The 144,179-nt window shown below is 42.7% G+C and overlaps 2 protein-coding genes across 3 annotated transcripts; both read right to left on the bottom strand.

The window, feature by feature from the left end:
- Positions 1–76,581: 76,581 nt before the first annotated feature.
- On the bottom strand, positions 76,582–118,621 carry LOC124465570 (cyclic nucleotide-gated cation channel beta-3-like). Of its 2 annotated transcripts, XM_047017434.1 has the most exons (9): positions 118,548–118,621; positions 118,207–118,329; positions 92,802–92,961; positions 88,404–88,501; positions 88,149–88,232; positions 87,813–87,931; positions 87,303–87,455; positions 77,135–77,285; positions 76,596–76,757 (listed from the first exon to the last, which is right to left on the bottom strand). In XM_047017434.1, the coding sequence occupies exons 2-9, from the start codon at positions 118,231–118,233 to the stop codon at positions 76,743–76,745; spliced, it is 807 nt and encodes a 268-aa protein (XP_046873390.1). In that variant the 5' UTR covers positions 118,234–118,329; positions 118,548–118,621; the 3' UTR covers positions 76,596–76,742. The 2 variants fall into 2 exon arrangements, with proteins under 2 accessions (XP_046873389.1, XP_046873390.1); XM_047017433.1 differs by lacking the exons at positions 118,207–118,329; positions 118,548–118,621 and having other exon boundaries at positions 76,582–76,757; positions 92,802–93,027.
- Positions 118,407–139,305, bottom strand: LOC124465563 (cyclic nucleotide-gated cation channel beta-3). The gene is made up of 11 exons (XM_047017425.1): positions 139,027–139,305; positions 138,501–138,552; positions 137,283–137,406; positions 123,096–123,256; positions 122,723–122,832; positions 122,539–122,674; positions 122,106–122,314; positions 121,721–121,771; positions 121,465–121,551; positions 118,548–118,612; positions 118,407–118,416 (listed from the first exon to the last, which is right to left on the bottom strand). Exons 1-11 carry the CDS (start codon positions 139,117–139,119, stop codon positions 118,407–118,409), a joined length of 1,098 nt encoding a protein of 365 aa, XP_046873381.1. The 5' UTR covers positions 139,120–139,305.
- Between the last annotated feature and the right edge of the window lie 4,874 nt (positions 139,306–144,179).

Genomic DNA, 144,179 nt, shown 5'->3' with positions numbered 1-144,179 from the left:
GTCCATGATCAGCGGCCTGAGGTAAAAGAGGACTAGCCTCTCCAAGTTCTTCATGATGTGGGAGCTACCGGTCGGAAGTTATTAAGTGTGACGGTGTAAAATATGTGAGATTCCATCAGCCCATGTGAGTAGTTGGGTTGGGGAACGACATTTCGTTCATCGTTATTGTATTATTTAGCATTGTTTGATTTATGTCTGTGACATAGCTTGTAAAAAGGGCTATACAAATACATTTTTATTTGATTTGCTCTTTTAGATGTCTTGGTCCACATTATAGGCAGTGGTATTGACGAGTAAGGGTTATGTGTTTTTGTGTACTGTAGCTCCTAGTTGATTCTTAAGGTTGATGGAGTGAGGGTTAAGGTGATGTGTAAAAGGCATATTACTACTTTTGTATTCAAATGTATTGTCTTCATACAGTCTTATAGACAGTCTCACACTAAGATTTACCCCATTAGCATATATTTTGTTTAGTCAAGATCCTCTCCTCACAGCTTTTGTGAGGGGTTGATGGAATTCTCGGGGGTGAGTGTGACAGTGTAAAATATATGAGATTCCATCAGCCCACGTGGGTAGTCGGGTCAGGGAAGGACATATCATACAAGTTTATTGTTCACCTCATGTAGCTACATGCTGCCATTGTTAGCTTAGCTTTGATGTTTAGCCTGTTCTATGTACTGTAGTTACAGTTTTTCTCGATTGGTTACACACATTTTCTGAAAGCATGCCTCATACTCTCAGAACTTTACACACAAATCAAAAAACACACACACAATCGGCAAAACCCCTCACTTCTCCTGCAAAATGAAACATTCAAAACAATGTTAATTCTTCTCAAAATTGTATTTTGTTTTCAAATGACACACACAAACCATCATATGAATAGACATTTATAAGAACCAGTTGATCACTGATGTGCTCAATGTAAAACACTATGATGAATGGAAAACACTTCTTCTCCATTCATCATAATAATTTAGGCCTTTTTTTTCAGTGTTACACTTACTTCAGACTGTACATACGTAAGTGTGTTGTAAAATATTTGAGAATATTGTTTTTATACTCAAAACACACATATACAACATACATTTTCTAGAGAGAATAGATTTCTTACCTATTCTTATTTCGGAGAATCCGGATGATGGATGGTACAGTGTACCTGCTCAAATTTGGCTGTACTCTTTGCCCAGCCTCCCTTATTGTTAGACCAAAGTGGCCCGGATCTCATCAAAGATTACGGTCCTTGGCCTTCCTCGACTTCCCTGTCCTCTTATTCTCACTCCTCTGCCTCTGTTTCCAATGTTGGCATCTATTGCTCCAAAACAGAAGAGGTCACCTGTTGCCCTTTTATGCTAAAGCTGTGATTGCTAATTGTAAAACTGTGTGACGGGTGTTTGCCCATATGATGAGTGGGCGTACTTATTTGAATGGCAGTGTGTTCCTTGGGAAAACAAGATATTTACTTCATGAAAATTGTATTTTGAAAAAAGTGTTTGAGAACTGAAATTTGAGTGTAAAGCAAGAATTGTGCTTGTAGTTTGGCAGAATTGGTTCAGGGGGTTGGTGAATAAGTTACATGTTGTGGTCATTGTGCCTCAAGTACCAGTATTTGTGTGTAAACAATTGAGAAAAACTGTAATTGTAAAAAACGAACTGAATTATTTGGTAGCAGGAGTTGTACTTGCAGTGCCACCGACACTAACGTCTAAGTGCTAGACCGTCACCGGCAGGAGGAAGATGCCACAATCCGGTTTGCGGGTAAAAGAGTGGACAGAGAGAACTGAGCGAAGCGATAGATGCAGCTGAGGAGGTAGATAAGTGCCTAAATGTGTTACAAATACAACATGTTATATCCAAATTTATGAGTGAAATGCAAATACTATTGGTCAGCTACTGCTATGTAAATGTACCAGAAAGAAAGAATTGAGGTAGACGTACAGTTACTGGGTGTTGAAACGGCTAGTGGAAAACCTCAAATCTGACGCTTAGCAATCAAGCTTTATTTATTTATCAACCTTTATTTTTAAAGGGGCGATTGATTGCAAAACCGATTTTACCTTGTCATAGTTGAATAATGACAGTTTGGTGGGTAAAATGAACATACAGTGAATATCAAAGTCCATTGACACCTCTTTCCTATGCAAATCTCAAAAATATTTTTTTTTGCTGTAAAACGCTAGCTTTTCAACAAAGCCACTGGTGTGACGTAGGACGGGGGACCACCCTTTTTGGCTCTGGTCTGTATCTTTGTCACGCCCCAAAATGTACATCCAGACCAGCCCGAAGTAGCGTCTATCTCCGATACTAGTTTAGCTGTGCGCTGCTCTGTGTAGGCTACTTATAAGGAATTACAAATAAGAACTTTTTGAATTATAACAAGGATATTGAAAATGGACCACGATCGTAAATGCTGTGTTCCAGGCTGTACAGGGAAGGCTAAGGCCGAATCTCAAGACTCCCCCTTACCCCTTCCCCTTAGTTTTGCCATTCCCGTGAGAGCTAGTGGTGTCCCAATACTCTTTTTGAGCTAGGGGTAGGGCTAAGACTAAGGGGTATACACCCCTCAAAAACCAAGTACGATCGGAAGCTTACTTGAAACCTAGGGCTATGTGAAAACTGCGCGACCGGCAACAATGGCGGCCAGATCATCCAGAGTCCGATAAATGTAATATTTTCGGCTTAATTAATTGATAAAAAAATTATGACAGTCTTGTTTTGTGTTATATACAGTCATGAACATGTATATTTGCAACCATTTTCTTAATTGAAACGCTTCTTAAAATCGCTAGTTTGGTACGCTAATGTTACAGTGCTGAATTGCACAACAGACCCGCATTTCTTTGACTAGTGTAACAGACGTGGTCTTGCAAGTTCCGTCAGAGGTATACGGGCCACTGTCCGCTCCGACTGGGAGTCGAACCGACCACCTCTGACTTCCCAAGCGCCACCACTACCAACTACGCCAACGAAAAGCTAGCAATTTGCTGACGCGGGTGGCTTTTACATACTTGAGGAGTGAGTTTAATCTCACACCAGCTACACTAGCATGTCGTTTAATATCAGTGCATAACACTACTTGCTTTGGAGATATCGATACGTGCTAGATGACGTACCTGTAACCAAGTGGCGTCCCATTTCTTAGGGATATGTAGCCCTTACCCCTCAGTTTCGAGAGCCAAGGGCTGGGGGTAAACTAAGGGCTAGGGGTAAGGGGAAGTATTGGGAGTCGGCCTAACACTCACAGTCATCCCAAGGAGCCAAACATTCGACAGGCATGGCTGCTGTTGTCTATGAGAAGATCCCGGCGAAGTTTGACACTCAATCATTCATTTGCTCTGAACATTTCACCCAAGACAATTTTGACAACCTTGGACAATTTCAAGCAGGATTTGCTAGGAAGCTGAACCTGGAAAGAGGTGCTGTTCCGTATGCTCATTGCAACCGCAAGCTGTAAGGACAGTATGATGTTGTGCTAACAGTTATTAGCAATGCTAACATATCCTGCATATAGCATAGGTAGAATGCTAAATACGTTTCTACACACATCAAATGACTCTAGCTTGACTAGCTGTAGTCGGCATTAGAAGGGAAGCTTCCCAAAAAATAGCCAGAAAACGAACAGCAGTCTGGCTTATTGCTAACGCCTGTCTAGATAATCTATTTGAAATAACTTTAGAAAGATAGGTGCTAGATACAGGATACGTTAGCATTGCTAGTAACTGTTACTAGTAAAACCTAGACTGTAGGCATGTAGACTAAACTAGTTTAATTTGCTAACGCAAGAGCATAGGTACCCAGCTAACACATTTACGTTGCCCTGACGTTGTCGCAACGTCACGCGATGACCAAACATACGTTGCCGCAACGTCTTTGGCGACGTTGCGGGACCGTGCATCTGTGGGGCGCCAGTAGGTTGCCGCAACGTCATCTTGTGACGTTGCCAGTCCGTAACCGCGACGTCGTGGCAACGTTAATTTTCCGACGTTGCCAGTCCGTAAACGCAACGTTGTGGCAACGTTATTTTCCGACGTTGCCAGTCCGTAACCGCAACCTCCTAGCAACGTAATTTTCTGACGTTGCCAGTCCGTAACCGCGACGTCGTGGCAACGTTATTTTCCGACGTTGCCAGTCAGTAACCGCAACCTCCTAGCAACGTTGTTTTGGGACGTTGCCAATCCGTAACCGCGACGTCGTGGCAACGTTATTTTCCGACGTTGCCAGTCGGTAACGGCGACCTCCTAGCAACGTAATTTTGTGACGTTGCTAGTCCGTAACTGCAACGTCAACAATTTACTTAATTATGAAGTAACCTATATTTCATATGCAGACCTCATTTGCCCAGAAGGCTACTTGTTTTGGTATAATAGATAGCCAACGTTAGGAGGAATATGTTTGTGTGATGTGTAGCCTGACTCAAGCTAAATCATAAACGAGGCAGCATTTCAGAATCAGAAAGTGTTTTAATCGCCATGAAAGTTTGCACAGACAAGGAATTTACTTTGGCAGGAAGGTATATACATTCACCATATAGGAATCCTAAATATGTGGTCTACCTATACTAAAGGGGAGTCAGATGGCTGATCGGTTGGGGAATCAGGCTATTAAATCAGAAGGTTGCCACATGATGTGTCCTTGGGCAAGGCACTTCACCTTACTTTCCTCCAGGGAATATCCTGTAAATAAGAGTCTTTCACAACTCCAGCACCTTAAGGCGCTCCTCAAGCTCTTGAAGTTCAGCCTGTGTTTGGGCCACCTGTAGGTCCATCACTGGCATCTCTTCAGTGTGTCTGCCCTGTGGTCGCCTGAACAGGAGAGCCTCTCGCTGGTTCTCTTCCAATGTCTCCATCTTCCGGAGCATAACCTGTAATGTGTCTGTAATTAAAGACAAGTAAAACAAGTTTACAAGAGTTTGCATGATTGGCATACACTGTGGTTCTTCTAGATTAGCTGTAACATTGATGTACATAACAAATGTTACCTTGATTGGTCTTTGCCCAAGATGGTACAGCTGAATGGGGTATACAAAGCATTAGTAAGACACCATTTGTTGTTTTGACAAATATGTTTCCCCCCACGATCAGAACAACTTAAGTATGCCTTACAATTAGGTATGCCTTACAATGGCAATGGTATGAGTATTTTTTTGAGTGTCTTATATTTGCACTTGCCTGGCTGCCAGCTGTTTTCCGGGGCGCCCTATGGGTTCTCCGTTTTAAGTCATACTTTTGCTTCAGAGCATAGCCTTTAGGGTTGCCATGGCTCATACAATTATTGTCACTGTTATAAACGGTCATTCATTACTTTACCATAATTTCCAAGGGACACAGTACTTGTGATGGTGGTCGGATCACCTGTACAGAAATGAAAGTGGAATGTAGTTTACGTACATAGTAGCCTATTAGTATATTGATATTGAAGAAGCATCGCACATATGTGATCGTTCGAAAGCAGGGCCCCACAGCGTAGCGTCGCACATGTGTGATTCTGAACATTCCAACCAACTATTTTCCGATGGGCAGAAACTATATGATAAACACTACAGTATGGCTTCAAAATGTACAATTAGTAGGCTAACAAGTAACACTAGCAAGTAGTAGCATTGGTACGAGTTTTATCTTAGGTTGCTAGGTAACGGAAGCTAATTAAAGCTACATAGCTTCCGTTTTGGAAAAAAAAAGGAAAAAAACGTATCCAAAAACAAATGTCATGTACAAATTGGAAGAATTAGTGACATGATACTTTTACAGACGCCATTGCTGTGCATGCCATGACCGACTGTGAACGTGATCAGCCACGCGCTAGCGTCTTTGAAAATTCAGGGCTAGCTAGCTAAATAAACTATTTTGGGACAAGGTTTTCTAACAGTTCTGAACGTTTATTTTCACTGATTCTTTTGAGGGTGATTTTTGAGACGCTAAACTTGGATAACATGTATGCATTTTCAGTATTTCAAAATAACTTTCTGGAGGGTTTAACCTAGCTAGCGAAATCCTAACGTAAACAATGTGAATCTGATATAACGCTATAAACAACTCAATTTCAAACCTATATGCCCCATCCAATTTCAAAAAATATGTTTATATATTTAAAACTATGTCTGTAAAGAAACTCACCTTTGAAGTAACTTATTTCCAGGTAAAATCCATTGTGTGAAAGACGGTAGGACCCCGGCAAAAACTGTTTAGGAAGCCAAGTTTCAGCTATGCGTTGAAATGGGCATGCGCAAAGTTGTTGCTCAGGGGCAGACTGAGGGGCAGGTTTGCTAAGGAAGAATTGTAATATTCTGTGATGACTTGTCTTTGAAAATGAAACTCTTAAGAGTCGCTTACCTTTTGGTCACATTTAACAGGCCTATTTGTAGGCCTATTACAAAACTATTGGAGCACAAATTTGCATTGTGTGTCATACAGCTTTGGTGTGCTATAGCCTACAAATAATGTTTGCTTAATCATGTTACTCATCACACATTGATTGCTTTTGTACATGTTTATAGTAAAGAATGAAAGACTAAATTATATTCCACATTCTGTCTTTTTTTATTTACGATATGTGTCTGCATATGAGAACATTGATGACCAATGACCTGGGGCTGAGCAGCACATGAATTACATGCAGTGTCTTTATATATATAAACCACTATATTGCACTCAAGATCCGTTGTCCTGCGACAAAAATAAGGTAACCAGCCGACCAAGGGACGACGTCGCGGCAACGTTGTCCACGGGTCTAAAAATAAGGTAACCAGCCGACCAAGGTACAACGTCGCAGCAACGTTGTCCATGGGACCAAAAAATAACGGAACCAGCTGACCAAGGTACAACGTTGCGGCAACGTTGCCCACGGACCTAAAAATGACGTTACCAGCGGTGCAAGGTACGACGTCGCGGCAACGTTGCCCACTGGTCTAAAAATGACGTAACCAGCCGACCAATGTACGACGTCGCGGCAACGTTGCCCACTGGTCTATAAATAACGTAACCAGCGGACCAAGGTACGACGTCGCGGCAACGTTGCCCACTGGTCTAAAAATAACGTAACCAGCCGACCAAGGTACGACGTCGTGGCAACGTTGCCCATGGGACCAACTGGCAACAATCCCTTTATAACGTTGCTACGACGTTGCCACGACGTTGCCAGAAGGTAACGTCGCGGGTTACCAACTGAGCACTTACTGGCAACGTTGCCGCAACGTCATGTGTTAGCTGGGTAGAGTGTGTGATAATTTTTCCTAGTTTATTGGCAATGGGGCTAACGTTGTTTCATGGGGAGTATTTGTCGTAGCTCACTAAGCGTTTTAGCGAGCTAATTTTCAGGCTAAGATAAAAAAACGCCCCTCTTTTGGGTTCGTGGAAGCAACTTTCGATAAATCACCATAGTAACATATCAATTAGCACTAACCTGCTCGAGAGCAGGCTAACGTAAGTGTAGCTGGATAAGCTTGCCACACCCCCGGAAAATAATTGGCAGCTCCCTTTTTGAGAGACCCAGCTGACCAAGGAGATATATTCTACTTCGATTAGCTTTCCATACCAATAGGCTAGAGTTCTTCGCAATCGCCAAGATCCTTTATTTCACACGGATGAGTTCTTGTTTGAGCGATATCGATTCAGCCAACAAGGACTCATTTATTTGCAAGACCTTCTCGGGCCGTACATTGCAATTATCACACTCCGCAGCAAACTTTATGCTTTATGAGCTTATGCTGCTTTATGTGAATATGTAACACTATGTTTTGAGAAATGTCTTGTCTTATCTGTTGTGCCTGTGCTTTTTATGTTTCACTGTGGGAGAGTGGGAAACGTCATATCGATTTCCTTTTTAAGTCTTGACGTGAAGAAATGAACAATAAAGCTACTTGAAACTTTTACTGTGCTTCAGACTCTCTGCATAGCCTTGAGGTTTTTGCGTCAGGTGCATTTTTATACTGTATAAGCGATGCAGAAAACATTGGCTGGGACATGGCCAGGGAATATGGTGGATTGATTCATCAGCTGGTTAAGCGCATGCGTTACTGTAAGGAAAGTGTACTTGGCGCTTAACCAGCTGATGAATCAATTCACCATATTCCCTGGCCATGTCCCAGTCAATGAAATCAAAGAGGGATTTACACATAAGCCTACATGCATATACACATATATAGGGTGATATCAGGTCAAATGGGCCATCAGGTAAAATGGGCCATTTAAGGTTTGGGGGTCCCAGCCCTGACATGTAACGGGATTTGATTGCTTTAAGGTTGCTATGGTGGGCGGGCCAATAATTCAAACAAGACTGCACCAGACAGCTGCATGGTAAGTAGCCTGGCATTTTTCCATGCGCATAAAAAAAACTATGGATACTATCTGTCTTGATGGCATCAATCTGAAATAATGTTGTTAGTTTGGTATATGAACATATTTTTTGAAAAAGTGATGTTTTTCTTGGTGGCCCAATTTACCTTAACCCACTGAGGTAAAATGGGCAACATGGTTTCAGCTAAAATGGGCCATCATCTGTGTCACTCACAAACACATGTGTTTGAGTGTGTGAGGGAGTGTGTGTGTATGTGTCACACCATGACCCCCCCCAACAGTAATAATGGTAGTAGATATTTTATGTACAGTGAGTATGAAAAACGAGAAGAAAGCGAGAGGAGAGAAGAGAGGGAGAAGGAAAGAGACAGAAAAGACAGGAGGAGCAAGGACCAGAGAGGAAAGGATACAAAGATAAAACAGGGATGGAAAGGAAGGCCAAACAATTACAATCTGTGGAAAGAGGACAGGATGAAGGGGGCCTCAGATGAATACATGGGGGGAGAGAAGAAATGAAATACAGTGAGTGTGCACCTCTTATCAAGAGCATGGGGTGTGCCGTGATCCACACTGCAAAGACGCATCAGTGGAAAGGTGACTGGCAGTGAACCTGTGTCACGGCGGAACACACTTTTTAAGATCCTCAACACAGTGGCGCAGAGGGGGTTTCCCTTCAAAAAACGTGATGTCCAGCAAGTGGCCTTTGATTTTGCAGCCAAGAACAACAAATCTGGTTTCTCCAAGACAGCAGGGAGGGCCGGATATTACTAGTTTAAGAACTTTCTAAAGTGCAACCAGAGCTTGGGATGCACAAGCCAGAGGTCCTGTCTGCAGCATGGGCTGCTGGACTCAACAAAGAGGTGGTTAGCCAGTGGTTTAACCAGTATGAGAGCCTTTTGGTCGAGCTGGGTATTGAGGGCACACCGTCACATATATATGGAACTGTTAAGAGTCTGGGCTTCAGGATATTTCTTTTTTATTATGGCACATATTAATATGTTTGTTTAATTTAGTTTAAATGTTATGTGGCTGTATAAGCAACTGTGTTTTAAAATTAAAATTGATGATAAATTACAATTTCCCTTTGCAGTTTCACTGGCCCATTTTACCTGAACAGCTCGTGCATTTTACCTGAAACTGCTCGTGCAAATAAAGTTGGCACAGCTGATGTTTCAACAACTGTAGGGCTTAAATAATTATATTTTATTACATCATTGAAACAAAAAAATTATCAAAAACAGTCATTAGTCATCATAAAAACACATGGAAAAGGCATATATGGTATTGTATTATTGTCCCAACCGATTGACCAAAAAGTGGCCCATTTTACCTGATATCACCCTAGTACATGATATAAGCGCTTTCAGTAGGCCTACATATCCTCATTAGTGTATGAATTTGTATTTGTTAATTTGTTATTCTGTAAGAGTTGATATCATTATTTTCGCTGGCAAGATCTCATTCGATGATTAATTTCCATTAAGCCTACTGCCAGCAGGCACATTTAAAGAAATTGATTTAATTCAATTGATTGATTGGGGTAATAAGGCACCTTTTACCAAAATACGCATTTAGTTTATCGGCAATCTTTTTGCCAAGCTGCCTGTCTTGCTCTAGCAGTGGTGTCAGTGTTTGACTTAGCCATGATAATATGCTTATTGTCTTCGTAGAGACTCATTATAATAGTTTGCTCAGATGGCGAGAATATAACCGCTCTCTCTTTCGTCTTTTCCGCCATCATACCGTTAGAAAATCACGGTTTTGGTGATCGACCTTTCCTGCCTTTTGAAGTAGGACGTGCTCGTGCACTTGCCCTGATAAGTTCAGTCTGATTTAAAGCCGTTATTTTCAGCCGTTGACTAATCGATATTTGCGGTTCTCAGTTAGCTCGCTAATGTTAACGGGCTAAAGGCCCGCTCAAGACCGCCCGGTCCCAACACAAGTTCTTCTCCTGCCTGGCCCCCCAATGGTGGAACCAGCTCCCCACCTCCATCAGGGACACTGACTGTCTCCCCACCTTCAAGAAAAGGCTCAAGACACACATGATCCGGGAGTACAACGGCACTTAGGAATGCTTGGCTGGACCTGATGTTAGTTTCCTCCAGGATCACAATGACTCTAATTGAGTGACTTCTTGCTCTTGTAGGTTAGTTCTAACAAAGTTAATTCTTGTACTCGCTGTGAAATATTTTACTGTTAATTGTTGTTCAACAGGTACAGTCCTGCACTTTTTGTGATTCATGTTGTTTTAATTTGTAACTTGTATAACTGCATGCTCTTATGGGTCTTCCCTTTGGCACTTGTTTAGTTTTTCACAATGTATGCTTCATGTTTTGGCTGCTTGCAATGTTTTGGACTACTTCGTTGTTATGATCAGTGACCTATGCTCTTTAGTAAAGCTCTCTCTTGGAAGTCGCTCTGGATAAAAGTGTCTGCTAAATGCGTAAATGTGAAGGGACAATTGATTAACTTAGCTTCAACCCTTACGACGAACGGGCCCATGTTCCTGACTGTGTTTCATTCAAAAAATAACCTGTGTTATGTAAATCTACAATTCACGATGCTTGTTTGTCCATATCTTTGTCAGGTTATTTTTCAGCAAGATATCTAGAGCTAGCGAACTGAAGCCGAGTGGATTCACAATATGGTTTGGTTGCTAAACTGTAGCCTAACGTTCTACCCACCTAAGTCAATCCAATTTGCTTCAACAACAGAAGTGGAAACAAGTAATGTTATCATTTCAAATGATAAGTAGTCAATCTGTTGAAAACATTGTGTAGACACAATAGATTTATTTGCGCTTTTTTATTTCAAGTCTCCAACTTCGGTGTTTCAATGATCACCGGGAGAAAAAATGGAAGAAACCTTGGGAGGAGCAATTCAGAGAGGGATCCCCTCCTCCAGAGACGGTTGGTAAGAGAGAGGAGCAGAACACAAGCTAAACATAGTCATACAGTGTCAATGGGTTTTGAAACACCAAAATCCATTGTTCGGCTTTATAGACGTTGGATGGGACCGGGAAACTCGCTGTTGGCCGTCATGGAGACTGGATTCCGGAGACTGTAGTATAGCCTAACAGTAACAGGCTAGAGGCGATTCTAGAGGCGATTCTAGGTTTTAAAACTGGTCGTAGCACTCTATCCAACCACTCTTTCAGGTGTTTTCTCGAGTGTTTGCAACCAACTACCGCACACGTCGTTACCGAACCACTTTTCTTCATGTTGTAAATGTTATATCCTCTTTGTCACTGCGATATCAGTGCTTTGTCGGCACAACGGATCTAGCTAGCAAAACAAACCCAGAGCGGAAGTGGATTGCATATAGGGGAGTAGTTCAGGAAGTAACTTGTGAACTTGTCTATAGGGCTAAATATAGGGCTATTCTACATGGAACTCATCACATATGTTGCTTTTTTTCTTCGTGATATGAGTATGATTTCCAATGCATTGCATCGGATGAAATAAACTGTTAACATGAACAGCTCCGTCGTTGTTCTCACCAGGCAAAGAAAGCTTAATAGTTATTTAGGTAACCGAAATCTTCCATAATGCAGACTTACCATACCTTACTGTCAACTTTATATTCAAACGAAATGCCACAAAATTCACACTGCCTTCAATTTATCATCAGTGTAGAAATGTGGCCTGTGTTTTATATGTTCAACCTAGAAAACCAAACGTCTATTAATGGATATAACGTGATCTAACAAGACATGTTAATAATGTAATAAATAAAAGCTCGAAAAGTGTGTCTAAGATATACTTTATTGAACATTTGCCTTTGAAAGGGGCATATTCATAGAACCATATAGGCTACAAGACGTTACCATCAGATGTAAGTGGGGGTGAAACATAGTCACTGAGGACCTTCATTGTCCCACAAAAGCAGTCTGATATCAAAAAAAGAATAATGGGTGTGTTTAACAAAAGTTTCTGAAGGCAAGACTAAAATGATTTAAATATATATCATTTCCTATTGTGGTTAACAGTTACAGTATTAATCTTATTAATCGTCTTTGCTTCAGATAGACATGTCAACAATCTATGCTTGCGCTTAACATAATATCTTTGCCATCATGTCCTGAATGTTTTTACGAAAAATCCAATCCGTTTTAAAATAACGGGAATAAACTATATTAACAACATTTCATGTATGTGTGACAACGATGTGCCAAACAAGCCACAACAAGGCAGGCAACTCAAGCCATTTCTCCCTATGCTCGTTCAATATAAGTCTATGGCTCATTCAGATCAATGTAAATCGGCTATCGGCCAATGTGAACTTTGGTGCTTGTGCCCCTGTATACGCGAGCACATTTGCAGGCAACTTTTATTGACGTAAGCAATTAATGGGGTGCTAGTTTACCCATTTCGGATTGGTCTCAAACTTAGCAAAAATCGGGAAAAATTATTCTATGAAAAAGCTAGTAGTATAAGCCAGGTTCGAGAATCGAACAAAAACTATTGGGGGAGACAGTTTTGTAAATGTTGACTGGAGTTAATAGAATAAAAACGAACGGAAGAGTCGGAAACCTAACCGTAATGCAATACCACCTACATCCACCGGGGACGTTGCTTCAAGCCGAGGGGCGAGGGGTGGGGGCTTGGTAATACTCGTAGCAATGCTACCACCTGCTAGTGTTACTTGTTAGCTTCCTCCTTATTGTTATGCCATCGTTGTGGTGTTAACTGACAAAGTTTTTACAATATAACGATCATAACAATATTGTGGCTATCAGACATGATTTATTCATATTCGTCTTTGCTCCAGAATAACGTGTCAACAATCTATAATGACGCCTCAACATGCCACGATATTATTACGTTTGTCATGCTATGAGAAATAATTATATGCGTTCATTACAAAATGGTTAAATCAGCTTTAAAATAACGGAAATAATGTCATGTATGTGTGCAACCATTTGTAAAACGTGCTACAATAAAGGCAGGTAACTGTACATTACCAAGTCCTTTCTCCTTTTTCTCATTCAGCTCAGGTAAATCAGCGATTTGCTGATGTTCCCTTTTGTGCTCGTCCCCTGTTCGTATCCGCGAACACGTTTCCAGGCAACTTTTCTTGACGTAAGCAATTAAATGGGGTGCTAGTTTACCCATTTCAGATTGGTCTCAAACTCAGCAAATATCGGGAAAAATTATTCTATGAAAAAGCTAGTAGTATGAGCCAGGTTCGAGAAGCGAACAAAAATTATTGGGGGAGATAGTTTTGTAAATGTTGACTGGAGTTAACAGAATAAAAACGACCGGAAGAGTCGGAAACCTAACCGTAATGCAATACCACCTACATCCACCGGGGCCGTTGCTTCAAGCCGAGGGGCGAGGGGTGGGGGCTTGGTAATACTCTAAGCAATGCTACCACCTGCTAGTGTTACTTGTTAGCTTCCTCCTGATTGTTATGCCATCGTTGTGGTGTTAACTGACAACGTTTTTACAATATAACAACCATAACAATATTGTGGCTATCAGACATGATTTATTCATATTCGTCTTTGCTCCAGAATAACATGTCAACAATCTATAATGACGCCTTAACATGCCACGATGTTATTAAGTTTGTCATGCTATGAGAAAGAATTATATGCGTTCATTACAAAATGGTTAAATCAGCTTTAAAATAACGGAAATAATGTCATGTACAGTGCCCTCCAAAAGTATTGGAACAGTGAGGCCAATTCCTTTATTTTTGCTGTAGACTGAAAACATTTGGGCTTGACATCAAACGATGAATGTGAAACCAGAGATCAACGTTTCAGCTTTTATTTCCAGGTATTTACATCAGGATCTGATGCACAAATTAGAAAATATCACCTTTTTGTTCGAACCCACCCATTTGTCACGTGAGCAAAAGTATTGGAACATATGACTGACAGGTGTGTTTTGTTGCCCAGGTGTGTCCTATTACATACATTATTCAATCAATAAATACCACTGAATGTCTACACTCAGGTTCAGATTGGGTAAGATAGGTTTTGTCTATGCAGACTGTATTCAGAGGTGAAAACAACATGAAAACCGGAGCGCTGTCTTTGGGTGAAAAACAAGCAATTGTGAGTCTTAGAGAAGATGGAAAATCAATCAGAGCCATTGCAGAAACATTGGCCATAGCCAGTACAACCATTTGGAATGTCCTGAAGAAGAAGAAAACTACTGGTGTACTAAGTAACAGACGTCGAACAGGTAGACCAAGGAAAACATCAGCAGTTGATGACAGAAACATTGTGAGAGCTGTAAAGAAAGACCCTAAAACAACTGTTAGTGAGATCAGCAACAACCTCCAGATGGCAGGAGTGAAGGTATCACTATCTACTGTTCGCAGAAGACTTCATGAACAAAAGTACAAGGGCTACACCAGAAGATGCAAACCACTCATTAGCAAGAAGAATAGGAAGGCCAGGCTGGAATTTGCCAAAAAGTACAGAGATGAACCTCAAAAATTCTGGGACAAAGTTTTATGGACTGATGAGACAAAGATTAACTTTTACCAAAGTGATGGAAAGGCTAAAGTTTGGAGAAAGAAAGGAACTGCTCATGATCCCAAACACACAAGCTCATCTGTGAAACACGGTGGAGGTAATGTCATGGCTTGGGCTTGCATGGCTTCTTCTAGGACGGGCTCATTAATCTTCATTGAGGATGTAACACATGATGGCAGCAGCAAAATGAACTCGGAAGTCTACAGAAACATTTTGTCTGCCAATTTAAGGAAAGATGCAACCAAACTGATTGGCAGAGCCTTCATCATGCAGCAAGATAACGACCCAAAACACACTGCCAAAACAACAAAGGAGTTCATCAGGGGCAAGAAATGGAAGGTATTAGACTGGCCAAGTCAATCTCCAGACTTAAACCCTATAGAGCATGCATTTTACCTGCTTAAGAGGAGACTGAAGGGAGGAACCCCACAAAACAAACAACAACTGAAAGAGGCTGCAGTGAAAGCCTGGGAAAGCATCAAAAAGGAAGAATGCAAAAGTTTGGTGACGTCAATGGGTCACAGACTTGCTGCAGTTATTGAAAGCAAAGGATTTGCAACTAAATATTAAGTCTTATTCACTTAAATATGTTTTAAGTATATCTGTTCCAATACTTTTGCTCACATGACAAATGGGTGGATTCAAACAAAATGTGATATTTTCTTAGTTGTGCATCAGATCCTGATGTAAATACCTGGAAATAAAAGCTGAAACGTTGATCTCTGGTCTCACGTTCATTATTTGATGTCAAGCCCAAATGTTTTCAGTCTACAGCAAAAATAAAGGAATTCGCCTCACTGTTCCAATACTTTTGGAGGGCACTGTATGTGTGCAACCATTTGTAAAACGTGCTACAATAAAGGCAGGCAACTGTACATTACCAAGTCCTTTCTCCTTGTTCTCATTCAGCTCAGGTAAATCAGCGATTTGCTGATGTTCCCTTTTGTGCTCGTCCCCTGTTCGTATCCGCGAACACGTTTCCAGGCACTTTTTCTTTTTCTTGATGTAAGCAAATAAATGGGATGCTAGTTTACCCATTTCGGATTGGTTTCAAACTTAGCAAAAATCAGGAACAATTATTCTATGAAAAAGCTAGTAGTATGAGCCAGGTTCGAAAATCGGAAATGCAATACCACCTACATCCACCGGGGCCGTTGCTTCAAGCTGAGGGGCAAGGGGTGGGGGCTTGATCACTACCCCTTGCCTTAAACTGTACTTCATATGTATCAATTCCTAAAATAAATTATTGCTAATTTTGCCTGTTTATTTATTCATACCCTGCAAACAAAAGGCACAACAAATCATCAGTGCTATGCCTGGCTATGAAACCCAATATTAGGCTAGACCTTAAATATAATTTACATTTATCAAATACATTTGTGGACAGAGGACAAAAGTTTTGTTGGGGGTTTGTTTTATTTGTCTGTACCAACCTTTAGAAAATGGCTTTGGTTAAATAATGAAGGCTATGTAATATTGTAAAAAAAAAAACATGAAATAAAAATTAAATGAAACACGAAAGTCAAGATGGCAATTTTCATCAAATAGCTCAAGAGAGGTAGGTTGTTAACTTTTCAGACAAAGTCCTGAAATATTACTTGGACAGCTTAACAAGTACTGACGACATGAATTTGACAAACAGCTTTGTCATTTTTGGTAAGACTATGTACTCTGTGAAGTCATCATTGGTCTGTGCATCCAGGTAGATGTCCACCTCAGACTTGTTGACACTTGATGAGCGGTTAAATTTGAAAAAGGTTGACCTTTTGCTTTCAGAGCCATCAGATGACTGGGCTTGATTAGAGTAATTTGCTGTGTCGACAGAAATTCTTGCTTCAACATCATGTGATATTGCAAACGCTTCATCTCATCCTCCACCTAGTCCATCTTGAATGCTGGCAGTAGTATAGCTGCCAGTATGTTTTCTCTCTTTTCAAGCATGCCTTCCACTCTTGTAGATAGTGACTGTTTCATGTTCTGGATGAGGGGACGACATGCAATTAAACCTTGTGTAGCCGTAGGCTCGAAACTCTGATCCAATAGGCCATTCAAATCATTCTTCAGCTGGACAACAGTGGGAGCCAGGAACCCAAATAATGTGTTTTTCTCCCCCTGAAGGATGTTCAAGGCAGAGGCTAGGGGCTTCATCACATTCACAAACTTGTGTATGAAGTCGATTTCTTCTGGAGTAAATCGACGTAGGCCAAACTCATCACAGACAGTGTGCAGGAGGAGTCTGTCATATTCAGGATCCGTAGACAGACTAGCCTGGGGAGTCATAGTTGCTATTTTAGACAGTCGCTGCATGGAGAGGAACATAGAGTTCCAACGTGTATCATTTGGTGTTACAAATCCAGGCTTTTGGACTTCTTTTCACTCTGTTCCATAGAGCAGATGCCTTTGAAAAGACGAGCCTCGCTCGCATTTTGTACTGTCTATCAGATACCTTTTCTGTGTCTTTTGCAACCAGATTTAAGGTGTGAGCCATGCACCTTATGTGAGGTGGAAGGCAAGGATCCTCTAAATCTGAGAGAGGTGCAGGCTAAATCCCATCATCCTCATCTGAGCTCTCACTAGCAGGGCCAGATTCTTCTGATGCATCATCTTCAGTTACTTCATCAGCTGCATCAGTAATGGCAACACTATTTCCAAAACAATTGAATGCTTTAACAAAATTTGAAGCGTTGTCCGTCACAGTGCACACAATTTTGTTTTGAATTTTAAACTCCTTATACACATCTGCCAACACTTTTGCCAGCACATCATGTGTGTGTGCTCCTCTGACACAGTGGCATGCAAGGACTGCTGACTTTCTCTGTGATATATCATTTTTGTCCAGCCAATGAATGGTAATGCCCAAAAATCCTTTGTTGACAGCAGACCAACAATTTGCAGTGGTACAAACATGGTCAATATCAGCAAGTTCAGCTTTAAGGTTACTGATAACCTCACTAAATTCTTTATCTAACAGTCCCTGAACCTGCCTTCTTGAAGGCACACGTCTGCCTGGTTGCAAACCATTCTCTAGCTTGATGAAGGAGGGCTTTTCCACTTTACTCAGAGGCTGTAAATCTCCAATTATGTAGTCAATTACGAGTTTGTCTACCTGTTGCTGGGAAATCATACCTTTGAAGACTGCAGACAATGTGGTTTGGGTCATTTGGGGCTGTTGGCAGGGTTTCTTGGTCTTTTTTTGACTTTCAATTACTTGCAGATGTGTTAGGCTAGCTGGATGCTTCAACTCCACGTGCCGTTTTAAATTAGATGCCAATGAGGCTGACGTCCGGACTAGTTTTTTTAACGCAGGAGGACACAATTTGCAAATAAAGGTTATATTTTTACAGTCGGAACTTTCATCAGAATGACACTGCGTGTAAAAATCTCGTAACAAATAATAAGGTGCATCACCAGTTGTAGTTGCAGAGTCTGCGTCTCGGCTTCCACTTGCCATTTTTGAGACCGATAGCTAATTGTCTTGGAATACCTTGCTTGTTTGGTCTACATGTGTGTGCAATGAATCATGGGTAATGCAGTGCGAAGTCGAGTTAGTTGGTTTAGGTCAGGCTACATAGTGAACATTTTTACGGGCACTGAGCAACGACATGGTGCAAGCATTCGATTTAGACAGCGTCTCTCCTCAGGAGAAGGAAAACATTCGGTAACGTTTTAGCTAGACCTCAGATAATATGAAGTGTTCACCGTTCAATTCATTATTTTTCATTAAGTTGCGTTCAGTTCATCATTCTCATAAAAATGAATGCACAACACTGCTCAAGATCACCCAAAATACAGACAGTTCATCAAATGCCCTACCAGAGAAGGGAACACTTTGGATCAATACTACTCTAAAATCAGTAAAGCATACTATGCGGTCCCCCGAGCACTGGGTCACTCAGACCACGCCATGGTCCACCTGATTCCTGCATACAGACAGAAGCTTAAGTGCTGTGAGGATATCGAAACAGTGGACCAGTGAGGCTTTGGAGGTTCTGCGGGCATGCTTGGACTCTACTAACTGGGATATGTTCATGACTGCCTCCAATAGTCTGGATGAGCTCACAGAGGCTGTGACGTCGTACATCAGCTTACAGCTGTACACCAACATGCACCAGGGTGAGATTCAACAACGACAAACCCTGGTTTACAGCTAAACTCAGAAGGCAGAGGATGGACAAAGAGGCTGCGTTTAGAAGTGGGGACCAGGACAGATTCAAGGAGTGGAAAAACAGGTTTAACAAGGCAGTGAGGGACGCTAAACGACTCTACTCAGAGAGACTGAAGCGCCAGTTCTCTGCTAACGACTCTGCTTCTGTCTGGAGAGGGCTCAGGCAGATTACCAACTTCAAGCCCAGAGCCCCCCACTCCACTAACGACTCTTGCCTGGCCAACGACCTGAATGAGTTCTACTGTCGATTTGAAAAACAATTGGACTGTCCTGAACTATCCCTCCCCTCCTCCCCACCCCCTTTCAACACAGTGACAACATTCTCCATTCAGCAGGGTGAAGTTAACAGACTTTTCAAGAGGCAGATCCCATGCAAAGCAGCTGGGCCAGACGCTGTCTCTCCTGCCGACCTCAAGCACTGTGCTGACCAGCTGTCTCCGGTGTTCACCTACATCTTCAACACCACTCTGGAGACATGCCATGTGCCAGCCTGTCTCAAATCCTCCACCATCGTCCCTGTGCCCAAAAAGCCACGACCAACAGGACTTAATGACTACCGACCCGTCGCCCTTACATCTGTGGCAATGAAGTCTTTCGAGCGCCTGGTGCTGGCACACCTCAAATCCATCACAGACCCTCTACTGGACCCCCTGCAGTTTGCCTACAGAGCCAACAAGTCTGTGGACGACGCAGTTAACATGGCCCTCCACTTCACCCTACAGCACCTGGACTCCCCTGCATCCTACGCCAGGATCTTGTTTGTGGACTTCAGCTCTGCCTTTAATACCATCATCCCCACCCTGCTTCAGGACAACCTGTCTGACAGGAAGCAGTGTGTTAAGCTGGCAACACAAGTCTCTGACTCCCGGTCCATCAGCACTTGATCTCCTCAGGGCTGCGTCCTTTCCCCCCTGCTCTTCTCCATGTACACCAACAGCGGCACCTCCAGTCATCTGTCTGACAAACTTCTGAAGTTTGCGGACGACACCACCCTCATTGGGCTCATCTCTGTCGGGGACGAGTCTGATTACAGGTGGGAAGCTGACAACCTGGTGACCTGGTGTAGCCAGAACAACTTAAAACTCAATGCTCTTAAGACAGTGGAGATGGTTGCGGACATCAGGAAGAATACAGCCCCACTCACCCCCATCACCCTTTGCGACTCCCCAGTCAACACTGGAGTCCTACCGCTTCCTGGGCCCACAATCCTCTCCGAGGACCTCAAGTGGGAACTGAACATTAGCTCCCTCACCAAAAAAGCACAACAGAGGATGTAATTCAACCTGCCAAAGACAATGGGCCTCATTTTCGAATGCAGTTAAGAATAATTTAAGAAGGAATTTCTTCTGAATTGGATTTAGGAAAACATTTGGCATTCATGCAAGTTGTCACATCTGGGATTTGTTCTGAACTTCAGAAGACTTTCCGAACTGAAAATAGCAGTCTTAAATTGGCCAAAGTTGTCTCAAATGCGATTCCTTAAAAAAACACATGGGGAATCACATTTAAGAAAACTCTCCGTGTTAAAAGTGTTAATGAATTTGTGAGAAATTGTTGGTGCTTGCATTCACATCAACTCTACAGACATCCTCGGATTAAAATAATTATAATAATTTACCTTGCTTATTGTGCACACTGTTAGATCCAGTGGAGAACAATTCCACTGCTCATCTTACTGGTATGATGTGGTATGTGACAAAGAAAACCTTTAACTTGTACTTGGACTTTAACATCGTATAAATTCAACCAGGCCATCCAATTATCCCTGATCACTCAACCTATGTAAAGGGACGAGTGTGCACCCTAGGCATACAATATGGCACAATTGCTTTTCACTAGGCCATAACGTGCGTTCCTGTTGCTTTCCTAATTGTTTCGATTCTGACTGCACACGTCACTGCTGTTGCATGCCCTTATAAGGAACTGTCGGGGCGTGTATGTGTAATGGATAGCAGGTTGAACTCTGATCCTTGAGGCACACAATCAACACAGTGAGATAGTTTATAAAAATATACGTTTATTGATATCTAGCTCTAATAATAAAATACTCCTTTGTAAGCATTTCACAATTTTTACATCTGGTGCCAACAGTTACGGTGGCTAACCCCCAGGGGACTATTGTGAAGATGGGCCTATGCCTGACAAGTAAAAGCACAGCAGCATGTAACAAAACCCACAGCAATTTCACAGCAAATCCACAGCACCGCAATACGTCATCGTGCACTAGGTATATATACACAGAAAAACGGCAATAGGCTCACAACCCAAAGTCTCACATGGGAATAGCATAACTACACAGATTTGCATAAATAAGAATTAGCCACCTATAGGCCACACTTGAACGGAGGAATGATAAGGAACACTTCTATGAAAGGATTTATCACTAGTTATGCCGGCAGTCCATAAACCACTCACGCCCGTATGCTGACCCAAAGTTCGAGTGCACCGTAGTCACGACCGTATTGCTGCTCCACCAAAATAGTCCTCCTCCACAGTGGCTAGAACAGCGGAGGAACACAATATAATCAAGATGCGCTCAAAGTGAACGTAAATCACCATTTCACGGCCATGTGAGATAGGCAAAAGTATTTCCTTTTTTGTCGGAATAGAAGGCGTTGTATCCCCACGGTTTCCTGGGCGTTGTCTCGTTGAGAGCGTTGTTCTAGTTCTATCGTAATTTGTTCGTTGCTGTTGTCTCACTCCCTGTAGGTTTCGTCGTCGGATCCTTCCCCGCACCTGTTACCAACCAGCAAACTCTCGTTGAATGCCGCCCTCCACATTTAGTTCCTCCAGCCACCAATCACATCGGTCTCATTAGAGACTATTTGGCACACCTGTTGGGGAACGCTACAAGCCATACACAACTCCAAAGTAATCACCTACAATTGTTCAACCCCGCCCCCTACCATCAGTCAATGTTTACATATCACGATCACAATACATCCAAACATTGTCGGCCCCGTTACATTCGTATGCAAATTCAGGAGCACGAGGACGCGCTTTCAACTTAAGAAACCTCTTCCGGGGGAGTACAGCTCAGAAAACTTCTGCTGCGTAGGAACACATTTTCAAGCGTTCGTGAATTTGGTGGATGTCTTTTTCTTACGTTGTTTTTCCGAAGCCCGTAAGAAACATTTCAGAAGAAACTTCAGAAAATGTTCGAGAATGGGGCCCATTGATGGTGCACTTCTACACAGCCATCATTGAGTCCATCCTCACCTCCTCCATCACCATCTGGTACGCTGCTGCCACGGACAAGAGCAGACTGCAGCATATCATCCGCACTGCAGAGAAGGTGATTGGCTGCAATCTGCCTACCCTTGAGGACCTGCACATCTCGAGGACCCTGAGGCGAGCAAGGAAGATTGTTGCCAACCCCTCCCACCCTGGCCACTCCCTGTTCCAGCTAATCCCCTCTGGCAGAAATCTGTATTTCATTTGATTTTAGATTGTAAATGATGATGATGATGTCTACTTAATATTTAATTTTTTATTCTAAATCAGCTCAGCTAGACTTTGTTCCTTTTGTATAGTTAGACCACATATTTAAGTTTGAAGATTCCTATATGTTTAATGTATTCACCTTCCTGCCAAAGTAAATTCCTTGTCTGTGCAAACTTTCATGGCGATTAAAACCCTTTCTGATTCTGAAGAAAATCATCACGTTGGGAGTCAATCGCAATTATTTCAACCATGACTACAGTGCATGAGTGTTGCAAAAGTGCAAAGCATACGCAAAAGTGAAGACGGTTTTGAAAAACCAAGGCATTCGCTTCCAGACACCGTTTATCAAAATGCGTATTCACTGGGCCAACGGTCAGAAAACACACAATACAGCAGAGGAGGCTACCGAAGACCTACGAAAGAGGGGATTTTTTTTTATTGAATTGATGTTTATTTGAATGAATTGATGAATTGAACAGAGCCAAGCAGGGAAGGTCAGGGAAGGGAGGAGAGAAAAATGCGACCGCCTTCGTCGAGAGCCAAAGTAGGAGGTATTGAAGTGTAAAGTCCAGAATGTCAGAATGACCCCCAACTCGAATGGCTCCTGTCATCCAAAGCTGCAGCCTGGCAGTGCACTGGACGGAATCTCGGAAACAAGAAGACGGACCACACAGAAGTTACGAGAATTTCAACACGACTCCAAAAGTGGCATCAAAGGGAAAACGACTAGGCAAGGATATTTTTGGTTGGTAGGAGTTATAGGATTAGATGAGGAATCACTTAATAAAGGCAAACATCAATAGTTATTGGCCAAAACAAATTTTTGCTTCCTGCGGCCACATCCAGTGATCACATGACACCAAATTGTGTGCACTAGAGTGCTTCAATGGGAGACATGAAACTTGGTGTAGGTATTGAAGGAACTGTCCTTAATGAGTGTGCCAAATTTCACAAAAAGTTATCGAAGGGTTCTAGGGGCTGCCATTGACTCCAATGGTCCCTAATAAAAATAAGTTTCCTCCTTATGGAGAAATCCTAACAATAACAATAGGTTCCCTCCTACCAGAGGAACCCTAATAAGAAGAATACCAACAACTAGAGAGGGTACCATTTCTGGGGAAATTGTAGGGTGTGCTTGTTTGCGTCGGTTGCAGGTGGGTCCGTTTTCCCATCTAGTGATATTTTCAAGAATTTAGCCTACCCGCTTAATTCATTAAGAACACCCTTTAAAACAAGAAACCCCCTTTGAAACAAGCTACTGTAACAACGTTGTCACTGGCAGTATTTCAAATGGAATTGCGATTCAAATAGTACCGTCTGCTAACTGAAAATAAGCCCCCCAAAACGTAAATAAGTTTGTTATAAATTTAGGGGGACATGGCTAATTCAAAAGCAGTTTGCTAGAGGTAAGATAGCTGTTGTTGCTATCCAGACTTCACTGATTGTTTGAAAGCGCCGGCGTTTCTTTTGTAAGGAATGACGCCGGTCATTATTGGGAAAATAAGCCCCTTCAGGGCGAAACAAACCCCTCCTTGAGTCACCACCTTACCGCGGTGGAGGGGTTTGCGTGTCCTAGTGATCCTAGAAGCTATGTTGTCGGGGGCTTCATGCCCCTGGTAGGGTCACCCAAGGCAAACAGGTTCCAGGTGAAAGACCAGACAAAACATGGCTCAAAAAACCAACCATGAAGAAATACAATAATGGTTCTCAGTTGCCCCTGCCCGGAAGCTGGAGCCAGGCCCGGGGGTGGGGCTCGATGGCGAGCGCCTGGTGGCCGGGCCTTTTCCCATGGGGTCCGGTCGGGCACAGCCCGAAGAGACAACGTGGGACCCTCTTCCAGTGGGCTCACCATCCGCAGGAGGGGTCATGGGGGTCGGGTGCAGTGTGAGACGGGCGGCGGCCGAAGGCGGGGGCCTTGGCGGTCCGATCCTCGGCTGCAAAAGCTAGCTTTAGGGACGTGGAACGTCACCTCGCTGGCGGGAAAGGAGCCTGAGCTGGTGCGCGAGGTAGAGAGTTTCCGGCTAGATATAGTCGGCCTCGCCTCGACGCACAGCATAGGCTCCGGAACCAGTCTCCTTGAGAGGGGCTGGACTCTCTTCCACTCTGGAGTTGCCCTTGGTGAGAGGCGTCGAGCTGGGGTGGGAATACTGGTTTCCCCTCGGTTCGGCGCCTGTACATTGGGGTTCACCCCGGTAGACGAGAGGGTTGCCTCCCTCCGCCTTCGGGTGGGGGGACGGGTCCTCACTGTCGTTTGTGCTTATGCACCAAACGGCAGCTCAGAGTACCCACCCTTTTTGGACTCTCTGGGGGGGTGCTGGAAAGCGCTCCTCCCGGGGATTCCCTCGTCCTCCTGGGGGACTTCAATGCTCATGTGGGCAATGACAGTGAGACCTGGAGGGGCATGATTGGGAGGAACGGCCCCCCCGATCTGAACCCGAGTGGTGTTTTGTTGTTGGACTTCTGTGCTAGACACGGTTTGTCCATAACGAACACCATGTTCAAGCATAAGGGTGTCCATATGTGCACCTGGCACCAGGACACCCGAGGTCTCAGTTCGATGATCGACTTTGTAGTCGTGTCATCGGACTTGGGGCCGCATGTCTTGGACACTCTGGTGAGGAGAGGGGCGGAGCTGTCAACTGATAACCACCTGGTGGTGAGTTGGCTTCGATGGTGGGGGAAGACGCCGGTCAGGCCTGGCAGGCCCAAACGTAATGTGAGGGTCTGCTGGGAACGTCTGGCGGAACCCTCTGTCAGAAGGAGCTTCAACTCCCACCTCCGGGAGAGCTCCGAATGGGCCATGTTCCGGGCCTCCATTGTTGAAGCGGCTGACCGGAGCTGCGGCCGCAGGGCGGTCGGTGCATGTCGCGGCGGTAACCCTCGGACCCGGTGGTGGATCCGGAGGTCAGGGATGTCGTCAAGCTGAAGAAGGAGGCCTATCGGACTTTATTGGCTGGTAGGACTCCAGAGGCAGCTGATGTGTACCGGCGGGCCAAGCGGAACGCGGCTTTGGCGGTTGCGGAGGCAAAAACCCGGGCATGGGAGGAGTTCGGCGAGGCCATGGAGAATGACTTCCGAACGGCTTCAAAAAGGTTCTGGACCACCATCCGGCGGCTCAGGAGGGGGAAGCAGTGCTCTGTCAACACTGTATACAGTGGGGATGGTGCGCTGCTGACCTCGACGGGGGACGTCCTGGATCGGTGGAAGGAATACTTCGAAGACCTCCTTAATTCCACCAACACGCTTTCCGACGTGGAGGCAGAGTCTGGGGACATCGGGGGGGGCCCTTCTATCTCTGGGGCTGAGGTCGCCGAGGTGGTTGAAAAGCTCCGCGGTGGCAGGCCCCTGGGGTGGATGAGGTCCGCCCGGAGTTCCTTAAGGCTCTGGATGCTGTAGGGCTGTCTTGGTTGACACGACTCTGCAACATCGCGTAGACATCGGGGACAGTGCCTCTGGACTGGCAGACCGGGGTGGTGGTTCCCCTCTTTAAAAAGGGGGACCGGAGGGTGTGCTCCAACTTTAGGGGGATCACACTCCTCAGCCTCCCTGGGAAAGTCTATTCAGGGGTCCTGGAGAGGAGGGTCCGTCGGATTGTCGAACCTCGGATTCAGGAGGAGCAATGTGGTTTTCGTCCTGGCCGTGGAACAGTGGACCAGCTTTATACCCTCAGCGGAGTCCTGGAGGGTACATGGGAGTTCGCCCAACCAGTCTACACATGTTTTGTGGATTTGGAAAAGGCGTTCGACCGTGTCCCTCGGGGGCTCATGTGGGGGGTGCTCCGAGAGTACGGGGTACCGGATTTCCTGATCGGGGCTGTCCGGTCCCTGTACGACCGGTGCCAGAGTTTGGTCCGCATTGCCGGTAGTAAGTCAAACTTGTTTCCGGTGAGGGTTGGACTCCGCCAGGGCTGCCCTATGTCACCGATTCTGTTCATTACCTATATGGACAGAATTTCTAGGCGCAGCCAGGGTGTTGAGGGGGTCCGGTTTGGTCACCTCAGGATCGGGTCGCTGCTTTTTGCGGATGATGTGGTCCTGTTGGCTTCATCGGGCCGTGACCTTCAGCTCTCACTGGAGCGGTTCGCAACCGAATGTGAAGCGGCTGGGATGCGAATCAGCACCTCAAAATCTGAGGCCATGGTAATCGACCGGAAAAGGGTGGAGTGCCATCTCCGAGTCGGGGAGGAGATCCTGAACCAAGCGGAGGAGTTCAAGTATCTCGGGGTCTTGTTCACGAGTGAGGGAAGAATGGAGTGCGAGGTCGACAGGCGGATCGGTGCGGCGTCTGCAGTGATGCGGGCTCTGCATCGGTCCGTCGTGGTGAAGAAGGAGCTGAGTCGAAAGGCGAAGCTCTCTATTTACCAGTCGATCTACGTTCCTACCCTCACCTATGGTCACGAACTATGGGTAGTGACCGAAAGAACGAGATCGCGAATACAAGCGGCCGAAATGAGCTTTCTCCGCAGGGTGTCCGGGCTCTCCCTTAGAGATAGGGTGAGAAGCTTGGTTATCCGGGAGGGGCTCAGAGTAGAACCGCTGCTCCTCCGCGTCGAGAGGAGCCAGCTGAGGTGGCTCGGGCATCTGATTAGGATGCCTCCTGGACGCCTCCCTGGTGAGGTGTTCCGGGCACGTCCCACTGGGAAGAGGCCCCGGGAAAGACCCAGGACACGCTGGAGGGACTATGTCTCTCGGCTGGCCTGGGAACGCCTCGGGGTCCCCCAGGAGGAGCTGGCGGAAGTGGCCGGGGGGAGGGAAGTCTGGGCTTCCCTGCTTAGGTCGCTGCCCCCGCGACCCGATCCCCGGACAAGCGGCAGATGACGGACGGACGGACAGGGCGAAACAAAACCCCTTTGCTTCGCGTCAGGGTGCTGTTCGCCCTGAAAGGGCGTATTTTCCAATAATGACCGCCGTTCTATACATTATCCCGCTTATTACACGGCTACTTGCCAACAAAAATAACTTAACACAGTGTGTCTTTTTACAATGTATTTGTTACAATTCGTATTGTTGATCAGCAGAGAAATAGTTCGCCAAAGACGTTGAACTTCATAGACTTTGAACATTCTTTAGGCTTCAAATCAGCTGACGTCGCTAAGCAACAGAGTGGGGTTGAAAAGTTACCGGACTACTTGCAGAGTGCTACGAAAGACGTGAATCCGAGGCAAAGAGGTAGTGATGGGAAGTTTGGTTCATTTTACTGATTCGGTTCTTTGAATCTTGTTCAGTAAAATGAACGAATCTTTTTTCGAGTCACTCGTTCATTTCAACGGGGGGGGGGGGGGGGGCGGGGGGCTATACGTCCACTGCAAACACGTATGATATTCTCATGTAGGTTAGTGCATGACATGTGCACCAGCAGATACTATTTCAAAAGAAATTCCTGCATTAAAATAATGTATCATGAGTATCACACTAGCATTTAATTATCACATCAAACAATTACACTGCACTAAACTGTAAGTGTAACTGTAAAGTGAAAATAACAAAAGCAGTCAGTATGATGACTTGAGCGAATATCATTCATTCACGTTACTAAAACAGCGGCCACGCGAAAGGGAATAAGGTAACTGTTCTCCTCTACTAAAAAATACAATGCGGGTCACATGAAAAAAGGATCCAAAGACTCATAGAAAGACCGAGTCTGGAAATGAACGAATCGTTCGTTTCCTCTAGCTACAGAGCCTATGCAAGTCATGTGAAAAATGATCCAAAGACTCGTAGAAAGACCGAGTCGGGAAATGAACAAATCGTTTGTTTCCTCTAGCTACAGAGCCTATGCAGGTCACGTGAAAAATTGTCCAAAGACTCGTAGAAAGACCGAGTCGGGAAATGAACGAATCACTCGTTGAGAGGACTCGTTACTCCCGAGTGCTTATAAGGATTCGTTCAAAATGAACGAATCGTTCACGAAAGACACATCACTACAAAAAGGCCACTTCCCTTGACAGCGGTCAAATGTGCATAGCAAGGGTCAAATATGAGAAAATTGTTCACCGCAGAACGTTGGGAAGCCGCATTCAAGTGAATGGAGCATTCTACAGCATTAAAGAACAGCCGTGTAATAAGACATAATAAAGTTTAGCCATAGCTGTGGCATTGAAGACAGAACTGTAGCCATGGGCGTCAGCAGCATTTTGAGAATGGGGGGGACACATTATGCGGGGTCTGGGAGTTTCTCCCCTCAAATTTTTTTAAAGATGTAGATGCAATTTCCCGCATTCTGGTGCATTTACCACAACTATTTACCATAGTTGTTATGCATATACTGAGGGGCTGGACATATTTTGAAAACTAAACTTCCCAATAAGCAATGGGACATCTTCAACTACCTGTCACCTTTCAGCACTCACCTCAGCAACAGAGCTATCTCCACTGCCCCTGCATGCTGCCCCTGCCTCTGACTCACTCTCAATCTCAACCACCTATATCAGGAGACATGGAGATGCATTGAGCATTCTTTCACATTGATAATAATAAGCTTAATGTAGATTTTTCATATGAAGATTTCTGAGATGTAAATCATGTTATCAGCATATACAATTCACAATTGGTATAGGTTTAGAAGCCTAATAATTATGTAGGCTACATAAAAAAAATAGCATCTCCCTAAAGCATGACTGGACAGTTCAGAAATGATAACATTTTTGTTCAAACCTGTGGTCTTTTCCACAGATCACATTCTTAGGATGTAAGCTTTCAGAAAATACATGGTTTAGGTGGTTGAATCAGTTTCCCTAAATGGCACAGCCCAAAAAAGTATCAGCCATATAGCCTACGCCATTTACCAATTCCTAATTTATTATGCATGGGCAGCACACTAATATGGACAGATGGACGTATCTCTTGTCTCATTAGATAACAAACTGATCCAGATTTGGAAACCTCTTTTTCTGATATCCAGGATCACGTAATCCATTTGATTTTTATTCTGGTTTTTCAAAGCAATGTGGGATTGGATTAATCTGATCCGGATTCTAACTTTTCAGGATTACCAAATCTGGATTACCTGTGGTCTAAATGGGACTATCACAATTTAGCTATGTAAAGAACAACAGGTAGAATAGTGTGGGGTCCCTCCAATATGCTTTATTTGAACAGAAAATAGGACTGAACGGAACAGCAAACAAACAATATAAACATCCCCCCTCCATTGTCCATGTCTTGGAAACAGGCAGTCCACTCATACATGGTTGTGAAAAAATCTACTGTTTGTGATGTTCTGAAAAGTGTTTCAACTGCATTGGCCAGCCTGATTAATGAGTTTGTTAAATCATCATAACATTTTAGATTTTCTTACTGTGACAGTATGGGTTATAGTAATTAATATGGGTTTCTGCAGCAGACGTTCTATGGTAATTGTCAGTAGTCAAGAGATATGTATGATGAACATAATGGATTAAGATACCTAAACTTGGGTATAATCCTAATGAAAGGTTTTGCAGTCCTAGACTCCCAGTTCTAGACTGCAAATCGCTTTCAAGCAAGATCCTTAATTTTATGTAACCCCCAAAATCCCACAGAGATTTACCCTCATGGGCCTTCTTTGTTTTTTTTTCCAAAGGATGACCAGATCATCCAGGCCAAGCAGAATTCTTTTCTTTTGGGGAATATGCCCAATATTATTGGAGCAATAAACTGCACCCGTGTGCACATACAAGCACCTCATGAGAATGAGTGGGAGTTTGTAAACCGGAAGGGGAGACACAGCATCAATGTTCAACTTGTGGGCAACTGAGCTCCTCATCACAAACTGTGTTGTGAAGTGGCCTGGGTCTGTCCATGATGCGCGCATCCTGAGGGAGAGTGCTCTGTATAGAGAGCTCTTCTACCATGGCTGATGACCCCTTTTCTGGCTAAACACACCCCTGAGCAGGCACGCTTCAACACTGCTCATTGCAAAACAAGATGCACCATTGAGCGCTTAATTGGAGTTCTGAAGAGGCGCTTTGCATGCCTTAACTACTTGAGAGTGGAACCACAGACAGCATGCAACATAATACTTGCTTGCATTGTACTACACAACATCGCGACCAGGTGCAAAGTCCCTCTCTGTGATGACGTCCCTGATGCACCTGAGCCCATTTGCTGTACTGAAAGGATGCTAGCCTACATAGCCTACCTACCCTATGTACTTCCTGTTGAACAATTCAAGTGAAATTGATAAATAAATATAAATACTGTAAAATACATGATATAAATGTTGTATTATTTAACTAACCAAGTTTAGTTACCTGTTACCCTCCATGAATCCACCCTCCTGCTGGGATCAGTTTAATCCTGATTTTTGGGATCAAAATGATCCCGATACTACCAAAACGTTTTGAAAAACCCAAACTCAAGGTTTGATCCGGATCAACAACAAGATTAGATTACGTGATCCAATCCAATTTCTGAATCCTTTTTTTCTTTTGAAATACCCATTTTCAAGATTTGATCCAATCCGATAGCCGTAATCCAATCAGATTACTTTTGAAAAACTGGCCCCTGAGGGTATAGGCTTTCAGAGGATATGGTTTTAATGGTTGAATCAGTTTTGCCTTCATGTTACAGACTAACATGTAGCAATAAAATTCTGCGAATTGCCAAAATTACAAGTTGAGCATCCTTATTTAAATTGGAAGACAATTCTGAAATATAAGTTTTTTTCTTCTTTTTTTCAGTCGTTAGAAAAACTAGCTTGTTAGCTAAGGTTTACTCCAGATTAGCTCACGGTTGTTATGGCAATAAATAAAAAAACACCAGCAATTTATTTTGTAACTAATTGGATTAAAACATCCTTCTCATCTCTTTCTGCCTGAAACAGACACGGCTAAAAGCACAACATATTTCAGACCCAGATTAAGAAATCAACAAATGCTGTTCCACTTGTAATGGGTAAATAAAGTATGGTATTGCCTAGTGCTAGATGTAGGTAAAAAGCGTGCTTATCTAGCTAGCAATAATCATGTTTGCAGAAGGATCTTTGTGACTTAACTGATGCTAATATAGTCAGAGAATGTCTCATAAGGGTGCTTTGGCCACTGAAGGGAAAACTGGGCAACTTTGACTTACTTTCCTCTTCTTCAAAAAAGTCCATCTCGTCTGTGGAACAGTCATGTCTGAAGTGCTAGCTACAAGCGCGATGCGTCGATCAAAGAGTATGGGAGTTGAATCTGCGTGCGTGATGCTGTTTTTCTACAAAACCTGGAGTGGAATTCTATTGCTATGGGTATTCTCCCTACTGATAAAGTGGGACGGATTTGATTGTGAAGCAATGGAAAGATCGCTGGACTAGTCCAGTGGTTCTCAATCCTGGTCCTCGGGACCCCCTAAAACTACAGAAAAGAGAAGAAAAATGCAAAAAGAGAAATAATTCAGAAGAATTAAAAAATTTAGTAGAAAGTAATTTGCTCACATTTCAAAAGGCCTGAAATCAAGTTCAAGTTTTTTATTGTCAGGTACACAGAACAACACAAGGTTAGACTGGGCACTGAAATTCTTAGGACAAGACAACGCAAGCACCTGGCATAACATTTACATTTAGTCATTTAGCAGACGCTCTTATCCAGAGCGACTTACAGTAAGTACAGGGACATTCTCCCCGAGGCAAGTAGGGTGAAGTGCCTTGCCCAAGGACACAACATCATTTGACCCGGCGGGGAATCGATCCGGTAACCTTCTGATTACTAGCCCACCTCCCTCACCGCTCAGCCATCTGACTCCTTAACATAACATATAAGTACATAACATAACATATAAGTACACGGAACACAATTTACATCAATGCTGAGCTTAAAAAAGTGAAACTTCCTACATATACAGATAGCAATAAATATCGACTATACTAACCCTAATACTAAAACTTCCTAAATTACAGATAACAATAGATAGTACACTATACTAACCCTAAATGCACAAGAACCTGTTCCAACCCTATAACCTATTCTAACCTAAGTGGAGTACAGTACAATAGTGCAATGTCAATGACCATACAGGAGCCTGTTGGCGAGGTACAGTAGTGCAAGTTACTGATAGAGCAACCAGTAGCTGAAAGTGACAGTGTATAAGTGACTAGTGTGCAGAAAAACAATGTCCATATCAGTGTCCATTCAGAAGCCTGATGGCCCTTGGGTAGAAACTGTTGTCCTGTCTGCGTGTGCGCGACCGGATGCTGCGGTAACGCCTGCCAGAAGGCAACGGGGTAAAGAGACTGAAGGATGGGTGGGAACAGTCTCTTAGAATCCTGCCGGCTTTCCTTAGGCAACATGTGTGGTAGGTGTCCTGTAGGGCTGGGAGCTTCCTGCCGAAGATGAACTCAGCAGAACGGACCACACTTCGTAGGGCCTTGCGGTCCCGGTCTGTGCAGCTCCTATACCACACTGTAATACAACCAGTCAGAATGCTCTCTATAGTGCATCTGTAAAAGTTAGTGAGGATGACTGAGTCCATACCTAACTTCTTCAGTCTCCTCAGGAAGAAGAGGCGCTTACGGGCCGCTTTGACCACCTTGTCCGTGTGAACAGACCAGGTGAGGTCATTGCTGATGTTCACCCCGAGGAACTTGAAGCAGCTGACCTTCTCTACTTCCGATCCATTGATGAGTAGGGGTGCATGCTCCTCCTCCTGCCGCCTCCTATAGTCCACAATCATCTCCTTGGTCTTGCTGATGTTGAGAGAGAGGTTATTGTCCTGACACCATGATGTCAGGGTGTCAACCTCCTCTCTGTAGGCTGACTCGTCACTGTCAGAGATGAGGCCCACGATGGTTGTGTCGTCAGCAAACTTGACAAGGAGGTTGGAGCTGCACGTTGCCGCACAGTCGTGGGTGAACAAGGAGAACAGGAGAGGGCTGAGCACACAGCCCTGGGGGGTGCCTGTGTTGGTGATCAGAACGGATGAGGTCACCGATTCTCACCACCTGTGGCCTCCCCGTCAGGAAGTGGAAGATCCACTTGCAGAGGGAGGTGCTCAGTCCCAGGTCCACAAGCTTGGAGACCAGTCTGGAGGGGATGATGGTGTTGAATGCAGAGCTGTAGTCAATGAACAGCATCCTCACATATGTATTCCCCTTGTCAAGGTGGGAGAGAGCGGTGTGCATAGTTAGAGCGATGGCATCGTCTGTAGACCTGTTGGACCGGTATGCAAACTGCATAGGGTCCAGTGTGGGGGGCAGCGAGGAGCAGAATGATTTGACTAGCCGCTCAAACCACTTCATGATGACAGAGGTCAGTGCTATTGGGCGATAGTCGTTCAGACATGTGACCTTGGTGTTCTTGGGCACAGGGATAATGGTGGTCTTCTTGAAGCAGGTGGGGAGTACAGACAGGTTAAGGGAGAGGTTGAAGATGTCACTGAAGACCCCTGCCAGCTGGTCAGCGCAGCCCCTGAGGGCCCTACCTGATATGCCGTCTGGGCCAGGTGCCTTGTGAGGGTTGATCTTCTTAAAGCACAGCCTCACCTCAGCTACAGTTAGTGTAGGCACACCACTGGCTTGGCCTTCAGGTAGCTCCACTGCAGGGGGGTCACTGTCTCTCTCAAAGCGAGCGTAGAAGGAGTTCAGCTCGTCTGGCAGTAGGACAGACGACTGGGTCTCATTGTAGCCTCTCCCTTTGTAGTCTGTAATGGCTTTAAGTCCACTCCACATGCACCTGGGGTCAGAGCCATGGTAGCTGGACTCCACCTTGGTCCTGTAAGCCCTTTTCGCTGCTTTGATGGCCTTCAGAAGGTCGTATTTGGCCTTCCTGTACTCATCAGGGTCCCCAGAGTTAAAGGCGACAGTGCGGGATCTCAACTTGGCCCGGACCGCGGCATCAACCCAGGGCTTCTGATTTGGGAAAGACCGGACAACCTTCTTGGGGACAACGTTGTCAATGCAGTGCTGGATGTAGCTGGAGACAGTGTCTGAGTATTCATTAATGTCCCCATCAGCTGCCTCCCTGAACAATAGCCAGTCAGTGGTGTCAAAGCAGTCCTGGAGGGTCGTCACACACTCGTCACTCCATAGGTGAACTGGCCTCTCAACCGGTCTGACCTGTTTAAGCTTCTGTTCATATGCAGGGAGAAGAATGGAGGTGTGATCAGCCTTCCCAAAAGCAGGGCGGGGGAGGGGTTTGTAGCTGCCCTTGAATGTTGTGTAACAATGGTCAAAGATCAGGAGCGGGTTGCACCAACAGGATTTAGGACCAGTCTTAAGCTAAAACTGGCGTAACTCAACGTTCTATGTCTAAAATGATGTTGCGCCTGTTGCACCACGCTGACTTAAGCTGCTTTTCCCCTAAGTTTAGTCCTAAATGTTACGCCCTGTGGAGAGGAGACTTATGTTAAAACATAGAACGTTTTCTGTGTTGGTTTCTATAGTCTATAGGCTAATTTTCACAAAACCGTTGAGTCCAGCTAAAACAACAAGTAGCCTATAACAATGGCGCGTCTAATTTATAGATTGTATAATGAACGCGCTTTAAGACGTGAGAGAGTCGTGCGAGACAGAACTAACCCGCTGGATATGTACAATGATGAGGAGTTATTTCAGAGGTTTCGTTTCAGTAGGGTTGAGATTTTTTCTCTAGTGGACGAACTGTCCGACGATTTGCGCTTTCAGGCAGACCGAAATGCTGCCCTGACGCCAACGTTACAGCTTTTAATTGCACTTAGGTTTTATGCAAACGGTGCATTTCAAAACACCGTGGGGGACATGATCGGCGTGCATAAATCTAAAGCTTGTAGAGTTATTCGTAGGGTCTCGCTGGCACTGAGTCGCCGCCTACCGCATTATGTCAACTTGCCTAACGAGGCCGAGGCAATCGCTGTCAAGCAGCGTTTCCGCCAGGCGTCTGGCATCCCTGGTATCATCATGGTAAAAATGTATGGGTATCGTGGCAACGCACGTTCCATTCTAGAATTCCACGGGCACTTTCATGAACGCGCATGTTACGACCAGTCTTAGTTAAGACTGGTCGTAAATTCTGTTGGTGCAACAGGCGTTAGATATGGGCCTAAGACTGTTCCTAACAAAGACTGACTTAGGAATTATGACAGTCTTAGCAAAGACTAGTTGGTGCAACCCACTCCTGGTCTCCACGTGTGAAGAAGTCAATGTGCTAATAGTACTTGGGCAGGACTTTCTTCATGTTAGCTCTGTTGAAATCACCAACAACAATGAAGGCTGCCTCTGGGTGCACATTTTCCAGACCATTGATAATCCCATACAGTTCATCCAAAGCAGCGGCCTTGTCTACCTGGGGGGGATGTAGACTGCACTCATGACGACCGCAGTGAAATCCCGAGGTAGATAGAAGGGTCTGATTTTTACAGTTAGCAGCTCAAGGACCGGAGAGCAGTGAGATGCTAATACCGCTACATCCATAGCCCAGAGAGAGTTAACCATAACACAGACCCCTCCGCCCCTGCACTTCCCTGAGTCAGCTGTTCTGTCCTGGCGATATATGGTGAATCCCAACGGTGTAACCGCTACGTCGGAGATCTCCGGAGACAGCCAGGTCTCGACGAACGCCAGTACACAGCAGTTTCTGATGTCCCGTTGGAATTTGACACATGCGTTAAGTTCATCCATTTTGTTGTCGATGGACTGAACGTTAGCTAGTAAGATGGTTGATAAAGCAGGTTTGAAGCACCGTTTCCGAGTCTGAACGAGGACTCCAGCACGCCGGCCACGTTTCTTCTTTCTCCGTCTTGCGGGTAAACAGAGCGGCGAAACAACAAAGGGCCAGCTGCAGTCCGAGATCGCACTCCGAAAAGTGGAATTAAAGTTCGTAAATAATCCTTGCCAAGTGACAACTTAATGTCCAGAAGTGTCTGCCGGTCGTACTGAATAAACGACAATATAACATTGACAAAACAAGTAACGAACACTAGAATGACGAACAAAAAGCTAGGTTTTTGCGGAGCTCTCGTCAGTGCGGCCATCTCTTAGGCGCACCGAAGGTGTGTGTGAAATGTATGTTAGAAAGGACCTGCACCGAGATGAAGGCAGATAAGTACAGAAAATAGAAGAAAAATGCAAAACAAAAGGTGAAAAAAATCTGAAAGAAGAGAAACAATGGATAACGTGAATATTTTGCAGATTTATTTTTGCTGGAGTTTTAAAAGGCCTGATGTTAGAAAAGACCTGCAGCAAGATTACGGCAGAAAAGTACAGAAAAGAAAGAGAAAAATGCAAAAGTACTGGCAGTTGGAAGGTACTGCTGTGAAAGGTATTTTTGAAAGGACCTGGGGTCTCTTTTATAAAACTGTGCGTAGGATTCTTACTAAAAGTGTACGTACGCCCAAAAGCCTAAAATGGCGTACGCACACCAAAAATCTGATTTATAAAACCGTGCGTACGCACACCTGTACGCAATGATCCCTTTATAAATCACAGATTACCCACAAGTGTGCTTACGTGATTCAGCATTGTACCCCGCCCTGAACACGCCCATTTTTAACCATAAATAGTCAATAAAGCACCTCATGAATGCTAATCTAGTATCTCATCATGACCCTGGCATGCGATTGTTCTTTACGGTGAATAATAGTGCATGACAACTTCTCAGACACTGTTAGCCTATTGGTGGAGCCCGAAAACTCTGAAAAAGTGGCGTCAACTGTGCCAGTGATACCGCGAGCCGAGATACAATTTGAAAACAAAAGCATTTTGTTATGAACAGTAATCTATATTTAGTTATACACTGTATTCTGCAGTTATTTAAAGGTAGGATATGTGATGTTATCTGCATTCCATGCAGTCGGGCATTTCCCCCTCCTGCACTCCGGTAGTGGACATTATGATGGTAAGACAGCGCTGAATTTTTATTTAAAATTTGAGTTGATTGTACAAGGTGTTTATGAAATAATTATCTCTCAATACAAGCTCAAATAATACTGCTGGATTAAATCTTCATGATAATGATGAAATCACGTGGAAAAAAACGTGTGTGAGGAAAACAAAATATATAAATATTACATGTAATCTTTTTCCCGCATTTACTTTCTGCAGTCTGACTACAGTACGGTCATCTGCATCGCCAATTCTAACTGTTTCCAAAATGTACATAGGCCTACGGGAGGGTCATAGGACCGCACATTCTCCCCTCAAGTTTTTTTATTTTTTTATCACAACCTTTGCGTGGAAAGTGGAACATTTTCAGCCCCATTTTGTGCGTACGCAAGCTTTATAAATGAGACCCCTGGAGCAAGATGATGGCAGAAAACAGAAAAATGCAAAACAAAAGGGGGAAGAATTCTGAAAGATGAGCTGCAGGAAAATTTGAAAATTTTGCAGAAAACCAGTTGCTGAAGTCTGGGTTGAACGAATTTGAAGGTAAAAGGACAACACTGGAATTACTTGAACTTGCTGGAAAAACATAGCAACCGTTGGTCATTGGCAACATTTCTAACCTACAATCTCGGTTTCAGGTTCAACACGGAGGAGAAACTAATCATGCCTGCACACCCAGTCCTGTTCAGACACTTAATTTAAGATTACGTCAAAATAATAATTCATAGTGCAGGGTTGTCGTTGTCCCTAGTGAGTTTTCATAGTAATAACAAGATCATGCTACATCTAACCAGCGGATCATTTCTTGCAAGTGTGTCAAAGTGGCATGTATGAACACCGTAGGCTTGAATAATAACCAAAGGCGTGAAGCTAGAGAGAGGATGCAATGGAAGATTTCCTACACAAGTAGATCTACTACTTCAAATTGAAAACGGAGAAAATATTTAGAGTAAAGGCAAGTTACTTTACATCTGTGTTCAATATCGTCAATTAAAAGTAAAAACTTTCCAGTTACGAAGCGTTTGTTCATAGGATTAACGTTAAGTTAACCTAGACGCAAAACTGTGCGTCCAATCCAAAAAATATGGAAATTTTCCGAGACCCAAGACTCTGCCAAAACCATTACGTTTTTGGCAGAGTCTTGCCTCCAAAACGTTACCCAATTCTGCTTTCATGGTGCGTGTCTGTTTGGTTGCCCCGGTGATGGCGCAGCTGTGATCGCTAACGAGCTGGGCAGAGAGAATATCAAATTTAGCTGGAATCCACACCTCAAACAAGTTAACCTAGATGCAAAACTATACGTCTGTTATGATGATATTCTGTCGGAGGATGGGCCAAGGAACGCACCACAATGAAAAAGAGTTGACTTCGTTTATTAATCGAGCTGCTCGGATCACACCATCAGTCCACAACAGAGTGATAGGCATGAGTGAGAAACATGTCTCTCAGATAGACATTATATATGAAGCTGGACCATACAAATATAGTAACCACCAAAACATGTCCTTAAATGGTAGACATTCCACAACTTAAGGCATAGGAAGAACAACGCACAGGTGGTGCAGTCATCACTCATTGTTGCTATTTTCTGCATGTTGCTCTGTCCAAAGGTTAAAGTGCACATTCTCCTATCTATATGTGTATTGTCCGAGACCTGCTGCGTGACCTCTTGACCACAGCAAGAGACTCAAGCTTCTCTGTACACAGAAAATCTGCCTATCAACGTCCAATCCAAAAAATTCGGATATTTTTCGAGACCCAAGAGTCTGCCGAAACCAGAGATGTCCTTTATATGTCTGTGCGGTTAGAAATACGACTCTACCGGCAGTTTTAAAATCGTCTTCCTTTTGGCCTTCTCTGACGAATTTTACCCACCTCTCCATTGAAGTTAGTGAGAGAATTTGAAAAAGGCTGCTCTCGTTTCAAGGCTCAAAGCTGAAAATCTGTAAATGTGAGCTCTTTAGTAGTTAAATTGGCTGAAAGAGGACAAGGTTTCCTACATTTTAAGGTATAACTTGCTTTTGTAAGTTAAACTATATGAACGTCAGAGGAATTTGTTTGACAATTTAGTTGAATATCAGAAAAAGAGCAGCAGCAGAGTGTGCCACTCTGCTGGCTGCTCAATCATAAAATCAAGAAGGAGCAACATTTTTTCATGTATTTAAAACTGTCACAATCAAAATTGGCTGAATATTTGAAAAAAGCTGAATCATTTGGGAATAGCTGAATGTCTTGTTAACATTTTAAAGGTTGAATGGTGTCTGGTTCTTTTAATGGCGGTTCGCAAACAAGGTATAGGTGCATCATCGCCACCTACTGCACTCGAGGGTGATACAGGACAAACCGCACAAGTTGTTCTTCCCCACAAAAATAGACTGTCCCAAATACTAAATGATAGGTACGTAAGAGCCCACATGATCACAGTATGACTACGTACAGCCTAACGCAGACACTACGTCAAAATGGGGGATGGCTATGTTGGTCCCAACCAAAAGCATAGATGGTCCAAACGTGTACAGACGTTAAAAACTTGTGTGTACAGACGTTAAAAACGTGTTTGTAAAAATAAAAAAAATTGCCTGTAAAAAGGGCTATACAAATACATTTGATTTGAGGATGAACTGATATAGCAGCATCTGAAGCTACTAGTGCATAAGTAAAATTTGGATTTCATAGGAAACTGTTGGCACTATCTAGCTGAGCTAGTGGCTTAAGATATCTGTTAGCCTGACTTACATTTACATTTAGTTATTTAGCAAACGCTCTTATCCAGAGCGACTTACAGTAAGTACAGGGACATTCCCCCTGAGGCAAGTAGGGTGAAGTGCCTTGCCCAAGGACACAATGTCATTTGGCACAGCCGGGAATCGAACCAGCAAACGTCTGATTACTAGCCCGATTCCTTAACCGCTCAGCCACCTGACTCCCTATACTTACTGTGTACTTACCTCATATGTGAGTGTATATTTTATAATTCTGTCAGTATTTTGTTGTAGATTTTTCAACGTTTCAAAATTTATATTGTCTATTTAAGGATAGCACACACACTTTAAGATTTTGAGTTTCAATATGTTTATTATATGTGTACTGTACGCACCTGCCCACCACAGTAAATTCCTTGTTTGTGAACACTTACTTGGAGATTAAACACAATTCTGATTCTGAGGGCCTCATTTACTAACATTGCGACCGCAGCGGTGCGTTCACACTGCAGCGGAGCGGGGTGTCGGCTTCCAATTCATTTTCAATGAAACCAGGCGTTGTCCATCGCGTAGGGCATTGTGGGACGGCGAGCGTTGCGGAGCGCTGCGGAGCGCAAGTTGGATTTTCTCAACTATACTTAAATGAGGAGCGTGAAAACACTAGCGTTGGCCAATCGGATTGGTTTCTTGTTTCTTGTAACGTAGCAACCGTTGGTAATGGTAAACATTTTCTAGGTTTCAAGATGTAGGAGAAACTTATTGTATGTGTCTACACACCCAGTCTTGTTTTATACGCCTCTGTACGATTAAAGAGACGTAAAAAAAAACGTCTGTGCTAGCTGCATACTACAGTAGTCTAGCTAGTCTAGTTCACCCGGCACACGATTGATATTCAACGTTGAAATGCTGGTTGGCAGTCACTCGCTAGCCATACAGTAAATGTGTAGTGGCCATAACCTAGCGAATGTTACTGGAAAAATGAAGAGAGTGCTGTACTATAGTCTTGTTGACAAGATCATGCAACATTTAGTCAGCGTATCTGATTCCTTGCATCATGCCGTGTAAAAGCTGTATTTTGATCGAGACAGGAGCACCTATATTTATATCAATAATGATCGATTTAAGTACATGAACCCAAGTCTGCACACTTGTCCATGACACTGTTTTACACAAACTACAACAGTGACCTTAGAGAACTCTGTATTAACTTTTCTAACACGCCCCAGAGCCTGGTGCACTGGGGGAAGGCCAGCGGTGCATCGCGTTAAAAAACGCTGCAGTGTGAACGCACCGTTAATATGCGCCTTTGCCCAACCGCAAATAGCGGACGGTGTATTTCCGCAATTTGCATGGTATTTATCAAACCAGATCCACGGTCGGGCAATAAACGCCCATTAGTGTTAATTAGTGCGTCGTTAAAAGATGGGAAAATCGCCTGCGTGTTACTGCCACCAGGGGTCATTCGAGGAAAATAAATAAAAAGTTCCGCGAACAGGAGCTAGAAATATACACACCCACTTTCCCTTATACCCTCCCAGTAGCGGTAATTTTTAGCACAGTTCGAGTCTAAATTTTGAGTAGTTTTTGTGGTGAAAAGTGAAGCGGTGGCTAACTTGCTAGCCACAGTCACTGACACCACCAACGTCACCAAAACTCGCGTGACTATCTCTAGCAGAACATTGGTTTAGTAGCTTGTTAACTTCTGGGAGATGGCTAGGCTAACTGCTTTATTGCAAGGCAGTTGCAGAAACGCCACAAGCAAAGAGGCCAGGGTGATAACTATTTACTCATTTAATTTGTGATATGAAACACAATTGTGAAGTGGAATGTACAATATAAGCTGATATAAGGAAGCAGTTACATCTACTTTCCGAAACAATAGTCTACTATTTCACTGAAGCATTAGCCTCATCATGACATTAGCCTCTGTTGCCCGGGTAGCACATACTACAACGGTCTATGATGCATCTGTTTTCAATCGTTAAAATAAATATTCCTCACAAATACATTTTCGTTGTAGGATTTATTATGACATTAGATTACAAGTAAACGATTTGTTGGTGAAATTATCATTACCTGTGGTTTCAAACCAGTGTAGCTCACTGCAATGCTGTAGCCTACCCAGCTAACACATGACGTTGCGGCAACGTTGCCAGTAGGTGCTCAGTTGGTAACCCGCGACGTTACCTTCTGGCAACGTCGTGGCAACGTCGTAGCAACGTTACAAATGGAATGTTGCCAGTTGGTCCCATGGGCAACGTTGCCACGACGTCGTACCTTGGTCGGCTGGTTACGTTATTTTTAGACCAGTGGGCAACGTTGCCGCGACGTCGTACCTTGGTCGGCTGGTTACGTTATTTTTAGACCAGTGGGCAACGTTGCCGCGACGACGTACCTTGGTCCGCTGGTTACGTTATTTTTAGACCAGTGGGCGACGTTGCCGCGACGTCGTACCTTGGTCCGCTGGTTACGTTATTTTTAGACCAGTGGGCAACATTGCCGCGACGTTGTACCTTGGTCGGCTGGTTACATTATTTTTTGGTCCCATGGACAACGTTGCCGCGACGTCGTACCTTGGTCGGCTGGTAACGTCATTTTTAGGTCCGTGGGCAACGTTGCCGCGACGTTGTACCTTGGTCAGCTGGTTACGTTATTTTTTGGTCCCATGGACAACGTTGCCGCGACGTTGTACCTTGGTCGGCTGGTTACGTTAATTTTGGTCCCGTGGACAACGTTGCCGCGACGTTGTACCTTGGTCGGCTGGTTACCTTATTTTTAGACCCGTGGACAACGTTGCCGCGACGTCGTACCTTGGTCGGCTGGTTACCTTATTTTTGTCGCAGGACAACGGATCTTAAGTGCAATATAGTGGTTTATATATATAAATGTAGACACTGCATGTAATTCATGTGCTGCTCAGCCCCAGCAGGTCATTGGTCATCAATGTTCTCATATGCAGACACATCGTAAATTAAAAAACACAGAATGATGAATATAATTTAGTCTTTCATTCTTTACTATAAACATGTACAAAAGCAATCAATGTGTGATGAGTAACATGATTAAGCAAACATTATTTGTAGGCTATAGCACACCAAAGCTGTATGACACACAATGCAAATTTGTGCTCCAATAGGTTTGTAATAGGCCTACAAAATTGTTAAATGTGACCAAAAGGTAAGCGACTCTTAAGAGTTTCATTTTCAAAGACAAGTCATCACAGAATATTACAATTCTTCCTTAGCAAACCTGCCCCTCAGTCTGCCCCTGAGCAACAACTTTGCGCATGCCCATTTCAACGCATAGCTGAAACTGGGCTTCCTAAACAGTTTTTGCCGGGGTCCTACCGTCTTTCACACAATGGATTTTACCTGGAAATAAGTTACTTCAAAGGTGAGTTTCTTTACAGACATAGTTTTAAATATATAAACATATTTTCAGAAATTGGATGGGGCATATAGGTTTGAAATTGAGTTGTTTATAGCGTTATATCAGATTCACATTGTTTACGTTAGGATTTCGCTAGCTAGGTTAAACCCTCCAGAAAGTTATTTTGAAACACTGAAAATGCATACATGTTATCAAGGTTTAGCGTCTCAAAAATCACCCTCAAAAGAATCAGTGAAAATAAACGTTCAGAACTGTTTGAAAACCTTGTCCCAAAATAGTTTATTTAGCTAGTTAGCCCAGAATTTTCAAAGACGCTAGCGCGTGGCTGATCACGTTCACAGTCAGTCATGGCATGCACAGCAATGGCGTCTGTAAAAGTATCATGTCACTAATTCTTCCAATTTGTACATGACATTTGTTTTTGGATAAGTTTATTCGTTTTAACCTTTAGATGCGTGAGTTCTAAATATTTCAGACACTTTCACCAGAGTACGTGAGTTATTTTTCCAAAACGGAAGCTATGTAGCTTTAATTAGCTTCCGTTACCTAGCAACCTAAGATAAAACTCGTACCAATGCTACTACTTGCTAGTGTTACTTGTTAGCCTACTAATTGTACATTTTGAAGCCATACTGTAGTGTTTATCATATAGTTTCTGCCCATCGGAAAATAGTTGGTTGGAATGTTCAGAATCACACATGTGCGACGCTACGCTGTGGGGCCCTGCTTTCGAAAGATCACATATGTGCGATGCTTCTTCAATATCAATATACTAATAGGCTACTATGTACGTAAACTACATTCCACTTTCATTTCTGTACAGGTGATCAGACCACCAACACAAGTACTGTGTCCCTTGGAAATTATGGTAAAGTAATGAATGACCGTTTATAACAGTGACAATAATTGTATGAGCCATGGCAACCCTAAAGGCTATGCTTTGAAGTAAAAGTATGACTTAAAACGTTTGCATCACCAGATGCCATACCTCTAGGTGTCAACTCTGGTCTGGTGTAGGAGAACCCATAGGGCGCCCCGGAAAACAGCTGGCAGCCAGGCAAGTGCAAATATAAGACACTCAAAAAAATACTCATACCATTGCCATTGTAAGGCATACCTAATTGTAAGGCATACTTAAGTTGTTCTGATCGTGGGGGGAAACATATTTGTTAAAACAACAAATGTTGTCTTACTAATGCTTTGTATATCCCATTCAGCTGTACCATCTTGGGCAAAGACCAATCAAGGTACATCAATGTTACAGCTAATCTAGAAGAACCACAGTGTATGCCAATCATGCAAACTCTTGTAAACTTGTTTTACTTGTCTTTAATTACAGACACATTACAGGTTATGCTCCGGAAGATGGAGACATTGGAAGAGAACCAGCGAGAGGCTCTCCTGTTCAGGCGACCACAGGGCAGACACACTGAAGAGGTGCCAGTGATGGACCTACAGGTGGCCCAAACACAGGCTGAACTTCAAGACCTTGAGGAGCGCCTTAAGGTGCTGGAGTTGCGAAAGAGAGCGGTAAGTGTTTGGAGATCCCACAAACTATGGCTTACACGCATTCAACGTTCACATTGGTGCTGACAATAAGTTCATGACTTCTAATTCCAGACGCTGTGATGAAGTAGAAGACGGGACTGGGAGAGAAAGCTGTGGAGCTCCGCATAGAGGAAACACTCAAACACACCCCGGCAGCCCATTCAAAACCAGCCAGGTGAATGAATCATGTTTGCAACTTCCATATCCAATCTTTCACATGGCTATGACACAAATCTAGAATCACATAATAGCCCCTTTTCACACGTGCGATTATGTTAATCGAACACTAACTTATTTTGTGCTTCCTTGTCAGGGCCAACAGACAGAACTCATAGCGGGGACTGGAAGAAGATTTTAATTCATTTTTTGCACTTTGTTTGTTTGGCACTTTTGTTTTGCAGTGTTTGTTTTGCAGTGTTTTTTTCTTTGCAGTGTTTGTTTTGCAGTGTTTGTTTTGCAGTGGCACTTTTTATCACGTATGTATATATTTTGGCCATTTTAGTTTTTATTGTAAATGTTACATGCATACTTTGTGCATTGTCATTTTAGCAGACGCTCTTATTTACAGGATATTCCCTGGAGGAAAGTAAGGTGAAGTGCCTTGCCCAAGGACACATCATTTGGCAACCTTCTGATTTAATAGCCTGATTCCCCAACCGATCAGCCATCTGACTCCCCTTTAGTATAGGTAGACCACATATTTAGGATTCCTATATGGTGAATGTATATACCTTCCTGCCAAAGTAAATTCCTTGTCTGTGCAAACTTTCATGGCGATTAAAACACTTTCTGATTCTGAAATGCTGCCTCGTTTATGATTTAGCTTGAGTCAGGCTACACATCACACAAACATATTCCTCCTAACGTTGGCTATCTATTATACCAAAACAAGTAGCCTTCTGGGCAAATGAGGTCTGCATATGAAATATAGGTTACTTCATAATTAAGTAAATTGTTGACGTTGCAGTTACGGACTAGCAACGTCACAAAATTACGTTGCTAGGAGGTCGCCGTTACCGACTGGCAACGTCGGAAAATAACGTTGCCACGACGTCGCGGTTACGGATTGGCAACGTCCCAAAACAACGTTGCTAGGAGGTTGCGGTTACGGACTGTCAACGTCGGAAAATAACGTTGCGACGACGTTGCGGTTACGGACTGGCAACGTCAGAAAATCACGTTGCTAGGAGGTTGCGGTTACGGACTGGCAACGTCGGAAAATAACGTTGCCACGACGTTGCGTTTACGGACTGGCAACGTCGGAAAATTAACGTTGCCACGACGTCGCGGTTACGGACTGGCAACGTCACAAGATGACGTTGCGGCAACCTACTGGCGCGCCACAGATGCACGGTCCCGCAACGTCGCCAAAGACGTTGCGGCAACGTATGTTTGGTCATCGCGTGATGTTGCGACAACGTCAGGGCAACGTAAATGTGTTAGCTGGGTAGTCTAGTAGTCTAGCTAACAAAAACATCTCCACAGCTGTTTACAGTACTACAGTATGGAAGGCCTAGTGGGCAAGTATTAAGACGCCCCCGTGTGTTAGCACGCGTAATTAACGCCGACTTGGCATGCAAAGGAGGCGTCTTTTGCGTCTTGTTTGACACGGCCTCGTCTCAACCACGCGTAAAAAACGCTGACTTCCATACAAAGTCGGCGTCTTTTTCGCCTCGAATTGAAGCGTGTCACGTGACACGTTGCATTTACACACGTAAATTACGTCTCAAACTTTGAGACGTGTCTAGCAAACCACACGAAATTAACGCCTGGTTTGGGACAATCAGCGTCTGGTTTTCCAAAATTAAAGTCTGCTTGCTTGAATCTCCGATGGGAAATTTTGACAACAATTGTAACAACTAATACGTAAGCCAAGTAGGTCAAAGGATGCTCATGCGAGCTACTAACAAATGCAATGTTGGTTAGCTAGTTAGCTATTAATATGAAGTTGGTGGTCACAATTGCAATCCTAAAAAGGGGTGCAGACTAGAGACAAAATAAATGCAGTAATATCAGACTGGCTGGTTGTCTGGCTTGAAGCTTTGTGAACTTTCCTTGCACTGCGATTGTGTTGCCTCAGTATTGTGCGCGATTTGGTTTCACTGCCAACATTCCTTAATGTAAGAGGCAATGCGCAAACTCAGTTGGTGGCAAAATACAACTGTTGTTACTATTCATGTCAAGTGTATTTTATTGTCATTTTCAATTACTTATGGTTATACAAACGAAACAGAGTTTCCCCAGGACCATGATGCCATATTAAAAAACATGACAGTAAGGTGCCAGGGTCAGCGTATATGTAGCCTACAGTGACAGGACAGTATGTACAGTGACAGGACAGTATATACAGTGACAAGACACTATGTACAGTGACAGGACAGTATGTACAGTGACAAGACACTATGTACAGTGACAGGACACTATGTTCAGTGACAGGACAGTATGTATAGTGACAGGATAGTATGCAGTGACAGGACAGTATGTACAGTGACAGGACAGTATGCAGTGACAGGACAGTATGTTCAGTGACAGGACAGTATGTTCAGTGACAAGACAGTATGTACAGTGACAGGACAGTATGCAGTGACAGGACAGTATGACAGTGACAGGACAGTGTGTACAGTGATTGGAGGTAGCAGGTATGAAGTGACAGGTTCTCGTGCCAATATATTGTGATGCCAATTTGTTGAGCGGTCATCTTCCTTGTATAGACCTACAAAAGTGAAATACACAGCCAATAAATAAAGGTTCATCGGCTGTCCTCACATTCACACACTGTTGTCCTTATACTTAACAGATCATCTATTATGTCCGAAAGGCCCAACTCCTTCTCAGGTCACCTTCTGGCAGCAACCTTACAGGTGGGTTTCACTGTGCAACCAGGCCTACCCAAGCTGCTGCTGCTGGGCCAAGGGCTGATTGGAATGGCACACTGGGACTTGCAGATGACGTGAAATACATGTTTATTTCTGCTGTGTAAGATGTAGGCCTACTGCTTTTAATTTGAGTTGAACGCTGTTAAACACTGCCATGGTCAGCAAACACAAGCCATGGCTCTACTTCAGAAAGGATACTGTTCACAGCTGTATGAGTCAATAGGACATTACCATTACCTGAATGACTTGTAGTGGTCAGGAGGTTATGCCTGTTCTGATGTAGGAAATAAACCATGTTAGATTGTTGGCTCTGTGTATTGTTTGGGTCTCCTCTCCCTGTTTTCTGTTTCTGTGTCTTTGGTTCTGTTGCAGGATGGCAGGCAGGTAGAGGAGCTGTGATTGCTGCAGGGGCACACCTGTGACCTGTGCCTTGGTCCTTAATAAGCTGTGCCCTAACAAGCTGGGTCTCTCAATTACTATCAGGAACATCATCACTGTTTGCCTTTTAGTTTGTAATGATTCTCTACACTTGCACTGATCCCACATCCACTCCCTACACTACCAACTTACATGACCGTCACATACAACCGTTTTTTTGTAAGCACTTTCTATTGAAGAAATACACTGTTATCCATATTCATGTGGCTTTCCACTTCCTTCATTTACTTCTGGAGCAATAAAGTATCAATCTAATCTTCCTATGAACCCGGTTAACACAAAATATCGTACACTGCTAATCGTCAGCTAACTAAATGGTAGGCGAATAGACAATCAAGCTTGATATGGTATAGTCATGAACTAGCACTGTTCAAAGATGTCCAACCCAAGTTCTCAATGTCTGCAGAAAAACACAAAAGAGAAGAAGCCTGCTCTCGCAATGCAGTGTTAGGCTACCAATAAAATAATTGTGATAACTTTAATTTATCTTCACAGTGCCCGCTCACTAGGGATAATTTTCCATAACAAATAACGCAATGCGTCCTCTACTTTTATGAGGTGACCTGACGCTCAGGACCCTTTAGTGACACCATCTATAAGACATTTTTGTAAGTCCAACGGTAATATCTGTAGGTTGCCACCTACACTCAGAAGCCAATGCTACTAAGAAACCCTTTTAAAATCAAACACTCTAAAAGTAAGGTTATACAATTTAATTTTATGTCTTTAATTAATTCAATTATGCCTTATGTTTTACGGTGTGTGGTGGTAGGACCCAAACGCAGGAGAGTAGCCAGACTTTGCCTCAAACTCGTTTATTCTTTTAAACGGGAAACAGCCAGGGTCAGTAGCGGTCCTAGCACATTTGGCGCCCTAGACTGATTTTTCACCAGCACCCACTCTTATGCCGCCCTAGGCGGCTGCCTATGTCGCCTATAGGAAAGACCGGCACTGGACAGGGTATTACGTTAACAAGAGTAAGGACAAGACAAAGACTAGACACAAAACAGGAACCTAAAATACACAGAACCAAACAAGACACAGGTGGACACGATAATACAAACAAGAACTGAAACCACTCAACGAGACGCAGGTGAAGACAATGGCAGACACAAGGACGCGGTAGGGCAGGGCAAAACCAAAAACGGGGGCACGGCTGTGGCCGTGACATTATGCCTGCCCAAAGGTGGGTGACTGTATTATCCCAGACTTCATGTACTGTTTGAACTGGGTTGTGTGTATGGGCAGTCTCAGGGTTATGTCACAGGTGTTGGCCTCTGGGAACACCCTTGGTGCTGGGGGAGGACCAGGGGACAGAAAGATAGTCAAAACATAGTATTTTCCTTAGAGTAGAGGTGCTAGACATGTCGTAAATGGATACAGGTCACTACACAAACGTTGAATGTATTCATTCACACGAGGTAGTAGCCTACACTAAACCTTACAAAGTGCCAATACACACATCTGTATAAGCCTGGCATGAGGTGTGTAGCCAACCAGTGCTTGTTTAATGCTGTCATAACTGGATTCATAGGAAGATTAGATAAGAACTTCAGGAAGTGACAAGCCACGGTAATAAGAATAAACATGTATTTATTTAATAAAAAGTGCTTACAAAGAAACGGTTGGTACATTAGTAGTGTAGGGAATGGGTGTGGGATCAGTGCAAGTGTTGAGTGTAGAGAATCATTACAAACTAAAAAGCAAACAGTAATGACATTCCTGATAGTAATTGAGAGACCCAGCTTGTTAGGGCACAACTTATTAAGGACCGAGGCACAGATCACAGGTGTGCTCTAGCAGCAATCACAGCTCCTCTACCTGCCTGCCATCCTGCAACAGAACCAAAGACACAGAAACAGAAGACAGAGAAAGGAGACCCAAACAATGCACACAGAGCCAACAATCTAACATGATTTATGCTATCATCAGAACAGGCATAACCTCCTGACCACTACAAGTCATTCAGGTAATGGTAATGTCTTATTGACTCATACAGCTGTGAAAAGTATCCTTTCTGGAGTAGAGCCATGGCTTGTGTTTGCTGACCATGGCAGTGTTTAACAGCGTTCAACTCAAGTTAAAAGCAGTAGGCCTACATCTTACACAGCAGAAAGACAAATATTTATTTCAGGTCATCTGCCTTTGAGACATCATAGATGATTTGTTAAGTATAAGGACAACAGTGTGTGAACGTGAAGGACAGCAGATGAACCTTTATTTATGTCACCGTGGCTGTGTATTTCACTTTTGTAGGTCTATACAAGGAAGATGACCGCTCAACAAATTGGCATCACAATATATTGGCATGAAAACATATCACTTCATAACTACTACCTCCAATCACTGTACATACTGTCCTGTCACTGTACATACTGCCCTGTCACTGAACATACTGTCCTGTCACTGTACATACTGCCCTGTCACTGTACATACTGTCCTGTCACTGTAGTCTACATATACGTTGACCCTGGCACCTTACTGTCATGTTTTTTAATATGGCATCATGGTCCTGGGGAAACTCTGTTTCATTTGTATAACCATAAGTAATTGAAAATGACAATAAAATACACTTGACATGAATAGTAACAACAGTTGTATTTTGCCACCAACTGAGTTTGCGCATTGCCTCTTACATTAAGGAATGTTGGCAGTGAAACCAAATCGCGCACAATACTGAGGCAACGCAATCGCAGTGCAAGGAAAGTTCACAAAGCTTCAAGCCAGACAACCAGCCAGTCTGATATTACTGCATTTATTTGTCTCTAGTCTGCACCCCTTTTTAGGATTGCAATTGTGACCACCAACTTCATACTAATAGCTAACTAGCTGACCAACATTGCATTTGTTAGTAGCTCGCATGAGCATCCTTTGACCTACTTGGCTTACGTATTAGTTGTTACAATTGTTGTCAAAATTTCCCACCGGAGATTCAAGCAAGCGGACTTTAATTTTGGAAAACCAGACGCTGATTGTGCCAAACCAGGCGTTAATTTCGTGTGGTTTGCTAGACACGTCTCAAAGTTTGAGACGTAATTTACGTGTGTAAATGCAACGTGTCACGTGACACGCTTCAATTCGAGGCGAAAAAGACGCCGACTTTGTATGGAAGTCGGCGTTTTTTACGCGTGGTTGAGACGGGGCCGTGTCAAACAAGGCGCAAAAGACGCCGACTTTGCATGCCAAGTTGGCGTTAATTACGCGTGCTAACACACGGGGGCGTCTTAATACTTGCCCACTAGGCCTTCCATAGTAGTAGGAAGTCAAACGGCGGCACATGTTCGGCACTAGCCTTACATAAATCAAAAGTCTTTCAATAGGTGAAACTATCTGACAAGTGACTACTAACCTGAACTCCATTGCCACAGCCTAAACTTTGTCAATCTGTTCATGAAAATAATTCATTTCAGCCTAGACCGTACAACAGAAGTAACGTACAACGCAATCGCTACCAAGACAGTCTAGTAGTAGTAGTAGCCTACAATTTACCAGGGCAGTTTCTCCACACAGTGGGGCTATATCGCATTTTGCCTTCTTACTGACAATGATTGCTACCACTGACATTTTTATGAATGAGTGATTTTCCCTTAAATAAATGTCAATCTTATTTACGTTTTTCGGGACTTATTTTCAGTTAGCCTATGGTACTATTTGAATCGCGATTCCATCTGAGATAGATATACTGCTGGTAACGTCGTTGTTAGAATAGGCTTCAAAGGGGGTTCTTTATTAATGAATGAATGCAATATGAGTAAACTAAATGCCTGAAAATATCACGAGAAGGGAAAAACTTACAATGATGTTTAAGTCATAGAGATTAGGTACATTTTTACACCGGTCTGCCAAATGTATTTGTTTTGATTCAACTACGAGGTTGCTGATGACCATTCCCTCTTGCAGGGGAAATGAGAAGACAACTATTTCATTCTACTCTTCACTCTTAGTATTTTGAGTTCTAAATGAGCAGGAAAAAATATGCTTTAAAATATGTCATCTTTATAAATAAGAAGGCTATGCATTTTTATATAAAATATACAGAAATATCAGTTGTAAAATGTAATTTAAATACGGACCCCTGCAACCAACGCAAGCAAGCACACCCTACAATTTCCCCAGAAATTGTACCCTCTCTAGTTCCTTGTTCATGCTTGGACAAGGAACAGGACACGACAGTGATTTGAAAAACCAAATGAACAGCGCTTGGCTGTCAAGAAGAAGGCGTGTCTTCTCAATTTGACTGTCACCTGAAGTGACCGGTCTAGCAGCAACATACGGCGAATACGCTAAATGTACACCATGTTACTAGTTAGATTCATTTGATATCCCCTTCGTGGCTTATTACTAGTCATTTTTATGCATCGGCTTCCGTGTGATTGTCTGATCGAAGTGATGGCAGGATCTCATGATTTATTGGTTGCAAATGTCTCATACCCGGCGTCTAAGTGCATAGGCTCACAAATCCATGGGCCACCACGTCGCATATTGTAAAGTTAACGGTTTAGTCAGCACACAGGAACCCTGCAATGCTGTTTCTGCCCGTGTGACGGGTAAGTAGGTTAATCAATTATCAAACAGGTGGTATGCCGAATTCATACACCCTGCCGAAATCTAACCCCCCTGCTTGTTTGGATTAACGCACTTTCAAATATAAGACGTGGGGCGATAAGGGCGTATACGAATGTATAGACGAATAGTCTACACTCGAAAAAACTGCACAATATACGTGTCGCCCACGCGAACAAAGCACAATTCTTTTTTATAAAAAACAACAAAATGTTGCCTTGTAGGACTCCAATAAAAACTATTCATTCAGTTAGAACAGCAAAACATATGCTAAATTGATTACGAAGTGAATAGCAAAGTCTACAAGTAAGAGTGGCAACAATGCAGAAGCAACGAGCAGGGGGGTTAGATTTCGGCAGGTGGTGTGAATTCGGCATAACAACTGTGGCGTACAGTTCCCACAGCCAGCATGTAGTCAGCTTGCAGACAAGTACGTCATCTGGTGGTCACATACTGTCTTTGTATTTTATGCACAAATAGAGGTTAAGTCATATTTGGAATAGTATTCAAATAGTATTATTTTTGGGTGAGGAATCCAAAAAATATAACCTCAGTCTGTGCATAAATGACAAATTACCTGCTATTTCAAGCCTGATCCTGTTAGTAAATGAAGCCCTGAGTGTGTTAGATGTTTGTTTCGAGTGAAAATTGATTTCTGTTTGATGTATTCCTACAGTAACAATAGCTCTGTAAGTCCATGACAGGTTAAATTATTATTACAAAAGTGGACTTGCATGTAAATTGTCAGAATTAAATATGGATTTTGAGAAAGTATATAAACGATTTATTAAACAGAAATAATGTTACATTTAGCTGACGGAAGGCACATTCCATCTGTACAAATAAAGTAGGTTTGTTATCTCTTTAAGGTAAACAAAGCAGTGTGTGGTCCCAAGAAGCCACTCTTAAATTCATTACGATTTACTTCTGTTTTTCTGATCGATCCTAATCAAAAGCAACACAGCAGCAGATCATCACTTCCTGTGATACCTATGACTATGTGCCTTCCCTGCACTTTATATTTGTGATCTTTTCTGTCTGGCAAGAAACTGCACTCACAAGTAGTTGATTTTGAACTTAAGATATGTTGTTGTTTCTCATGCACTGTACTTAGCACTGCACTTCACTAGGCATTACAGTAATTGAGATGTCATTGTAAGCTTGTAGTTGAGGAATTGAGAAGTTATTATTGCACTATTGTTCAGAACAACTTGACAATCAGCAACAGTGTAAAACAAGGGTTTTGAGAAGTGTATAATTTGCACGTGATCACTCTACCCCTGACCTTCTTAAGTCATAAATACTGCTAAGCCTATAATCTCCTCCAAGCTTCTTTTGGAAACGCAAGCTGCAAGTCATAGTGTGAACTGCAAGGTAAACAATCTGCTTACGAAGCCATCCTTTCTCAACTGTAGGCATATCAAATGTAGGGAGTATATAGTATGTACTGTGTGTCTGTGTAAGTTATACAGCTCTGGAAAAAATTGAATATATAAAATATAAATCGAATCGCATGATGCACCCACAATTCAACTGGAAGCTTAGGTAAACAAGAACACATTTTGAGTATTTAGTGATCCTAAACTTTTATGCATTTTTACATTTACATTTATGTATTTAGCAGACGCTTTTATCTAAAGCGACTTCCAAGAGAAAGCTTTACAAAAGAGCATAGGTCACTGATCATAACAACGAGGTAGTCCCAAACATTGCAAGCAGCCAAAACATGAAGCATACATTGTGAAAAAACTAAACGAGTGCCAAAGGGAAGACCCATAAGAGCATGCAGTTATACAAGTTACAAATTAAAACAACATGAATCACAAAAAGTGCAGGACTGTACCTGTAGAAGAACAATTAACAGTAAAATATTTCACAGCTAGTACAAGACTTAACTTTGTTAGAACTAACCTACAAGAGCAACAAGTCACTCAATAAGAGTCATTGTGATCCTGGAGGAAACAAACATCAGGTCCAGCCAAGCATTCCTAAGTGCCGTTGTACTCCCGGAATAAGTGTGTCTTGAGCCTTTTCTTGAAGGTGGGGAGACAGTCAGTGTCCGTGATGGAGGTGGGGAGCTGGTTCCACCATTGGGGGGCCAGGCAGGAGAAGAGCTTGTGTTGGGACCGGGCAGTCTTGAGCGGTGGGACCACCAGGCGGTTGTCTGAAGAAGACCGTAGGTGACGGGTGGGGGTGTAAGGCTGCAAGGCTGCAGGAGAGACTTGATGTAGTCGGGTGCAGTCCCGTTCACTGCTGATAAACTTGTTGATTATTATATTGAGTGGCTTCTTAAATAAAACTTTTGTAACATGCAAGAAATTTAAAATCGGTTGTGTTTGCATTCCATACAAAAGAATCATATGAAAAGTATTAAACAGTAACTTCGGAGGAGTGTTTTTTTCTCTGAATTGTGGGGTCTGAATTTAGAAATGTAAGTAATCCTCCGACTCCTCCCACCCTGGACACTCCCTGTTTCAGTCACTCCGGCAGAAGGCTGAGGTCCATCAGGACCAATACCACATGCCACAAAAACAGTTTCTTCCCATCTGCTGTTGGCCTCTTCAACAAGGCCAAGGGTTCACACTCACTTTAATGACTTAATGTCTTCAATACATTGCATTTTGCACTGCATTACACAATTGTAACTTTTGTAATATTTGTATTTTCATATTGTAAGTTACGGTAACTTTATATTTTATTGTATATTTTATTGTATATTTTATTGCATATTTTATTTAAATTCTAAATCCACTTAGTATTGCTAGTTAACGTACCCTTTGTATAGTTAGACCTCATATATACATTTTTAAGATGCCTATATGTTTAATGTATGCACCTTCCTGCCAAAGCAAATTCCTTGTCTGTGCAAACTTTCATGGCGATTAAAACCCATTCTGATTCTGATTCTAACAGTTTTGTTTTGCAGGGAGATACAAGCATAACCAGACTTCAGGGCATTGTACAATTATTGCAGAACCTTCAGCTTCACAGTCTAAGATTAAGGCCGAATCCCAATACTCTGTCTTCCCCGTACCCTTACCCCTACCCCTTAGTTTTGTGCGTTCACATGAGAGTAAGTGGTGTACCAATACTCTTTTTGATCTAGGGGTAGGGCTAAGACGAAGGGGTATACACCCCTTAAAACCAAGTGTTTTATGGAGCTTACTTGAAACCAAGGGGTATGTGAATACTGCGCAACCCGCAACAATGGCGGCCAGATCAGCCAGTCCCATAAATGTAATATTTTTTGCTTAAAGGGGCAATTGACTGGGTTTTTTGGGTATTTCACACTGTTCCTTAAGGTCTCCGAATAGGGTATGTAACATTGGTTGGGTTAAAAATGGCCCGGGTGCTGTTCTATGCCCTCTGACAGATCCTCTGAAATGTTCCCGGGAAAAAACACTAGCTTTTCTCCTTTTATGGTATGCTTATTAATATTTAGATAAGCTGCGCGCTGATTGGTTGGTTATCAACGAGTGAAGCTGGGAGCAAAAACGCAACACGGCCAACAGCAGCACTCGCTGAAACACTGAAGTTGGAGACTTGAAATAAAAACGCGCAAATAAATCTATTGTGTCTACACAACACTGTTTTCAACAGATTGACTATATAACATTTGAAATGATAACATTACTTGTTTCCACTTCTGTTGTTGAAGCAAACTGGATTGACTTAACCCTAGGTGGGTAGAACATTAGGCTACAGCTTAGCAACCAAACGTTGTTGCAATCGTGATTCTACTCGGCTTCAGTTAGCTAGCTAGGCTAGCTCTAGATATCTTGCTGTAAAATAACATGACAAAGATCTGGACAAACATGCATCGTGAATTGTAGATTTTCATTACACAGGTTATTTATTTGAATGAAACACAGTCAGGAACATGAATCAACGTTAGCCCCATTGCCAATAAACTAGGCTAAATTATCACACATTCTATGCTCTTGCGTTAACTAGCAAGCTAAACTTGTTTACATGCCTACAGTCTAGGTGTTACTAGTAACAGTTACTAGCAATGCTAACGTATCCTGTATCTAAAACCTGCCTTTCTCCAGTTCTTTCAAATAGATTATGTAGACAGGCGTTAGCAATAAGCCAGACTGCAGTTCGTTTTCTGGCTATTTTTCGGAAGCTTCCCTTCTAATGCCGACTACAGCTAGTCTAGCTAGAGTCATTTGATGTGTGTAGAAACGTATTTAGCATTCTATCTGGTATGCTATATACAGGAAACGTTAGCATTGCTAATAACTGTTAGCACAACATCATACTGTCCTTATAGCTTGCGGTTGCAATGAGCATACGGTTGGAACAGCACCTCTTTCCAGGTTCAGCTTCCTAGCATATCCTGCTTAAAATTGTCCAAGGTTGTCAAAACTGTCTTGGGTGAAATGTTCAGAACAAATGAATGATTGAGTGTCGAACTTTACTTTGTAATTCCTTATAAGTAGCCTACACAGAGCAGCGCGCAGCTAAACTAGTATCGGAGATAGACGCTACCTCTGGCTGGTCTGGATGTAAATTCTGGGGCGTGACAAAGATACAAACCAGAGCCAATAAGAGGAAAACATATGCTAAAGCTACGTAGGACTGGTGGCTTTGTTGAAAAGCTAGCGTTTTACAGCCAATTTTTTTCTTTTTGAGATTTGAATAGGAAAGAGGTGTCAATAAACTTTGATATTCACGGTATGTTCAGTTTACCCTCCGAACTGTCGTTTTTCAACAATGACAAGGTAAAATCGGTTTTGCAGTCAATTGCCCCTTTAAATAATTGATAACAAAATTAAGACAGTCTTGTTTTGTGCGCGACACAGTCCTGTACATATGTATTTGCAAGCATGTTCTTAATTAAAACGTTTTGAACATTTGAAACATTAGCAGTGAATTTCGTTTGATATCAATGTATAACATTACTTGCTTTGGAGACATCGGTATACGTAACCATAACCAAGTGGTGTCTCATTTCATAGAGCTATGTATCCCTTACCCCTAAGTTTCGAGGGACAAGGGCTAGGGGTAAACTAAGGGGTAGGGGTATGACAGATAATTGGGATTCGGCCAAAGTCTGGTATACATAACAAAAAAAAAAACTTCTTAGAAATACATCCCTGTTTTGACCACTGTATACATCCCTGTTTTGACCACTGTATAAGCTCCAATCTTCACACTTAAGGGAGTTAGATGAACTAACTAAAGTTTGGGAGGAAGAGAGCGCACCAAGACTCCTCCTCCACTCCAATCAAGCAACTCGCAAAAGCACGGAAGAACGCGCACCAAATCCAATCAACTTCAGACGCATCAGGCTAGCAAAGCACGGAAGAATGCAACCAAACTCCCCGTATCAATTACAAGGTTTGTATGAAGTGTCTTCCCTTGCTCTGATCCTTGTGCTAGCATGTTTTTGTTGGCTGTTCGGCCTGCCGACTGTTTCGTTGCCACCGACTCCGCGTCCGCTGCTCCCGCTCCGCTGCGGCCCGGCTCGCCCTTTCTCCCGGCTCCAGCTGTCTGCCCCCGACCTCGTCTGCGGCGCTCATGGACGTCCTGGACCTCCACCCGTCTGACAACGAGTTTCCCTCCTGGCTGGAGCGCCGGTCCTGCCCTTGGCGTTTTGGCCGCGTCCCCGTGGCCCCCGGCCGCTCTTCGAGCGGCGCTGCTGTGTCTTCCTCGGCTTCCCTGGATCCCGCGGCTCCGCCTGCTGGTCCCGGGCGTCGGCATGGCCGCCTCCCGCGGTCTCCGCCCCCCCGGCCTTCCCACTGTGATCACTCCGGGCGTCCCTCCCAGTCTCGGTGGCTGCCTGCGCCAGCCCTGGGTTCTCCTCCTCGCCCTCTCCTCGGCCTTCCCGGCCTCACCTCTCGCGACAGCGGGGGGCCCCGCTTCCCCTCCTCCGCCGGCTCTTCGCGCCGCTCCCCGTCTCCTGCTCCGCGGTGCCTGGCTCCGCCTGCTCCGCGATCCCCCACCCCGGGCCTCCCAGCGCTGCCTTCCGATTGGACCGTCGCTGGCCTGCAGCACCTCCTCTGGGCTCGGGGGATCCGTTTCAGCCGGTCTGCTCCCAAGGCCAGGCTGTTCGCCCTCTGTTTCGGGGAGTCCGTGGGCCGGCGCGCCTCCCCGCTCCGGCTCTCTTCCGCTGCCGGGCGTGGGGTCACGGCCGGCGTCTTCCTGCCCCCTGCTTTGCCCGCCTCCCTCTTCCCCCTGCCCCCCCTCCCCGGCTCCCGCCCTCTCCGACCTTCCTGGCCTGTTGGCGGCATTCCTTGGCGCCCCGCGCCTGCCCCTGCGTGCTCTGTCCAGACCGCGCCTGTTCCGGGCCCTGCTCACCTGACCGTATCTTCTTTTTTCTCTCCAGGTGGCTCCGCTCCGGCTGCCCCCCCGGCCCCGGCTGCTGGTCCCCTGCCCGCCCCTCCCTTCACGCTGGCCACGGCGCCTCCCCCGGTCCGCCCCGCGGCCTCCCGGCCTTCCCCCGTGTCTTCCGCCCTCCGGGCCTCCATCCTACTGGGTAATTATGTGGACCTGGCCAACCTTCTCCTCCCCTCCCAGGGTTCCGCCCCCCGCACCATCGACGGGGTCCGCTCCTCTGCCCCTCCCCACCCCATCACCCCGCAGCCCCTCATGTCCGGCCCTGCGGGCACCGACCGCCGGGGCCGCCCCATCCTGATTCAGAAGGGGCGTATAATCTGCAATAATTTCAATGCCGGGTCTTGCTCCTTGTCATCTTGCCGGAGCATCTGTCTGCTCCTTCTGCGGCGGGGCCCACTCCTGCTCCTCCTGCTCCCTTGACCCCCCCGGCTGGCCGGCTACCTGACTGTTGGCCCACTTGTCTACCCCCATTGTCGTCCCTGCCCTGGCCGCGGCCCTTCGCCGCCAGTCCGACCCTGCCGTAGTGCGGTTCCTTCTGGACGGCTTGGTCCTGGGCTTCTCCCCGGCCTCGTGTCCTTGCCTACTTGCTCCTTTGCCTGCCCCAACCTCCGCTCTGTGCTCGAGGCCCCCGCCGTGGTTTCTGCCCTGTTGGCCAAGGAGGTGTCTCAGGGCTTCATGATTGGCCCGTTCGCCTCTCCCCCATTTCCTGTCTACCGGGTGAGCCCCATCGGCGTCGCCACCCAGAAGTACTCGGGCAAGCAGAGGCTCGTGATCGACCTTTCTGCTCACCGTCGCGGCCCCGTCCCAGCCTGGACTACTCCCTGGCTTACTCCACCATCGACCACGCCATCTCCCTCATCCGCCTGGCCGGCCGCGGCCCCTGGCTGCCTAAGGCCGATATCACGACCGCCTTCAAGGTCCTGCCCATCCACCCGACTACTGGGCTTTTTATGGGGTCTGCTGGGAGGATTCCTACTACTTTGCTGTCCGACTGGCATTTGGCTGCAAAAGCAGCCCGCGCTTATTTGACTGCCTCTCCGAAGCGCTCTGCTGGATCCTCCTTAATGAGTCCAAGTCGTCCATCTTCTGGACGACTTCCTCACCATCGGCCCCCCTTCATCCCAACCGGCCTAAGGCCTCCACGCACTCACCACGGTGTTCTCATAACTGGATGTCCCCCTCTCCCTGGAAAAGACAGAAGGGCCAGCTACAGCACTGGAATTTCTCGGTATCACGCTGGACTCCGTGGCTTTCAAAACTTCACTCCCCATTGACAAACTGGACTGCATCACTCTCCTTCTTTCCAACTACATGATCACTCCCACCTGCACCAAGCGCCAACTCCTCTCCCTTCTCGGCCACCTCAACTACGCCCTTCGTATCATCCCCCAAGGGGGCTCCTTCATATCCCACCTTCTCCTGGCTTCATCTGTACAGTCGCTCCACCACACCATCACACTGGACGCCTCCTGTCTCATGGAGTTGGAGCTCTGGCATCATCTCCTTTCCTACTGGAACGGCATCACTTTCTTTTATAACCATCTCATCCAACTCCAACGACATGCAGCTCCTCACCGACGCCGCCCCCTCCTCTGGTTTCGGCTGCTATAATAACGGCCGCTGGTTTTCCTCCCCATGGCCTTCCGAGTTTCCTTCCTGCCCTTCTTCCTCACTGGCCCCTTCATCCGCACTTCACGAGGTCTACCCCATCATCATTGCTGCCCTCCTCTGGGGCCATGAATGGTCTCCGACAACACTGCCGTCGTCTCCTGGATCAACAAAGGCCGATCAGATTCCATCACCGCCATGCCCTTCATCCGCCGCCTCACCTGGCTTTCAGTCACACATCAGTTCATAATCAGAGCCGCTCTCATCCCCGGTCACCACAACACAATTGCCGACTCTCTCTTGTCTTTCCCTGCAGAAATTCAGGCGCTTGGCCCCAGAGGCGGATCCCCTTCTTACTCCGGTCCCTCCGTATTCCTCTACGACCTTCCCGTAACTGCACCCCTCCACGGCCTCCACCTCCGTACCCAGGACGTTATCCTCCAAGGTCTGTCCCCCCGTACACTCTCCACCTACTGGACAGCCTGGAAGTGCTTCAAGTCCTTCCACACCATTCACCACCTCACATTCACCTCATTCAACCTCCTTTCCATCACCAGCTTCATCTCTTACACTCACACGCACCTCTCTATCCGCACTTTCACCATCCACACATACCTCAGCGGCATCAACTTCCCCCTGCACTACCATCTCCAACAGCCAGACCTCCCTTCTCATGAAGGGCCTAAAGCGCCTTGAACCCCGCTCTCCCTCTGCATGACTCCACCTCACTGCCGACTTATTAGCCGCCTGCATCACCACACTGCGGTCTGGCTACTCCTCACCTTCCACTGACTCAACCCTAGAGGCTATGTTCCTCCTGGCCTTTTTCGGCTTCCTGAGGTGCTCCGAATTCACGTCCACCTCCTCCACATTCAACCCTTCTGCTCACCCACCTCCTCCACCTTCAACCCTTCTGCTCACCCATGCGTCTCCGACATCACTCTCCACTCCCCCAAAACACTAATTTTCTCTCTGAAACGCAGCAAGACCAATCAGAGCGGGCCAGCTGTTCCCATCTTCCTCTTCCGCCTCAATTCTCCCCTCAGCCCTTTCGAGTCACTAAACTCATTAACTCTAAATCCGGACACCATGCCCTCCCATCCAGCCCATTATTCATCACGGAATCAGGACTCGTGGCCTCCCGGTTCTGGTTCCACCATCATCTCCGCCTCATCCTCACCAAATCAGGCATAGACCCCACACACTATTCAGCACATTCCTTCCGAATCGGCGCAGCTTCCTCTGCTTCCAGCCAGGGCATTGCTGACCACAATATCCAGCTTCTGGGTCGCTGGTCCTCTCAGGCTTACCGCCTGTACGTTAGGACCAACCTCCCCGATCTCCACCACACTCAGGCTCTCATCAACCTCGCTGCAGCCCGCACGTGAGTATGTTCCTTTTGGGGATCGATCGAGCCGCCGCTCGGCCGTGACCCTTAAGGACTCTCCGCCACACCCCGAGTCCATAGCCGGTAACTATACACGCATCATCCACATCACCTCCATCACCATTCCTTACATCCCCTAACCACACTCTCATCCTCCCAGGAACCCAGGCCCGGCTCTGCTACCGGCCTCCACCAGCACCAGGCCCGGCTTTGCTACCGGCCAGCACCAGGCTCGACTTTGCTACCAGCCTACACCAACCGCCCCAGGCTCGGCTCTGCTACCAGCCTGTACCACAATGTATTAGGCTTTGCTACCAGCCCTGCTTCAATAAAAGCTATCTATTCAATATATGGTGCGATAACTGAACTTGTGAAATAATCGTTCCAGACCAAGTGGCTTCTTAGGCTTTGGCTTATCTGACTCAGTTGCTGGGGTTTGATGTATTTCTATGGAATCACCGTGCTGACTAAGGAGAATAGATAGTGACTGCTCATAGATTGAGACTCAAGTGCAACCTAATAAGAAACAATAAACCACTACAATAATTTTATTTTAAACTTTTGATGAAAAATTATGTAAAACCTCCTGCATGCATACAAATTCATACTACTGTCACAAATACAATACTTTGAATATTCAGTGTTATAAAACTGTAACATTTGTTTTAATTAACCAATTGAGCACTTTTAAAACACATTCATTATTAATTTGTTGTTTTTAATTTGTTATCAAACCAGGTATTATTCACAGATAACCTAACACTTAACAGTGTAAATCAGCAGTTTAGTCCCACACAACTCCAGTAGCCATAGTTGTGTAAATGAGTAAAAACATAAGGTTTTACTTTGTCACCAACACTGAGGGTGATTCTGGTGCCTCAAACAGCTTTTTTAGCTTGCTGAACATGGCGAGTAGTTGTGTAGCTAACAGCAAAGAAGCAAGCCCATCCAGTTCTCTATTCCTTGTGTTGTTATTAGGGTTTCTCCGGTAGGAGGGAACCTATTGTTTTTGTTAACATTTTTTTTCTTTTCTTCTCCTTGCGCCCCAATATGTCAAAAAGTCCCTGGTTATACATTTTTTCTAATTTGGCACATCGATACTACATCGAAGTGGGTACCCCCACACCAAATATAGGACACATTCGACTGTAGGGGGCGCCACAGGCCACGACCTAAAGTCCGATTTTCAAAGTGATGGCATTTCCATCCCATTGCTCCAATTCTTCAGAAATTAGGTGTAGATTGCTTATTTCTCATGGGGAACAAAAAAGCCTCAACGACCCATAAGGTGCGTTATGATGGATTTTCCTGTACAGTGAGAACTTCATCTCCTCTTAAACCAAAGGTTCAATTGACTTGAAATTGTTTACAGAATTGATGTTTTTATATAAATTGACATGGAATAAGAAATGCAATTCAAAATGGCTGAAAGGGGTGTATTTATTTAATTGTCCATATCGCCTCAATATCTTTCTGTCAATTAATCAAACATAATTTTGACTGATGGTTTTTCAAATCTAATAGGGTTACCCAGCACGGGTCCGTACTGTCTGCTGCTCAGTTTTTCTGTATCCGCTCACGAACAGACCTTTCCGCTGATTGCCATTCAAGGGCTAATTAATAGGACACGGCTGCAGGCATCCAGGAGGTTGGGTGACCGCAGCACTGATTGGCTGAGCCATTATAGAAGGGGATATAAGAGGACTTACGGTGGCGAGATGGGGGGCAGAAGGCTCAAGACACACTTGTTCCGGGAGTACAACGGTACTTAGGAATGGTTTGCTGAAACCAATGCTAGTTTCCTCAAGGATCACAATGACTCTTGCTTAGAGACTGGTTGCTCTTGTTGGTTATTGGTAACTGATTTAAACTGTTGTATCTGCTGCAAAATATTCTATTTTAGTTAATCTTATTGGGTGTGCTTTGCCTTCGGCAGGGCACAACCATTGTTATCTCACATATATATTATCTATTATTATTGTTTATTTTTGCGCCCCTAAGGCTCAGTCAATATTTGGACTACATAGACAACGTCGATGTCAAAAGGTTAGTCTTGGTCGCGATCGCGTTGGTTCTATTGGGATTTATGTTCCGTTGCACGGTTTAGGTTTTAATTAAGTTTTTGTGGCAAAAGTGAAGCTAACGTTGGCTAACTTGCTAGGCACAGTCACTGACGCTACTGACGTCACGAACGTCATGAAATATCGCATGACTACCTCTAGCAGAACATTAGTTTAGCAGCTCGTTAACTTCTGGGAGATAGCTAGGCTAACTGCTTTACTGCAAGGGAGCTTCAGAAACGCCACAAGCAAAGAGGCCAGGGTGATAATTATTTACTAATTTTACTTTGTGATATGAAACACAATTGTGAAGTGGAATGTACAATATAAGCTGATATAAGGAAGCAGTTACATCTACTTTCCGAAACAGTAGTCTACTATTTCACTGAAGCATTAGCATCATGACATTAGCCTCTGTTGCCTGGGTAGCACATACTACAACGGTCTATGATGCATCTGTTTTCAATCGTTAAAATAAATATTCCTCACAAATATGTTTTCATTGTAGGATTTATTATGACATTAGATTACAAGTAAACGATTTGTTGGTGAAATTATCATTACCTGTGGTTTCAAACAGTGTAGCTCACTGCAATGCTGTACTGTCTGTAGTCTAGTCGCAAAAAAAAACCATCTCCATAGCTGTTTACAGTAGCCTAAAGTCAAACGGCGGCACATGTTCGGCACGACCCTTACTTAAATCAAAAGTCTTTCATTGATTCCACCACTGGGGTGCCAGGCAGGAGAAGAGCTTGTGCTGGGACCGGGCGGTCTTGAGAGGTGGGACCACAAGGCGGTTGTCTGAAGAAGACCGTAGGTGGCGGGTGGGGGTGTAAGGCTGCAGGAGAGACTTGATGTAGTCGGGCGCAGTCCCGTTCACTGCTCGGAAGGTCAGTACCAGGGTCTTGAATCTGATGCGGGCCGTTATGGGTAGCCAGTGGAGGGAGATGAGGAGCGGGGTAACGTGGGAGCGTCTGGGTAGATTGTAGACCAGGCGGGCCGCTGCGTTCTGAATCCTCTGAAGAGGGTGGGTTGCGCATGATGGGAGACCGGCGAGCAGCGAGTTGTAGTAGTCCAACTTGGAGAGGACAAGTGCTTGGACAAGCAGCTGGGTGGAGTGCTCAGACAGGTATCTCCTGATCTTCCGGATGTTGTAGAGGGTGAATCTACACGACCGGGAGACCGCAGCAATGTGGGCCGTGAGGGAGAGCTCGTCATCCATGGTAACCCCAAGGTTCCTGGCAGAGAATGAGGGGGTCACTGTCGCAGATCCCAGGGTAATTGAGAAGTCATGGAAGATGGAGGGTTTGGCCGGGATGATGAGAAGTTCCGTTTTGGCAAGGTTCAGCTGGAGGTGATGCTCAGTCATCCAGGCGGAGATGTCTGCGAGGCAGGCTTTAATCCTAGCTGAGATCCCCGGATCGGTCGGAGGGAACGACAGGTACAGCTGCGTGTCGTCAGCGTAGCAGTGGTAGGAGAAGCCATGGGAGGTGATGATTGGTCCAAGTGAGGTGGTGTACAGAGAGAAGAGGAGGGGACAAAGGACGGAGCCCTGTGGGACACCAGTGGAGAGCTGGCGAGGGCCTGACAGTTTGCCTCCCCAGGAGACCTGGTAGGATCTTCCCGACAGGTAGGATGAGATCCACTGGAGTGCAGTGCCAGTGATGCCCATCTCAGAAAGTCTGGAGAGCAGGATCTGGGGTTTAACCATATCAAACGCCGCAGAAAGGTCCAGCAGAATGATGATTTTTTTCTCAAAGAAGGAGGAGAAGTCGTCTGCTGTCAGGGTGGAGGGAGGGGGTGGGGGAGGTGGGTTAAGAAGGGTGGAGAAGGTAGAGAAAAGTTTGTGGGGGTTTGAAGCGGAGTTAATTTTGTTAAGAAAGTAGAGGGTTTTGGCACCAGATATGTGAGAAGAGAAGGATTTAAGGAGGGAGTGATACTTATCAAGGTCCAGACCGTCTTTGGACTTGCGCCATCTCCTCTCAGCTGCTCGAAGGGTGGACCGTTCTTCACAAATAACATCCGTAAGCCACGGGCAGGGGGGAGAAGATCGTGCAGGCCTGGTAGACGGGACAGAGAGAGTCAAGTGATGCAGTTAAAGTGGTTAGCAAGGTGTCGGTGGCAGTGTTAGTGGGGTGGGACGAGAACTCGTCAATGGGAGGGAGGGAAGATGTTACAATAGAGGAGAAGTGGGAGGGGGATAGGGAGCGGAGGTTGCGCCGGAAAGTTACAAGGGGAGGGGAGGTAGGAGGGGTTGGAGGGAGAGAGACAGAGAATTGGATAAAGTAGTGATCAGAGATGTGCAGTGGGGTTACAGAGGTTAAGTCAGTGATACAGTTACGTGTCAGGATGAGGTCTAGCTGTTTGCCTGCCTTGTGGGTCGCCGGTGTGCTCAGCAGCGTCAGGTCGAAGCAGGTCAGGAGAGACAAGAAGTCGACAGCCTGCAATCCTTGGAGGTGGATGTTGAAGTCCCCAAGGACTATCAGGGGGGTTCCATCATCCGGGAGGACGCTGAGGAGCATGTCCAGCTCCTCCACAAAGTCGGCTAGCGGTCCTGGTGGGCGATAAAGAACAATTAAGCATGCTTTGATAGGATTAGTTAGCATCACATAATGGTGTTCAAATGATTTGGCAGTAACAGAGAGTGGTGTGGATGTGTATTTAATATGTGGGGAAAGAAGCAAACCTGTCCCACCACCCCGCCCGGTTGAGCGGGGTGAGTGAGTGAAGGAGTGGTTGACGGAGAGAGCAGCTGGAGTTGCAGTGTTCTCTGGGCGGATCCATGTCTCTGTCAGCGCAAGGGCATGAAGAGAAGCATGGGATGCAAACGCCGGGATGAAGTCTGCCTTGTTCACAGCAGACTGGCAGTTCCAAAGCCCTAAGGAAAGAGAGAGGGCAGGTGGCGAAGAACTGGATATGTAGTGAAGGTTAGAAGTTGACCGAATATACTTTGTGACATATCTACGTCTACGGGTAGTGTAGTGAACAGGAATGCTAAGGAAGCACATGCTAGCTATGAATAAATTCTAGGTAGAATATAATCTAAACATGAATATAAATAGGTTGATACTTATCAGAAGAGGTGATCCGCCTCGTCGGCCTTCCTCGGTGGACTCCGCAGGTAGACTCCTTTGTCTTTGATCGACTGAGTCTTTGTGCGACGAGGCTGGCAGACGAGGCTGCCTCTGTAATGCTAACCACCTTAAATATGCTAATGCGCAGATACAACGCCCCCAATTACTGCCAAACAAAAGAATACCCTGAGTACCCTGAAACCGAAAATGACTCACTGGCTAGCTACTCCTTGACCAGTTTCAACTGGTTATCTAACTGCTGACCCTTCTGCTCTGCTCTGCCCAAGAGACTAACTTTTAGCTAAACTCAATAATATACTAGTCTTGATCACTCGCAGTCAATGCAGCGCTCTCGAAGTTCTCTTCAGTATGACGCTATACGCTCTCAGCTGATTCCAGGCGACTTCGGCTTTTAAACCAAATTCTACAACGCCCCCAATTACTGCCAAACAAAAGAATACCCTGAGTACCCTGAAACCGAAAATGATTCACTGGCTAGCTACTCCTTGACCAGTTTCAACTGGTTATCTAACTGCTGACCCTTCTGCTCTGCTCTGCCCAAGAGACTAACTTTTAGCTAAACTCAATAATATACTAGTCTTGATCACTCGCAGTCAATGCAGCGCTCTCGAAGTTCTCTTCAGTATGACGCTATACGCTCTCAGCTGATTCCAGGCGACTTCGGCTTTTAAACCAAATTCTACAACGCCCTCAATTACTGCCAAACAAAAGAATACCCTGAGTACCCTGAAACCGAAAATGACTCACTGGCTAGCTACTCCTTGACCAGTTTCAACTGGTTATCTAACTGCTGACCCTTCTGCTCTGCTCTGCCCAAGAGACTAACTTTTAGCTAAACTCAATAAAATACTAGTCTTGATCACTCGCAGTCAATGCAGCGCTCTCGAAGTTCTCTTCAGTATGACGCTATATGCTCTCGATACTATTTGAATGGCGATTCCATCTGAGATAGTATATGTGACAAACTGAGTCATCGCTAGTTGTCATACTCCTGCTAATTCCACCATCCACACCGACTAGCTTTGCACTGACGTCCTATTACTTATATCACAATTGGTCAGTTTCATTTGCATAAGAATAATAAGAAATTGACTACTACATGTGTTTCAAATATGACTACATATCGGTTATACACATAACCCCAGCCAGTGGTCGTGACGTTCCAGTGTCACATATTCGTTGTCAAACCCCTAACAGCAAGCGTCTCTCATACACGGGGACTGTACGTCATACTATGAGCCTGTGAGCTAGGGGTCTAGCCCAATAGCCCGTTTACCCGTCCCACATTGGTCTACCTAACTGGCCTAACTGTTCAAGCTCAAGTCTTTTATTTGTCAGGTACACAGAACAACACAAAGTAAGTAAGTACAGGGACATTCCCCCCGAGGCAAGTAGGGTGAAGTGCCTTGCCCAAGGACACAACGTCATTTGGCTTGGCGGGGAATCGATCCGGCAACCTTCTGATTACTAGTCCGACTCCCTCACCGCTTAGCCATCTGACTAGGCAAGTTAGACTGGGCACTGAAATTCTTAACTGTAAGGGTATCTCCAATATTATTGCGAGACAAAATTATATACCAATGACATCAATACTACATACTAATGTGTCATTGAAAACTACATAGTGATGTGACTCCAAACTAAAAAGAAAAAAAAGGAAGGGGAACATGAACTGGGAAACATTTTGGACTGGAATGGTGAGGTAATGCTCCATTGCAATGCATAATACAGGCTTGTGTCTATGAAACATTGTGACGACTGGATGATGAAGATGAATGTCTGATGATGTCCAGGAAAAAAGGGTGTCTGATGATGTTCAATGACAAAGGGGTGTTACAAGGGGATGGTTGGTGATGGTTGGTGACAAACGGGTGTGGCAAGGGGATTTCTGGTGATAGTTTGGTGGTGTTTCATGACAAGGGGATGTGTGGTGATGTTTGATGACAAGGGGATGGGTGGTGAGGTTTCTGGGAAAGGGGATGGTTCCTTGGGTGGGGACTGTCATCCTTCTCAGCCGTGGCATCTCCTTGGGACTACCAATCACATGTACCCGTAATACCCTTGTGCTGGTGGACCGATTTGGTACACAAGTGGATATTCAGAAAACTTCTGAAAACTTTGTTTTTGTGTTTGCATGTGCATTAGGTTAAACAGAGTTTTAGGTTCTCAAATGTCAAAATATGCGACCAAAAATGAATCACGTCATATGAGCGTCCTATGTTTACAGTTTTCTTACTGATCATGGATGCTAAGTATGGATGTTAAGGTCAGGTGTCAGGGAGTCAGGTGGCTGAGCGGTGGAGAATCGGGCTAGTAATCAGAAGGTCTCCAGTTCGATTCCCGGCTGAGCCAAATGACGTTGGTTCCTTGGGCAAGGCACTTCACCCTACTTGCCTCGGGGGAATGTCCCTGTACTTACTGTAAGTCGCTCTGGATAAGAGCGTCTGCTAAATGACTAAATGTAAGGTAGTGCTAATTTTTGCATTATTGCACACCCTTTTGGCCTGTTTGTACTTACAAACACAACTGGTTATTTATATCGAGTACCAGAGGCGAAGAACTACACGGAGGTCAGCAGTCCTTCTACAGCTTTCACTCCCAAGACAAAGTTACATTACCGGCCAACGTCGCCGCCGACGGTTTTGGATCCGACCAGGGCGAACCGCTGTCTGGTGGGAAAACTTTGAGAAGGATGTCGTCCTCCCGGAGGAATGGCATGAGAACTTCCGAATGTCGCGCTCATCACTACTGTCTCTTTCGGAGTTACTGCATCCCTCCATAGAAGGTCAGACTACTGTCATGTGGTCGCCGGTCAGTGTAGTTAAAAAAGTTGCCCTCACCCTATACTATTTATCTAATGAGGGTAGACTACTTAAAACTGCAAACGCATTTGGTCTGTCTAGATCGGCCGTTTCAATAATAATCAGACAGGTGTGTAGAGCCATAACAGTCGACTTGGGTCCTAAATATATTAAACTGCCGAAAACAGAAGCTGCTGTCCAATCACTTGTGAAGGGATTTGAAGAAGGCCTCCCTCAGTGCCTAGGTGCTGTGGATGGGACACATGTAGAGATTAAGCAGCCATCGGCCAATTCTACTGAATACCTCAATAGAAAAGGGAGGTTTACCTTAAACATTCAAGCCACCTGCGATTATAAATATTCCTTCATGGACATAGTAGTGAAATGGCCTGGGAGCGTGCATGACGCCCGTATTTTTGCAAACTCTTCACTGAACACGTCCTTGAAAAGTGGAAACATCCCTCCCTGTCCAAGGCAAATCATTGAAGATGAAGAGGCCATACAAGTGTACATACTCGGTGACCCTGCATATCCACTGCTCCCATATGTTATGAAAGAGTATGTCAATGGGGGAAGCACTGCCCAGGAGCAGTACTTTGGACTATCTTTGTGCCGAGCACGGATGGTGATAGAGTGTGCGTTTGGCAGGCTAAAAGCCCGGTTTGGAGCACTGAGAAGGGCTATGGACATTATTCTGGATGATCTGCCCTTCGTAATTTATTACAGTTTTTTGCTGCACAATTACTGTGAGGCTACTAAGGACAGAGTGGACGACAACAGTGTAACTGAGGCAATTCAGTATGACCGGGACAACCAGCCAGACACACAACCAGTTGTCAGAGGTGACTCCATGACAGCAGAAGGGAAGAGGGTCAGGAGAATCCTAACTCAATTCCTGGATCCTTAAAAGGGACAATCCTCTTTCCAGTGTGGAGTCGTGTGATTCCTCGATGCATAGCAGGGACCATCTTCTTACCAGTGTACTGGAGTTGTGATTCATTTAACACAGTATTGTATAAGGTTGTATCAGTGATGCTGAGCGTGTAGTAAACATGTTTCACTCTTTATAATGTCAGACAAAACTGTCTGCTAAGAATACAACCCTTTAAGTTCTCATTGTCATTATTCAAAATGTTTTGACTATGTTCATCGCAGCATTTAAATGTACAAGACACAAAAACAAAATGCCTGTTTGTCATTTAGCCAGAAAATCAGAGGTAGTAGTGCAAATAAGCTGCCTCTGTAGTGCAAATTGTCAAATAATTAAAAAAAAGCATCTTTCAAGTACATTTAAGACTTCCAGAGGAATAACTAAATTGACAAAAGTAGTGCACATAGCTGACTCTATAATGCAAATTGTCAAATAATAAATAAAAGCATTGTTCAAGTAAGACTTCAAGAGGAATAACTAAATTGACAAAAGTAGTGCACATAAGCTGCCTCTTCAATACTGCTGGTCAACCGATAACCTGAACAAAAGCACCAAGTAAACCTATATAGACTTCAAGAGGCCTTAAATAGAACAAAACTCAAGGCCACACTCAAAGCACCCCCAAAAACTACAACCCCCCCAAAAAAAATTATAGCTGGTAATACAAGTAATTGATACTTGCCATTATTGTACATCTCAAAATGTACAATAATGTGTTATGACTGTTCCTGTGCAGGAACAGTCATAACACAACATTTATTTGAAGAGAAACCATCAGAGGTAAGATTCACTAAGCTTCCTTGAAAAGGGCTTGGGTAAATGAAAACTGCCCCATGCCCTCGACAGATGTGTGTGTCAAATCTGCTGTGTTGATGGTGCTGAGTGGCACAGCATTCTGTGTTCTATTGTCAGCTGATGAGTTGAGTGGGAATGAATGCTGAACTGGTGCTGAATTTGGGAAATATGACTGTAGTGGTGGCATTTGTGCATAAATCTGTCCATGAGGACCTCTTCCATCAAATGGCATGTTGTAATGTGGCGGTGGTGGCGGTGTGTGCATGACTTGTCGCAGGAGATTAAACCCATCAGCAATTGATGTTGTAAGCCTATCAAGCGTATCTGTTATTCTTCTGAAATTATCAGATGCTTGCTTTTCTGAGGTCTCCATCATTATTATTTCAACTAGTTTCTTTTTCACACGTTTGTCCTCTTCAATGGCATTCAGCCACTGGGTCTCAGCTGGCAGCTTTCTCTTCAGCCGTTCATGCCGGTGTCCATTCAGTTTAGCCTTTACAAAGTAGACCAAACCAAATTCATTAATTGTAACTATAATAGTATAGTATAACTATAAAAATGTAACCAATTTGAAGAAGTCAACCTATCCAAATAGTATCTTGTATTTGTATTTTTTTAGTTTATTTTTACAGGGACAGTGCACATTAATCAACGTTTTAAGTAAAAGTATACATAAATAACCTACATACCTGAAGCAGGTCCCTCCTCTCCTTCATTGTGGGGGTAGGGGCCACACTGCCATCAACATCTACTTCATACTCTAGCTCCGCGACTTCAGACGAGGACGTAGTACTGGTAGATGGGGTGGGGGAAGGTGCGACGGAAGAGTCCAGTTCGTTGGTTTCAATGCTGGACTGGATGGTGGCAGGGGAACGACCCCAAACCTGCTCACATAGTTCGTAGTATAGAAGTACCACTCTACCGTGGCCGCTCCTACGTCCAGTGTCAACTGAATTTCGGTACTTTCCTCTGACTGCCTTAATTTTCGTCGTCAGGTGCGCCCGAGTTATTTCCTCCTTTACATGAGGATATTCCTCGGAGGTCTCGGACGGGTAATGTTCCAAGAACAATGTCAACATGTCCAAGTATTTAGTTTGGCATGATTCCCAATCTACATTCTCATTCTCTTTATTTGCCTTGTAATCCAAAGTGACGCGAAGCAGGAGCTCCACTTAGCAGTCGGTCCAAACAAATGAACTTCGCGCCATGTTTAGCTACTCTTGAAAGGAAAAGGAAGTCGGTTGTGTTATTCGTAGTTGTTGTTGATTTTGAGAATTCTGATTGGTTTGCATGGCTTTATCCTTCTTGTTACACTGCCACCTACATGTTTGGCATAGTTATGATGGCGCTCGGGGGCGTATTTATGCGGGTTCATGTAAACAGAAACATTTTTGAAAACGATCTTGTGTGTACGACGTTATTTTTGAAAACGGAGGGGCAGAAATATTTGTTTCTGTAAATACCCTGCTATGTGTAAACGTGGCCTAATAAGCAGCCTCGGTCCTGCCCTGTGCCCGAGCCTCGGTCCTGCCCTGTGCCCCACCTCGGTCCTGCCCTGTGCCCCAGCCTCGGTCCTGCCCTGTGCCCGAGCCTCGGTCCTGCCCTGTGCCCCAGCCTCGGTCCTGCCCTGTGCCCGAGCCTCGGTCCTGTCCTGTGCCCCGGCCGCCGCCTCCTGAGGACTTCTGGCCTCCTCCTCCTGAGGACTTCTGGCCACCTCCTCCGCCCGAGGAATTCTGGCCTCCTCCGCCCGAGGACTTCTGGCCGTAGCCTCCTCCGCCCGAGGAATTCTGGCTGCTGCCTGCCACGGTGTCCACGCTCCCATGCGCCCCAGTGTCCGCGCTTCCATGCGCCCCCGTGCCAGACTCCCAGACGCCTCCTCGTCCGCGCTCCCAGGCGCCTCCTCGTCCGCGCTCCCAGACGCCTCCTCGTCCGCGCTCCCAGGCGCCTCCTCGTCCGCGCTCCCAGGCGCCTCCTCGTCCGCGCTCCCAGGCGCTTCCTTGTTCGCACTCCTGCCCAGCCTCCGGGCCACCCCCCCCAGACCTGGTCCGACCCCCTGCCCGGCCTTGTGGGACGTCCAGTGACATCCCTTGAGAGGGGGGTACTGTCACTGCCACAGCTGTGCCCCCCTGGTTTTTGGTCTTGCCCTGCACTAGTGTTTCCCTGTCTCATTGTCTTCACCTGTGTCTCGTTGAGTTTTCGTTAGTTTAATTGTGTCCACCTGTGTCTTGTTTGTTTCTATGTATTTAGTTTCCCGTTTTGTGTCCAGACTTTGTCTTAGCATTACCCTTTGTCGTTGCGTGTTACCCTGTCTGTGTCCCAGTTTTCGAGAATTAAACCCTTTTTGTTTGATAATGCCTGACGACTCCCCTGCATTTGGGTCCAACCCCACCTCACGTCGTGACAAAAACATTCCCATGTCAGTGTTTCCCACAGATTAGAAATCTAATTGTGGCGGGGAGGGGTGGGGGTTGTCAGACCGGGGGGAGGGGGTCGTAATAATTCCTTCGTTAATAATTCGTTACACAGTTAATTTGTTAATAATTTGTTACATTAAATATTAATCCAAAATGATTCACACCTTCACAAAATTAACAACAACTAACATATCATTTCTGCATTATGCATGTAGCAACGCTAGTGCTAAACAACTATTTAACTGGTCGGCTCCATGACGCTGGGTAAGTAGCTAGCTCTTGAGAATTCTCACCAAAAGAACGAAGAGGAAACTTCGAGTACTGTAAGTCGCTCTGGATAAGAGCGTCTGCTAAATGACTTAATGTAAATGTGAGTAAGGTATCTAGCGAAAAGTAGCCTCAACTTTCCTCGACTTTTAGCTACGGCACTAATGCTGAAGGCTCGCTGATATAGCTGTCGCTCTTACTAGAACGGCATATGTATGCATTGTTGCTAAAGTGTTCTGACGTTGTGACTGTGTGCATATGTGAGAAAGACGCATGAGTGACAGAGAGACGGAGGGAGAGCAGGGGAAAGGAAATGCAGCTGAATGAATACGCTGCGTGTTTTAACCTAAATAGCGATAAAAAAAAAAGTTTTACGAAACGCAATGTGTGGCGGCCGGTGTTGATTCTGTGGCGCACCGCCACAAATTAGTCTATGTGTGGGAAACACTGCATGTGAAGCAGCCTGGAAATATTTTGCCTATGTCTGAAAATAAGATGCTCAGTTTGTTTTTTTACACTTTTATTTTGTTTGCAGTTATTCAGCGGTTTGAATATTGCCACACTAAGTCCTTAAAGGACAATCGGGGGAAAGTTTGTCAATTTTTTTAACAATTAGATGAGTCTATTCCGTTAAATTTTTAAATACTAAGTTTTAAAACACAATGTCCGTCCAGCAACGCTTCTAGTGAGAGTCCTACACGGGACACGTTGGGCTGTCCCGTCTGAAATCAGTTTGTGCGGTGGGTCCAGTTGTTTGCTTCTCTCTATTTACCAAGATATACAGTAACATATATATATAGTCAATTGTGTGACTTTTATCTGATATTCTACTTATTCGGTTACATAAGAGAATTTACATGCAAGAATTCTGTCCACTGATGTTCTCTATCGCTTTTTTCAGCGATGTGCGCGTTTCTATTTTATTAAACGACCCTTCCTTTTTACCAAGAGAATATACTACCATTCCCTTTTTACCAAGAGAATATGCCAGCTATTACCTCGTATACTGCTACCGTACACGAATGACCTTTTGACCGAATGTTAAGCAAGCAAGCAACCAGCAAATTATAGCTGTACATGACATATTAATCATTCAGTATTTCCGCACCATGGTTATTAACAGGCAGGACACACAGAGTACATATAATATACAATATTTTGCATCACACTCCGGTTTTGCGTGCTCTATGAACATATTAATCTAATCTGAAGAAATAGGTTCTTTTGGGAAAAAGGGACCAGTTTGACCTGGGTGGATTCACACCTCGGACACGCACATAATTGAGCAGATATAAAAAAGAAAAAATCTGTGTACCTTTTGAATTTAGTTGGCCAAGGCGTCCGAGGTGCTTATCAGCACAGGGGTCTGGCTCCTGGCCCTCCTGGCTCGGCTCGTCAAATTGTAGTCGAAATAATAGTCGAAGTTCTTAACCAATATCAAAGTTTAAAACAGCATGGAAAACTGCACAAAGGATTGATTCCAACAAAGTGTGAGTGTGGTCTTGAGATCAGACTGACATTTTTCTCCGTACATTTGCATATATATTTGTTCTCCATTATTTTATGATATTTTATCATTAGTACATTATATGTAGTCACAGATTCATATATGCATTTCACACTCGGTTGGTGTTACAGAATTTAAATAGCCTGGACTTTCCCTAACTTTCTCCCATCCAGCGCCCACGTGAGGCCTTGTGGCCCAGCTGCAAGGTGATACTGAGTTTAAGGACATAAATCTGTCCCCTGATGTCTGGTGCTTGTAGTTCTCAATATCTGGGCTTTGTAGTCCTTCATGGGTGAGGCTTTCACACATACTCTCTCTTGTACTCAAACTCTATGTTTTAGTGGCAATTCTGATTAATTAACAGTTTTGCATTTTCCCAATAATATAGCATATAAAAGTAAAAAAGGTGATTGAGTGGTTCTATATCAATCATATAAACCATGATAATTTCTCCATTTTCAGAATTACAACAGTGTGCTGATAATTCTTCATCAACAGTCCCACAACTACCTGTCCTCACTCTGCTTCCATGCACAACAGACAACAGTGACATAGAAACATGCTATGACACAAGAAGTTGCTATAGATACATAAATCCTATGATTGGCACTGCAATAACTCCTGACACCGAACTACATAATTCAGTCAGCAAAACGAAGATGTGCATGGCAGAAACAAATGCTGAACTTTCAAGTAGCATTTAATTTATTTACACACTGCACTTCACAGCTCAAACATAGTTCTGGACAAAGCAAGTTGTGGGATGCAAACTGAAAATGTTTCCTCTGGCATCACAATCCTAAAAAAATACAGCTATTCACAATCAAACATTTGCACAAGGTAATAAAGAGTATAACAATTATGGTTTCGGCCTTTATGAAGAGGCATTCTGAAAAAGAGGGAAAGAGTGAGAAGAAAAGAGAGAACACAAACTTCATTATTAATCTCATTCACTTTCAATGAAAGACAACCTCTCCTTCAGAAAAGTTAAGTATAGGATAGAAAATGTAGGCAGGATTGTTTAGACATATCCCTTGCTAACTCAACCCTTACCAGAATCACAGAGGTAACATATTAATATAGCACAATTGCACTCCGACACAAACACACACTCCTGAACAATTTTCTCAACTGCTTATTTCCTCAGCGATTCACCAAAACACATTGTCATGACAATGACAAAGGCAATTTCTTGAGATTCACCCTTAGTTCCCCTTCTTATTCCATCGTAGTCAATCGAGCAGGTTAATAAGATATGAAAGTTACCTTGAGTCTTTCCATGAAATTTTTGTTGAAATTGCCTCCAAAGGCACGCAGAAGTTTAGGTGTAGGAGGTTTGGGTCCAAATAGTGCCAGTCCTTTTTTCTTATCTTCCTCAGCCTTAGCAGCTGCGGGACCTTTGGCTTTCATCAGTTTTCTTAAATAAACACACAACAGTCAGCAACTCTAACATTTAGTTCCCATGCACACCTTAGAATTTGAGCTCTGAGCATAAAAAAAAGAATGTTTGTTTAAAATTCAATTACCATTTTCTTACCTAGTTTCATCAACAAAGCTTGAAATTGTCTAGTAAACTTGTATTGAGGTACTGTCTTAGTACCTTTGTCATTGGTGGCCAAACCGTGAAGCGGCAAAGCCACTCAAGTGTTTCTACCTTTTCTTATTGGGTGTGCTCATGCCTTCGGCGAGCACAACCATTGTTCTCTCACATATATATTTGGGTGTGCCTTGCCTTCGGCAAGGGTGCAACCATTGTTATTTCACATATATACTTATTATTTATTTTTTCCCCCCTAAGGCTCAGTCAATATTTGGAATACATACACAACGGTGGTGTCAAAAGTTTCTTCTTGGTAGCGATTTACAGCGAGTTACATTTACATGTAGTAATTTAGCAGACGCTCTTATCCAGAGCGAATTACAGTACATTTACATGTAGTCATTTAGCAGACGCTCTTATCCAGAGCGAATTACAGTAAGTACAGGGGCATTCCCCCCGAGGCAAGTAGGGTGAAGTGCCTTGCCCAAGGACACAACGTCATTTGGCACAGCCAGGAATCGATCTGGCAACCTTCAGATTACTAGCCCGATTCCCTCACCGCTCAGCCACCTGACTCCTTGTATTGAGATTTACGTTCCGTTGCACAATTTACGAGGTTACAACGTTTTTGTGTCGACAAAGTAACTTTAGTCGACGAAGGGTAATCTGTGCTAGCTACGTCACCACGTCAACACACGTTAGCAACGACGCATGGATACAACGTGATAGAGACATTCTAGCACGCAAATTGGAGCTTTGATTATGAGTGAAAAGTCCCACCCCAAAAAATCCCAACCATTTGGCTTTGTTGAGAAAGCGATTTCGAGTGGAACTACAATATTGGATGTTTGATTTAGTTTGTCAAAGTCTTTGTAATTTCAGCGAGTGCGGGTCGCCCGCGAGACCGCCTAGTCTTTTAGGCGGCAGCCATGCTAGAAAGCGTCATAGTAGTATTTTTAGTAGCTAATTTTATAGTTCAATTTTACACAAAAAAATTGAAAGAGGGAAATTTTAGGACGATATGACTATTGTGAAGACAGCCAGGTGGTGAGATGTTAATAGGGGTGGAACGGTACACTGAAGTCACGGTTCGGTTCGTACCGCGGTTCAGACATCTCGGTTCGGTACGAGTTCGGTACAATGGGGGGAAAAGCAAAACAAAAATGCAGAAGCAGGGCTCCAGACTAACTACTGTACATGCAAGTCTTAGCTAAATGTATGATGCGCTTGTCGATCAGTCCTTCTACACCACGACAGGCTACTAGCTGAGCAACAGCGCAAACACAGGCAGGGATACAGTAGCAGCAACGCCGGCCCTGGTCCCTTACATATACAACAAAACACCGACGTTGATGGAGCGCGAGTTGTCAGCTGCACCCTCCGTTTCACTAACGACTGATGGTTGGACTTTTGTGCTACCGAAAGCTACCTCACGGTGACTGTCATTTTATTGACTGAGTGGGAAATGAAAGCGTCAGTTCTACAGACACGGCCCCTGTATGAGCAGCACACAAGCACTCACCTAGCTGAGAAGCTACAGAAGGTTGTGGCAGAGTAGAAACTAGAGAGGCCTGGAAATTTGGAATTTATTGGGTGTGTACAACATCAGCACACGTTAGCAACAACTCATAGATACTACGCTCTGGATAAAAGCGTCTGCTAGACTAAATGCACGTTTTAGTAAGACAGTAATATCAGCAAGCCCTCAGCATTAGTACCGCAGCTAAAAGTTTAGGCTATTTTTCGCTATACTTAGACTACGAACATTCATATTTAGCACTAGCGTTGTATAGGCTACGTCTTTAGTGCTGCTGCTGCTGCTGCTAGCTATCTCTGACTCACTCAGGCACAGCTCGGCTATACAGGTGGCGGCGCCAATCAGTTTCAGAGCTAAGGCGGGGCTACAGATTGTCCCTAAAGAACATGAATATCTTACAGTAGTTCCGCATTACATTAATTAATTTGCACGAAAGTTTTATAAATTTTTATACCGTGTATTCTCCGTGCAATTTCACGAGCCGAACCGTGATGCCTGTACCGTACGGTTCGGTACGAATACATGTACCGTTCCACCCCTAGATGTTAATATAGGTTGCTGTAAAAACGTTGATTTGTTTGCTACGTGAGAGCCCCGTCAGCCTCCGTTGATGATTGTGGCAGCAACAACAGTGTTGTCAATGAATGTTGACACTCGTCGACAACAGTGTTGTCAATCTGCGTCGTCTAATGAGTATTTTCTTAATTTCGTACCAGGGTCAATTCTACATCCAAATGGAGAGCAGTGTTTTAAAGATATGGCGATTGTGAAGACAGCCAGCTTGTCAGCATATTTTTGTTATTTGTGTAAAACTTGGAATATGAGTGAGACCGCGTCTTGTTTTGACGTTAGCCTCTGAGTCACAGACTCGGCTCACCCACTGGCAGTGTGTAGTAGTAGGCTACAGTACTGTCTTCAAAGCCACAGCTATGGCTAAACTTTATTATGTCTTATATGAGAAATAATATGTAATAATAAAATGTTCTTAATACTGTAGAATGCTCCATTCACTTGAATGGGGCTTCCCGACGTTCTGCGGTGAACAATTTTCTCATATTTGACCGTTGCTATCTATGCATATTTGACAGTTGTCAAGGGAAGTGGCCTTTTTGCCTCGGATTCACGTCTTTCGTAGCACTCCGCAAGTAGTCCGGTAACTTTTCAACCCCAGCGTACTCTGTTGCTTAGCGATGTCAGCTGATTTGAAGCCTAAAGAATGTTCAAAGTCTATGAAGTTCAACGTCTTTGGCAAACTATTTCTCTGCTGATCAACAATACGAATGGTAACAAATACATTGTAAAAAGACACACTGTGTTAAGTTATTGTTGTTGGCAAGTAACCGTGTAATAAACGGGATAATGTACAGAACGCCGGTCATTATTGGGAAAATAAGCCCCGACAAGGCGAACAGCACCCTGACGCGAAGCGAAGGCGTTTTGTTTCGCCCTGAAGGGGCTTATTTTCCCAATAATGACCGGCGTTCTCTACATTATCCATTACAGAAGAAACTGTCTAATTTCCGGCGGTTTCAAACAATCAGTGAAGTGTGGATAGCAACGGCAGCTAGCTTGCCTCTAACTGCTTTTGAATTAGCCATGTCCCCCTAAATTAATATCAAACTTATTTACGTTTTGGGGGGCTTATTTTCATTTAGCAGACGGTACTATTTGAATTGCAATTCCATCTGAAATACTGCCAGTGACAACATTGTTACAGTAGCTTGTTTCAAAGGGGGTTTCTTGTTTCAAAGGGTGTTCTTAATGAATTATGCAATATGAGTAGGCTAAATGCTTGAAAATATCACTAGATGGGAAAACGGACCCACCTGCAACCGACGCAAGCAAGCACACCCTACAATTTCCCCAGAAATTGCACCGTCTCTAGTTCTTAATTTTAATTGTTTATTTCCCCCCCCCAAGGATCAGTCAATATTTGGACTACATAGACAACGCCTATGTCAAAATGTTCGTTTTGGTCTCGATTGCGTTGCTTGTATTTTTATTTACGTTCTGTTGCATGGTTTAGGAGGTTATAACGTTTTTGTGGCAAAAAGTGCCTTTAGTCAACGAAGGGTACTCAGTGCTAGCTACGTCACCACGTCAGCACACGTTAGCAACGACGCATGGATTGATGTGTTGTTGCACAGCGAGTATCGTGCTGTGGTGTACTAGTACTAGCAGCATCATACATGTACAGCAAATCAAGACTTGTACAGTAAGTAATGTCACATTAAAGAATGTATGTAAAGTTTAAACTCAAGCTTGTGTGGTGCGTTGCTGGCTTCAGTGCAACAGCCTAAACTTTATGTCAAAAGTTCTCATTTCCGGCGCTTTCAAACAATCCCCTAACTCAGTGAAGTTTGGCTAGCCACCGCAACTAGCTTGCTCGTAGCAAACTTCTTTTGAATTAGCCATTTCTCCCTAAATAGACGTAAAGCTTATTTACGTTGTTGGGGGCATATTTTTAGTTAGCAGATGGTACTGTTTGAATCGCGATTCCATCTGAAATACTGCCAATGACAACGTTGTTACAGTAGTTTTTTTCAAAGGGGGTTCGCTTGTTTCAAAGGGGGTTCTTGAGTAGGCTAAGCAATAGTATGAACCTGCAGAGCCGGAGACCCAGAGACCTGCAGTTTCAGGACCGCAGTTTCAGGACCCTCGTTATGATGTGTCACTAAAGTACGTGTTACTAGATCGCAACAAGATAGGCTATTTGAATGGTTTGGGTAAGGCAGGAAACAAGGAAAACTGGGGAATTTGATCATTCAGATATGGATATATTTAATATATATACACAATAATAAACAATAACAATCGCAGTATCACATCCACCCACCCCTCCAACAAATACACCTGCATCGCTCCATCCAACTCTTCATCATTCACATGTTGTGAAATGATTTTGACAGCAAAGTTGAAGTTAGCTAGCTAACGTTAACTTTATTGTCAAATTCAAGACACCAGAATTGTTTTATACATAACCACACGTGATTCAAATGAGCTACTTACACTCTGATTCTCGTCCATCTTAATATGAAACAAGCTAGCCTTGATCACTTACACTTCTTCTTCTTGTTATAATTTAATGTTGAGCCGTAACCTACATTCACTACTGCAGGAAAATATTGATTATCTTGTTCCGATCCATGGTTATGTCAGATAAAACGAGGGTCCTAGAACTGCGTCCTGAAACTGCGGTCTTGAAACTGCAGCTCTCCGGCTCTGCGGGTACATGCTACTCAGGCTTAATGCTTGAAAATATCACTAGATGGGAAAAAACGGGGGGAAGGACCCACCTGCAACGACGCAAGTGAGCACACCCTACAATTTCCCCAGAAATTGTACCCTCTCTAGTTATCGGTGGCGAAGCCGCGAAGCGGCGAAGCCACTTAAGTGTTTCTACCTTTTCTTCTTCTTATTGGTGGCCAAGCCGCAAAGCGTTTTTTCACTACTCCTCCTACAATTCTTGACGAATCTTCTTCAACGTTGCCACAGATCATCGTCAGACCAAGCCTCACAAAAGTTATCCCCTGGAGCTTTGATTGTCGCAACCGTTTGTTAGTTACAGCCAATCAAATTCAGCAACTGATCCAGGAAAAGGGAAGTGAGGTCATACAGTGCCCTCCAAAAGTATTGGAACAGTGAGGCGAATTCCTTTATTTTTGCTGTAGACTGAAAACATTTGGGCTTGACATCAAATAATGAACGTGAGACCAGAGATCAACGTTTCAGCTTTTATTTCCAGGTATTTACATCAGGATCTGATGCACAACTAAGAAAATATCACATTTTGTTTGAATCCACCCATTTGTCATGTGAGCAAAAGTATTGGAACAGATATACTTAAAACATATTTAAGTGAATAAGACTTAATATTTAGTTGCAAATCCTTTGCTTTCAATAACTGCAGCAAGTCTGTGACCCATTGACGTCACCAAACTTTTGCATTCTTCCTTTTTGATGCTTTCCCAGGCTTTCACTGCAGCCTCTTTCAGTTGTTGTTTGTTTTGTGGGGTTCCTCCCTTCAGTCTCCTCTTAAGCAGGTAAAATGCATGCTCTATAGGGTTTAAGTCTGGAGATTGACTTGGCCAGTCTAATACCTTCCATTTCTTGCCCCTGATGAACTCCTTTGTTGTTTTGGCAGTGTGTTTTGGGTCGTTATCTTGCTGCATGATGAAGGCTCTGCCAATCAGTTTGGTTGCATCTTTTCTTAAATTGGCAGACAAAATGTTTCTGTAGACTTCCGAGTTCATTTTGCTGCTGCCATCATGTGTTACATCCTCAATGAAGATTAATGAGCCCGTCCTAGAAGAAGCCATGCAAGCCCAAGCCATGACATTACCTCCACCGTGTTTCACAGATGAGCTTGTGTGTTTGGGATCATGAGCAGTTCCTTTCTTTCTCCAAACTTTAGCCTTTCCATCACTTTGGTAAAAGTTAATCTTTGTCTCATCAGTCCATAAAACTTTGTCCCAGAATTTTTGAGGTTCATCTCTGTACTTTTTGGCAAATTCCAGCCTGGCCTTCCTATTCTTCTTGCTAATGAGTGGTTTGCATCTTCTGGTGTAGCCCTTGTACTTTTGTTCATGAAGTCTTCTGCGAACAGTAGATAGTGATACCTTCACTCCTGCCATCTGGAGGTTGTTGCTGATCTCACTAACAGTTGTTTTAGGGTCTTTCTTTACAGCTCTCACAATGTTTCTGTCATCAACTGCTGATGTTTTCCTTGGTCTACCTGTTCGACGTCTGTTACTTAGTACACCAGTAGTTTTCTTCTTCTTCAGGACATTCCAAATGGTTGTACTGGCTATGGCCAATGTTTCTGCAATGGCTCTGATTGATTTTCCATCTTCTCTAAGACTCACAATTGCTTGTTTTTCACCCAAAGACAGCGCTCCGGTTTTCATGTTGTTTTCACCTCTGAATACAGTCTGCATAGACAAAACCTATCTTACCCAATCTGAACCTGAGTGTAGACATTCAGTGGTATTTATTGATTGAACAATGTATGTAATAGGACACACCTGGGCAACAAAACACACCTGTCAGTCATATGTTCCAATACTTTTGCTCACGTGACAAATGGGTGGGTTCGAACAAAAAGGTGATATTTTCTAATTTGTGCATCAGATCCTGATGTAAATACCTGGAAATAAAAGCTGAAACGTTGATCTCTGGTTTCACATTCATCGTTTGATGTCAAGCCCAAATGTTTTCAGTCTACAGCAAAAATAAAGGAATTGGCCTCACTGTTCCAATACTTTTGGAGGGCACTGTATATTAGTGAATCTTTCATGCATTGACTCCAATCTTGGTTTATGGATTCATAACCCTGTTATTAAGATGTCCGAAAAAAGTAGGGTCATTTGAGGTCTAGGGGGCGCTACAATAGGCAAAATTGAGTTTTGACCAATAACTGTTGATTTGTTTGTCGTATTTAAGTGATTCCTATGTCTCGTGATATCTTAGGAGATCCCGTGTCTGACGTGTGTTAACTCGTGATACCAGACGAATTGATGAGGCCGCCATATTGAATAAAACGTTTTTCCCTACTCCTACACAATGTATCCAATATTCACCAGATTTGGCACAGATTATCTTCACACCACAATCACCTTGACACGTCAAAATAGGACTAAATTACAACTGTTTAAACTTGGGCTAAATCTGACCACGCTTGCCACAGGAGAAACAGGCTTACGTTTTGCATTCAGTAACTGTACACAGCACTTCTCAGCGCTGAGAATGGCTCACTGGGATAAGGCTGGTTTATCTGTTTAGTGAAGCCAGGTATGCGACAGTAGCTGTCGAGCAGTATAATCATAATGGTCACGATGATGTTTCATTCTCAGGTTATTTATACTCATGAAAAGTTAGATTTATTGTGCTTTGTAGATATAGTGATGCTACATCTAGTCAGTGCATCGGATTTCTTGCATCATAACTTCTGAATTTGTCATAAATCGCAAGATTGGTCTGTTCTGATTCTACTTGGCATACAAAGTCAAAATATATCACACTGTCCCGTGTCTGCCATTTTGGGCGTTGGCCATTTGGAAGAAATTTTAAACATTCTTTTTTTTACTTCTCGTTCGCCGTTGCTCCTATTTTCAGGGACATGTAATCAAATCATTTTCAGACCACAATCGCCTTGATATGTCAAAATAGGACTGAATTACAGCTTTTTATACTTCAGTCAAATCTGACAATGCTTCCCACAGGAGAAACGGCTTACTTTTTTGTAATATAGTAACTGAACACAGTATTTCCCAGCACTGAGAATAGCTCACTGGGATAAGACAGTCACTGAAATCTGATTTCCAGCACTGAAAATAGCTCACTAGGATTAATTGGTGTCCTGGCAAAGTCAACGTCAGAGGTTCAAATCCAGCCAAAGCTGACAAGCTTGTCATGTCTCTGATTCTCTGTTTAGCGAGACTATAAGCCACTGCACAGGAAGCCAGGTACACCGCAGACACTAGATGTTGAAAGTTTCTTCTGGGTAATTTGACCTGCTTGGCCACCACATTGCTGCTTGCAGCTATATTTATTATTACACTTCTTCTGCCATTGGAGTCTATTGCAGCCCCTAGAACCGTATGGTAAAAAGTTGTAAAATTTGGCACACTCATTAAACACAGTCCCCTCTTTATATTCACTAAGTTTCATGTCACCTATTGGAGTACTCTAGCGCCACCACCAACTGGTCAAAGTTGGACTTGTGTTTACACACAACTTTTGAACTGTATGAATGATTTTCAAAACGGATGTACCGTTGGATTCCCTGGATCAAGACGAGTTCAACACACCCTATGACGTCAATTTCCGGTTATATAGATATTCTGCCATTTTGAATTTTTTGAAAAAACAATCACCTTAATTTTCCAATTTTTGTCAAATCTTCCCCAGAATTATCACAGATCGTCGTCACAGCAACCCTCACTGAACATTTCGAAGGGATTTTTGATTTTCAAAACCGTTTGTCCGGTACAGCCAATCAAAATCGTCAACAAAGCAACCAAACAGGAAGTTGGGTCATATCTCAGCAAATCTTTGAGAAATTAACACCAAACTTGGTAGGAAGACTCGGATCCCTCTTCTGAGGCTGTCCAAACAATTTGGTGTCATGTGATCACTGAGTGTGGCCGTAGGAAGCAAAAATTTGTTTTGGCCAATAACTTGATTTGTTTGCTTTTATTAAGTGATTCCTTTGTCTCATGATATCTTGGGACATCCCGTGTGTGAGACATGACACCTTGTGATAACTTGTGATAACTTGTGATATTTGAATTCATGAAAAAAGTTTTTTCTGTACTACTCCTACAAAGTGTGTCCAATCTGAACCAAATTTGGCAGAGAGTATCTTCAGATCAAGCCTCACAAAGGCCATCACAGTATTTTCTTATTTTCAGAACCGTTTGCCCGGTACAGCCAATCAAAATGTGCCAGCAAACAGGAAGTTGGGTCGTAGCTCAGCAAATCTTTGATGGATTTACACAAAACTTACTGCATGTACTTGGAACCCTGTTCTGAGGATTTCTAAAGTGTTTTATGGGTCATTTGACTGCTTGGCCACCTCATTGCTGCTTGCAGCTATATTGTGACAAATGATTCTGGTAAAAAATACACAAATTAATATTTAGTTGGTGCAATTTAGCCAGACGTCAATGGGACTGTGCTCATCAAATGGGTGGAAAAAGTTTATCAGGGCTCTCAAGACTCACGCATTCGCCATGAGACTCACGCATTTCAACCATTTCTCAAGCTCTCACGCAACACCTTGTATTTCTTACACATTTCAACCATTTATCACGCTATATACACTTAATGGACGAGGATCAGATTTCTACCGAGTTGACTCGAGTTATACCGTTTAAAAACAAGAAACATCACCATTGTAATATTTGTATAACTTATTCAAACACCACTTCACTAATGAATTGTGGCATTACCTATTAGAAAGGTGCTGACTATTATTAATTTGATAAACTGATCAAACTATTAACCAAACCTATTAAAGAGGCAATGCTAATACAAATTATTTTACACACTTACATCCAAACCTGGCATATGTTTTGTGGAATATATGTAAACATTAAATGCTTGGAGCGTAAACAATTTCACAAAAGCAGGAGCAAAAAGGTTGCCCTCTACTTTTAACCGATGTACTGGTCATTTCAAACATGGTTGAAAATATGCACCTTTACAAAGGGGATGGGAGCGAGCATCAACATGGCATAGTTTTCTTCTTCCTACTAAATCTTACTGGAACAGCAAGGTGTGTAAAATTGTGTTGTGTGCACCTTGTATTACTAAAGAGAAGAAATATGCTTAATTAATCCCAGCCCCATTCTTACCTTCCCTTCCTGGCCAAGACTTTCTGTGATTCAGGGTAGTGAACCAAGATGTCTGTCAGGTCCTTCTTATCCAGTACAAAGAGGTTGGCAAAGCCGTGAGCTTTGACATTAGCTGTTCTCCTGTTCCCTCCATCTTTGGATGACTGCAACAGACTGAAATATGTTTAGATTTGTTATGCATGATGGAGCTAAATTCTATAATTTTGCAGTTCAGGGTAGGGATGCACCGAATCCAGATTTTTGGGGTTCAGCCGAATACTGAATCCACTGGTTAACATTCTGCCGAATCCAAAACAGAATACCGAATCCTATTCCCATCCTCAGTCCATTAACACAGTAAACACATTAATGAAGTAAACAACATCCACAGCGGTGTATTTTGACAATTACCATATTCTGAAAATTACCATATGCCTATGTTTACCCTATCTCAAGATCCCAATATTCGGCAGAATCCAACACCAAATCCTGGATTCGGTGCATCCCGAGCTCAGGGTGCACATCCCTTACCTGATCTCTCCAAACACACAACCAGCCTTCAGAGTGACAAAGACTATGGAATTTTCAGGTCCTCCCACCACCTGCACCGCTCCACTTTTGATGACGTACATCTCTTTACCAATATCTCCCTAGGTGGAAGAAAAAATTGTGTTGAGCAGACTGTTGTCTATTATATACAGTGGCAAAATGTTGGTAATTTCAAGAGATTACAACAATACTTAAGCAAAGATAATCTCTGTAAACTTCCATCCTTTTGCAATTCTACTGCTTTGCAAGCAGTGGTTTTAAATTGTCAGATACTGTTATGAGGGTTTCATTTTAAGACAGACGCACACACACACTTACCTTTTTCACCACAAAGTCCCCCGGTAAATAAATGATTGACTTCAGCCTCAGCAACATGTCCACTAACATCTGCTGATCGCAACCCTTAACATATAACATTGATTCACAAATTAATCTAAACATTAAAGACCAAAAGAGTATGTGATTTGGTATTCCAATGAAAAGTATGGATTTAAAGACTTTCGTATGATGTATGAGCCAAATAGATTACAAAGATTTCATGGTTAAATTTATTGTTGACTTGAGATTTCTGACCTTAAATAGATCTATCTTCTGGAAGGTAGTAAGATTAACGTCCACAGCGATTGCTGTTCTCATCACCAGAGGCATCTGGTCCAGCAGCTCAGACTCATCTAATAGCAGAGTGTACATTTAATATTTGAGTATGTATCCATAATAATGCATCCTCATATTAACAGTCAAAACAAATACAAAACGCACATCAAACTTGAGGAAGTCCGGTTTGTTTTAATATTCAATTGAATAAATAGTAATAATAATAATTTTATTTGTAATAAACTTTGTTTAGCTAAATCTCAAAGTGCTACAGGTAAATATTACTATATAATATGCAATATATATTAAAGTACTCTTTTACATTATATTTTAGGTTTTATTTACTATTGTACAGTATTTTATAGTATTTTGTTGTAAATGTATTACATTTCTTAATCTTACATTTACAGTGAGGGAAACAATTATTCGATCCCCTGCTTATTTAGCATGTTTGCCCACTGACAAAGAAATGATCAGTTTTCATGGTAGGTTTATTTGAACAGTGAGAGACAGAATAACAACAACAAAATCCATAAAGACGAATGTCAACATTTTTATTAATCGATTTGCATTTTAAAGAGAGAAATAAGTATTTGACCCCTTTGCAAAACATGAATTATTACTTGGTGGCATAACCCTTGTTGGCAATCAGAGGTCAGACGTTTCTTGTAGTTGGTCACCAGGTTTGCACACATCTCAAGAGGGATTTTGTCCCACTCCTCTTTACAGATCTAATCAAAGTCATTAAGGTTTTGAGGCTGACGTTTGGCAACTCGAACCTTCAGCTCCCTCCACAGATTTTCGATGGGATTAAGGTGACTGGCTGGTGACTGACTCCTGGAACTTCCAACTTAATGTGCTTCTTCTTCTCCTTTGTTGCCTTGGCCATGTGTTTTGAGTCATTGTCATGCTGAAATACCCATCCACAACCCATTTTCAATGCTGTGGCTGGGGGAAGGAGGTTTTCAGATGTTCATTGGCAAACTTCAGACGGGCCTGTATATGTGTTTTCTTGAGCAGGGGGACCTTGCGGGCACAGCAGGATTTCAGTCCTTCACGGCGTAGTGTGTTACCAATTGTTTTCTTGGTCCCAGCTGCCTTGAGATCATTGACAAGATCCTTCCGTGTAATTCTGGGATTCCTGACCGCTCTCATGATCATTGAAACTCCACCTGGTGAGATCTTGCATGGAGCCCCAGACTGAGGGAGAATTACGTTTATTTTGTGTTCCTTCCAATTACGAAGAATCGCACCAACTGTTGTCACCTTCTCACCAAGCTGCTTGGCGATGGTCTTGTAGCCCATTCCCGCCTTGTGAAGGTAGCCTTGTCCCTGATATCCTTGGACAGCTCTTTGGTCTTGGCCATGGTGGAGAGTTTGGAATCTGATTGATTGCTTGCTTCTGTGGACAGGTGTCTTTTATACGAGCTGAGATGTTCTGATTGAGAAAGGGTCAAATACTAATTTCACTCATTAAAATGCTAATCAATTTATAAAAATGTTTAAATGTGTTTTTCTGGATTTTGTTGTTATTCTGTCTCTCACTGTTCAAATTAACGTACCATTACAATTATCAGGGTTTGTACAGATACTGTATAATCAGACCCCCTAGGAATTCGCAATGTTGCGATTGTACCAATTCACGCAAATTCAACGATTCCCTACGAATTCTGCGCGACGTTGCAATTTTAACCAATCACCGCAATTTTCCAGCAACTTTGACCAATCATTGTGGTCTCCCACAACTCTCTCCAGTAGGGGTTAAATCCAGTGTTGCGCCTGAACGCCTTAATTGAACGAAAGTTCATGAACTCATTCATAATTTGGGTGAACGTGAACTGAACGTACTGTATTACTGCCTGATGAAGGATACTGTGACCGCGTTCATTCTGGTGTTTGTGAACTCTTTCACTCTTTTTAATTTCGTTCAATAAGGTGCCAGATTTCTAAACCCTTCCAGGTGAAAAACACCGATAACAGTCCTGTATCCAGGGTTGCCCAACCAGTCAATAGATGACTGTGCTTTCTTCTACTGTCTATGCCTAGCAAGCGTGAGAGCGCCAAAGTTGCGTAGAGGCCGAGAGCGGTATTGCAGATAGAGATTTCAATCTTTTTTGTAAAAAAAAATTGAGATTCCTCCCTTCAATGCAAATGTAAATTCTGGTTGGATAAGGATAAAAATATGGGATGTGATGAAAATTGGCATGTTGGTAAGGTTTTTTAGGGGACCATTTCTCAATGGTTTTATTAGGCTGACCAGATTTGAGCTTGTGAAAAGAGGACACTTCCTCGTGTCGAAGTGAGGGGGGGGGCGGGGGTGTTATGTTGGTAGTGAAATGCATGCCGCACTATCTGATTAAAATGACAGTTCTCTCTACAGTCAGCAAGAAGGTGGAACATAAGGGAGATACCTTTGACAAAACTTGTAAGAAGAAGCACAAATATCCGACGAGGCAAAATCCCAGACAATTTTGGAATCCCTACTGGACGCATTTTCTAGGTCTCGAAAAGAGGACATGTCCGGGTAAAAGAGGACGTCTTGTCAACCTAGTTTAATGAATGTTTGTTAATTACTTCATTTTAAACAAATAACTCAATTAAAATTACAAAGAGGGAAATTCGCAACTTTATCTCGCAACTTTCCCTTGCTACCACAATTTCATTGCAACAAACACCTAAAAAACACAGCAACTTTCATTGTAACTTTTTGGAAAAGCTCCCGTGAAATCACGAATTTCAGCCCGAAACTATCACAAAAAAGGCCCGCAAAATCCTGGGGGGACTGGTAGAATGAAATTCCAGTACTTTCAAGGACTTTTCACAAACAATTTTGGGGGTTTTCAAGGACTACAATCAGTGATCTCATTTTTCAAACATATGCTTTATTTACTTTATATTAATCCTTATTAAAGCTACATATGTTATTCAATCAAGAGCAGCGAGTGATTTTCTCTTTTTTTTTGTTCTTTGATTAACATTTATGAGACGGACAGAAGTGGGTTTATTAGACGTCTGTCTCTTGACCTGACGCACATGTCGCGGATCTGACACAAATCCAGTTTTCTTCCAGCTCTTCACCTTCATTAAATACTTCTTACAAGGATACTCGCTCAAATGGTAGATTTGACAATTTTCTGTTTCGTCCTCAAGTAAGCCTAATCAATAAAGTACTGGCGCGCACTGGCTGAGGAGAAGCGGCTTTTATCTCTGTGTTTGAGTCTGGTGTTTGTGCAAAGAATGCCGCTTCAGACAGCCCTTCTTCAGAACTGAATTGATTTCTAATTTGGCTCTTATCGTGCTTGAAAAACACTTAAATTAATTGAGAACATGATCATATGCTATAACGCAAACCAAAGAATGCCAGAAAAAAACGATGGTGCTTTAATTAAATTAGCAGGATGGGGATGAGCCGAGATGTTAAGAAAAGGCTTAAGACGCACTTGTTCCGGGAGTACAACGGTACTTAGGAATGGTTTGCTGGTCCCAAGGTTAGTTTCCTCAAGGATCACATTGACTCTTGCTTCGAGACTTGTTGCTCCTGTTGGTTAGTGGTAACTGATTTATATTGTTGTACTCGCTGTGAAATATTTTTTACTGTTGCTTGCTTTTCCACAGGAACACTTGCACTTATAGCGATTCATGTTCTTTAATTGTAACTTGTTTAACTACATGCTCTTATGGTTCTTCCCTTTAGCACTCACTTCGGTTGTTCACAATATGTGCTTCATGTTTTGGCTACCTGCAATGTTTTTGGGGCTATCTTGTTGTTATTATCAGTGACTTATGCACTTTTTAAAGCTCTCTCTTGGAAGTCGCTTTGGATAAAAGCGTCTGCTAAATGAATAAATGTAAATGTAAATTTTGAGCGAAAAGACTGTATTTATTTGTAATGAACACTTCAAAATTACTATAATTAATATATATTGTCTTTAAATATTCAAGCACGTTTCAAGTACCTCGTCATTAATATGACTGTTTTCAAGGGTTTTCCAGGACTTAAATTTCCAAAAGTCAAATTCAAGTACTTCAACCACTTTAAGCACCTTTCAAGAACCTTGAATTATAGACTGATCATTTCTTTGTTAGTGGGCAAACGCACAAAATCAGCAGGGGATAAAATCCTTTCTTCCCTCACTGTAAGGACTGCATACACTATTTAAAGATTCTTATATATTTACTGTATGCACCTGCCCACCAAAGTAAATTCCTTGTTGCCGATTAAACTTTATTTTGATTCTGATCTTGGAAAGGATAGAGACCTTTTTCTCAGTAATAAGCATACTACTATCCATAAATCCCAGCTTTATGGTTTCACACATCTCAGTGTATCTCTATTAGCAATTAAATTCAATAGAAGTAGTTTGCTGGGAAACTTACCCAGCATACCCTGAGCATCCCAGGTGTAGTTGTACCAGGTGCGGACTCTGTTCTGCACCAATTTGGGGATGTGGTTGGTCACCATGTACGACACACAGCCATCCATGGAGGCACGGAAATAAGTCTCTCCAGCCGTAGCTGCACCAATGACATCTCTCATCTGAGATTGGTGACAAAAGATGCACATTTTTTGGGGGAAATTATGTACAATCATTGACTTGAATGAAACTTAAATTAAAAATCCTGACATATGTTATACGGTCAGGGTTAGCAACGCAAACTAAATAATCTTAATTTTAATTCCACATTTTAAATATAGACGCCTGCCCATCATCTGGACTGTTTTAAAATTCTACCTCATGATTCAGATAACATAAAATATTATTATTCATAGGTCTGACAACTCACCGGGGGTGTACTTAAGAGTTCTTCCAAATAGTAGTAAAAGGTTTCACTTAAAGGTTTCCTCTGAAAACCTGTTCAAAAAGCTGCCAAGACCAACTTTTCCTCTATGGAATGAGGAGTAATCTTAAACTAGAAAAAGGGCGCAGTGCACCTCATTACTATGGATGGATTACTATGGCTCACAGTGATAGGCTGGTAAAGGATGGGTCTCTGTCAATGATTTCATGATAGAAATACTGCACTAAGGTGCTATCATGTTGTCATATTCAATTTGGCGACATGATAGCATCTTAGTACAATATTAATTCCATTGAAAGCAGGTATACATGGATGGCTATTGCTCATGGGGAACAAAAACGTCTCAGAAACCGACAATGTCCAAATTATAGATTGTTCTGTACAGTTGTAATTTGTGAAAACCCTAAAAAATTAACTTAAAATCAATCTTTGTTAGTCTCTAAAATCTCTAAAATCTCTATAGTTAGTCTACCATGTAAAAAAAATATTGTCCGCAATTTTCAGGAGGAATCCGTTATTACTTATTGCAGCTACATTTACATTGTTAGGGGCGGTTTACACAATGTTTTCAACAATAAAAAAACAATGGTGTTTCGGGGACAAAAAATGCAAACATTTGACAACGGGTTTCGAACTGGCAAAAAGTTTTTTTTTGTATAATCTCTGTGTAAACAGAAATAAAACGTGAAATTGTAAAAAAAAATGATGTATTCAGTCTATATGCATGTGCTTGAGTACTTAACAACCCGCGAAAAAACTACAATCCCTTCTGTGGAGGAATGCCTGTGTGCAGTTTCTTTACGAAGTGACATCGACAACTACTGGCCTGGCATGCATTATACAGCATTTTTTGTCATTTCTGCGGATCTGTGTGAACAGGAAACTTAAAAAATGTTAAGGAGTAACTTTTCCGTTTTTTGTACATCATTGTCATGTAAACATACTCTAAATTTGCATTAGGTAGTTAGTCAGATTATTGCTACATTTGAACATGAGAATTAATTTAAACATGTTACTGTACATTATTTAGCTGGTGCATGTCATGTCAAAATAATGTCATTGTTGACTTTGTGATATACTGTGCATATAGCATAGTTGTGATATGACAAATGAATCACTTCAACTTTACATCATTAAAGATAAGAAGCCAACTAATGTAAAACATCACACCATGGGTTGGTTTTGTCCTGTTCTCCCAAATTGTTTGAGTCACCTGGCGCCAATGATTTGGACATGTGTTTCATCTATAGCACCAACTACACAGGGTTGCCCAGCTACGGGCATGAAGTCTGTTTTGTTTCATTGTAATTGGCGAACATCAAGAGGAAACCGTGAATAGTTGGATGATGTCTGGAGAGGGAATTTATTGTTTGATGTAATATTCTACTGACAGATGACAGTACTACCTACTTAAACCTGTAAAAATATATTAAATGGGAGCTTAATACATTTTCACTAGGCTATATTTATATTTTCTCAAAAGTGTTCCGAAAATGTACTTATGACATGACTATTCACATAGGCCTACTTTTTCACAGATTTATTTTTGTACTTATACACAAATATACAATGTGTGCTTTTACTTTGTAATAATACTTTAATTATATATATATTTGGCTTGGGTAGTTTGTCTGCGCTGCATAGCTGCATTTTCATTGTGGCCAACTAGCGTAAAACCTCAGGTTTTGATCTCCGGCGTTATTGGGTTGTTTCTGTTGGTTGACAAAGTGACTGCATCCCTGACTAGCTCTACTATTATCATTATGTCCTTGTGATAAAGGCTACTCCTTTTTAAAAGATCACTAAATGTTTCAAAAATTTTAACCTGATAACGAGAGAGATTGCAGAAAGTTAGGATTGTTTGTGATTAAGTTAAATATGACTTTTCACAGATTTAGAAGCTGGTTTTAGCGCTAAAATGCTTTGTAAAAAAATCTTGCACCGAATAATCCTAAAGTCCAAAAAGCACTGACACGCTCATAATATTTGAGGTTTTCAGAAAATTGGGAGATATCTTTAGCCTTAAGATATTTTGTCAATACAGACCATAGACTGTATATATACAGGACTGTCTCAGAAAATTAGAATATTGTGATAAAGTTCTTTAATTTCTGTAATGCAATTAAAAAAACAAAAATGTCATGCATTCTGGATTCATTACAAATCAACTGAAATATTGCAAGCCTTTTATTCTTTTAATATTGCTGATTATGGCTTACAGCTGAAGAAAACTCAAATATCTTATCTCTAAATATTAGAATATTTCCTCAGACCAAGTTAAAAAAAAGTTTATAACAGCAAAACAAAATGCCATGGTCAGTACACCAGTTACTGGTGGTTCTGGCACTGTGGGCAGGTGCCAGATCATGCTGGAAAATGAAATCCTCATCTCCATAGAGCTTTTCAGCAGACAGAAGCATGTAGTGCTCTAAAATCTCTTGGTACACAGCTGCATTTACTCTGGACTTGATGAAACACAGTGGACCAACACCAGCAGCTGACATGGCTCCCCAAACTATCACTGAGCATGATCTGGCACCTGCCCACAGTGCCAGAACCACCAGTAACTGGTGTACTGACCATGGCATTACTGTCCTCGATTGGCCTGCCAATTCCCCTGACCTGAACCCCATAGAGAATGTGTGGGGTATTGTGAAGAGGAAGCTGAAAGACACCAGACCCAACAATGCAAATGAGCTAAAGGCCGCTATTGAAGCATCCTGGGCATCCATAACAACTAAGCAATGCCACAGGCTGATTGCCTCCATGCCACGCCGCATTGATGCAGTAATCCGTGCAAAAGGATTCCCAACCAAGTACTAAGTGCATTAATGCAGTGGTTCTCAATCCTGGTCCTCGGACCCCCTGCCCTGCACGTTTTAGATGTTTCCCTCCTTAAACACACCTGATTCAAATTAATAGGTCGTTATCAGGCCCATTTATTTGAATCAGGTGTGTTGGAGCTTTTACCACCCCAAGGCTCCATAAATGTTTGCACTAAATAGACAACGTTGGTGTCAAAATGTTCGTCTTGGGTCACGATTGCATTGCTTGTATTGGATTTCACGTTCCGTTGCAACGTTTAGGCTTAATTTAAGGTTTTCTGGCGAAAAGTGAAGCTAACGGTGGTTAACTACCTAGCCACAGTTACTAACGTCACTTACGTCACAAATACACCTGTGATTCATGTAGTACAGGGGTCACTAAATGGCGGACCGCGGTCCGAGTCCGGACCCAGGCGGCTTCCTATCCGGACCCGGACCTTTAGCCGATATATTATTAGCCTATGGAGTTGATTCATTTTGACGGAACGTTTCCATTTTAACCGGCACATTTTTTATAGCCTGTACGCTATTTATTATGTCTATGGTTTTCCTACTAGATGTGGTTTCTATCTTCTGTGTCCGATCCAAAGATCCAATCAGGAGCTGTAATAGCAGTCACCATGACAACTCACTCACTCAACGTTGGCCGCAACCTCTGTGGGTCACGCAGGTTGTGTGTCATTCGCAACAACGCAGGCTAATTGATTTGCTAATGGTAGCTAGCACACCTGTTCTTCCTTAGCAAAAATAATGGTGTGACAAAACCCAGCGAAAAGTTGATTCAGAAAAATCGCAAATTACAGACAGAATGGACTGACAAGAACGCATTTGTGTTGCTGGTGGGGAGCACAAAACCGATGTGTTTAATCTGCAATGAGATGGTTGCCCTTGTCAAAAGTGGTAGAGCTAACGTGAAACATCACTATGACACAAAGCATAAACACTGAACAAAATTACCCCCGAACTCTGGTCTATGGGAGAAAGATGCCCAGGGGCACGGGCACTGTGCCTAAGTCAATTAGGTCAATTTAAGTCAAGACTAAACCTAAGTCAATTTTGAATGGGAGTCAATGGGAGAGGTAAGGGCAAGAAAAATAAACCATGGTCCGTTCCGGACCCTCGACTGAATGGAAATTTGGTGAGTGGACCTTTTGAGTTTCTGATTGAGTACCCCTGATGTAGTAGAACAGTAGTTTAGCAGGTCGTTAACGTCTGGGAGATAGTTAGGCTAACTACCAGGCTTGGGGAGTAACGGATTACATGTAACGGGGGTACGTAATCAGGATACAACAAAAGGTAAATGTATTCCGGTACAGTACAACAACAAAAAATACGTAATCAGATTACATATACTTTTAGGAAAAATTGGGATTACAAACAGGATTACACATAAAATACACATTTTTGATTTTTTAAATTAAGAACATTATCCTGGACATGCGCTTTTCACAAAACTCCACGAGAAGACAACCACTCCAAGAGAAGACAACCCAAAAGCTAACTCTATGCCCAGAAGACAGCAGTGAAGACGATATGATGACGAGCTCAACAAAAAATGGTTCAATGGCTGGAAATATCACCACTTTTTTGTGTTCAAGTCTGAAAGTGTAAATAATATTACAGTACAATGCAGTTTATGTCTCCCCACAGTGAACATGCTGTCCCTAGCCAAGGAATCCACATCCAATGTAAAGAAGCATTTACAGGTAAAACCAACATTTCTAAGCTAACTTCTACACGACAACTGACAGTTGGGACAGACGTGGGCTTGCAAGTTCCGTCAGAGGTATACGGGCCACTGTCCGCTCCGAACGGGAGTCGAATTCACCACCTCTGACTTCCCAAGCGCCACCACTACCAACTACGCCAACGAAAAGATAGCAATTTGTTGACGCGGGTGGCCTGTTACATACTTGAGGAGTGAGTTTCACCACACACCGGCTACACTAGCACTAGTTGGATGTCGGACATTGATCTTTTTAAATAGCAGATTATGGTTACAGTACATTTTGTGTACAGTTACAATGAACATTTTCTAGATTTTTTCTAGAGAACTTGTATTCGGAGATAAATACCAGAACTACTGTAACATCAGTTAGCTAGTCTAAGGCTACAATAATTTAGCTAACCTGTACTGTTAGCACTTATTTTTTGGTTGTTCACAATGTGTACTTCTATTTTTGGCCACCTGCAATGCTTTGGGGCTATCTTGTTGTTATTATCAGTGACCTATGCACTTTGTAAAGCTCTCTCTTGTAATTCAGGTGGCTGAACGGTGAGGGAATTGGGCTGGTAATCTGAAGGTCGCCAGTTTGATTCCCGGCCGAGCCAAATGACGTTGTGTCCTTGGGCAAGGCACTTGCCCCTGTACTTACCGCTACTTAGTCGCTGTACTTAGTCGCTCTGGATAAGAGCGTCTGCTAAATGACTAAATGTAAATGTACTGTTTGTCCTGTGGGGATTTATTTTAAGATAATGACCGCCGGACTATACAACTTCTTAACAGTTCTATAGTAAAGTATTGCACTTACACAAAGTGCAATACTTATTACACAAAACTTTTCTATTAGCCAGTATTACTGATATCAATGAAGCAGCTACTTTAGATAGCTTTGTTTATTGTTTCCATGGTAACAGGAGGCTTTTTTCTTTTTTTTCAGAGGAAGCATGCAAATCACTTACTGCTGACCAATGACCAGCCAAGTGGATCTTGAATCACTGAAAACGATGGACAAGAGGACTTACATCCTCCCTTCAAACAATCCAAACTTACATTTGGGCACAGTACCTCCCAAAGTACAGTCAGTAAACTCATATTTGAAATTGTAATTGATGATGTTCAGCCTTTCTCCTTGGTTGAGCAGGCCTATTTCAAAAGGCTTGTAGAGGGAATCAGTGGTGGCAAAACAGTAATGTGCAGAAAGACATTAGTACAGCGTATTGAGAGGGAATTTGCTGCCATGAAAGACATATTGACTGCAAAACTGCAGAAAGTGACAAATGTGTGCACAACAGCAGACTTGTGGAGTGCACATAATAGAAGGTTTTTTTGGCATGACATGCCACTGGATTGAGGAGGATACAATGGAGAGGAAGTCTGCAGCATTGGCCTGTGCACGAGTGACGGGACGTCATACTTTCAATGTCATTGCTGCAAAAATCAGTGAAATACATGCTGAATTCAAAATACAACGCAAAGTAAGGGCTACAGTTACAGACAACGGGAGTAACTTTGTTAAAGCTTTCCGTCAATTTGAATCAACTGAGGAGGCAGCAGCAACAAATGAATTGGATGGTGGACTAAGGTTCTTAGATATGGATACAGTTCTGGAGATGGAGGGAGATGAGGAGCTTCATTTTTCTCTTTCCCCTCATCAAAGATGTGCAGCACACACACTCAACCTGATTGCCACCAATGGGGTGGATAAAGCAGCATCAACAGGGTCATCGCAGAAAATGTACTGAAGCGCAATGGGAAAGTGTGCTTCCATCTAGAATAAGGCACATCAGTCATCAGCAACTGCAGAAGCAGTGCAAGATATTGCCAATATGAGGGTTTCTGTTCCATGTGTCACAAGATGGAGCTGTGAACATTTGGCCATTTCTAAACTGATTAGACTTACAGAGGATCAGCTGTGCGACATCTGCGGAAGGCTTGGAGTGCCCAGGTTACACATTCATGAGATTACTTTTCTCAGGGAATATGTATCTGTGTTACAGCCACTTGCTCAAGCGGTTGATCTTCCTTTAGGAGGAGAAAAAGTGCTATCTTGGGTTCCTCATTCCAACCATCTTAAGCCTCAAGTCTAAGCTCTCTGAAAAAATGCCCCATGTTACCTACACAGCAAACATCCTCACTGCAGTCATTGAGGCTCTCGATAATCGCTTTGGTGCCATACTGAGTAGCCATGATGCAAAAATGGCAACAACCACCATGCCAACATTTTGTTTGTGTTGGCTCTCTCCAGAGAATAAAGAGGATATGTGCAAAATAGTGATCCAGGAAGCAGCATCTTTGGAATCCAGGGGACCTCCTGGAGCTGAAATGAACACCATCACTAATAGTGATGAATCAGATGAGGAGTTCTTTGTGTTTGGGAATAGTAACAGGGCTGATAAAGGGACAGCGGAGGAAGAGGTTCGGCGGTTCCTTGATGATACAATGAAGACCATGGATTCCCTGCATGCATTTCCCTTGGTTAAGCAGCTGTTCATAAAATATAACACTACTCTGCCTTCCAGTGCCCCAGTTGAACGTCTGTTCAGTTACGGAGGAAATGTACTTACCTCATCTCGTAGCAGAATGTCAGATGAACACATGGAGCAAGTCCTCTTCCTTCGTTACAACAGAATGTTTTACCCAAAGCTACAATTTGATTGACTTTATGCCTTCAGTATGGAGGCACATGCCTTTGGCCCTTTTGAGATAAAAAAAATACAGTGGATGTTCTACATTTTCTTTCATGTAAAATACTCTTTTAAAAAAATACACAAAAACACTGAGCAGAGGCTACGTTTTGATTCTTAAAACTTGGTTTACTCGTCTTTCTTTTCTAAGATTACATTGTGCTGTTGATTTACAGAATACACTTAAATTAAAGCCATTTTATTGATGTGTCTTTTCTGTGTTCTTCATTTTCACATGTGGCATTGAAGTAATCCAAGTAATCAGATTACATTACTTTAATATTGTGATACTTGTATTAGGTTACTGATTAACATTTTTAACAGGTAATCTGTAATTGTATCGGATTACCTTTTTTAAGTAATCCTCCCAACCCTGCTAACTACCTAAAACGGCAAGACAACTGCAGAAACGCCACAAGCAAAGAGGCCAGGGTGACAACTATTTACTAATTTAACATTGTGATAAAAAACACAATTGTGAAGTGTAATGTACAATATGATATATGCTGATATTATTAAGATAGTACATCTACTTTCGGAAAACAGTAATCTTTTATTTCACGAGGCGTTAGCATTTCACAGCGGTCTGTGATACATCTGTTTTTCAATCGTTAAAATAAACATTCCTCACAAATAAATGTTTGCTTTAGGTTTTATTATGACATTAGATTACAAGTAAATGATCCGTTAGTTAAATTGTGACCTGTGGTTTTAAACCAGTGTAGCTCACGGCAAAGCTGTACGCGAGACACTGGTAAGAAATACAATTTCACCGCTGTTTAAAGATCCTGTAAAGCAAATTCTATGATTTACTTCTCAGTACATTATATACGTGTGAAATTAGTTCCTGAAAGCATGTGCAAAGCGCAAAAACTTTTTTGCACTGAAATATGGAGTTAGACCGTTGAACAGTTTCTCTTCCGTTTTCAGCTCAGGTTTTGTATAGGCGGAGCCAAAACCCGACTGATCAACGTCACAGCAACCTATCTACGTCAGATCACAGACGGTTGCATTCTGTTACTCAGCTGGTACGAAGCAAAGACAAAGCAATTAATACATAAAACACTCAGTCGACACGCCCCCCAGGGTCAAACAGAGACGACTGCTGATTTTCTCACGATTTCAAAGCCTAATTTAACATGCTTGTTGGTATTTTTTGTTTTGTTTTTTTTGGATGGGTAGTTAGTCAACACATTCTTCTGTGGTGTGATGAACTTAAAACAAATTTTCAATTCCACTTTACAGGATCTTTAACATAAACTTTAGGAAGCCAAACGGCAACAGAACATTTTTGGCACTCACCTTACTTAAATCAAAAGTCCCAGATTAGTTTTTCAATTGGTGAAGCAATCTGACTACTAACCTGAACCTCAATGCCACAGCCTAAACTTTGTCAATTTGTTCACGAAGGTCTACCCATTGTAGAACATTAGTTTAGCATCTCTTTAACTTCTGGGAGATAGCTAGCTACCTAAAACGACAAGACAGCTGCATAAACACCACAGGCAAAGGCCAGGGTGATAACATGTAACTAGCTATGTTTCCAGGCTATGATATCAACACCCAGTCCATTGATGATCATAAGTCCTGTGGAGCAATCGATGCTATTCAATACCCGAACAATTGAAAGGGATAAGCGCAAGGCAGTTTTCCCTGCTTACGGCGCGGATAGCCAGTCACATCACATGATCCCCTTTTCTTTGGTGTTACTGAGACATTATTATCCGTTCTCGTAAACTTTTTTGAGGGCAATTTTTCAGTTTGCAGAGGGTATTGTATAGGGAGTCAGATGGCTGAGCGGCTAGGGAATCGGACGAGTAATCTGAAGGTTGCTAGATCGATTCCCGGCCGTGCCTAATGACATTGTGTGCAAGGCACTTAACCCTACTTGCCTCGGGGAGATTGTCCCTGTACTATGCCAAACCTGTAGGCGGCAGTGTAATGTGAAGGATAAAGCCATGCAAACCAATCACAATTTTCAAAATCAACAACTACGAATAACACGACCGACTTCCTTTACCTTTCAGGCTTGAGGTTCATTTGTTTGAATGATTCACAAATACGATAAACAAATGTATTTCGTGATTCAGAAATATAACGCAATTCACAAATAAATGACCCCATTATGCTCGACTTCATGCACCACCGGCGGTGCCGACAGCCGGCTGCGTTGAAGCTGAGAAAGCCATTGGCTGCTTCAAGTCAGCCGGGCTGCAGGCGACACCGGCGCTGCATGAAGTCGAACGCACGTGTTACTATAAACAGGACGCTCTCATGACGTGATGCTTTTTTAGTCCCATACTGTGAGCTTTGAGAACCTAAAACTCAGTTTAAGCTAGTGCACACGCAAACACAAAAACTGAGTTTTCAGAAATCTCCACTTTGGCTGGAGTTTTTAGAAATTATTGTTTTCCGTGATAAAACCTCAGTTTTCGTGTAAATGAAAGGCCAAACCGCATGAAAATATATGCGTTTTTCTTCTGTGTAAACGGGGCCTTAGTTTACCCCTAGCCCTTGTGTCTTGAAACTCTGGGGTAAGGGCTACATAGCCCTATGAAATGAGACACCGATTGGTTACGGTTACATATATCGATGTCTCCAAAGCAAGTAGTGTTATGCATTGATATCAAACTAAATTAGTTTGAAATTCACTGCTAATGGAGTTTAATTCAAACTGTAGACATGCATGGAGTCCATTCAAGGCTAATCAGAGAAATGCGGGACTGTTGTGCAAATCAGCAATGTAACGTTAGCGGAGCAAACTAGCGATTAAAAAAAAGTTTCAAATACACATGAACAGGACCGTGTAGTAATATTACATTGAATATAATTTGATACGTTCCTGTTGGCCAATCAGTGCACTTCATGATTTATATGTTGCATTCCAACTGCGCATCCTCAGTGTGTGTTTAAAGCATAGAGTTAATATAACTAGAGTAAGTTACTTTTGTCTTCCAAGATGGCGTCCCTCAGCGACTCAGTGGCGCAGTGAGGCAAGCGAGAGCGTGAGACCGGGCGCGGCCATATTTCCACTTCCGTGTCTTCCGGTCTAGCTTTAAACAGTGGCTCTTTTTTCCCCTAGCTCAGAGACCTTGGACACGCTTGCAACTAGCTGTACACGTCATACTTTGCGACAACCAGTCACAAGCATAGATTTATATGGTTCCGAGTGTGTGAGCTAAGGCATAATCTATGGGCAGAAAGTCCGATAAGAATCAAAGACATGATGCAAACTTAATGGAAATGTATTCTGTCACTGTATAGTATTCCTTCTACTTGTTTTTTAGAAATAGGCTATAGGGCTAAATATAGGGCTATTCTAGATAGAACTCATCACATATGTTGCTTTTTTTCTTCGTGATATGAGTATGATTTCCAATGCATTGTATCGGATGAAATAAACTGTTAACATGAACAGCTCCGTCGTTGTTCTCTCCAGGCAAAGAAAGCTTAATAGTAATTTAAGTAACCGAAATCTTCCATAATGCAGACTTACCATAGCTTACTGTCAACTTTATATTCAAACGAAATGCCACGAAATTCACACTGCCTTCAATTTATCATCGGTGTAGAAATGTGGCCTGTGTTTTATATGTTCAACCTAGAAAACCAAACGTCTATTAATGGATATAACGTGATCTAACAAGACATGTTAATAACGTAATAAATAAAAGCTCGAGAAGTGTGTCTAAAATATACTTTATTGAACATTTGCCTTTGAAAGGGGCATATTCATAGAACCATATAGGCTACAAGACGTTACCATCAGATGTAAGTGGGGGTGAAACATAGTCACTGAGGACCTTCATTGTCCCACAAAAGCAGTCTGGCACGATCAAAAAAAGAATAATGGGTGTGTTTAACAAAAGCTTCTGAAGGCAAGACTAATATTATTTAAATATATATCATTTCCTATTTCCTATTGTGGTTAACAGTTACAGTATTAATCTTCGTCTTTGCTCCAGATGGACATGTCAACAATCTATGCTTGCGCTTAACATAATATCTTTGCCATCATGTCATGAACGTTTTTACGAAAAATCCAATCCGTTTTAAAATAACGGGAATAAACTATATTAACAACATTTCATGTATGTGTGACAACGATGTGCTAACTTGCCACAACAAGGCAGGCAACTCAAGCCATTTCTCCCTATCCTCATTCAATTTAAGTCTATGGCTCATTCAGCTCAATGTAAATCGGCTATCGGCCAATGTGAACTTTGGTGCTCGTGCCCTGTTAGTATCCGCGAGCACATTTGCAGGCAACTTTTATTGACGTAAGCAAATAAATGGGGTGCTAGTTTACCCATTTTGGATTGGTCTCAAATTTAGCAAAAATCTGGAAAAATTATTCGATGAAAAAGCTAGTAGTATGAGCCAGGTTCGAGAATCGAACAAAAATTATTGGGGGAGATAGTTTAGTAAATGTTGACTGGAGTTAATAGAATAAAAACCACCGGAAGAGTCGGAAACCTAACCGTAATGCAATACTACCTATATCTACCGGGGCCGTTGCTTTAAGCCGAGGGGCGAGGCGTGGGGGCTTGGTTTAAAGCAGGGGTCACCAACACAGTGCCCGCGGGCACCAGTGCGCCCGCAAGGACCATTTGAGGCGCCCGCAGGCCTGTTCTAAAAATAGCACAACTCTCCAGTGAGCTGCGTCTAAAAAAAATCACACTTGCATTTATATGTAGGCTATATGAATATGACAAGATCTTTAAAATAAAAAATAAAAAAATATTTGTACAATTCATGGAAGTTTTGATAATTCAGTCGATTTCTGACCTATTCTAGTTCAAAGATGAGTGCGCATGACAAAGGAAGATTCAGTGTTCGCGGGGCTGAGCGTTTAGCGGGAACACCGATGATGGGGAGCTGAATCCATGAGCTGAATGCACATTCTTACCCCAAAAACATGGCAGAAAAAAGGAAGAGAACCTATAATTTTCACAGTGAATGGGAGGAAGAATTCTTTTTTACAAGTGTGAAAGAAAACTGCGTTTGTCTCATTTGCGGCGCGACTGTGGCGACGGCAAAGCGGCACAATGTGGAGAGACACTTTGCTACACACAACAGCTACCAGGCTAACTACCCCGCGGGAAGCGCGCTACGGGCAGAAAAAGCCCGTGAGCTAAAGGCAGCTTTGGGAAAGCAGCAGTCTTTTTTCACGAAGCCGGCAAAGAACTCCATAAAAGCAACCGAAGCCTCGTTTAGAGCTGCACATTTTCTGATAAAGAAGAAGAAGGCCTTTTCAGACGGAGAAGTGTTCAAAGAAGCAATGATGATTATTGCCAACACTGTACTTAAAGACGAGAAAAATGGAGCCAATCTAATCTCCACTCTCTCCGATGTCCAACTGGGGTCATCGACGATGACTAGACGGGTGTCAGCTATGTCCACTAACCTGGCAGAGCAGCTGGACCGGGATCTGGCGCGGTGCAGGTGGTTTAGCATCCAGTGCGACGAGTCCGTGGACAACAGCAGTACAGCGCAGCTGTCAGTCTTTATCCGGATGGTGTTTGCAGATTTATCCACAAAAGAAGAACTCCTGACACTACTGCCCTTAAAGACAACTACGAGGGGAGTTGACGTTTACAACGCGGTGAAGGAGTTTTTCGTACAGAAAAAGGTGCCACTGGAAAAGCTAGTAGCGGTGACTACAGACGGGGCTCCTGCTATGATCGGCCGACATGCAGGTTTCATCGCGCACTGTAAAGGTGACCCAGACTTCCCAAAACTTCTGCATTACCACTGCATCATTCACCAGCAGGCGTTATGTGCAAAAGTGATCGGCTTTGAGCACGTGATGACTCCCGTTGTGAAAATCATCAACAGCATCCGCTCCAAAGCGAAACAGCACAGGATCTTCAAGGTGCTATTGCAGGAGATGTCAGCAGAATATGGCGACCTGCTGCTACACACAGAAATCCGATGGCTGAGCAGAGGACGAGTTTTGCTTCGTTTTTTGTCACTTTTGGGTGAAATCAAGGAGTTCATGCAGTCCAAAGGGGAAGATGTCTCGCTGCTAGAGGGCACAGAGTGGACACTTGACCTCGCATTTCTAACGGACATTACTGGGAAACTAAACCACTTGAACTGCGAGCTGCAAGGCAAAGGTAAGACTGTTGTTGACATGATAAGTGCTTTAAATGCATTTAAAGCCAAGATGAACATTTTCTCTGTGCATTTACAGAGAAAAAAAATGCTGCACTTTCCCTCTGTGCAGTCGGTGCTGAAAGACAATGCTTCTGCATCTGAGGCATTGGACAAAAATGCAGAAAAGTACTGTCAAGTCATAAACAGACTTGGACAAGAGTTTGAGGATAGGTTTTGTGACCTTGATCAGCTTGAGCCATGTGTTTCATTCATCTCCAATCCTTTCATGAACAAGGACATAACTGACATTGCTGAGCAACTAAGTGCAACGTTCAACTTGGATGCTGGACAGGTGGAGATTGAAATTGTAACATTGCAGAATGACCTGCACCTCAAAGCTCACCAAGCTGCACCAAACTTTTGGAGCCTTGTTGACACAGAAAAGTACAGTGGTGTAAGCACAGCAGCTATGAAGGTTGCCAGCCTGTTTGGTTCAACCTATCTCTGTGAATCAGCATTTTCTGACATGAACTTCATCAAGAACAAACACAGAACCCGCCTCACTGATGCACATCTGCAAGACTCACTCAGAGTTGCAGTGTCAAGTTACACACCAGACTACAACACACTGGTGAACAGCATGCAATGCCAGTCTTCCCACTAACAAAGTGTCATTTGCAAAGCTGAATCAAAAATAGGATACATTGTGTTCAATGTAATAGTGTTCATGAAATGTAACAGATATAATTTTGTAAAAATGCAGCACACTTGGTCATTAGTTCAAAATGTGATTAGATTTATTTGAAAATATGTAAGTTGATTTTTCTTAAGCATTACATAATTGATTGATTTTTCTTAAACATTAAATAATTGATTACTTTTTCATACAAGGTGCAATACATAGTTAATGATTTATTAAAAGAGTTTGTCACTGGCTAGTGAACATTTGAGATTTTTCCTATGAAATGTTGTGAATTTAAAATAGGAAAAATTGTGTTCCATTCAAAAGAGTATTCATGAAATGTAAAAGATTATTTTGTAAAAATGCAGCAGACTTGGTCATTAGTCAAAATGTGATTCGATTTATTTGAAAATATGTAAATTGATTTTTCTTAAACATTACATAATTGATTTATTTTTCAAACAAGGTGCTACATAGTTAAGATTTGTCAAAAGGGTTTGTCACTGGCAAGATTTTTCCTATGAAATGTTATAGTGATCCTGTAAGCAAATGTAATCAATTGCTGAGTCATTGCTTTAAGTCATTGTTGATAATTATTGTGAGAAATCATTAACATGATCAGTGTCTTCACATAGATGAATATCATTAATCATTAATAACAATACATAACTAAAGGCAAACTGAGCACATTTTTTATTTCAGAAGAGTGTATCAAACTGGGTGCCCTTCGTATGACTCAGTACCCATGAAGTAGCCCTCAGGTTCAAAAAGGTTGGTGACCCCTGGTTTAAAGTGAGACGTGACACAGCTAGAACACATATGATGTTACTCGCGCATCAGTACTAATAAAGTACAGTTTAAAGCACGTCGGTGTGCTCCTGATTTTTGTACATTCAGTACGAAACAAGACGTGTCAGAGTGAACTCAGAGTGAAAAGACCCGAACAGAATGGACGTCGCTGGAGTTCCTTCACCTCGTATGGATTGGGATTCCATCAACCTGCCCGTAGCATTGCGAAAATTATAACTACATGTGGAATTGATGTTTACGGGTCCGTTTAGCAAAAACACAGAAGAGGAGAAGTGCAGCTATCTTCCATTGTGGGTCGGAGAAAAAGGTAGAGACATCTATCATACATGGATATTAACGGAGGCAGAAGCAAAAGTTTTAAAGTCGTATTATTACTTTTTGAAGCATACGTAATACCGAAGTTGAATGTGATTTTTTCTTACAATTTTTACAAATTCCATGAGAAGATACAGGGAGCTAGCGAGCCTATTGAACAGTTTGTAACGTAATTGAGACTGCTTGCAAAGGACTGTGGATATGCTAACAGTAAAGAAATGATAAGGGATCGTGTGGTGTTCGGAGTAGATTCACATAAAGTTTGTGAGAAGCTGCTTAATGTCGGATCTGATTTGACCCTAGACAAAGCGAGAGACATTGCTAGGTCTTATGAAATAGAGCGAGTGCAACTTAAGACAATCAGGGCTGCCAACTTTTCCAAAAACCTTGGCGTGAGATTTGGTAGCTCCCCCCGGAAGAGCTTTTGCGAGCTTCACTCCCCCCAAAGGCGAGTTTACACGGCTGCATAGCCGCGGGAACATATTTTATCAGGGGGGTGCTGGCGGGGGCTTAATGTTGCGGGGCGGCAGGGAGGAACTGGGAGTTAAAATTGGCCCTGGACTTTGATCCAGACCGGCCCACCAGAACTGGTCATACGCCACCACAGCTGCCCTGCTAATGCAAGCATAGTCTGTGTTCAATGGGATGCGAGTTAGGGAGTTCAATCCTTGCGAAAATGTGTTGGCCTTTATTTGAGCGCAAAATAGTTGAGCTTCATGTAAAATAAACAGCCGTTTTTCAATTAGTGAAACCTTGTCTAGTGAAGGTGATTTCTTTGTCTCTTAATTTTTCAGCCCCACCCTACGTTTCTTACCCTGGTTTTCCATAGTTATTCTTTTCCCGGTGCTCCCGAATGCCAGTCCGCTACTGCGGAGCTGTGCCACGGTGGTTGATTTTTAGGTCATATCATTTTAAATTCTCGTGCTGTCAGGGGGTGCTGCAGCACCCTCGAGCACCCCTAGTTCCCGCGGCCATGCACGGCTGTTTGCGCGTCAATGTTGCTTCACTCGGTTAACCTGCGCGTCGTCCGTTAATGTTTACAACGTTAGTTTGGCTACTTGTTTGGCGTTGCCTTTTCAGTGTGAGATATACAAGGTGTGGCGTGAGAGCGTGAGAAATGGGTGAAATACGTGTGTCACACGGCGAAACCGTGAGAGTTGGCAGCTCTGAGACAATAGATGGCAGAAACAGTTCACAAGAACATGCTTTTCATGCAATTGGCAAGCAGTATCTGAAGAGAGATGCCTGGAAAGCACGCCAAGAAATGACAAAAGGAGATGACGCTCACAAGCCAGTCGAATACTGTGATCACGCTAAGTCCTGCGGCTACTGTGGAAACAAGGCCCATGGCACGATGGACAGTTGCCCAGCAAAAGGGAAACAGTGTAAGATATGCGACAAATGGAACCATTTTGCAAAAGTATGTCGTTCCAAGCAGTGGAAAGGAGTCCATACAGTCAGTGGACATGAACCAGATGAAAATGCAGACGGTGAGGATTTCTTTATTGATGCAGTTACACAAGGAAACAATTCAAAAGACACTGAGCAGACTTTTGCATATTTGCAAGTGGGGCCAAATCGAAAGACGGTCAAATTCAAGTTGTACACTGGAGCCTCAGCCAACGTCATTCCCTCAGGTGTTTTTAAGGGATTAGGAATTCAAAATGTGGTTCAGCCCTCTACAACCCCACTTTATGGCTATGGCGGAGAACAGCTAGCAGTTAGAGGCAAATATCACATGACATGCTGATAGAAGAGCATTCATTCCACGCTGAAATTCCATATTGTGGACACACATGCACCGCCAGTGCTTGGATTAAAAGCATGTCTAGATTTTGGACTGCTCAAGCTCGTCCTTTTTGTGCCCACTACACAAGAAATGTCTGTAATGGAGGAGTATGCGGACGTTTTCAAGGGGATAGGACTGTTCCCCGGTGAGTGCACCATTGCGGGATCGCCTGCAGGATGAGCTACAGAGCATGGAGAAACAACAAATCATTGTGAAAGTCACTGAACCAACTGAATGGATCAACTCAATGGTGGCTGCTGAAAAACCACGCACAGGCAAGCTAAGGATATGCCTCGACCCTAAAGACTTGAACAAGGTAATCAAACGACCACACTACCCCTTACCAACCCTTGATGACATCACATCCAGGTTAGCTGGAGCATGCTGCTTCAGTGTGATGGATGCCAAGTCAGGTTACTGGGCTATAAAGCTCACAGAGGAGTCTTCCAAATTGACCAGCTTCAACACAGTGTTCGGACGGTACAGATTCCTGCGCTTACCTTTTGGAGTGAAATCCGCACAGGACGAGTTCCAGCGGAAAGTGAACGAGATTTATGAAGATCTACAAGGAGTCATGGCAATTGTGGATGACATCCTCATACATGGCAAGAGTAAACCGGAGCATGATGAAAACCTCCTTGCCATGCTGCAATGCTCCAGAGAGAGAGGAGTGAAAATGAACCCAGAAAAAAGTGTTGTCTGCGCCACCGAGGTCAGCTACTTTGGCCACCTCATCACCAAAGACGGGATCAAGCCAGATACAGCCAAAATTGCAGCCATCAAGGAGATGAAATCGCCAAAAGACAAAGGTGAGCTAGTAACAATCTTAGGCATGGTGAAATTTGTCAACGTTTGCCCCAGATCTTGCCAGCATCAATGCGCCTATGCGCCACCTGTTGAAAGAAACAAGTGAGTTAATATGGGATACACAGCATGAAGATGCTTTTCAGAAGGTTAAAGAGCTCATCACACAGGAACCGGGTCCTGTCCTAACATATTTCGACCCCAGCAAAGACCTCACATTACAAGTCGGTGCCAGTAAATATGGACTGGGTGCAGTTTTATTACAAGAGGGCAGACTAATTGGATATGCATCAAAATCACTCACAGACTGAAGTCAATTATGTGCAGATTGAAAAAGAGCTTTATGCCATACTGTTCGGATGCAAACGCTTCCACCAGTATGTCTATGGACATCACAGTAGAAGGTGACCACTAACCAGCATGCGTTGCAGCAGCACCCCCCAGGCTGCAACGCATGTTCCTTCAGCTGAAACTGTATGACTTTACCAAAGTCCACAGACCAGGCAAGGACATCCCTGTGGCAGATACTTTATCTAGGAGAGGAAACTATGCCCACAAAGCATTGCAGAGTACTGGAACTACCGCGACAAACTCTCCCAGATGAACAACATTATATTCAGGGGTGAGAGACTTGTGATCCCAACTTCACTGCATGCTAAGATGTTGTCACGGATACACACTGGTCACATGGGCATCGAAAAGTGGAAGCAGAAAGCAAGGGACATTGAGGAAACAGTTGGAAAGTGCTACACATGCCTTGAACACAGACCATCCAACAGCAAAGACCCCATGATCAGCCACATGAGCCTTGATCGAGCATGGCAGACTCTTGGTATGGATTTGTTCACCTGGAACAATGAACAATACATCATCACAATGGACTTTTACAGCAGGTATTTTGAGCTTGACAAACTGCACAGCACTACAGCCTCTGCTGTGATTCACAAGCTTAAAGCAACCTTCGCCAGACATGGCATACCTGAGACTGTTATATCAGATAAAGGCCCTCAATACAAATGCAGAGAATTCGAAGCCTTTGCAAACAAATGGGTGTTTACCCACATAACTTCCAGTCCGCATTATCCTCAAAGTAATGGCCTTTCTGAGAAATCCGTGCAGATTGCAAAATTGCTGATGGAAAAGGCCAAAATTGACTAAAGAGATTCTTACCTCATTCTCCTTGAGTATCATAACACTCCTGTTGACAGCTTCAGATCACCTACTCAGCTGCTCATGGGCACGGTTGCACTCAGTCTTACCCAATACCCACCAGCAGCTTCAGCCAAAGGTCGTCAGTCAGAGAGAAGTTCATGCTGGGCAAGTCCACCAGCAGCAACAGCAGAGAAGATACTACGACAGGTCGGCGAGACCTCTGCCGCCACTGCAGGAAGGTCAACACATTCGCTTTCAAGAGCAAGGTCAGTGGAAACCTGCAGTAGTCATCAGACCAGCTGAAACTGACTGTTCCTACCACATACGTTCAGCAGAAGGACCGGAATACAGGAGAAACAGATGCCACCTGCTTTCCACTAACGAGGGGCATCACACATACATTGACAAAAGTCCTGAGGACAATACACCACAGACTCCACACAACAGCACACTATCTACTTCACAGATAGCAGATGAAATTCTCCCTCATACTAACCTTACACGACAAGATCTGGTAGAGAAATCCAGCCTACAGCTGTTCTGGACTTGTAATACCATGTAAAAGGGTGTATTCAGTAGTATTAGTAGTAGTATTCACATACTCCTAGGGGGGAGTATACCCTTTCGTCTTAGCCCTACCCCTCGATCAAAAAGAGTATTGGGACACTAAGGGCTAGGGGTAAGGGTAAGACAGAGTATTGGGATTCGGCCTAAGTGTCCCCTGCTCGAGAACGCACTCAGTTTCTGCATTTCTGCGACTCACTTGTTTGTGGACTTGGCTATTCACTTCGTAAACGATTTAGCCTAAGTTACGTTTCGGGGGGTGGGGGGGAGTCCTTTAAGACAACAGTTTAAATGATTATGTTTTCCGTGTTTTGTTATAGAAAATAATTGTGTTTTGTTCGCGGGAGTGACATGTTTAGGCTAATGTGCAGTTTTCACAAGTGTAAATTTTGGGCATCTTTTCGGCATCTTGCCTGCCAAAAAATCACTCCGTCTGGCTATCTTGGAGGTAGCTAAAGGTCTTAAAGGTGTCTAAAGGTCAGACACACTTGAGAGTCATTATGGTACCTCATGTTAACCAGTGGACTGTGCCACAAAGTCTTTCTTTCCAGTGAAACGGGAAGCAAGTTGTAGGGGGGGGGCACATTTTGGCAAGCTCATATCTTGCCTGTGGCACAGTCTACATATTTTCACATATCATAAATGCTCTTATTTATGTTTTTGGGGGCATATTTTCAATTTGCAAATGCTACTGTTTGAATCGCGATTCCAGCTAAGATACTGCCAGTGACAACGTTGTTAGAAGCTTGTTTGAAAGGGGTTTCTTCTAATTAAATGGAATATGAGTGAATGCTTAAAAATATCACCAGAAGGACAAAACTTGAGGGGAAGTTTGGCATGAATGTTTTGAGGCTGCCACAGCCAATCACCATCCCCTCTTTCACTAAGGGGAATGAGAACTTTGTTCCATTCTACACTTCACTCTTCGTATTTTGATTTGAAATTGAGCAACAACAAATGTTTTATCTATGCTTTTTTTTTTTTATCTATGCAGTCTTCATAAATAATCAGTATGCATACTTAGGCTATTTCAAATATACAGAAATATCAGTTGTAAAATGTAAGTAAAAAACTGACCCATCTGCAAACGACGCAAACACACCTCACAATATCCCTAGAAATTGTACCTTCTCTAGTTTTCATTATTATTGAAATTAAACATACCTCAACTATCACAACTTGGTAGATAACCAAATCATCTATATTTAGCTAAACAGTTAGCACCACATTCTATGGTTAGCACATGCATTCAATACGTTAGCAACTGGCAGTTGCTAACACACAGTCCGCAGGTACCTCCGTGACTACTTCACTTTAGCTAGACGGTTAGCACCATAGTCTATGGTTAACACATCCATTCAATACATTATCAACTGGCAGTTGCTAACACACAGTCTGCAAGTGCCTCCGCGACTACTTCACTCAGACCTGCTGTCAATCACAGCTGTCAATCATGACGTCTCAACCCCTTTGTATATCTTCAAATAACTAATAAAAAACTGATAAGAATGAACAGACATCAGTTTGATAAGAACTTTATAAAATGACAGAAACCATCTTTGGAGAAACCTTTTTTTTTATGTGTTTTTTAATTTATTTAACTCATGACATGACCTATACTGCACTGATAAACTGAGATATGACTTCACTTCCTGTTTGGTGGCTTTTCTGCAGAATTTAATTGGCTGTCATGGACAAACGTTTGTGGGGATCAAAATCCTTTACCACTTTACCATAACTTTTGTGAGGCTTGGTCTGAAGAGCATATCTGGTCATTTTTAGAAGAAAATGGAACAAAAATTGTAGGAGGAGTAGGCTGACCGGAAATGGTAGGAAATCTATATAACCAGAAATTGGTGTGCGTTGAACTCTGCTTGATCCAAGGAATCCATACCTCATTTTTGATAATCGGACATGCGCTTCAAAAGTTTCTTGTGTAAACGCAACTCCAAATTTGACCTGCTGGTGGTTGTGAATTAGACCAGGGGACTGTCCCCAAATAGTGTGCCAAATTTCACAACTTTCGATTAAGCGCTTCTAGGGGCTGCCATTGACACCAAGAATAATAATAATACCAATTAAAATAGGTGCCTCGCAGCTTCGATGCTTGGCCCCTAATAATAAGAAAAAGTAGAAACACTAAAGTGGCTTCGCCGCTTCGCGGCTTGGCCTCCGAATATAGCTGCAAGCAGTAATGGCGGATTCCTTCAAACATTGTGAACTATTGAAAAATGTATATTTTTCACAAATTGTCACTGTATAGTTGTGCCTGAGTGAGGGTTTCTCTGATGATGATGTGTGCCGATTCTGGGGAAGAATGGAAAAACATTGTAGGCTTAAAAAAGTTTTTGCTAAAACCAGAAATGGCGGAAAATCCATGTAAGCGGAAATTGACGTCATAGGGTGTGTTCAACTTAATAATAATAATAAGAAAAGGTAGAAACACGTAAGTGGCTCCGCAGCTTCGCCACCAATAATAGTAAGAAAAGGTATAAACACTTAAGTGGCTTCGCCGCTTGGCCATCAATAACTAGAAAATGCATTTCCTGCTGAAAATGCGTTGGAAAGCTGAAATTAATTTAAAAAAATGTGTGATTCACAAAAAGGGGAAGTGTGGAAGCTGAACTGCATCATCTAACAAAGCTAACTGCTTAAATACAATGCGGGAGAATGTTTGAACATTGTGAAGCAATCGAAGAAATAGTTTAATTTCAAGAGGCAGTGTGGAAGCTGAACTGCATCATCTAACAAAGCTAAGAGATTAAATAGCCTACAATGCGGGAGAAGCTGAAAGCTGAACTGTTAAACAGAAGAAGAAGTAGGCTAGCTAGTCATAACAAGAATATTATAGTTTTAACAGCTGAAATTATAGTAGGGATAGTAATAGCAGTAGCAGGTGTAGCCTATCATTGAGTGCATTTACTCGGCTTTCTTAGTAGGATTCAATGTGTTGATTAAATGAAATATACAGCAGTAGGGCCGATACAGGAAGACACGGCGACACTTTGTTGCAGAAGGATGATGGTGCAAGTTTTGTCCGTGGAGCATACAACGATTAATAAAAATAATCATGTAGACGCATTTATTGAGTAATCGCATAACTAATTACACATGTAAACGGAGTAATCGTATTATTGGCATAAACCAACAACTGCTAGTAATCGGGTTTCTCATTGTCAAGTAAACGCACTCAGTGGCGTAGTAGAATAAAACAGATCCATTAGCAATAGTTTTAATAGTTTTACCCAAAATGCCCCATGGCAAGCTGAAAAGCTACGAAGTTAAGGGCATTCGCTTAGTTAGATAAGCATTGTTCGGAGTTCTGTTGTTGTGTTTGTTCTGTTTTGTTCGTTCATCGGTAATGGTATAGGTCGGTTTTCCCAGATTCGTTAAGAAGCTCTTAACGCTAAGAGCGTCTTAAGAAAGTTTTAAGGGCGCTCTCGAATGCTCTTAGAACGTTCTTAAGAAGCTCTTAGTGTTAAGAGCTTCTTAACGAATCTGGGAAACCCGGCCATAGTCTGTAGTTTAGATAATTTGAGTGTTCATCATGATTGGGAATGTTGTCTAGTTAGATGGCTATCCAAGCTGTCCATTGGAAAGGTGGTACATGGATAATTTAACAGTCGGGAGCATTATTTCGCTCAACGCGAGTCAGCGCTATGGTATCGTTGTTTCCCTTTTAAGGGATCCTCCACAGTGAACCTCAAAGTCCATTGACATCTCATTCCTATGCAAATCTCACAATTAAAACATTGCTGTAGAAACAGTAGGTTTTGAAAAAGCCACCGGGGGCTCCACCTTTTTTAGCTCTAGTCTGTACGTTTGTCACGCCCCAAAATCTGCTGCGCACTGCTCTGTGTACTTCCACAGAAATACAAAGAAGAACGTTTTTAACCCCTCCTTTTACAGTCCCTTAAGTTACTAGGTATTTATGTAGAAAATAAAGGGTGTGTTTTGTGTATTATTGGGTATTACCGATTGGTCCCAAGGTGGTAAATACAGCAATAATTCGAAGTATTGACCCACTAACTAAACACTAACGTGCTGGTTATTACTGGGTAATTTTCACTGGTAATAATTAGGTAAAGACAAAAAACAAAACTTAGTATTTACCTGGAAACGTATAAATGTTACTACTTAAATACCGCTGGTAACTACAGGAGATACATATGGTAAACTAGAAAGGTACATTTCCTTCAATGTGTGATTGACTATTCTGCCCTTGGTGCCCATACACCCCCTAATACCTGCTAATAGTTGTATGAATGACACATAGTTAAAAAAAACAAATACAGATACTGTATGAAAATCTCCCCATAGTATTGTAAGGAATGTGTAGGAAAGGCAAATCTTTTCAATTTCCACTTCATTTAGTTATGGGTTTAATTTCTACCTCTATAAAGTAAAGTATCTATGGCAAACAGCTAGATGACACTAAAAACTACTAGTAACTATCTAGAGACTTCCAATTTATTCTACAGGAATGCTACATTTATTCGTTTTACCTGTCCAATCAAACTGGAGAAGACAAAGACACCCGTAAAAAAGTTTGACATCTGAAAGGTAATCTCAAAGACGGTGTGTGGTTCAGGCAGACCCCCGATGTTAATCAGACTGCGAACAGCAAAGTAGTAGCAACGCAGGTACCTTGGGGCGAAGGGGAAGGGCCTGAAGGTTAGGAGGACTGCAAGACTTTGAGGTTTAGTGGTGGATATTACCTGAAACGTCTGTCTGCTGTGCATTAGTGGATGTTGATGTGTTACTTGGTCTCATGATGGTTTAATTCCCCTTTGACTTGTATGAGCAACTACTTTGCTCATCCAAATGTACTAATTTGCTTTTCTGTGCAGACTACTAACACTGTAAGTGAAGAAGAGTTAGAGAAGTATAAAACAAATATTAAAAAAATGTGCTGTACAGTAAAAAAAAAGACTACCTGTCCAAGAAATGTGGACAAAAAGAAGGCCCCGAAAAAGTAGTTGGCCATCTGAAACATCTGGCCGAACATGGTGTCGGGGAAAGGCAACTCAGCGATCATCAGCAGGGATTTCTCTGCATAGAAGAAACTGCTGAGGTAGCTACAACAGCATTAAAAAATATAAATTACAGTGCTTCACATTTAGTGTGTATTGAAATATTTATGACGCTAATCGATTAATAGATAAAGGGATCATAAATGGTCAGATCTGAGTCATTTTAATCTCTGCATCCCTTTCAGGATCAAATTTCTTTGAAAGTTTTCATAATTGTTTTGCATGACAAAATAGTTCAAAGATTTCCACAGTATCATTGCGTTAGTTATTGTTACTTGCCTATGATAATAAGAACAGATATGTTTTGAATTTACAAGCTTTTTAACAGTACAGATACAACTTACTGTACTGTTTACTTTACTGACTGAATATTACTGTAGGATGTGTGCACGGAGCTCATGCATACCTAGTGTCATTAATGGATCATAAAAACAAATCTGTGTAGTGCTCACCTCTCAAGTTACTATTTGACCTGTTGAGTGTATGGTTTTGATGTACATACGCGCTGCCTTTGCCAGTGTAGACCCATTTGGTTTTGCCAATGCCCTGGTAGTCGGATGCAACATAGTAGAAACAGGCGTTGAGGTGGAGCATGAACAACAGGTAACCAATGGTGCGGATCACTCTGTCAACAATAAAGTTTTCTATTAACTGTTATGTGTGACATCATTACCAGCACACCTAACATGATACACCTGTTCTTCATTTGGTCCTAGATTATGAAAAACACAATGTTACTCAATATCTTATTTGCAAAAACGCCAGGTGTATGGGCTATGTAGAATACATTTTATATTTATAAAATTCTACAGGCTGTGTACTCCTTATTTTTACTAATTGTACCTCCAGATGTAGGCCTTAGTCAAGATGCTCTCCAGTCGATCACTGAACTCAAAGAAAGTATCCACCTGCAAAGAAAAGTTCAAATTTACATTTACATTAAATTTATTGGGGTGTGCTTGCCTTCAGCGATCACAAACCATTGTTATTTCACATATATATATTTATTATTATTATTGTTTATTTTCGCGCCCCTAACGGTGCGGTGCGGTGCGTCGGCCTCCAATTTATTTTCAATTAAACCGGGCGTTGACGCTCATGTAGGGTATCTCGTATTGGGGACAACTACAGAAAACCAGAATCGGGACGGACCAATGACATTTCCAGGGCGGGCTTTATACGATGATGGACAGATGATCAACAGTAACGTAATCAACAACGTCACGCTTGGTTTGAATTCGTTTTCAACAAACAACATATTACGTTGGTCTGATTGGTTGTAGTTCTATCCAATCGAGCGAAGAGGCATTTGTTTTACGAGTTCGGTTGAAACACACCCCGTAGTCACAGCCCAACGGAGCTTTCAGACTCACATTCTGACTAGAATGAGTATGACAACGTTAGGCTACAATTTTTACACACATTAAGCACAAATCCGACACGCTGCCTACAGCACACAATAGATTATCTTTTTCCACACTTTCCATAAACGTTGACATGTGTAACCTTTTATTATATTACTCAAAATCTCTGCAAATCAATCGCTAGATTATGACTTGCCACTACACATTCACTGTATGGATAGCGAGTGGCTGCCAGCCAGCATTTCAGCGTTGAATGTCAATCGTGTGCCGGGTGAGCTAGCTAAACTATGCAGCTAGCACAGAAGAAAGTTACGTAATATGAAGAAACTGAATTAAAGTACAAAATACAACCAGGGACGCCGACAACCTCAGCAACCCTGCGCCAGGCATCATCTTTTTGTTTATGACTCTGTAATCGAACATAGACGTATCATACAATACTGGGTATGAAGACACACATACAATGAGTTGCTCTTCCATCTTGAAATTGTCAAACCTAGAAATGTTTACCATAACCAATAGTTGCTACGTTACAAGAAACCAACCCGATTGGCCATCGCTGGCGTTTTCACGCTCCTCATTTACATAAAGTTGAGAAAAATCCAACTTTCCTCGCCTCGATCGCCTTCCCACAATGCCCTACACAAGCGTCGACGCCCCGCTCGCCTTCCCACAATGCCCTGCGCGGGCGTCAACGCCTGGTTTCATTGAAAATGAATTGGAAGCCGACGCCCCGCTCTGCCCGCCCCGCTGCAGTATGAACGCACCGTAAGGCTCAGTCAATATTTGAAGTACATTGACAACGTCGATGTCAAAAGGTTCGTCTTGGTCACGATTGCGTTGGTTCTATTGGGATTTATGTTCCGTTGCACGGTTTAGGTTTTAATTACGTTTTTGTGGCAAAAGTGAAGCTAACGTTGGCTAACTTGCTAGCCACAGTCACTGACGCTACTGACGTCACTAACGTCACAAAATATCGCGTGATTACCTCTAGCAGAACATTAGTTTAGCAGCTCGTTAACTTCTGGGAGATAGCTAGGCTAACTGCTTTACTGCAAGGGAGATGCAGAAACGCCACAAGCAAATAGGCCAGGGTGATAAGTATTTACTTATTTTACTTTGTGATATGAAACACAATTGTGAAGTGTAATGTACAATATAAGCTGATATAAGGAAGTAGTTACATCTACTTTCGGAAACAGTAATTACTATTTCACTGAAGCATTAGCATCATGACATTAGCCTCTGTTGCCCGAGCAACACATACTACAGCAGTCTATGATGCATCTGTTTTCAATCGTTAAAATAAACATTCCTCACGAATACATTTTCGTTGTAGGATTTATTATGACATTAGATTACAAGTAAACGATTTGTTGGTGAAATTGTCATTACCTGTGGTTTCAAACCAGTGTTGCTCACTGCAACGCTGTACTGTAGCCTTGTCTAGTACAGTAGCTAAACAGCTTAAACACAGCTTTCCACAGCTGTTTACAGTAGCCTACGTAGGAAGTCAAACGGCACATGTTCGGCACTACCCTTACTTAAATCAAAAGTCTTTCAATAGGTGAAACTATTTGACTAGTGACTACTAACCTGAACTCCATTGCCACAGCCTAAACTCCAATCTGTTCATGAAAATAATTCATTTCAGCCTAGAACGTAACGGAAGTAACGTTAAATCGACATTTATTTAGGGGAAAATCACTCATTCATAAAAATGTCTTAGTGGTAGCGATCATTCGAAAAAGCAAGCAACTATAATCTAATTCACAGCGAGTACAAGAAGGTGTATCAGTTACAACTAAACAAGCGGAGCAGGTTCATGCAGGGGGACATGAGACCTAGCGCGTCAGCAAACGTCATCACGCGTCAAGGCACACCCTCTAATAGGGTGGGGTATATAGCAGGGATCCCAGCTCCTGCATTGCTAGTGCGACACAGAACTCTCGGTCTCCTGCGGCCTCTGCCCGGATGTCGAGACGGTGTCTCAGGAGACGGTGTCTCAGTTGGGTGCGGCAGGGAGCCGCTGCAAGCACAACCATATGCCAAATCAAATATTACAATAATGTATTGTAACGTGTGCAATAAAGTATCAAGTAACATAACATTACTGAGTCCTCCTGCCTGAACCAACAAGAGCAACATGTCCCTCAATAAGAGTCATTGTGTTCCTGGAGGAAACTAACATCAGGTCCAGCAAATCATTCCCAAGTACCGTTGTACTCCCGGAACAAGTGCGTCTTAAGCCTTTTCTTGAAGGTGGGTGTCTCAGATAAACAACAGCATGTGAAACCTACTAAACCCCACTCTCTAAATTGTATGTATTGTGGAGGCAGTTAGATAAAAGTTCACAACATCAAATGTGGTATAATGTCAAGTCTATTGACTCTTACTTTCAGAAGACGATTGGCTCTGAAGATGGACTTGTACCCGAACTGGAGGCAGAGTAAGTCCAGTGGAAGGAGGGACAACAAGTCAAACTGTTGAAGGGGAGATTAAGTTGGAGTTATCTTCGAACATCCACCTGTACACGTTATATCTGAGGTCAACCAAATGTCTTGAATTTGTAGGCCATTAATATGAAAAATAATATTGCAATCTCTTTCAATGTATAGATAAAGTTTCCTCTGGGAGTCTTTTCATTCATACCGTGAATCGTTCAGAGTCCCTGTAGTTCTTCTTTGTTGGAATTCTGTCTTTCTGAAAGAGAAAATAACCAGAGCTGGGTTTTTTTTATCTGGGTGCAATACATTTACAACAATAACTACACTAAGTTGATAATGCCTTAATGCTTTCCTATTTATAACAAGTACAGATACACAGGTACATTGTAATTATTTGGTCCTGCTCCTATTGACAATACCTGGCGACCTATCTAACCCTATCCTAAATAATCTACAGGGCTGTATATTAGCGACTATCCCTATTGATAACATGTATAATAGGTTAAAAAAAATCTCACTAATGAACCTTTTTAATGTACAGTCTCCATTGAAATAACACAAGGCTAATCTGTGCTAACCCGAAGACTTACTATAACATCCCCTCCTTTTACAAACTGTTTACGGGGCTGGAAGAGAATGAGATCAATAAGGTAGATGAAGTCAGCCAAGAGGTCAAGGCCTATCCAGAGTGGGATAGCCTCTGGTGTATGGTAAGGGAAGCAAAGGCGAGCAGTTATGAACCAGGTGTTATAGTTGAAGGCCAGGGTCACAACACTGAGCCACGCAATGTACCTACGATCTAGAGAGAGAGAAAATGAAGAAAAGTTCAAGAGATTGGAGAGGGAGAGAGATAGACGGAAAAGAAGGGATTGAGTGAGAGGAGAAACAATTTCCTTTCTAATTCATCACAATAAAAAAGATAAACCATTTAACAAATGAAACCATGAAATAAAACTATTAAGAGCGCATCCATATGTTACAAAGTGGGTCAGTGAAGACTAAGAGAACTCCATTGAAGCCTACCAGTAAATGGATCTATGGTGTTCCCTAAGACTGAGTCCATCCTGTCCTCGATTGGTTTCAGCAGAATATCAAAAAATGAACAGGTGAAAGAAGAAAGGAAGGATGGTTTGGGCTCCTCCTCTTTTTTTTCATCTTTCTTCTCCTCTTTTTTTTTCTCTTCTGCCTCTTTTTTTTTTTTCTCTGCCTCCTCCTTCTTTTTCTTATCTTCTTCTTCTTTCTTTATTCTGGCCTCCTCAGCTTTTTTTTCCCTCTCAGCAATTAATTTGATGTAATCGTTTTTACGATAAACAGGTGCTGAAAATTAAAAATAAATTGAGGTAAGAAGCAAATAACTCATTATCTTCATCTATTATTGACAAATTGAAATATACTATCATGCAAAGCTGCATCAAATTATGTTGTTTCTTAATACTGTGAAATACTTTTGTTTGCTATTGTTTATCCAGAAACATGACAATCATCCACAATTTTAACTTTAATGCATTTATTAAGTCAATCAAAAACACCTTAAATACTGTAAAACACACTGTATAGACACTCTTGGTCTGTAGACTTACTGACAGGAGGGCTGTGCTCAGGGGAGGAAGCATACTGGTCAATAACTTTCTCCTTAAAAAGATCAGTTCTTTCCCTCATCCGTTTTACGATGTCTCTCAGCTGCTCATCAGAATACTTGTTTATCACTATAAGTTGTGGAGGTAACTTAGGGCCTTCCTGTCTGTAAGTGGGTGACATGGAAATAGTTATATCCTTGTTTACAGGTTCTCACATTATATTATTGTACTTCTATTAACATTTTGAACAATGCTTTATTTGTTTAATTTAACCTTTTAAGGCAAAATTAATGTTTTCGACAATAGCCTGAATACAGATAAATATACAAAAAGTACACATATGGCATCAATATAGGAAGTGTTTAAATTGAAGTAGAATAAAACAGGGCAGCATGGTCATCTCTCAAAAGCCAAAATTCTCTGACAGACAAAAAACACCCACAGCACAACAATTTGCCCAACAAACAGCAGGTTTATATAAATACTTTTTGGCACCATGGCTACACTGCGTTTTGCCATCCGTGGCAGAGATATCAAGATCAGCTATTACCCCCTGCAGACTGAGCAAGACAGAAAAAAACAGGAGTGGAGTTTGGGGTGGTAGAGGCAACATGTGCAAAGGGATGCAATACTGCATATGAGTTATTGGTCTATGAATATGGACAGAAAATGACAAGTATGAATGCAGAAATAAATGAAAACGTCATACATTTTTATCAAGAAATTGGCTTTTTCTGTATTTTTTATGTATGTACCTCTTTATTCATTCATTTATTGATGCATTTCAACCTGTATTTATTTAACAATTTCTACATGTATTTATTTATGTATTTCTACATTTTAATTGTATTAATAGTGGAATTTCTGCGTTTCCACATTTCTTTATTTATGCATTTCTACTTGTATTTATTTGACAATTTCTACATGTATTTATTCATGTATTTCTACATTTTAAATGTATTAATCGTGGAATTTCTACATTTATTTATTTCTACATTTATTTATTTCTACATTTATTTATTTCTACATTTACTTATTTTTACATTTATTTATTAGGGCTGTCAAGCAATTAAAATATTTATTGCATTATTTCATATAGTGAATCGCGATTAATTTCACATTTATTAAATGTATCTGTTCAAATTATACCCCAATAAAAGATTGGGGGAGATTAACATAAAAATTGTTTACTTAACTTCAAATAACCGAAGGATAATAAGAGGAAATTGTGAGGGAGTTGTATTCACTTACACAAAGGCTGTAGAATATTGAGCATGCACATTGTTATATATTTGGGAAATGTAATCTCAAATTTAACATTGTCAAGTGTTATCTGCTTTATATTACAGGAGTTCTACCGCTGTTGCTGCCTAAGCTCCTGCCACTAGCTGTGTGCTTTGTTTGCATGTGATGTTTTAGGCTGGAAATACTCCGGTGATAACTAAACTCAGCCTGACAGTACACACAACTTGGTTTTGTCAATCGAGCTGTCTGGCAACTTTTTGAAATGGAACTTCCCATCTAAAAGCCCTCTCTCCATCATTCAGCTACCGTTGGCTGTCAAAGTCATGTGACGATAGGTGAATCCCAGGCTCAAAAAGAAACCTGTATTAACGGCACTATTTTTTTTTCATCGCATTAAACTGAGATTACGTTAACGCGTTATTATGGCGTTAACTTTGACAACCCTATTATTTATATCTGTATTTCTTCATTTATTGTTATTCACGTATTTCTGTGTCTGTAAGAGGTCCTACCTCAATCTGAAGCCAGGTTTGTTATAACATATATGGGCCTTCTATATTTACTGTATATATGGGGTGTAATGGTACACAGAAGTCATGGGTCGGTACGTACCGCGGTTTCGTGGGTCAGGGTTTGATACAAGATCGTTACAACAGGAAAAAGCAAAAACAAATAAGCGCAGCTAGTTCAGGCAGGTTAATCGGGCAGCAAGCGTCATCCATTTATTGGGGAGTTAAGGCATCTTACTCCACCTTCCTTTCCTCCGCCCACTATTACTCCCATGTTATCCATTGGGCCATGTCTGATAAGGCGTCTTTAAAAGACGCACAAATACGCACACACAGGCACACACTCAGCCCATTTGTTGTATGATCAGTGCTTCTGCCCCCCTCCACCATCCCCTTCTCCCCCATGCTGTCTGTATGTCTATCATCAGGGGGATTATATATCTATTGCTCCCTTCCTCATATGTCATGTATGTAGGGAGTCAGGTGGCTGAGCGGTGAGGGAATCAGGATAGTAATCAGAAGGTTGCCAGTTCGATTCCCGGCTGTGCAAAATGACGTTGTGTCCTTGGTCAAGGCACTTCACCCTACTTGCCTCGGGGGGAATGTCCCTGTACTTACTGTAAGTCGCTCTGGATAAGAGCGTCTGCTAAATGACTAAATGTAAATGTAAAATGTATGTATGTGTTGCATCGAGGAGGGAGGGAGTGCTTCCCTTAGATCATCCACTCCGCCAAAGTAAAATCTACATGTCCATGTCATGCAAAAATAAATGCTCAAATCCAATATGTGATTGTCTTGACTGTAATATATATCCTAGGTTTCCTTTCCTATTACTTCAATGCCACAGTTTAGTCTTTATGTCAATCTTTTCACAAAAGTGAAAACGGCTTTTTATTTATTTACCTTCATTCTATTATTTGTTGTTGTACAACACGAGGCAGCTTGCTGCGCAAACCATGAAGCCTCTTTTTGTCACAGGCCCTACACCAGGATGAAGTGACTGAGGGGGCTGTTAAACATTGCATGGGGGCAATATTTCCATAGCGACAGAATAAGTCTGTACTGAAGTAACAAAAAGTCTAGAATGGAAAGTTAAACTCTTGCAACGTATAGCTACAAACAACAAGTCTTACTTAGGCAACTTGCTGGACAAGATATGAGTTGGCAGTTAGCATAAGCTAATACAAGTATCGGAAATACGCCAAATGAGCAGTGTTGATTGATAACACTGACACAGTAGTTGAATCATCTTGTTTCAAAAGTTGGTTTTCTTTATGGATTAAATGCTGGAATGCTTACTAGCAACAAGACAATATAAAGTTGGTACTTCAGTTTCAGATTTAATCTACATGTTTATGACTAACGTGCTTACATTCAATCTCTTGACAACACACAGCAAACACTGCAGGTGGTCCAGAACAAACAGCATTTAAATAATTATGTTTATTTTATGGGTGAAGCATTTCTCAGACGCCCAGCACTAATATACAGAGAGATGAGGAAAAAACATGCAGCGTTTTTGCTTATTTAATCGAATCAACCTTATCATCTGTTTCCATAAAGCAGGGGTGGGGAACCTTTTTTCTGCCAAGGGCCATTTGGATAATTATAAAATCATTCGGGGGCCGTACAGAATTATATTAACTTAAAAATGTGCCTGCTATATTTGGTCAAACTCACCCCTAATGTGATGGCTCGGGGTGCATCAAATATTTCTGGGGGGGTATCATGATCACGGAAAGGGATCTGTGGTAGAAATTGTGGTCATATGCATAGATGTATGTGTATGTAATCTATAAGCTTCTATGTTCATTGGTAAGAGACAGGAAGGGAAGATAATTAAGTTGAGTTCAAAGGAATGTGAGGTGCTGATGGCCCTGTGGGCATTTTACTCTGGGGGATGGGTGAAGCATCTTATATGGCCTTCTGTCCCCTAGTCAGTGTAAGGGGCTGTTGACGTAGTTGCTCTGAACTTTGGCTAGAAGGACTGTGTCCTGTTTCATTGTTTGTGTTAATTAAAAGTATTGTTTGAAGATGACCACACAAAGGACAGTTGACCATTTGGCTGGCCAACTCCTAGGGTTTTATTATCTACTGCCCTGGAGAGAAATGCCACATCAAAGAACTTTGGGACACTTGGTATGGAGATGTATTGTTTCAAGCTGTCACTAAGTTGAGTTAGGCAATCACAGAGTTTGCTACATTGATTGATTGACCTTATAGAATGCCATTTGATCTAAAGTTTATGTAAGGCAGTGCATGTGTGATAGTTCTCTATCACTCTTACGAATGATCTGTGTGGATAGCACCTCCTTCGTTAATGACTGATCAGCAAAGCTTTGTTTAATCATATGTAACTGTATAGTCTAAATAAATTGTAATGACACCGCCATTTTGACTATGTTCAATCTACACAGTCCAGCTAGAATTTTCTTACACAGATTTTTTGAGACTGCTTATCGATCTGGGCTGCGTTTCCCGATAACGATGGATCGTAGCAACTATCGAGCATACAACGAAATCATCGATATTTCTTACGTGCGTTTCCCAAACATGCGCGTAAGGTGTGAGCTAATCCATGCGCTTTCAAGAGTTACGAATTTTCAAGAGACACTTTAGCTACGATGTCTTTGGGAACGGCCCGTAAAACTAAGATTCGTCCTACGTAAATTCTACGATCAACTTAGGCTTACAACGCTTTCGGGAAACGCAGCTCTGAGTGTTAATCAGGCGCGTTGTTATACGTTGTAAACATTCGGGGCTTAGCCCAAACCAACAACGTATTCTTGGTTTTATTTGCTGGAAAAGGAATTCCACACTTCATGCGAGCGCACAGAAATGTTTGGTACATTGGTACGCAACGGTGCGTGCCTCCACGGTCCTCTTCCACATATTAAAATAGTGCTGCTGCCAACGAATAATGTACCTAATAATATGGTTCCTGCAGTGCCATGGCGGGCCGGACCAAATGATTTCACGGGCTGCATATGGAATTGGGTCATAGGGTATGACAGAATGATTGCTGTGTCTGTTAATTTCAATAGGCAAATTAAAATTTCAATAGCTAACGCTATGTTATTTTGTGAGTTAAATATTATTATCACATCATAAATAACGCAGAATGACGTAGATCTTACAATGATACTACAACACATAAAAAAAGTAATTAGGTAGCTGAAAAAAGTATGTTACTGTCTGAGCAGTGTGGAGCTGGCATTGGTTTTCTGGACATTCTAAACACAATCACCAACAACTGCCAACTTTAGAATGTTGGGATTTGTTGGAGTTTGTTGGGGCAGTGTGCAAGTTGCTTTAGCCTACTACTCTTTAGCCAGCTTGCAAGCCAAAACAAGTGTGTGCGGCGTGCCTGTTGTTTTGTTTCCGGTCTAGCAAGATCCGGTGTGGTGTTGTAGTTTTTCTAACGTTGCTAGTGGTTGCAACAGCATTTCAAAAAAACTAAAAAGTTTGCTTGGCCAAAAAGAATGTTAATCTTGCGATTAAATAAATTGACGCCATTAGGCACGTTCGACATGGACTGACTTCATGCAGCGCCGCAGCCGGCTGCAGGCGGCCGCCTTGAATCTGAGAATGCCATTGGCTGCTTCAAGTCAGCCGGGCTGCTTCAAGTCAGCCGGGCTGCTTCAAGTCAGCCGGGCTGCTTCAAGTCAGCCGGGCTGCTTCAAGTCAGCCGGGCTGCTTCAAGTCAGCCGGGCTGCTTCAAGTCAGCCGGGCTGCTTCAAGTCAGCCGGGCTGCTTCAAGTCAGCCGGGCTGCAGGCGGCTGCAGACGACGCTGGCGCTGCATGAAGTCGAACGCACCTATTAAAATGGGTTTGCGCTAACGCCGTAAATAACGCGTTTAACTGACAGCACAAAAAAAAATACAAGCAACTCAATCGCTACCAAGATAAAACTTTTGACACTGACGTTGTCTATGTAGTCCAAAAATTGAGGGATCCTTCGGGGTGGGAAAAGAAAGAAGAAAAATAATAATATAAATGTGAGAGAACAATGGTTGTGCTCTCACCGAAGGCTTGAGCACACCCTATTAAATTATATACCTCAAATCAGCAAAATGTTCAAGTTCAAGTCTTTTATTTGTCAGGTACACAGAACAACACAAGGTTAGACTGGGCACTGAAATTCTTAAGACAAGACAACGCAAGCACCTGGCATAACATAACATATAAGTACACAGAACATAATTTACATCTATGCTGAGCTTAAATAAGTGAAACTTCCTAAATATACAGATAGCAATAAATAATCGACTATACTAACCCTAATACTAAAACTTCCTAAATTACATATAACAATAAATAGTACACTATACCAACCCTAAATGCACATAAAACCTGTTTCAACCCTATAACCTATTCTAACTTAAGTGGAGTACAGTGCAAATTTGCAGATCAGTGACTGAGTCAATGACCATACAGGAGCCTGGTGGCGAGGTACAGTGAGGTACAGTAGTGCAATGTTACTGATTGTGCAACCAGTAGCTGAAAGTGACAGAGTATAAGTGACTAGTGTGCAGTAAATCAATGTCCATATCAGTGTCCATTCAGAAGCCTGATGGCCCTTGGGTAGAAACTGTTGTCCAGTCTGCGTGTGCGCGACCGGATGCTGCGGTAACGCCTGCCAGAAAGCAACGGGGTAAAGAGACTGAAGGATGGGTGGGAACAGTCTCTTAGAATCCTGCCGGCTTTCCTTAGGCAACGTGTGTGGTAGGTGTCCTGTAGGGCTGGGAGCTTCCTGCCGATGATGAACTCAGCAGAACGGACCACACTTCGTAGGGCTTTGCGGTCCCTGTCTGTGCAGCTCCCATACCACACTGTAATACAACCAGTCAGAATGCTCTCGATAGTCATCCTCACTAACTTTTACAGATGCACTGAGTCCATACCAAACTTCTTCAGTCTCCGTGGAACCTTCTTCAGTCTCCGTTTTTCAAAAAACGCAGAAGCATATATCGGCCTTCACTCCATAGGTGAACTGACCCCTCAACAGGTCTGACCTGTTTTAGCTTTTGTTCATATGCGGGGAGGAGAAGAAAGGAGGCGTGATCAGCCTTCCCAAAAGCAGGGCGGGGGAGGGGTTTGTAACTGCCCTTGAATGTTGTATAACACCGGTCAAGGATCTGGTCTCCACGTGTGAAGAAGTCAATGCGCTGATAGTACTTGGGCAGGACTTTCATCATGTTAGCTCTGTTGAAATCACCAACAACAATGAAGGCTGCCTCTGGGTGCACATTTTCCAGACCATTGATAATCCCATACAGTTCATCCAAAGCAGCAGCCTTGTCTACCTGGGGGGGATGTAGACTGCACTCATGACGACCGCAGTGAATTCCCGAGGTAGATAGAAGGGTCGGATTTTTACAGTTAGCAGCTCAAGGACCGGAGAGCAGTGAGATGCTAGTACCGCCGTAGCCCAGAGAGAGTTAACCATAACACAGACCCCTCCGCCCCTGCACTTCCCTGAATCAGCTGTTCTGTCCTGGCGGTATATGGTGAATCCCAACGATGTAACCGCTGCGTCGGAGATCTCCGGAGACAGCCAGGTCTCGACGAACGCCAGTACACAGCAGTTCCTGATGTCCCATTGTAATTTGACACGAGTGTTAAGTTCATCCATTTTGTTGTCGATGGACTGAACGTTAGCTAGTAAGATGGTTGGAAAAGCAGGTTTGAAGCAGGTGGCTGAGCGGTTAGGGAGTCGGGCTGGTAATCAGAAGGTTACCGGTTCGAATCCCGGCTGTGCCAAATGACGATGTGTCCTTGGGCAAAGCACTTCACCCTACTTGCCTCGGGGGGAATGTCCCTGTACTTACTGTAAGTCGCTCTGGATAAGAGCGTCTGCTAAATGACTAAATGTAAATGTAAATGAAGCACCGTTTCCGAGTTCGAACAAGAACTCCAGCATGCCGGCCTCGTTTCTTCTTCCTCCGTCTTGCAGATAAACAGAGCAGCGGAACAACAAAGGGCCAGCTGCAGTCCGAGCTCGCACTCCGAAAAGTGGAATTAAAGTTTGTAAAATAATCCTTGCCAAGTGACAACTTAATGTCCATAAGTGTCTGCCGGTCGTACTGAATAAACGACAATATAACATTGACAAAACAAGTAACGAACACTAAAATGACAAACAAAAAGCTAGGTTTTAGCGGAGCTCTCGTCGGCGCGGCCATCTCTTAGGCGCACCGGATGTATAATATGAGCGGTAAGCCTGAAATTATTGCTAGGCGATGCCGGATATGATGGTAAGAATTCAATCGACTAAAATCATTCAGATGGTCGGAGACTCATGCAGCCCAGTTCAGGGGAGAATTGCAGTGCTATCGTCAAAGTCAGCAACCCCTTTTTAAACCGACATAACAAAATGCTACAAATAAAGGTACATTGTTATTACCAAACTTTTTTTTTTAAATGTGTGACGTTGCCGCCTCAGAGTGAGTGGAAACTACCGTTGTTACACTAAAAACATTTATGAGAAACCCTGCTCTATAACTTACACATAATTGCATGCATGATACAAGTGTTTTTCTGTTGCAGCAGATTGACATTTTCTCACACTACATTGGCACCTGGAGTCAGCTCTGTAACCGTGGGCTAAAGTTTTTGTTGTGAGTATCACATGTAGTTGCAATTGCCATTGTTTTGTGTGGACTGTTTACGTCAAGACCATTGATGGAGGCTCTTTCTGCCACAGACATTCACTTGCATGTTTTTCAAAACACAAAACCTGCGCGGTGAAAAACTATCTGATCTCGGTAATCATGAGTTCGTAATTACGATGGTGTATTGTGTCTGTTATTTTTACTATTTTGGTTCTTGGAGTGGTATTTTTATATAGAAGTTTTAACATTGGAGCAATGTTTCCCACAGATTAGAAATCTATTTGGGGCGGGGTGGGGGGGGTCGAAATAATTCAACAACAACAAACAAATCATTTCTGCATATGCAGGCAGCAACGCTAGTGCTAAATAACTATTTAACTGGTCGGCTCCATGACGCCGGGTAAGTAGTAGCTAGCTTCTGAGACTTCTCACCGAAAGAACGAAGGGGAACCTTTGATTAAGACATGTCCGTAGGTACCTAGCGAAAAGTAGCCTCAACTTTCCCAGACCTATAGCTACGGCACTAATGCTGAAGGCTCGCTGATATAGCTGTCGGTCTTGTGTGACTGTGCCTACGTGAGAAAAGCGCGTGAGTGACAGAGAGACGGAGGGAGAGCAAGGAAAGGAAATGCAGCTGAACGAATACGCTGCGTGTTTTAACTTAAATAGTGTTAAAACCTTTTCTTCTTCTTTTTTTTACGCATTCTTTTATAAAAAAAAAATATATAGCTGCAAATTAATAAAAAAAATTCTTGGGGGGGGGACTAAATATAATGGGACTTATTCATGTTTTCTTTTTATTCCTTTTTATTGTAACATTGTGCCATTTTCAGTTCACTCTGTAACACGGTGTCTGCCTCCGTCCGTCCCATAGTTACAAAGCTCAAAATCGCCTGTGTGCCCTTGTGGGCGTCCGCAGCGCGACTGTGCCGTTGTGATTTAATGTGCTACAGAACATCATTTTTCCCACCGTGTGCGATATCGGCGTGACACACTTTGCAGAAGGCGTGGGAATTGTCGATGCGGCTTGATGATAAGACATTAAATTCCTCCGTTCATGTAGCCTACTGTCAGGGACGGACTGGGAGTAAAAATAGGCCCTGGACTATTTTTACCGGCCCACCAGAACCAGTCCCGTATACGCCACCACAGCAAGCGCCCTGCTAATGCATGCAACTTCTGAGCCTGATGTGATGCTAGTTATAGGGACTTCCACGCTTAATGCAAGCGCGCATGGCGCGCAAGCACATTTTTGGGGGCTGATTTGAGCAAAAAAGTTTTTGAGGCTTTATGTAAAACAAACAGACAAACTTTTCAACTGGTAAAACACTGTCCAATGAAGGTAATTACGTTTACGTTTATTGGCCTGGTTTTCCATCTTTACATTGTCTCTACTAGCTAGCTTTCGATCTGTCAGTGTCACTGTTGTGTGCATAGACGTTTATTTGGAATAGACCAACCGTCCTGGGGGAAAGGGGGGCCGGCCAACCGTGCTGCTGGCCAACCGTATCGCTCAATCTTCTGCCGTCATTTTTATTAGTAGTAAAAAAAATTATAAGACAAAATTATGAGGCAAGCAAATTATAAGGCAACCAGAAGTGCTTCGGCCCATCGGGAATTCTCCAGGTGCTCCTGATGGCCAGTCTGCTACTGTGTGGCCTACTGTTAATTTGCAGCTATATTTTTTTTTTTTGCCGTAGCACCACCTGAGACTTTTGCCATTTCTACAAGTGATTCTGTATCAAAAATCAACCGTGTATTTTTCAAATTCTCCCGCCTACCTACGGGGATATCAACAGCGCAACTGGGTTGTAGGTTGCGGCAGAGAATGTAGTTAATATAGACGGGCTCTTGTTGCGGTCACAAATGGGTTGAAAATTGTATGATAGCCTATGTATTATGTGAGTAGGATGCGTTTCAAGATACAAGATCTGGCAACTGGACACCATTGAAATGATATATTGATGCGAATATTTATATAACGACGTTTGGCCATACAAATTACGGGAGTTTCACGGGAGAAATTACAAAACGGGAGGGGACGGGAGATGGGTGTGAAATACGGGAGACTCCCGGGGAAAACGGGAGTGTTGACAGGTATGGTGTTGATTCTGTGGCGCACCGCCACAAATTAGTCTGTGTGTAGGAAACACTGTTTGAGTGAACTAGTGTTGCACAGTAAACCTGTACTAAAAAGAAACACTTTTACATAGCTTCAGTGTTCCTGTGCATACATGGGAGACTCTGACAGACGCCATCTCTGTGACACTCCATCCAGTCCAGAACCCAGTGTCCTGAAGTCTCGACTTTTACGATACTCAAACGATGCAATGTTAATATACCTCTCTGATCTAACGAATCTGACTAGCTGTCGTGACCTCTCAGGTGGGCTTTGGCAACGATGGAGAGATGGTTGTTCTGCTAGGTTCTCCTGAATCTGCACAGGAGCTGCGGCTCTTTTTCGGTGATCGTTAAGGAGCCTAATGACAAATCATGGTCAGAATTATGTTGGCCCATACTAAACCCCTTCACCAAGTTTCATACAAATCAGGCTGGTAGATTTTGCGTCATCCTGTTCACACACAAAACGACTGACATTCAAACCAACTTTAGTTTCGGCAGCGTGAATTTTTTTCAAGACTACTTATTAACATAACTAATGCATTTACTGATAATCAGAGTAATTTGATGAGGTTTCTGAAACAGTTCTGACAGCAATCAATATCATCATTATTATAGGTTTAGTATACTCTATTGTTCAATAGTTTGTATATCTTGGAGGTTTATTATATGATGTTACCGGTCATAGGTGTAAACTTGTTCTGAGTACTTACAGTGCCCTCCAAAAGTATTGGAACAGTGAGGCGAATTCCTTTATTTTTGCTGTAGACTGAAAACATTTGGGCTTGACATCAAATAATGAACGTGAGACCAGAGATCAACGTTTCAGCTTTTATTTCCAGGTATTTACATCAGGATCTGATGCACAACTAAGAAAATATCACATTTTGTTTGAATCCACCCATTTGTCATGTGATCAAAAGTATTGGAACAGATATACTTAAAACATATTTAAGTGAATAAGACTTAATATTTAGTTGCAAATCCTTTGCTTTCAATAACTGCAGCAAGTCTGTGACCCATTGACGTCACCAAACTTTTGCATTCTTCCTTTTTGATGCTTTCCCAGGCTTTCACTGCAGCCTCTTTCAGTTGTTGTTTGTTTTGTGGGGTTCCTCCCTTCAGTCTCCTCTTAAGCAGGTAAAATGCATGCTCTATAGGGTTTAAGTCTGGAGATTGACTTGGCCAGTCTAATACCTTCCATTTCTTGCCCCTGATGAACTCCTTTGTTGTTTTGGCAGTGTGTTTTGGGTTGTTATCTTGCTGCATGATGAAGGCTCTGCCAATCAGTTTGGTTGCATCTTTCCTTAAATTGGCAGACAAAATGTTTCTGTAGACTTCCGAGTTCATTTTGCTGCTGCCATCATGTGTTACATCCTCAATGAAGATTAATGAGCCCGTCCCAAAAGAAGCCATGCAAGCCCAAGCCATGACATTACCTCCACCGTGTTTCACAGATGAGCTTGTGTGTTTGGGATCATGAGCAGTTCCTTTCTTTCTCCAAACTTTAGCCTTTCCATCACTTTGGTAAAAGTTAATCTTTGTCTCATCAGTCCATAAAACTTTGTCCCAGAATTTTTGAGGTTCATCTCTGTACTTTTTGGCAAATTCCAGCCTGGCCTTCCTATTCTTCTTGCTAATGAGTGGTTTGCATCTTCTGGTGTAGCCCTTGTACTTTTGTTCATGAAGTCTTCTGCGAACAGTAGATAGTGATACCTTCACTCCTGCCATCTGGAGGTTGTTGCTGATCTCACTAACAGTTGTTTTAGGGTCTTTCTTTACAGCTCTCACAATGTTTCTGTCATCAACTGCTGATGTTTTCCTTGGTCTACCTGTTCGACGTCTGTTACTTAGTACACCAGTAGTTTTCTTCTTCTTCAGGACATTCCAAATGGTTGTACTGGCTATGGCCAATGTTTCGGCAATGGCTCTGATTGATTTTCCATCTTCTCTAAGACTCACAATTGCTTGTTTTTCACCCAAAGACAGCGCTCTGGTTTTCATGTTGTTTTCACCTCTGAATACAGTCTGCATAGACAAAACCTATCTTACCCAATCTGAACCTGAGTGTAGACATTCAGTGGTATTTATTGATTGAATAATGTATGTAATAGGACACACCTGGGCAACAAAACACACCTGTCAGTCACATGTTCCAATACTTTTGCTCACGTGACAAATGGGTGGGTTCGAACAAAAAGGTGATATTTTCTAATTTGTGCATCAGATCCTGATGTAAATACCTGGAAATAAAAGCTGAAACGTTGATCTCTGGTTTCACATTCATCGTTTGATGTCAAGCCCAAATGTTTTCAGTCTACAGCAAAAATAAAGGAATTGGCCTCACTGTTCCAATACTTTTGGAGGGCACTGTATATGTCATGTTATGCCAGGTTGCTTGTGTTGTCTTGTCCTAAGAATTTCAGTGCCTTGTCTGACCCTGTGTTGGTCTATGCATCTGACAATAAAAGACTTGAACTTGAACTAAAATATATCTAGATAAACTATGCTGGGCCTGCTGAAACTATACCTCTTCCACAGATACTGGTCAAGGAAGCACTGAATCTGAATCTGAATGAGCTTTATTCACCATGTATGTTCACATAAACAAGAAATTTACTGTGGCAGGAAGGTGCATACGATAAACCTATTTTATTTAACAAAATAGTGTGCATTACTGTGCATTACTTTTGTCTCTGAAGACCGTTGGGGCTGGAGGAATGAACAGTCTTTGTATAATCTGAGAACCTGCATACAGATATGCCATAATTGGTTGTAGTTTGTGTAGATGAACTGCTTATTTTAGACCTCAACTTGCCTTATCTTAATTATAATAAACAGTTACATTGACATTATTTCTTAACTTGTTTATTTAAATAAAAACATTCTTTGGAGATAAAGTAAACACGTAAATTAATTCATGCTGGGTCCTGTTGTGAGAAAAAAAAGTCTGCACTTGTTTCCGAACATCAATGTCAGAACAAATGAGCTTTGAGCGCTGAAATACACACAACGGAACTGAAATTCTGTTTCCGCCTTCTTTGCAACACAACTAAATTTAGCTTGACTTTAAGCCTGACACGGAGCAGGCTAGTTCAGAAGTATAAGTTACCTTGGTTACTTAGCAAGAACTAGAATAAGCCACCTTAATGGAACGAAACTCTCGCTGAAATAAGCGAGACTTCAATCAAAATAAGCCTGGCTTTTCCTTAAGCTATGTTGATGGAAAGGCTCCAGTCAAAATAGTTTTATTGGTTTCATAGCATTGTCCCGCTCCAGTGACCTTCTTAGACTTCAAAAGATGTAAATCTGGTTAATCTCCTTTCAGGTTGTCTGTCCTCTTAATCTTTTTCCTTAATACAGACTGTAGATGCAAAGGGCTGTGTTAATAGCCTCCAGCACACATATTCTCTCCATTTGTCAACTCGGTATGTATATATTTATTACAATTCAATGAAACTTTAATTTGATACTTTTTGTAGCTCTCTTGCCAAACATATATTTGGGAAAAGGAGGGTAGCCCTGACTTTACTCATATTGGGGTAGTCTTTCATTGTGTTTCAATACATAATGTGTCATCTCTGTCAACACTAAGTTGCTTTTTTCTCTTTTGAGCATGACCGATTCCAAGCATATTCTCAACATATATTCTATATCCTAGATATTTCTAAGTAAGACAGTGCACATGGGACAGGACTTACCCCTCTCCTTGACCAGTATTTACATCTGCAGGCTTATCCTCAGGGTTTGGGACTGGAGTTAGATCTGTGGCTGGTGCAAGTATGGGGGTGGGTGCAAGGGCTGGGGCTGGAGCCTGAGTTGGCTCTTTACAGAAAGGTAGGGAAGGAAGAGGATAGTTGTTGAAAGCAATTTTCAATGTTTGAATGTCAATGATTACCTCACACTGAAGAAAGTTGATAAAAACCTGGACATGGAAGTTTATACAGGCTTTATACATGACTTGCCAGCATCCCCCCCATTTACCATCCAACCTGACATTAGATTGAAAGGCAGGCAATTCCTACAACAACAGCCACTGAGTACAGAAATACTTGAAAGCTTCGATAACTTCACCTCTGCTCTGCTGACTGTGCAGATGGACAGATGAGTGGCCTGGGCTGATGTCCAACAAACAAGCTTGTGTGAAGAAGTGGGGCAACTTATTTCTCCCCTCTAAGTTGGAGACTGAATCCTGTCCCTTGCTACTTTTCCTGTATTCGTTTATGCTACCCCTAGTTCCTCCTCGGATTCACACTGTGCCATCAAAATAAATGAGTGAAATGCCCTATCTTTTAAACAATTGTTAAAAAGTATTTCTTAACTTGAGAAATTCTTAATAAAACATGTGTAAAACAGCTTTTACAAATAGCCTACCTATACTGTATATCCTATGGAATGATAAGTGTTTTAGCACACACAATGGTTCCAATGTAGCCTACAATGGCTTCAAGGATACATAAACTCAATTCAGGGATCAGATCAGGTTTATTGCCAAACAAGTTTACACATAAAAGGAATTTGTTTTGGTGGGTTGGTGCATAACAATAAACATAGTAAGTAGATAAAACAAGTACCAAAATATTAAAAGAGAAATTAAAAACCTAAAAAAAATACAATAACATTCCAAGAAAATAAAAATAAAGAATACTTAAAAAATACCATAAAATACAATATGACTTTTCCCCGTACAGGATGTGCAAAAATTCACAGTATGAAGTTTAAGAAGATTGTGCCATGTGGAAGCATTAATCCAGAAGAATTGTGTTAAGTACTTTCAGTAACTAATTAATTAAGTATCTGTTAATCTTTCTGTTAGATCTGGCAGTATACCATCCATATCAGGTCGTATACCATCCTGAAAGGTATGAAGTACAATTTCAATGGAGTTGTGAAGTCCTATCAGAGAAGGAGTGTCTTACCAGGTTTGTCCTCTTTCTTGGTCACATTATCTTTGTCTGCAGGCTTGATTTCCTGATTGGATGGCAGGAATTACAATACCACAAAATGTTATACTATTGTCAGGAGTGGCAAGTTTGGGACATTTTAAGACAGAGACCATTTGCTAACTGATTGTTGCATTTACAGGTGGGTGACACAATGTTTTAACTGCATGATACAGGTAATAATGCAGTAAACCTGGACTTCAAAGATAAATACTGTTAAACAAGAAAAATGAAAAGCATATCATGACTTCGACAAGACAGTTGGGAAACTGTCATTACACTCTGTTTTCTACACAAGGGATTCCAAATACAACTAAAATGTTTTACTGGTTTAAAAACTGAAACTAACCTGATTATTTGTTGTAGTTACTTATTGAATTATTTTAATTCCAATACAGATAAACTTTGACATTTTAGTCAAATTTCAGAATGTTGACACACATTCTACTATATATATACATATACATGCATGTTAAAATGCAAACAGTTAATACCTTCTTACCTTGTCAGGGCCAGATGGTGGTACAGATCCCGGTTTTGGGGTTTCTGCTGGCACTGGTGGGCCTCCAAAAAGACCCTTTAGCTTGTTGAACATGTTTGGAAGACAAACTGGTGTGACTGACTCCTGGAGATAGATGATGCTATTGAGATTCCCTGCTGGCTGATCCCTCTGTTAGCCTGCTCACTACAGTCTGTCCTTATGAACAACATGCTGATGCAATTAGTACTTTTAGACCCACTAATACCCCCCGACAAGCATTTCCCTACCTCAAGGGCCATCTTACCCATCACCACCTTGAAGCCAACTACTGAGGTGGGGGTAGGGGATTTTCTGAGCTTATGTATTTATTTTTGTTTGTTGCTGCTACTAACTACTTATGAGACTACCAATGTATTTATTTGAGTGTTAGAGTTATAAATATTCACAGTGGCAAACTAGATATGAAAATGGGGCCAGAAAATCAAATGGAAACATATAGGTCACTGTACGCTTACAACTGCCTGATGTCACAGAACACTATCTTAGCTCTCAATTTAATTAGAAAACACAGACCAGTAGAGGATTACTTTTTTGCTGAGGTGAGTCAGACAACCACAAGATAAAATCCACAGATTATAGGTCATCATGATGTCTAAAAGCCCTGTGAACTGCATGAAGATGTACGTTCTATTAAATTAAGTAATTTGAACGTATCCATACTATGTTGACTTAAATGTATATTTATAAGTGGTGGTCATAGATTCATTATTTTAATCTAGATTAATCTCACTGTAATCTTGGAATTAATCTAGATTAAAATGGCTCATTTGAATTCCGCCGAAGGCATTCAGAATATGTGTTCTACCCAAATGATGACTAAAAGTAAGTCTTTGAGAATGGGTTTCTCAAGCCAGGTGGCGCATTAGACCAGGGACTCATCTACTGTTTCCAAAATGCATCACAAACTGCTCGAGAAAGCTGTTTTACTATGATAATTGGTGATGAAAATAAATTATGTTCAATAAGATGTACTTGTGTTTATTAACTGTTTATTCAGTTAAACATGAATTTTTAACTGTAGCCCTAAATAAGAGGTTGTGATGAACTGTTTACAGTCAGTATCTTAGTGCAGTGGTTTTCAAACTTTTTTTTCGGCGACCCACATTTTCAAAATGACAAACCATCGCGACCCAAATCATATGAAAAGGGGTGTTCGCAAATGTACAATTTCCTTATCGTTATTATTTATTTGTTCATGTTTTAACAGAATAATTCGTTGTAATTGTCATCAGTAATAATATACGCCACCACAGCTGCCCTGCTAATGCATAAACAGTCTGTGTTTCATGTGATGCTAGTTCGGAAAGAAGTGCTGCGCGCACAAACATTTGGGGCCTTTATTTGAGCCGAAAAATAGTTTTTGGAGCTTTATGTAAAATAAACATCGCAGTTTTTTCATTGGTAAAACCTTGTCAAGTGAAGGGGATGTCTTTTTGTCACCATTTTTCAGCCCCACCCTTACGTTTCTTAGCATGGTTTTCCATTGTTATTTTTCTCCCGGTGCTCCCGATGGCCAGTCCGCTACTTGTCCGCTGTGCCGGATTTTCAAGTCATATAATTTTAAATTCTCGTGCTGTCAGGGGGTGCTGCAGCACCCTCAGCACCCCCTAGTTCCCGTGGCCATGCATATGTATGTATTTATTTAAACAAGTTTGAAGCTCATGATTTGTACCCGATGTTTCTGGTTGGACTTTGACCTCTGTTGACCTGTCTGGCTCTGGCACACGCATTCTTTAAGTACCTTTCTGAAGCCAGGCTAACATAACGACTTACAAACTCCGAAACTCGACACACTTTTTTAGTTTCTAGCTTTTCAGTAGAGCTGCTCCGATCAGGTTTTTTGGTGCCGATCACCAATCACTGAAATCAGTATCTGCCGATCCGATAATACCGATCACAGTGTCGATTGAAGCATTCTATTTACTGTGTATTATTATTTATTAAATTAATTATTCTTAACAACATTGGTATTGTATTTTAAGTATATAACCATCCATTTTAAGTATATAACCATCCATTAAGTATATAACCATCCAGGGAACGTGCAACATTCCAGTGTAAAAGCTCTCTTGCTTACTATAAAATGTGTAAATAATAAGAAATATTAAAATAATAATACAAATTAAAATCTTTAAATAAAAATCACAACAATAGAATCACATGTGCAACATTCCACTCTCTAGACGGCTCAAGAGAACTTGGAGCTTATACAGTAGCTTTCTCGTGGAAAAATAATAATACAAACTTAACTGCAACATAAACAGGCTATAGCCAAATATCCAAAATGTTTCAAGTCAGTCAGTTTCAAGTCGATTTGTCTGCATTTAGAAGGAGATAACAGACAGAATAAAGATTAAAAGCGCACAGAAAGTCAGCATTGAAACTAAAAAACTAAACGTGTATATCTATCTGTATAGTTTCTCACTCACTCTCACATACTTCATTCACTCTCACTTCACTCAATCGGAACGGGGGCATACTAGAGTAGTGGTCCTTGAAATGACTCGGGAGTAACGAGTCCTCTCAAAGAGTGATTCGTTCATTTTCTCGTGGCCGCGCATCGGGACTGTTGCAAAGGCTCGTCCAAGTAAACAGAAATGGGCCGGGTTTCCCAGATTCGTTAAGAAGCTCTTAACGCTAAGAGCGTCTTAAGAACGTTCTAAGAGAGCGCCCTTAGAACGTTCTTAAGACGCTCTTAGCGTTAAGAGCTTCTTAACGAATCTGGGAAACCCGGCCATGATTTGTTCATTTCCCGACTCGGTCTTCGGATACGAGTCTTTGGATTATTTTTCACGTGACCTGCATAGGCTCTGTACTGGTAGCTAGAGGAAACGAACGATTCGTTCATTTCCCTACTCGGTCTTTCTACGAGTCTTTGGATCATTTTCACGTGACCTGAATAGGCTTTGTAGCAAGAGGAAACAAACAATTTGTTCATTTCCCGACTCGGTCTTTCTACGAGTCTTTGGATCATTTTCACGTGACCTGCATAGGCTCATAGGCTCTGTAGCAAGAGGAAACGAACGATTCGTATATTTCCTGACTCGGTATTTCTACGAGTCTTTGGATCCTTTTTTCACGTGTCTCGCATTGTATTTTTTTGTAGAGGAAACATTCCCTATCGCGTGGGTGCTGTTTTAGTAAGACGTGAATGATATTCGCTCAAGTCATCATACTGACTGGTTTTGTTATTTTCACTTTACATTTTCACTTACAGTTTAGTGCAGTGTAATTGTTTGCCTTGATAAATAAATGCCAGTGTGATAATGAAATAATAAATGACCAAATCATACAAACTGTTGCGATATATTACGTGTTTTCCATGGACGTATAGCCCCCCCCCCCCGTTGAAATGAACAAATGACTCGAAAAAAGACAACAACGGAAAAAAACGTGGATTGATAAACAGCCAGTAATTCAGGTCCAAATTGTTATGGGGGGTGACAAGTGCCCTCGCACACCAGAACAACACACAACCGTCGCTACGCCTGACAATCATGGACGCCGCTACGCCAAGTGTCTGCAACGATGGACGCCGCTACGCCAAGCGTCTGCAACGATGGACGCCGCTACGCCAAGCGTCTGACATTTTGTGGATAGCTAGGAAGATAGCTAGCTCACCAGAGACCGGAAAGGAACCGGAAGTGACCACGTGAGGCGATCCTTCGATTAAAGTAAAGTTTCTTAACATCAGTTGTAATTTTGTCAATTAAAAGTTGTAACTAACCAAGAAGTTTCACCCATTCGTTTTTACTTTGTAACCATAGTTTTAAAAACCAGTGCAACTGGCTGGCTAAGCAGGCTACTGTAGCTGTCATAGTTTTTTGCCTTTCCTCACACTCACAGCCCAGTCCCAGTTGTCAATTGGCCTGTGTTATCGATATGTTGAGTAAGAATATGATAGTTTGGAGAAAAGTACAAATGTGTATCAATATCCTTCAATTACACTAAATTGTTAGTTTACTTGCTGTGCCAACTAGCACTATATCCCATATTTGTATGTCACTTTGTATAAAAGCGTCTGCTAATCTCAATGAATACAATGTAAAAAGTATTCAAGAATGTGAAAATTCATGAGTCTTATGACTCATGAATTTTCCATTCAAATATGACTATTCTATGAATGGACATCTATACCTCCTGGGGACCGAGACCAGATCAAGACCCATCTAACACGGCACACAATACCCAAACCCAAATATTCTAATTCATGTAATTCTTCAACATTGAATCAAACCACTATAACCACTCTTGACTTGTTTTTCATTCAAATAATGATGCCTACAGAAGTAATTGTACGCCTATAAATGCTATTATTGTATGTTCTAAAAGTAACAACAAATAAATCAACAATAATAATTGTTAATAACAATAATAGTCTGATTTTAACCTTTTTATATTTAGCTGAGACATCTTTAACCTCGGCCTGTCTGTAATCCCCACCTGCTTCAAGAGGACCACCACCGTCCCTGTGCCCCAAAACACCAAGGTCAACTGCATGAACGACTATTGCCCGATAGCACTGACCTCTGTTATCATGAAGTGCTTCGAGTGGCTAGTCAAAACATTAATTTGCTCATCGCTGCTTTCAACCCTGGACCCTATGCAGTTTGCATACTGGTACAACAGGTCTACAGACGATGCCATCACCCTGACTATGCCCACCGCTCTCTCCCACCTGGACAAAGGAATACGTAGGTGAGGATGCTGTTCATTGACTACAGCTCAGCATTCAATACCATCATCCCCTCCAGACTCGTCTCCAAGCTTGTGGTCCTGGGACTAAGCACCACAAGTGGATCTTCCACTTGCTGACGGGGAGGCCACAGGTGGTGAGAATCGGTGACCGCACCTCATCCACACTGATCACCAACACAGGCACCCTCCAGGGCTTTGTGCTCAGCCCTCTCCTACAACGCACAGTTCCAACCTCCTTGTTAAGTGTGCTGACGACACAACCATAGTGGGCCTCATCTCTGACAGTGACGAGTCAACCTACAGAGAGGAGGTTGATACCCTGACATCATGGTGCCAGGACAATTACCTCTCTTTCAATGTCAGCAAGATAAGGAGATTATTGTGGACTATAGGAGGAGGCAGGAGGAGGAGCACTA

Source organism: Hypomesus transpacificus, unplaced genomic scaffold, assembly GCF_021917145.1.
Source record: "Hypomesus transpacificus isolate Combined female unplaced genomic scaffold, fHypTra1 scaffold_60, whole genome shotgun sequence".
NCBI lineage: Eukaryota > Metazoa > Chordata > Actinopteri > Osmeriformes > Osmeridae > Hypomesus > Hypomesus transpacificus.
Note: the sequence above shows the minus strand (reverse complement) of the source record. Positions and strands in the feature narration are given on the sequence as shown.

Coding starts and splice junctions, on each gene's coding strand:
- LOC124465563 (XM_047017425.1), bottom strand. CDS start 139,119: ATGTTCAACAAGCTAAAGGGTCTTTTTGGAGGCCCACCAGTGCCAGCA. Junction 138,553..139,026: donor CACCATCTGGCCCTGACAAG/GTAAGAAGGTAT, acceptor CCATCCAATCAG/GAAATCAAGCCTGCAGACAA. Junction 121,772..122,105: donor TAAAAGGAGGGGATGTTATA/GTAAGTCTTCGG, acceptor TTTCTCTTTCAG/AAAGACAGAATTCCAACAAA.
- LOC124465570 (XM_047017433.1), bottom strand. CDS start 93,015: ATGATTGTACATAATTTCCCCCAAAAAATGTGCATCTTTTGTCACCAA. Junction 88,502..92,801: donor GGATGCTCAGGGTATGCTGG/GTAAGTTTCCCA, acceptor CTCTGCTATTAG/ATGAGTCTGAGCTGCTGGAC. Junction 77,286..87,302: donor GTCTTGGCCAGGAAGGGAAG/GTAAGAATGGGG, acceptor TGTTTATTTAAG/AAAACTGATGAAAGCCAAAG.